This window comes from Glycine max, chromosome 18, assembly GCF_000004515.6.
Source record: "Glycine max cultivar Williams 82 chromosome 18, Glycine_max_v4.0, whole genome shotgun sequence".
Lineage (NCBI taxonomy): Eukaryota > Viridiplantae > Streptophyta > Magnoliopsida > Fabales > Fabaceae > Glycine > Glycine max.
This window is the reverse complement of record NC_038254.2, coordinates 52077951-52219032: the sequence shown is the minus strand read 5'-3', so window position 1 is coordinate 52219032 and position 141082 is coordinate 52077951. Positions and strand designations below refer to the sequence as shown.

The 141082-nt window shown below is 32.2% G+C and overlaps 18 protein-coding genes, 2 non-coding genes and 1 pseudogene across 24 annotated transcripts; 11 read left to right on the top strand and 10 right to left on the bottom strand.

Annotated features, from left to right (window-relative positions):
• The first annotated feature begins 692 nt into the window (after nt 1–692).
• Nucleotides 693–3961, top strand: LOC100800408 (transcription factor MYB17). Its single transcript, XM_003552334.5, has 3 exons — nt 693–1351; nt 2172–2301; nt 2999–3961. Exons 1-3 carry the CDS (start codon nt 1216–1218, stop codon nt 3681–3683), a joined length of 951 nt encoding a protein of 316 aa, XP_003552382.1. The 5' UTR covers nt 693–1215; the 3' UTR covers nt 3684–3961.
• Nucleotides 3962–6475: 2514 nt separating this feature from the next.
• On the bottom strand, nt 6476–11200 carry LOC100305679 (uncharacterized). The gene is made up of 5 exons (NM_001248252.2): nt 11010–11200; nt 8270–8320; nt 7807–7894; nt 7107–7188; nt 6476–6770 (listed from the first exon to the last, which is right to left on the bottom strand). The coding sequence occupies exons 1-5, from the start codon at nt 11143–11145 to the stop codon at nt 6576–6578; spliced, it is 552 nt and encodes a 183-aa protein (NP_001235181.1). The 5' UTR covers nt 11146–11200; the 3' UTR covers nt 6476–6575.
• Nucleotides 11201–17636: 6436 nt separating this feature from the next.
• On the top strand, nt 17637–19932 carry LOC100779513 (LIM domain-containing protein PLIM2c). The gene is made up of 5 exons (XM_003551611.4): nt 17637–17913; nt 18462–18561; nt 18710–18738; nt 18949–19038; nt 19417–19932. Exons 1-5 carry the CDS (start codon nt 17779–17781, stop codon nt 19711–19713), a joined length of 651 nt encoding a protein of 216 aa, XP_003551659.1. The 5' UTR covers nt 17637–17778; the 3' UTR covers nt 19714–19932.
• Nucleotides 19933–24670: 4738 nt separating this feature from the next.
• On the top strand, nt 24671–30620 carry LOC100799345 (serine/threonine-protein kinase rio1). The gene is made up of 12 exons (XM_003552332.4): nt 24671–25090; nt 25663–25791; nt 25977–26069; nt 26197–26276; nt 26805–26918; nt 27403–27476; nt 27903–27979; nt 28539–28622; nt 28706–28798; nt 28912–29019; nt 29101–29172; nt 29835–30620. The coding sequence occupies exons 1-12, from the start codon at nt 24737–24739 to the stop codon at nt 30288–30290; spliced, it is 1734 nt and encodes a 577-aa protein (XP_003552380.1). The 5' UTR covers nt 24671–24736; the 3' UTR covers nt 30291–30620.
• A 1196-nt stretch (nt 30621–31816) lies between these two features.
• Nucleotides 31817–34073, top strand: LOC100778989 (pentatricopeptide repeat-containing protein At2g22410, mitochondrial-like; annotated as a pseudogene).
• A 1670-nt stretch (nt 34074–35743) lies between these two features.
• LOC100798822 (K(+) efflux antiporter 2, chloroplastic) lies at nt 35744–49943 on the top strand. The gene is made up of 21 exons (XM_003552331.5): nt 35744–35960; nt 36235–37939; nt 38364–38535; nt 38619–38709; nt 39831–39967; nt 40072–40131; nt 40226–40345; nt 40684–40752; nt 41337–41402; nt 41902–41991; nt 42267–42371; nt 43648–43776; nt 44546–44755; nt 45477–45626; nt 46989–47042; nt 47133–47191; nt 47837–47903; nt 47989–48165; nt 48521–48577; nt 49052–49126; nt 49230–49943. The coding sequence occupies exons 2-21, from the start codon at nt 36339–36341 to the stop codon at nt 49350–49352; spliced, it is 3612 nt and encodes a 1203-aa protein (XP_003552379.2). The 5' UTR covers nt 35744–35960; nt 36235–36338; the 3' UTR covers nt 49353–49943.
• Nucleotides 49944–52706: 2763 nt separating this feature from the next.
• Nucleotides 52707–55343, top strand: LOC100798294 (uncharacterized). The gene is made up of 2 exons (XM_003552330.5): nt 52707–53098; nt 54689–55343. The coding sequence occupies exons 1-2, from the start codon at nt 52921–52923 to the stop codon at nt 54910–54912; spliced, it is 402 nt and encodes a 133-aa protein (XP_003552378.1). The 5' UTR covers nt 52707–52920; the 3' UTR covers nt 54913–55343.
• Nucleotides 55344–62300: 6957 nt separating this feature from the next.
• Nucleotides 62301–65388, top strand: LOC100797215 (bifunctional protein FolD-like). Its single transcript, NM_001255068.2, is given in 5 exon segments — nt 62301–62480; nt 63803–64128; nt 64373–64609; nt 64740–64907; nt 65062–65388. Coding segments are annotated over 5 exon segments (1029 nt in total). The 5' UTR covers nt 62301–62353; the 3' UTR covers nt 65233–65388.
• A 486-nt stretch (nt 65389–65874) lies between these two features.
• PMM (phosphomannomutase) lies at nt 65875–70227 on the bottom strand. Of its 2 annotated transcripts, XM_006601803.4 has the most exons (12): nt 69954–70227; nt 69551–69645; nt 69075–69119; nt 68864–68930; nt 68445–68521; nt 68069–68104; nt 67691–67746; nt 67495–67594; nt 67295–67390; nt 67116–67205; nt 66532–66583; nt 65875–66088 (listed from the first exon to the last, which is right to left on the bottom strand). In XM_006601803.4, the coding sequence occupies exons 2-12, from the start codon at nt 69617–69619 to the stop codon at nt 66033–66035; spliced, it is 744 nt and encodes a 247-aa protein (XP_006601866.1). In that variant the 5' UTR covers nt 69620–69645; nt 69954–70227; the 3' UTR covers nt 65875–66032. The 2 variants fall into 2 exon arrangements, with proteins under 2 accessions (XP_006601866.1, NP_001237668.1); NM_001250739.1 differs by lacking the exon at nt 69954–70227 and having other exon boundaries at nt 66033–66088; nt 69551–69619.
• Nucleotides 70228–72579: 2352 nt separating this feature from the next.
• On the bottom strand, nt 72580–75723 carry LOC106797124 ((+)-neomenthol dehydrogenase). The gene is made up of 5 exons (XM_014770826.2): nt 75557–75723; nt 75192–75438; nt 74322–74381; nt 73270–73449; nt 72580–73147 (listed from the first exon to the last, which is right to left on the bottom strand). The coding sequence occupies exons 1-5, from the start codon at nt 75574–75576 to the stop codon at nt 72770–72772; spliced, it is 885 nt and encodes a 294-aa protein (XP_014626312.1). The 5' UTR covers nt 75577–75723; the 3' UTR covers nt 72580–72769.
• A 1191-nt stretch (nt 75724–76914) lies between these two features.
• On the top strand, nt 76915–78696 carry LOC100797765 (sm-like protein LSM6A). Its single transcript, XM_003552329.5, has 4 exons — nt 76915–77176; nt 77491–77626; nt 78254–78367; nt 78490–78696. The coding sequence occupies exons 2-4, from the start codon at nt 77512–77514 to the stop codon at nt 78534–78536; spliced, it is 276 nt and encodes a 91-aa protein (XP_003552377.1). The 5' UTR covers nt 76915–77176; nt 77491–77511; the 3' UTR covers nt 78537–78696.
• Nucleotides 78697–81943: 3247 nt separating this feature from the next.
• On the top strand, nt 81944–85620 carry LOC102661989 (pentatricopeptide repeat-containing protein At1g03100, mitochondrial). Of its 3 annotated transcripts, none has more exons than XM_006602721.4 (2): nt 81944–82112; nt 82537–85620. In XM_006602721.4, the coding sequence occupies exon 2, from the start codon at nt 82592–82594 to the stop codon at nt 84944–84946; it is 2355 nt and encodes a 784-aa protein (XP_006602784.1). In that variant the 5' UTR covers nt 81944–82112; nt 82537–82591; the 3' UTR covers nt 84947–85620. The 3 variants fall into 3 exon arrangements, with proteins under 3 accessions (XP_006602784.1, XP_040868058.1, XP_040868059.1); XM_041012124.1 differs by having other exon boundaries at nt 81945–82112; nt 82419–85620; XM_041012125.1 differs by having other exon boundaries at nt 81945–82112; nt 82327–85620.
• A 2098-nt stretch (nt 85621–87718) lies between these two features.
• On the bottom strand, nt 87719–90491 carry LOC100778451 ((+)-neomenthol dehydrogenase). The gene is made up of 5 exons (XM_041012128.1): nt 90431–90491; nt 89993–90239; nt 88859–88900; nt 88586–88759; nt 87719–88497 (listed from the first exon to the last, which is right to left on the bottom strand). Exons 1-5 carry the CDS (start codon nt 90448–90450, stop codon nt 88120–88122), a joined length of 861 nt encoding a protein of 286 aa, XP_040868062.1. The 5' UTR covers nt 90451–90491; the 3' UTR covers nt 87719–88119.
• Nucleotides 90492–95333: 4842 nt separating this feature from the next.
• On the bottom strand, nt 95334–103253 carry LOC100795823 (NAD-dependent malic enzyme 59 kDa isoform, mitochondrial). The gene is made up of 19 exons (XM_003552325.5): nt 102807–103253; nt 101574–101670; nt 101300–101418; nt 101036–101203; nt 100049–100177; nt 99514–99574; nt 99081–99184; nt 98910–98993; nt 98685–98791; nt 98425–98527; nt 98015–98122; nt 97761–97826; nt 97510–97582; nt 97331–97417; nt 97108–97162; nt 96945–97016; nt 96377–96439; nt 95880–95994; nt 95334–95707 (listed from the first exon to the last, which is right to left on the bottom strand). The coding sequence occupies exons 1-19, from the start codon at nt 102924–102926 to the stop codon at nt 95636–95638; spliced, it is 1803 nt and encodes a 600-aa protein (XP_003552373.1). The 5' UTR covers nt 102927–103253; the 3' UTR covers nt 95334–95635.
• A 5401-nt stretch (nt 103254–108654) lies between these two features.
• Nucleotides 108655–111860, bottom strand: LOC100795291 (uncharacterized). The gene is made up of 2 exons (XM_003552324.5): nt 111468–111860; nt 108655–108948 (listed from the first exon to the last, which is right to left on the bottom strand). The coding sequence occupies exons 1-2, from the start codon at nt 111648–111650 to the stop codon at nt 108865–108867; spliced, it is 267 nt and encodes an 88-aa protein (XP_003552372.1). The 5' UTR covers nt 111651–111860; the 3' UTR covers nt 108655–108864.
• LOC113000296 (small nucleolar RNA snoR135) lies at nt 109735–109877 on the bottom strand. Its single transcript, XR_003265586.1, has one exon. It is a non-coding gene; the product is annotated as a small nucleolar RNA snoR135 (small nucleolar RNA).
• Nucleotides 110210–110352, bottom strand: LOC113000294 (small nucleolar RNA snoR135). Its single transcript, XR_003265585.1, has one exon. It is a non-coding gene; the product is annotated as a small nucleolar RNA snoR135 (small nucleolar RNA).
• Nucleotides 111861–114720: 2860 nt separating the features above from the next.
• On the bottom strand, nt 114721–115347 carry LOC100527171 (uncharacterized). Its single transcript, NM_001248998.2, has one exon. The coding sequence runs from the start codon at nt 115322–115324 to the stop codon at nt 114863–114865; it is 462 nt and encodes a 153-aa protein (NP_001235927.2). The 5' UTR covers nt 115325–115347; the 3' UTR covers nt 114721–114862.
• A 788-nt stretch (nt 115348–116135) lies between these two features.
• Nucleotides 116136–119718, bottom strand: LOC100794759 (uncharacterized). Its single transcript, XM_003552323.5, has 7 exons — nt 119550–119718; nt 118619–118954; nt 118432–118525; nt 117815–117936; nt 117493–117642; nt 116636–116728; nt 116136–116391 (listed from the first exon to the last, which is right to left on the bottom strand). Exons 2-7 carry the CDS (start codon nt 118937–118939, stop codon nt 116341–116343), a joined length of 831 nt encoding a protein of 276 aa, XP_003552371.1. The 5' UTR covers nt 118940–118954; nt 119550–119718; the 3' UTR covers nt 116136–116340.
• Nucleotides 119719–121913: 2195 nt separating this feature from the next.
• On the top strand, nt 121914–126836 carry DGD2 (digalactosyldiacylglycerol synthase 2). 2 transcript variants are annotated; one of them, NM_001250559.2, is made up of 5 exons: nt 121914–122064; nt 122918–123308; nt 123965–124231; nt 125073–125422; nt 126151–126836. In NM_001250559.2, exons 2-5 carry the CDS (start codon nt 123027–123029, stop codon nt 126641–126643), a joined length of 1392 nt encoding a protein of 463 aa, NP_001237488.1. In that variant the 5' UTR covers nt 121914–122064; nt 122918–123026; the 3' UTR covers nt 126644–126836. The 2 variants fall into 2 exon arrangements, with proteins under 2 accessions (NP_001237488.1, XP_014625733.1); XM_014770247.3 differs by lacking the exon at nt 121914–122064 and adding an exon at nt 122170–122350.
• A 3149-nt stretch (nt 126837–129985) lies between these two features.
• Nucleotides 129986–134976, top strand: LOC102661142 (DNA-binding protein HEXBP). Its single transcript, XM_006602718.4, has 5 exons — nt 129986–130122; nt 132751–132849; nt 133844–133990; nt 134153–134251; nt 134726–134976. The coding sequence occupies exons 2-5, from the start codon at nt 132763–132765 to the stop codon at nt 134825–134827; spliced, it is 435 nt and encodes a 144-aa protein (XP_006602781.1). The 5' UTR covers nt 129986–130122; nt 132751–132762; the 3' UTR covers nt 134828–134976.
• Nucleotides 134977–141082: the final 6106 nt, after the last annotated feature.

Here is a 141082-nt window from a genome sequence, read left to right as displayed (position 1 = left end):
TTTTATATAATTAAAGTAGTTGAATTGGTTGAACAAAATATAAAAATTATTATAAATTTTTTTATATTTATCTTTGATTTTTATGAATATAAAAAAATATTATTTCATGTAATCAATAAAAAAACAATAATATTCACAAAAGGGTATGAGATTATCAACGACTGAAGATTACAGAATATGTAATTGTGTATACAAAAAGACTATAAACCTACTCCCTAAATCATCACTCTTTCTCAAACCTTACCAAAATAATCAGCATGCAGTGATAACTCTACTTATGAGTAAAGCAGTACATTAGTCCTTAATCCTTAGAGTTTTTTCTCTCATTTATAATTTGCCTTTTGATTAAAATTAAAGCATACGTTCCAATCACTAAACTAATTAAATTCGAATGATGCTAATCCTTATGCTTGATTGAATGTGTAAACTTAGAATCTAGGACATTGTGAATAACAATAATAATAGGTCATGGTCTTCTATTTCTAATTAAGAAAAATGAGAATAAGTTGTTCCTCTTGGTCATGTTTGCCATAAAGAAGAAAGAGAAACATCATGTCTTGTAGTAGCATTCATTCATTTCCTGGTATGTGTTCGTACCCTGCAATGCCATTAATTGGACCCTCCATTAATGTCCAAGTCCTTCCCTTTAACTGTCTCTGTTGGTTTTGAATCCTGCACTGACTTTTCTGGAAGAGAATCCGCCATCAATGCATTCCATTTTTTTTTCTCTCCACAATTAATGCTGTCACTATCAACCTCACTGCAATCTTGCTTCTCTCTCACCCCACTTCAGTGCAAATTGAAAACCAAAAAAATGCAAAACGCACACCCTCATTAAGACCCTCCTCCTCTTTCATTGTTTGTGCATCTTCTTTGTCTCAATGATGATGCAACCTCTCAATGCTACAGCACACGCATTTATTGCACACTTCATCAGCTTGAAACTCGCTGATCATACTTGCAAGCAAGCCCCCATCCAATAGCAATGCCACCTCAAATCAACTTTTTAGCATCTCCAAGTCCTTCACTATTTATTTATGCTCTCATTGCATTGAGTGCCTCAAGTGTGCCTTTGGGGTGATTCTGTAGTGTTGGAAATATAAAAGAGGAGTGTGGACTTTAAAAGGGTACTCTATAAGTTTGTTGCTTGTGATATTTGTACTTTGTTCATGTGCTGTGGTGTGTGTTGTTGTTGAGAGAGTTTGAGAAAGAATAATGGGAAGAACACCATGTTGTGACAAGAAGGGTTTGAAGAAAGGACCTTGGACAGCTGAAGAGGATGAAATTCTTTCTAGTTATATCAAGAAAAATGGTGGTCATGGAAGCTGGCGTTCTCTTCCAAGGATGGCAGGTTTTGACACTTTGATTGCTCTTTTCTTGTTACTTTGCTTAATTTGTATTAGCTTTTGTTGAAATCACTTTAGTTTTTGTTAAGTATGTTAATATGTTACATAACTTTGTTTAAATTCGGCTTTATTCCTTGCTTCCAAGTGACTTGGATGATTTTATTTTGGTCCCTTTAATGTTAGTGACATAGTTCCATTGCACTGAGTTATTAGAAGTTTACAACAATATTGGGTTGAAGAATAAGAAAGTTGTGCTGTCTTTGGCTATATTCACATTCATGGAATGATGCTATGATAACATTAACACATGACATACCAATTTAACAGCTATTGAACAAGTGAAGTGAAGCTTTACCTCTTAACTCCTCTCGACCTTTTCCCCTACTCTTCTTTTTCAAGTTCTTAAAAGTTAAAAGGCAGGAATATGAAAAGCAAAGTAATTTAAAGTAGAAGACAAATTTAATGCCGTACTTGGAGGTTGGAGCATTATATATTACGTTTGCATTACTCTTTTTTCATGTTAAGCTATGAGCCTATGATCTTATTTTGCTCTATTTCTTTTCTTCTGTCTGTATCCTAATCTTAACCAAAATTTGAGCTTCATTTTCTTTTCATTAGATTTCTATTGCAGACAAACTTGTCAAGTGCCCCATGACTCCTCCACTTTGGACACTTAATCACAAAATTTTTGTTCTTTTATTTCCTTCAAACCTTTGTCAAACAAATAAAAGAATACTTGACCATTTATTCTGTTTTTTTTTTTTTAACTTAATATTCATGACCTCTACGTTTCCATAGATTTATAAGATTAATTTTCACTTTCAGGTCTTCTTCGTTGTGGCAAGAGTTGCAGGCTTAGGTGGACAAACTATCTGAGACCAGACATTAAGCGTGGTCCCTTTACTCTTGAGGAAGAAAAACTAGTCATACAGCTTCATGGCATCCTAGGAAATAGGTAAACAATTAATTGAGCTGAGCTATACATTTCTGTTTCTCAATATATCTATATAAATAAATAAATAAATATTAAATAAAACAAGGTAAATCTTGCTTTTAATATTTCCTATACAAATATTAAAAAAACGGCAAAAATAAGGTGAGAAAAAAAAACTTTTTCTTAAACCAAGCGTACCACCATTAGATTCCCATCTTTTGTCTTCTGCCTCATATCCATAAAACCAAGACATAACAAATGTGTGATACATTTTTATATGTGCTTATTGAGCCTTTTCCTCCCAACTCAAAATCTCAACTTCGCTGATTTTTTCAAGATCCACTCATTTTGTGACTGTGAAAGACCTTCTAGACCTCTCAATATTTTCTTTGCAATACCTTATAATAAGAGAAATTCTATGAAAAATTTAAGGGTTTTTGGTACTTTTATTGAGAAACTCTCACTCCCTCTTTTCCCTCTTCCTTGGTGTGGCCAAACTCGTTTAATTATTAGCCTAAAAAGATACGAAAAAACAACTAAATCAGAACACTTAGACTTCTCTGGAGAGCAACTCTATTATAATAAAAGATTGTTGGGTGAACTATTATTCTAACACAGTACATAAAATTGCTGGTTTGTTTCTTTGAATTACCTGAATCAGTTCAAATTCATATTTTAAATGCACATTTATGACTATATACATTGAACAAATTCTCAGGTGGGCTGCAATAGCCTCTCAGTTACCAGGGAGAACAGACAATGAGATAAAGAACTTATGGAACACCCACTTGAAGAAGCGTCTCAAAAGCATGGGGCTTGACCCCAAAACTCATGAACCATTGGCCTCATCAACTTACCCTTTTCACAAGGCACCTGCATCTGTCTCCACACGCCACATGGCTCAGTGGGAGAGTGCTAGGCTCGAAGCCGAGGCCAGACTCTCGAACGAGTCGTCAAGGTTCAGCCACAACACCACCAACAATTCCAACTCTGATAACAACAAAACCACTGATTCTGACTACTTTCTCCGCATTTGGAACTCTGAAGTTGGAGAGGCATTTCGCAATGTTCATCATCACAAAGCTGATGATGACAACAACAACAACAAAATCACTACTAATACTCCTACTAGTTCCTGCCACAGTCCTCTTTCTACAGGGTCATCTTCCAACAAGTGTGAGTCAATTGCTACAAATGCAGACTTGGCTTCTAATGCACCAGAAATTATCACACCCTCTAGCATTGTGAAACAAGAGTTTGAGTGGGGGACTCGTGGTTCCGACTCGTCAAGCTCTAATGACATGGAAGACTCATCAGACACTGCTTTGCAGCTCTTGTTGGATTTTCCTATAAACAATGACATGAGCTTCTTGGAAGGAAACTCTTTTGTGTGTCCACTTTAGTGCATGTGGAAGCATGAGTGATATTTTGTGTCATGCAGCTTTTTGTGTTGGTGTTTTGTAATATTGCTATCTATATAAGCAGTTGAAGAAGTAGGAGAATGACATGACTTGGACTTTGGCTGAATATGGTCATCATTAATCAGCATAGGTGTGGCATCCATCAGTGTGGATTTTTTTATAGTTAAGTCTTATTAGGAATATAGTAAATGTTAATTGCACGTGTTGTCTTTGATTATGTTTTGAATATGTTGTTTATAAGATTTCGGTATACAAAACCATATTAATAGCAAGCAAGAAAATTAAGCACACAATTCGCAATTATAACAATCCATAGCTCAAAAGATTCTGAACTGGATCCTTCATAGTACTTTATCATATGGTCTAGTGTGATCCGAACTCAGAAACCTGTGAAATTCACATTAGCTTCACTTTGAGGACATTTCCTCTGCCTTAAAATTTCTCACTTTTCCTTTTCTCTGTATTTGAATACTTGTATTTAAATATGAGAGGTTTAAAGGTAAGAGAAAAAGTTTGAGTGATGATATACACTTCACTGACACTTATTATTTTTCTTTTTCTTTTTTTAACGCATCATATTATTTATCATATTTATACTTTTCTCTATTTTCTCTCTCTAGATATCATCTTGATGTTAGCTATCCATGAATACTTATTCAAGTTTTTCAAACCCGTGTAGCTTAGAGCATTACCAGACTCCAATTCAAGAATTCAATTTGAGTTCTTCTCTCTTTTTTAGTAGGTACCTCATCATTACATAAATATTTAAAATTATTTACCAATTTTCAGTCTAATGCCAGAAACTCAACTCTTGTTCTTAACTTATTTTGAGTGAGTCTTATTTTATCTCTGTACTTACACTAGAACCTTTATTTTTACTTGGAAATTTATTTATTTTTAACTCTTAAGTAGTTTATACGAGTAACTTCTATTCTATACAAACTTTTATTTACTCCAATGAGTTGCTCATAGATCAATGTCTTAGGTGTTAATTCTATACTTCGATCTACCATAGAAACTCTTTAAATTAATACTCGATAAATTAATAAATTCTCTAAAATAATAAATTTGTCCGGTCCCAACTTGGACTAATGTAAAAAATTGAAAAACTCGATAAAATAATAATAAGATAATAATTTTTCATGAGATCTCTTTATAATTTTCGATCCCAAGAAAATAATAAATTAATAATTAAAATTGAAAAAAATATATTACACTCTATTGAAATATGATTTAATAGTTACTTAAGACATGGATGATTTTCCAAAAATAATTTATATATGTCAAACTTCTTAAGAATATATTGAACACATTTGTTCCTCATGTGTCATTATTGATTTCCAATGTATATGAACACAGTAGTCACTAATTTATGTTGAGTTTCAAGATTTGCTGCCTCGTAATTCTAAGAGACATAGGCTAATTTGTCTTTTTGTTTGATACGTACAGTATAATTACTTGAAAACTCTTTAAATTAATAATTATTGATTTATCGATAAATTAATAACTCTCTAAATTAATAAATTTCTCAGGTCTTTGACATTATTAATTTATAGAATTTTAACCGTATTTCATAAATTATGAGAAACAAACATGTTTAATTTTTTTTTTTTGCTAATTTATATAAAATAACTATTTATTTTCCGTTTGACCCTAGACTATGTCATTGTAAGATTTTGTTGCATCTTGACTTTCCTCCTAGAGAATGGTTTATGTCCTATGAATTTCAAGATTTTTTTTCCTTTTTATATTTTCATACATGTTCAAACTCCAGTTTCACCCAAATTTAATTTATTAGAAAGCCAACTAGTGTCCTTCTGTCTCAGAATATGAACCGTAGTGAGCAATAAACTTGGCAAAATATCCCTAGCCACACCAACCATAGATATCCTACTCAGGTATACATGGAGCATTCATCCTGGACTACCGAGCCAAACAGCTCAGGACCTTTTCAGTTTTCATTACACCCCAACATGACCAACAAGGAGTAAAAGGATCTAAAGTAACAAAATGAAAAATAATTAAAATATCATGACTCAAAGTAAATGAAGTACTGAATTCATAATCACATAAATGCAAGCTAATCTTATGAAGAGACCGGTTACTCCCAAGTCCTAAGTACAAAGACCGGTTACTCATAATATCATATATATAATGTTTTTTAATTATAGGAAATTATATATATAATTTTTGTTTATTCGTAAGAATCAAAGATAAGTATAAGAAGATTTGTAATAACTCACTTATCTTTCAACTAATTAAATTAGATTCCTTTTAATATCTATAAATAAATTTAGCTATAATGGATTTTTTTTAAAATATTAATGAGAAATTTCTAATACCTGTTAATAATAAGTAATTATCTAATGAAGTTATTCATTTTAAATAGATCGGATAATTGTAGAGCAGAATTGATAAGGTTATGACATATGAGCAAATAGTATGACGTGGCAACACATTGTTTCTTAGTTAAGGACCATGGGTTCGTTGAGGGTTTTCCTACGTTAAAATTTGGTGTCAATTGAGTCTACTTTTATGTTCTGTGCATAAATTTGTTTTGTTTTTAATTTTTGAATTCTAGATACTGTAAAGGCTGTTATGATCCAATGGGAAATAGTGATCAGAAGAGTGAATAAAGAGAAACTCAATTACTTGATCATTAAATTAGAGTAGTACTCTTGGGAAAAACCACCATTGCATAGAACATTTCACCCAAGCAAGATGATCAAAACAAGAGACAATTAAAAAATTATGTTTTATTTGGACTAATTTTTGCACATAGACAACAAACATTGAGAACAAAACAGGAGAAACCACATACAAAATTGGCAATTAGAAATTATTTTGGACATCAGACCCAAAATGCAAAAAAAATCAAAAGCATCCTATAGTCTTCTTTGGAGTGGTTCCTGTTGCTCGGTATTTTGCAGCCATTTCCTCTGTCTGCAGAATCTCTTCACCACGCTTGGCTTCAATCATTGCCCTCTTCTCCTCTGCTTCCTTGTGAACTAAGGCCACCTTGTTCTTCATTTTTTCACCATATTCTGCTTTCTTTTTCTCCAGTTGTTCCTGCTCACACAAGAAGTTATTAAAAGCTATATTAATCAGCAAAAGTATTACAAGTTAAAATCTGTTCTAAACTATTTCATAGCACATGCTTTTAAGTTATCTTTAAAGACAAAAAAAAAGGATCCTCATAACAAATATATTTTAATATCATGCATCCTAGTCCTTTTCATGCAGGGAAACATGGACCTAACTTGTCAAATTTATTACTATTGTTTGATATTAAAGAAAGGATGCACTGTCCTCGGTCCAGTGCCATATAGATCATGTTATTACATAGCATGCATATAAGAAATGTCATCATGTTAATAAATGCTGAACAGGTTAATTAAGTATTACCTCCAATTTTTTAAGCTCAGCTTCAAGAGCTGCCTTTTTGCTGTTTTCCCAAGCAGCGATAGCTGAGAGATGTTTTTGAGCTCTGTTAACAAATCAAATAATTTTTACAGTTTGGAGATGAACATACATTGGAAATTTGCAAGAAGGATCAAATAATCTATGAAATGGCATATCATCATCATCATGGCCTACTAATCACAAAAATCACAATATCTTAAGAATATGGGAGGCATGTACACTTTTTTTTTTCTTTTTTCTTGTCCACGGTTATTCTTTTTCAAAAGCAATCATATTTGAGACACTTCTGAACACTAAATATGGTCAAACCTTGAATTGTCACGTTATAGAGGAGTAGAGGACTAACTCCTTCCACTAGACTCAACTCTGGTTAGTGGAGGCATGTGAACTATTAAAGGGTTGGGAGGAATATTATGCCATGCAATAGTAGCAACAAAGTACTTATTTGACAGGTTGTCTATTTCCTAGTGAGATTTGCTGTAGCAATGTGACTTGGTTTTAACTTTACAAAAAAAAAAAATATTCACACATCTTTGAAGCATATACACCTTGGAGGGAAGGATGAGATGAAAAAGAAAGAGAGAGAAATAAGGTGTGTCTGAAAATTGGGAAATGAAAAAAAATCAATATTGTTAACTTTTATGCCTCCATAGGCAAACTGTTAAAGTACATAAAGTCTTGCCTGTTCTCTGCTTTGGCCTTCTCACTTTCTTCCCATGCCTTCACATAGGACAACTTTTTCTCTTTCTCTACTTCAGCCAGAGCGATATCTGTAGACCATAGAAGTACATAAACATCACTGAATTGCTTAGGAATAGATATGCCATCAAAAAAGTGAGCCGGAATCAGCATCTCCCAACAGGATTTTTGTAAAGAGATTACGTAATTGTGTTAGTCCTAGCACATATTCATGTTACCAAGGAAGAGACAGAAATATGCCAGCTACAAATCCGTGTATACATTTGCAAATGTGTATATGCGACAGGATTTTGGATAGTAGTGAATATAGTTATTCAGGCGATTGTGAAATAAATTAGGACCTCCAAATATTAAATGAATGTACTTTTTAATGAAGATCAAATATTCAAATGAACATGAAATGTTGTTACAGTGTAAATTGAAATATGTGAACAGTCAACACTTACCTCTATCAATGGATCCTCTTGAGCTTTGCTTGTTTGCAGGAACTGGTGTCTCTGTTATTCCAAAACAATCATGTAAAATTGGTAAAGTAAAAATATGATATAAAAAGGAACAAAGGGTCTGTTTTGGATAAACTTATCCAAAAGAACATATAGGAGAAGAAAATAATAAAAAAGTAAAATAAATTTCTTTATAAGCTAAAATTAACTTATACACAAATTGATTTTTAGAAGCTCTCTCACCATATCTTTTAAAAAAGTTATTTGAAAGAACTTCTACAAATTAGATTATGAAGAAACTCATCCCATTTTTTTTCTTCTAGAAATCATTTTGTATAAGCTTACTCAAACATACCCTAACTATATCAAAAGAAGAAATGTGGGTGTAAAAAAAAAACCATATATATTTGTCAAAGTGTTTATTTACTAAACCTTCACAATCAAATATCAAGTATATGCTCAATTAACATTTCACCGGTCATACAAACATGATCACTGATCAACTGAGATATTTCAATTCAGCAAAAGACAGAAAACAAACATCCTATATACTTAAGACTTATGAGTATGCTGTATGTACACGTCATGTGATTCATGTCAATGATTCAGTAAAATCATCAATAGTCTATCTGTGTATGCAAAAAAATATTAATAACACGAAAAAAAATTCTTCACCAAATTGACTTTAATTTTAGATTATTGAATGAATTGTCCCAATCAAGCTAATTTATTGGTTACAAAGAAAAAGCTAATGTGTGGATGGCCATGGAGCTGCATTAGTGCTGTGCAATTGGTTGTCTTCATCCAAATCCAACTATGTGCAACTAAAGCATCACCAATAAGTGTTTGTTTAAAAGTGAAATTCAAGCATGACCCACATAAGTTTAACCGTTTATTGATTGTCAAACCAAACTTAACAATACATATCAAACAATGTAAAATTATCATACAGAACCAAGGAGAAACATATAGAAAACTTATTACCAAAACCTCTAAAATCACCAACTTAAATAATAATAATAATAATAATAATAATAATAATAATAGAGTTGTGTTATTCGTACAACTTATGCAACATTTTATAAGACTTTTTGTGTTTATTTCTTTTCATCACATAATTTATTACGTCTCATATTTCTCTCTTTCTGACTTTCTGTTATATATTCTGTTGTACGAGTTGTTGTATAGATAACAATTCTCATAAATAAAACCAATATATCTTTAACATTTTCCTAATTCCCCACCCCAAAAAAATAAAAACCTATTCTAAAGATAGATAAGCACAAAAAATTGAAAATGGGAAAAAATAGACACAGAATTAAGTACTGATACAGTTGCCAACAGCCTGGAACATAAGAATCCATTCAAAAAGAAAATATTTAAGCATAAAATAAAATATACACATAACTTAATGCAGTTTTTTCTTCATTATTGGATTTGAATCATGATGCGCACTGTCTTATTATAGGCAATAAATTAAAACACAACAGCTAGTCAGTCCCAAAAAAGGTTAGAATAATTTTGCCTATAAATTAAAACATCGTTTGCCAGAGTGGAAAAACATGTTTCCTTACGCCGTGGGAAAGAAACCATTTTATGATCACATGGAAGGCCTAACTAAAATCATTTATTGGGTCAGGGAAGAAACTCATCATTCATGTATAGAACAAGATATGATGAAGTATCGCTAGTTGAGACAATATTTCTAGAGTATAACTTCTTGTAATAAAATATTTTTCATATACAAGAATCAAAACTTCAAAGCCTAAATCAACATGCCCAAAAATCGTAGCTATCTATGTTGTTCTTATGGGTAACAAATCATTTCTCTTTACTATAATAAAGGAGCCTAAATACAGTTAGTTTCACCTGACTCCAAAAATACTACAGTTAGCATAAATGCACTCACGTTGCCAAGATAAGCATTGAATAAATCACAGAACCACCTTTGCAAGCCAAAGAATACACAGGTTATATATAGAAGATATTTTGTCATTTGATCTTTATTCACTTTAATTCTATGATAAGTATAATTTTTTGCATTTCTTATGATAACTAATAATAATAATAATAATAATATTTAAATATTAAAGTTGATCTAATACTAGTTAAAACCAACTCCTGCTAGCCAAATAACACAGTATACAGATCATATATAGAAGATATAATTGAACGTTTACCTTACCCTATCCCCATTAAGAAGACATCACTCACCATACAGATCTAATAATTGAAAGAAATATCATCAAGAGTACAATCAAAGCCATGATCATATAGGAGATATAAGGTTGGTCTAATGGTGGAGGGAGAAGAAAAGGAGGAAAAGGTCACGGGTTCGAATATTTCCGTTAACAAAAAACTAATAAAACCAACAATTAACATTTACAGGAAAAAAAGAAAAAGAAAAAAAAGTCATGATCATATAGATAAAACTCAGGAAGATCAGCCAAAAGTGAAAGTGAATTTTTGGAAGAATTTGTGAAATGATCCTTTTTCATTCAAAACATCCAATCCATGCATATCCTCAGAACTCTCTCAAAGGATCAAAACCTTAGAAGTGTTGCACCAAAATCATGTTTCCAAATTTTCATACTAACAACAGTGACACAAACTAACTCCACAGTTCAACAAAACACACACTCAAAAACCAAATTTTGAAGAAAAACCCACGAATTTTATCCCTCAAAAACGATCATCAGAGAATGAAAACATGGACATGAACACGTGGAATGCAAAAACTCACTCTCGGATACAGAAACAATAGCTTTGGATTCCCCTGTTTCAGAAGCTTTCTTTGCAACGGCGTCGTTCGATGGCACCTCAGCCACAACCGGAGCCGGAGCAGGGGCAGTTTCAGACTTCGATTGCAGCTCTGCCATTGCCGTTGCCTTGATGGAAAGTTGAATTGAGAAACAGAGAACACAGAAGCAGAGTGAGAGGTAGAAAAACAGAGGAAATGTTACTATTTATATTATCTTCATAAGTTCCAAGAAACATGGTGGACCCTTAATAAAGTGATGGTTTCTAAGGTGTTCAACTATTTTGCACTTAGAAATGTGGAAGCACATCCAAGATTTTGAACCGTTGATTGTGGTTACATTGGATACAAACTCTGCTATATTGGACATTACCCGGCTTATAGTAAGCCTTAAGCCAAAAAATATTAAGCCTTAGCATGGAAAAAGAGAAAAGAAATAAAGGAATAAAAATAAGACTTAATTGTAACTTTTTCCTATAGAATTACACAAATTTGTAAATTTTGTAACATTTTACTTTCAAGTTTACAAAATATCAGAAATTTTACTTTGACATATTTAAATCGTCTCAATTAAGACAATTTCATTCATTTAAACCCACACAATTCAGACAATTTGCAACCTTTATAAATTGGGAGACAGAATTTGGAAAAATAAAATAAAATAAAAACTTTAAGAGCAAAATCCGCAAGATTGTGAAATTTTGGAGGTAGAATATGTAATTAACCCTAAAAAAATTAAACCCCTTTATTTGTATAGTTAAGTAAATATGGTTCTCTTGTTTACCTATAATCTTCAAAATCTATTGTTTTTGTTCAAATAGTTACGGATTTGCGATAATTTGAAATAAAAATTATTTTAAATTTTTTAGACGTTTATTAAAAAATTAATAAAACTTAAAGAATTAGTAGGGTGTAAAATTACTTGAAGAGCTTTTTTTTTTCGTTTTACATGTGATTTGATATTTTGATTTGTGAGTTTAAATAAACAAAAAAATTATAAAGGTGTTAATTATAGAAGTTTGGGCTAGTTTGGTGATAAGAGAAAATAGGATAAGTATTATATCATGTTTGTAATCTATTGTTTGGTACACCAATAAAATATGATTTGTTTGCCATTATTGTTGAAACCCTAAACACCACATTACCATCGTCGTCATCACTATCACAATCACCACTATTGTCGTCATCACTTCACTACTCCACTGTCATCACCACTACCGTCATTGCCCCCACTTCCACCATTGTCTCCACCACCATCTCCATCATAGTCACCACCACCGTCGCCTCCATAACAACTATCACCACTGTCGTTGTTATCACTGGTTATCATTATCGTCGTCAAAACCACCATCACACCACTGTCACCATTGTAATCACAAGCATCATAGCTACTATCACTTACCGTAATCATTATCATTATCATCATTGTTATTGTCATCGTCACAACCGTCACCATTAATGCTATTGTCACCTCAACTACCACAACCACTATGACTGTCATCATCATTGATGTCACCACCCTCTATAATTAACATATCATATCATACTGTACATCAAATATTGAATAAAATTGTAACTTATCTTATTATATTTTTATCATATTTCTATATCTTATCTTATTCTATGTTAACCATCAAACGAACCTAAAGAAATGATGGATCAATTTCACTAACAAATAATTATTGCAAGTATAATAAGAAAAGTAAGAGAATGTGTACCAAAAAAAGAAAGTAAAAGAATAATTAACTACAAAAAGAACAATAAAGAGTAGTTAGGTTGTGGTTCATCTACTAATCAAAAAGAAAAGAAAAAGATTGTGGCTTATCACACGGTGAATGTGCAGTGGAGTAACGAGAAAGATCAGGGGTTGCAGGTACTGAAACATTGCCCGAATGTGCCGACACACGACACGTTGCCACGTGTACGTGAGTGAAAATGAATTCGATTTTACATGCATCAGCATCAATATGTGTGGGGCTCACCGGATATTGATTGTTCTGATCGAGTTCCACGGTCTGTTGATTTGTTCTACCAATCTCACCCTTCCCGTATCCAAGTAGAAATAAATAATTCAAGATATATTGTATAGTGGAAAATCATGTTTTTCCACCAATGTTTTTACACTAGTTTTATATGGGTTTATGATAAAGACTTTTGTTTTTACACTTGATTTCTCTTATTAGTAGTAGTACTTGATGGAATGGATCAAAATAGAGAATTTTTTTTTGTCAAATTCTATCTTAATTTTCACAAGATTTATTTCAAATTCAAAAAAAAAAAAAATGGCTTACCTAAAAACTTAGGTGATGGTTGCATAAACTTTTGTTCAAAAAAATAACCGTTTTTTATTTTTATAAAATTTGTAAAAGAAATTAGAATTATTTATTTTAAAAAATAGTAGTTTAAACACTTGTCTCTATTATAAAAGAAGTCTAACTAGGTATATATGGTTTAGTTTAGTTGATTAAATATTGTATGTGAATTAATATTTATCTTCTATTTATATGGATTAAAAAAAATCTAACTATTTAATAAAAGAGGAACACTGGTAAGGACAAAAAAAAAGACATTAAGTAAGAAAGCTTAAAAAATGTAAAAAGTTAGTTTTCTTCTTTGGGTGGTTCTATTGAAGTTGAAGGTAAGTATGATATTTAAAGAGTTAAATATTGTTTTGATTTTTCATTTTTTTTCATTTATTTTTTTAGTCTTTAAATAAAATTTTAACTAGTCTTAATTCCCCATATTATATCTTGTTATCATTTTTATTCTTTGCTATGAGTTATTATAATTAAGTGATGATATCATAATTATATATTTTGATATGTAGTCACGTAAAATAATAATCTGATTACATGTAATTTTTTTTAGATAAATTATGTTTAGTCTCAATCTATTCAAGAAATTTATTTTTAGTTCGTCAACTGTTTTTTTATATTGATCTTAATCTCTCAACTATTATCTCTCATTATTTTAATCTCTCTTATTAAGTATTACCGTTAAGCAAGCGATAATGCAACAATCATATGTAACATGAATAACTAGTTTAATGTGATAGTTGCATGATAAAATGCTATTTAACAAAGATATTCTGTGACGATTTTATGACACTAAAAAGTTTCTAAAATTGTAATATATTAGTCCCAAAAGGGTTCATGAGAGCGAATTTGAAAAATAAAAAAAGACCCCAAGCACCAAAACAACCCTATAATCGTTCTACATACATCCACCACCAAAACCCTATCTAATTTTCTCTCTCCCTTTCTCATGAGGTCAATCCCCCCCTCCTTTAATATTTATTGGCATGACCTCTTCTCACTCTCCCAACCTTGCCACACGACCTCCTTCATTCATTTCCCCTCTGTTCAGACATTTTCATCTCTCTTTCTCAAGATCAAAACCAGTCGTCGTTGATCATTTTCTTATCACCATCACCACCCATCTCTACCCTTTTGTGCATGTCTGGTTCAAAGAGCAAAAAGGTTCGTGAGAGTGAGATTGGAATGGGAGGGTTTATCATTAGTTAGAGAAATCGGGTTCGACATTGGGTTTTGGCATGGAAGAGTTCGAAGATTATGGGTTTGAAAGGGTTCTTATGTTATGTTTCTAATTACTTCTTGTTGTTTTTTTTTTCTTATTCTTTTTTATTTTTCAATCTCACCACCTTAGAGCTGTTAGAAAATGACTTTAACCAGTAACATTTTATCACTTCACTGTCACGTTAGACTAATAATTCACTTGATTGTCACGTGAACACTTAGAGTTGATATTTGATGGAAAAAATCATAAACAATGAAAAATAATATTTGATGACTAAAACCGATTAAAACATTATGAAGAACATAATTTACTCAAATATCAAAACAGATTATGGTCAGAATTCATTTCATAATTTTTTTTGTCAGAAACACTTCGTACTAAAAATAGCAAGGCTGATCTAAAAGATAATTGTATAAACCGCGGAGAAATACTTGTTATGTAATTAATTGGTAGGTGATGTTGTTTCGTTCTTTATCTATAGACGTCAGGTTCTTCTATATGCAGGTTTAACATCTCACTGAAACTTGTACTAAGTACGTGCGTACTTAATAAATGGAAGCAAATGATTCGAAGTTGATTGTGATAAATTGCAAGTGCAAGTTGTCCTAATAAAGGAAAATGTATATCATGAAAAGGATTGAATACCATCATGAATTTTGTTTTTTATTTTTCGGTTTAAATGAAAAGGGGGTTGGAATAGTGTACTTATGTGAGATACCAAGAGGAAACGATTTAGGTTGATCACATCACCTTAGATAGATCATGAGATGAGAGAACATTCTATGGCGAATATTTACTGAATTATTTCCCTTTGATCTTCAAATGACATCGCTTTGATCATGATTCTGATAAAATTTCATGGTCATTGTGATCTCCACCTTATAGTGCCCTTTGAAATTTGAACGTATATTTGATATTTGATGATTAGGCTTCTGAACAGTTGATGGATATATATTGATTTATAATATTTATTATATGATCGGCAGTCAATTTTAATAGTCTTGAGAGAAACACCTTTGTCTACTATCATCTTTGATTCAAAACAAAATGGGGTAAGAGAAGACATATTGTGGTCATAGAATCCTGTCAGTTGGTTGAAATGCCATTGGTGCATGTTCAAGGCTTAATTAGTCTCTATACTATGACTATGTTTAATTTATATTGACATAGCATATTTTAACAAAAGGTGTTCTTTTAAATTATTTTATTATAAATTGTGTAAAGAATATTATATCAAAATATGTACTAAGTATTTATATATTAAATAAAAACCATTAATATAAACATTAATTCTAAAAAAATATTCGAACAAAATACACAATAAATCTAACTAGTTTCTCACTCCGGTATGATAAAGTTGTGTACATTAGACTAGAGCTAGTGTTTGTTTAACAATTTTTTTAGGTGTTCAATGCAGTCATATGACAATTAATCTCTCAAGATATATAAATTTATTTAAAGAATTAATTTTTTTATAAATATTTTTTCCATATAATACACTTGGGATTAAATCTTAACATGTGTTTCTTAGAAACATAATTATTTGTCAATTATAACATAATATATATAAAAGATTGATTTAATGATAAGAGAAAAGATAATTTGAATTCTTCCACAAATAAATTAATAATTAATGTTCACCGATTAAAATAATAAAATAAAATAATCACTACCAATATATTTCACAAAAATTTCAATTGTACAAAAACAACTTTTTAATTTCTTAAAAGAACTTATTTGACTACTGTATAATTAATGTTTGGCGTACACAAGTTTATTTTAACTTTTAGCGCCTTATAAGATGCTAATTGTGACAAAATTTTAGATTTTAGCTTCTTATGTCCTATTTAGTTTTAAAATATTTATTACTCACTTTTTACATCCTTTGGATCAGGTAAGGTTTTATTATTCCTTTTAGGTTTATTTTATTTTTCTATTATTTTTTGGATATTTTTATTATTTATTATATTATTTTAGCATTATAAATTAAGACACTAATAATGAATATACGCAATTATTTAAATGTATGCATTGATATTATCATACTAATTAATTAGCATATTAACGAATGTATGACGTATAGTGTATATCTTATTTTTATTTTATTTAAATTTGATTGATGATATTTTAAGATATAATAGTGTAATAATCAAAACAAAACAATGTAATTAAAATTATTGGTATTAAATAAAAATTATAAGATTTTAAAATTATTAAAAAATAAAATTATAATCAACTAAAATTATATTTTTATCCATAAAATAAGATTAAAATTTATATAAACAATATTATTTTTATCATTTCATATTTATTACTTATTTTAATATATATAATTTTATCAAACATTGATCTGAGTAGAATTGAATTTGATTGGAAGAAAAGATTTTAAATTAATCAGTAATAAAACTAATGAATTCTCGATACTAATGTCAAGATAATTCAAAAAATGAATTACACAGCTAGAGAACTCTTTTATTTTTTTTTTCTTTTATTTTCCGTATTAATTTGACAGCTTAACATCGTGAAAGTGGGAGCCATTGCTCCAGAATGGGTAACAGTGCAGAGGATTTAATTAGGTCAGACTCAGAGGTTTTAGATTCAATTTCTTTGTAAAAATTATTATAAATTTGTAACATCGTTTTAGTTTAGCCAATCCTATTCATAATTAAAAAAAAGAAACAGTAGAAAAGGCATATATATGATCTTTATAAATTCGTTATTCATTTTTATAGTATTGAATAGTTTTACATTGGAGAGGTGAGGCTCAAATTCCTTAGGACCAATTGGGTGAGATATCTGAGAAGAAAAGAGACTACCTTCACTCTGTAGCCTTTTTATAGTATTGAATAGTTTTATATTGTGGAAATGGTCAGAGAGCAACCTTTTTTCACTCCACAGAATAATTTTATATCCACAAATTACGGCAAAAATTTCCCATCTTTTGCTTAATATTTTGAGGTCTCTAATCATTTGTCAATCATTTACCACAGCAATCAAATCCGTTATAATCTGATATAAATTACTTTGCTTACACATATCAAAGACTTTATTCAATCCCCATTTGTCTGAGGTGCAATAAGGTTATGAGTGCTGTTTTCTCTTCTTGAACTTCTCTTTAATCCTCAGATCCTGGATTAAAGGAAAAACATAAACATCAGCCAGAAAATTCCTGAGCCTTGTTTTACATCTTTCTTCAGGAAGGAAAAGAAGAAGCAAAATGTCATTCACAGGAACTACAGATAAATGCAAGGCTTGTGATAAGACTGTTTATGTGGTTGACATGTTAACTCTTGAAGGTATACCTTACCATAAAAACTGCTTCAGATGCAGTCACTGCAAGGGATACCTAACGGTATGGTTCTTCCACACCCTCTGTTGTTGTTGTATTCAGTTCTTTAATTTGTTGCTACAAAATATGTGTTCTAAATATGCTTGTTTCATTCTTAGAGTGTTATTATGGCTGAATATGGCATTCAATAGTTTGTCATTTAGCCTACCTAACCAAATACCTCAAATGTAATGACATCAAAATCATATAGAATAGAAGCATGCAAGGCTTTACTTAACTCCTGACCAAACTTTGAATTAGTCAAGATCTCTTTTTCTTAATGAATAGGAGGGTTAAGACAAAAAAAAAAGAAGCATGCAATTACTTAGCTATTACATGCACAACTCATACATGAAATGAAGTATATGCTTTGGTATCTAGCACATTATTAAATTCCATGGATTATGTCACAATTTTGATCTTGGATTCCTAGCGCTAAAATTTAAAATGTGATGACATTATCACCAAGCTTGTATTTTGATATGGTTTGATTCAAGGAAAGAAGAAATATATGTAGTTTAAAATTGTTTCTAAATTTGGTGCTAATGGTGCAATGTTATTTTGGTCACCAGATGAACACCTACTCCTCAATGGATGGTGTCCTCTATTGCAAGCCACACTTTGAACAGCTTTTCAAGGAATCTGGCAATTTCAGCAAGAACTTTCAAACAGGTAAGATGTAACCATCCTTTGTTCATCACTTTGTTTACTATTTTTATTCAACCGCAATCTCATTGAGTACAAATTCATATGCACCTGTCACTTTCTATTGACTTGGCTAACATGTTATGTTGTTTTCATGACCATAATTGCGGCACAGCAAAGTCTTCTGATAAACAAAATGAGACGGTATGTTTACGATCCAGCCTAAACACATATGTTGCCATTTTGAGTATAGGGGGTGTTTTACTTGGGACATCATCATCATCATTACTATTATTATTAAGAATCTTATTTTTAATAAGCTTAAGGCATAAATTAGCTATATATAATTTTATTCTTTCAAATATTGTTGTGTAATCTTTCTATCATGTCTGTAACAATAATCTTCATTTACAGAATAAGGCCCCCAACAGACTGTCATCCATGTTCAGTGGAACTCTAGACAAATGCTCAGTTTGTTCAAAAACAGTCTATCCTCTGGAAAAGGTTTGTAATATCAGCATACTCTATTGTAAGACTTGCAATTAAAAACGACACGAAGGAATTATAAGATTTTTTTCCATTACTATCTTAGACACATTTTACAGTGTGTTTGTAAATAGAAAAAAACTTATATGTGGTTCTTTAGACGATTTTGGTGCTGTTCGTCAATAAGATTTGCAGTTTCACCTCAATGATTCTCATAATAAATGTTTACTTTAAAGGTTCTCTGAGATGAAATTCTAATTCTGATTGGAGAACAGCCTGAACACCTAAGGAATTGCATCTAAGTTTTGTTTTTGTTAGCTGATTTCTTATCATATAGATTAGATATAGAATTTTGATTGAAATGAACTAATTACAAAACTTTTGCTTGTTAACCAGATGACACTGGAAGGGGAATGCTATCACAAGAATTGCTTTAGGTGTGCTCATGCAGGTTGCCACCTCACACATTCCTCTTATGCTGCCCTGGATGGTGTCCTCTACTGTAGGCACCATTTCCAACAGCTTTTCATGGAGAAAGGGAACTATCATCATGTACTCCAATCTGCTAACCACAAGAAGAATGTCACTCCTGAACCTGCTGAACCTGCAGCTGAAGGAGATGAAGAGCCACCAAAGCCAGAAGAATCTGATTCTGAGGAACACACAGAAGAAAAGCCTCAAAATGAAGCATAGGACATGAGCTGCTTCCTCCCTTTCTTTCAGGATCCTACTATATATAGAAAGGTGTCTTTTGTTAGAGTGTTGTTGGCACACTCTTTTGTCTGGTTGAATTCCACTGTCTAACATTTCTTTTTACAAATTAGTTTAATTGTAAGCTAATTTGAGAGGTTTATTATGTATTTAAACAAAGAGTTGTTAAATACAATATATTTTTTACCCTTTTGTTGGAGGTTTTTCTCCTGCAGTGATATGATATCATATCACTACTGTGTAATAACATAAGGGACACAGTCTCATATTGTTCACCAATTTGTCTGCCGATTTGCACTTCAACACAATATATAATATATATTAGTATTTTAGTTTGTCCATTGCGCGAGATAAATATTTAATTATAAAGCAAAATTTATGATAAATAAATATTTTTATTATAATAATTATAATATATTAATTTATGTAAACATATAAATTATGTTTTATACTTATGATAAAAAATTATATTATAATATGTAATGCAATATCCAATTTTTTTAGCTTGTATTATGACCTGTGATTACTGATGGCTGCATTAGTAGTGGAATTCTTGTGTGATAATATGTGCTACTAGTATATATTTAATCTAAGTGTCAATTACATCAGACTGGCATATTTAATTATCTAGATATTTGTAACTAATAATTTGTACTACTAAAATAAGTCTTTTAACCTACTTCTAGGAGGTATGATAGTTTTCAATCGATTTTGGAGCGACTGTTATTAAAAGTTAAAGACTTTTGACAAGAATTTTAAACCATCATGAAAAGTGATATTTTGACAATGATATTTTAAAATCATTGTAAAAATTATATCATTAGTTAATATTTTCAAAGACAGTTTAAGGAAAAGTGACGTAGATAATACATTTTTAAAGATGATTTTGTAGTTGTACATAGAGACATTCAACATGGATTTTGTGCCAAACAATGTAATTGTTGCATTTTCTTTTTTAATGTTGGTTTTTCATTGAAACAATTCCCCCTCCTCCAAAGACTAACTTTTTTGGTAGAACAAATTCTATGATTAAAAAAAAGGTCCTTGATTTACATTTATGCACCTTAATTTTAAAAGTTTTATTTCTTTAGTTTGTTGTTGTTTAATTCAATAGAATATTCATTCAGACTTCTATTATAGATTTAAGTCTTCATTTTTCAATGAGCTTTTGTAGGATATTTTTTCTTTTTTATTAACCCACACATGACTATTCTTGCATTGAGTATTTGATTTTATCATTATATCTTTTTTTTATTCTTTACAAATATGATTACTTAGTTTTGATTTTAATTTGATTAAAAAATTTAATATTTATAAATTATATTTGATAAATAATTGTAAAACATTTTAAATTTTGACACAATATCAATAAAGAAAATAATACATCTTAATTTAAACAATATATTTTCATAATAAAGCATAGTTAAAATAATTGTTTGCAACTAATTAAGGGAGTTGGGTTCAAGTCCCAACTTGTGCATATTTGAGACTCGGTTCAATACTTGCATGGTTGAACAAACACATTTGTACAAAGAATTTGAATTTCCATATCGGTTGAGAGTCTAAACCGGACGAGTTGAGTGTTCATTCACATCTGTCAAACCACCCCTTTCCTCAAGTTTTTCTTCCTTAAGAATCCCTTCAAACTAATGCAACTACCTCACCACTACTAATACATAAATCTCTACTTCTTGCATTTTTATCAATTCTACAACATCCTTATCCATACATAGTTCTTTCTCAAAGTGTCCACCTTTAGGTTTCCACTTCAACTCCTCTTTATACTAATCCACTAATCCTAATGATTCAAGATATGACTACATGTCACAATTCCATCCATGAACCACATTTACTTCACCCATTATAGTGGAGTACTGGGGATGTTACAAACTCCCTTGTGTGGTGAAAAGCAAACAGAGAACCCCATTTCCTAAAAACAACATCTATAAAAAAAAGATATATAATGAGATAATTGAAAATGTTGATGTACTGGGGACTGCGGTAAGACCGGCGATTTTGTACGGAACAGAATGTTGGGCGGTCAAGAGCCAACATGAGAATAAAGTAGGTGTAGCGGAGATGAGGATGTTGCGGTGGATGTGTGGTAAGACTCGACAGGATAAAATTAGAAACGAAGCTATTAGAGAGAGGGTGGGAGTAGCGCCTATTGTAGAGAAGATGGTGGAAAATAGACTTAGGTGGTTTGGGCATGTAGAGAGAAGACCGGTAGACTCTGTAGTGAGGAGAGTAGACCAGATGGAGAGAAGACAAACAATTCGAGGCAGAGGAAGACCCAAAAAGACTATAAAAGAGGTTATCAAAAAGGATCTCAAAATCAATGGTTTGGATAGAAGTATGATACTTGATAGAACATTATGGCGGAAGTTGATCCATGTAGCCGACCCCACCTAGTGGGATAAGGCGTTGTTGTTGTTGTTGTTGTATAATTGAAAATGTTGATGCAACTATTTGTTGTTTTGACCTTCAATGTGGTTATGGAATTGATTTTAATAGAATTGAAAGTTAATCTAAACACACATACCCTGTATTGTTGTATTCAAGTATCACGTGAAAATAGAGAAATAAATAATGCAAAATTTACTAAAAAGTATCACATAATCGAGGACATCACAGTATTCACATCACCATTTAACAATAACATTTTTGCTAAACGAAATTTAGCCCTACCCAAGCAAAATTTGGTAACATTTTTGTCCCCAATTTGGTACCCTCTTAAAATCCCTAAACGTAAATCTGTCCCTGCATGAACAAACCTCAACATAGGTCTACACCAAAACAAAACCGTAATTTCATTCCACCCACACAACCCTAAAATTCATCCCCACCCATAATCTCTAAACAAAAAAGACCTCAATAAGAACAAAACCCTATTATGTCCCCTACAGAATTGACTCATTATCATACAACTCAAAACCAAAAGACATTCACAATGTTACCTGCAAACTCCACAAATGTAAGCTACAGAACACACTACAAAGAATCTCTATGAACACCTGGGCACAATCAATTTTCCTTCCCTGAAAAACCATCTAGTTCCTCGCATGTCAAAGCAAAAATCAGAGCTTTCGATTCCTCCTTAACCTGGGTCACTAGTCTAAATGTCCAATCTTTAAAATCAACCAGGTTCTCTTCTTCAATTCTCAAGCCCAGTGGCGATGCAAACCAGCACCCCTGAGCTTCTTGACAGGTTACCAACGAGTGGAGAACAGTTTCCTCTTCCAAACCACATAATGGGCACAATCAAGGTTTTAAATATCAGTCGCGATCGCATTGCAATTTTATTGCATTTGTTGATATCACGGCAAATCATGAACAAATGTAACCGATACGATTCCAATTATAGTCACAGTCTTCAACAAATCATGAACAAATGTAACCGATACGATTCCAATTATAGTCACAGTCTTCAACAGTTAAAAAAGCTTAATGTTGCAGCCAAAGTTCCAAATTTTGTCCGGTTCCACAGATGAAGATTCAGTGGGATAAAACTTCAATTTCACCACATGATAGCCAGAATTTACGGTGTATATACTGTTGTTGGTATGCCCCTAGCTCAGCCAGGCATCAGAAGAAACATGTCTCACAGAGATACCTTTCATACACCTTGATGTAGCATTCGAGAAAAAAGTCTCAATCAACTCCTCATTTCACACTCCATTTGTCTTTTTTAACAAACACACTTTCTCCATTTTCAATCTTCCAGTGGCAGCCCTCATTCATTATCCATTTTGACTCAAGGATACTCTCGACCATGTAAAGTTTCTATATCCTTTTTGAGCTTCCCATATTGTGTTTTTTGAGAAATATCGTGCCTTTAACACTCTTTCCATAAGAGAAATCTCATCCACTATAATTCTCCAGAATTCCTTTGCTAAAAGAGCCAAGTTGAAAGCTTTCATGAATCCAACTCCTATCCCTCCTTCCTTCTTGCTCCTTGCTAGCTTTTTCCAGCTCAAACTATGGACCTTTTTTCTGAAATCCATATTTTCTTTATTTGCCTCACAAAGGAGTGACTTTTCACTTCTCATTTACAATTATTTAATTTTATTTAATAAATAATTTAAAATAAATTACTTTGCCCAATTCAACATTAGTGAATGGTACATGTTCAATAAAAAATGTGAACCTGAATTTCGTTTGTCGAATGAACAACAGCCCAAACTTCGTTGGAGAGAAAAGACTAATTCCACTAAAGTCGGGGGATAAGATTTATCAAATGAAAGTATATATATATTATCCATAAATGAAAGTGTATATAAACCATAAGCAGCACATTAATCAACAAGTAAAAACATATTTTTTTTTTCTAAAAAAATATTGTTAGAAAACACTCCTTTTTGAAGTGAGTCATCTTTTGGATCCTTGAAGTTCACTAATTTTCTTTTGGAATAAAATTATCTCATTATATTTCGTCAAAAAGTAATATGTCAACATTACCAAACAAAATTTACCCAAAAAAAAGTTATATATCAATTTAAATTATTTTTTAGAATAATATTAATTTAAATTATGATATATTAAACTATTATTTTTTATTTACAGAGATGCATTTCACACAGCAATGAGCAATTTTTTTAATAATCTCAAAATACTATCCTTTTATATTTGCATGTATATTATTTATTTTTCTTAATGTCCCGTCCTTTTTTATTTTTGTATCCAAACTAAATTTAATTTTTTAAAAGAGAACAATTTAAAATAATCTCATATATTAATTTAAATTATTCAATACAAATTTAAAATATAACTTAATTATTTAAAGATATTTATTTAATATAAATTTTAATTATAATATATAAAACGTGGTAAAATACTATTCTACTTAAAATAAATAATAATTCACAAAAAACTTAAAAGAAATATTCAATCATCATATAACTATATAATTTTAATTATTAAATTCCTAAAAAGAAATACTCAATTACATTGAAAGAGTGTAGTTGTTTAGGTTATTCTTGTTCCAGTTCCAACTTCCAAACCCCCAATGGCGGCCCCGGGCACCGAGGAAGCTGTTAGTTGTGTTAGCAATAGCACACACACAGCGATGGAAAACGACGACGAACACAAGCTCCACAATCACAGAGAACAAGTACAAGAACAAGAACAAGAAAATGAAGAAGAAGAACAAGAAGATGAGGTTTGGAGTTCTTCGGATTCTGAAATCGGTGAAGCGTTGGACTGGTTGGATTCAAGGGAGGAAGATGAAGGCTCCTCCTTCTCCCTCACTTCGTGGCGCCCCAACGCTCATGGCGGCCACCACCACCATTCCTCCACTCTGCAACCTCTCGCCAATCGCAACCAGAAGTTCTCCCATCACATTCGTGCTTCACCCTTGGAGGTTTTCTTGTATACCCTTTTGCTTCCTTTCATACATTATTGTAAATAACCAAATGGGTAGCTCCTTGATCCCTCTAAACATTAAAAGGCTCACTTTTTTATTTGTTTTTTTTATTAAAGCTTGGATTTTTTTTTTATGCCTGTTCATAAACTAAGCTAATTAATTAATGGGTGTTGGGTTTAGCGGAAGGGCTAATCTTACACAACATGATGAATCAAAGGTTTGAATTCTGCCTAGGAGAGCTGCTAACATTTTTTGGGTATTGGGTTTAGTGTCTCACAGTTTTTCCAATAGGATTTGATAAAGTTCAAGGTAGAGAGATAGAAAGAAGAGAAAAGAGACACCGAGTATTACTTTAGATAATGCTCAAAATGAGCAAATCAATTTTTATATGAATACATTAGGTCTTATATAGCTAAACTTGTAACTAATTTGTAACTAACTTGTAACCAACTAAACTAATTTTTAACTAACTTGTAACCAAGTAAACCCATATGGGTGATTGTATTCTTTGGGGGTTCTGTGGAGTATGTTTGTTGGTTCTAGTTTTAAGATAGTACTTGGTGGTGCAGGAGTGGGAAGGGAGAATGAATGTTGGCATGTCTAATTCTGTGACGACAGCAATTCGCAGCAGTGTTCGAGACTTGGCCATTGGGAAGACTAAAACTACTGAGAAAGCAGACCGGGCTACTGTTGAGCAGGTGAGTGATGGTGATTTCATGAAATCCAGTACTTAAATATCTTTTTTTTTTATTATTTGATTTTCTTCTTCATAAAGAGAAGAATTTGTACCTGTTCATAGTTCAAACAGACATGTATGAGCCTTATTCTTTTGCTGATGCCTTTTCTACCATTACTATGCAAGTAACTCCAAAGTTTCCTCCAGGCAATTGATCCTAGAACGCGCATGGTCTTATTCAAGATGCTGAACAGAGGTGTCTTTCATGATATCAATGGATGCATTTCAACTGGAAAGGAAGTATGTGATCCACCTGAAGCTTTTGTTTACCTGTTTGTTTTTATGATGATGACATGGTTTGGATCATCGACTATATGTGATATCAAGACACCACATTTCTGTTTCTTACTGTGTTGTTTTCTAACAGGCAAATGTTTATCATGCAACTAAATCTGATGGTCAAGAACTTGCAATTAAAGTATACAAAACATCTGTTTTGGTATTCAAGTAAGTACAACAGCTGTAGCTTGTTTCAGCCTCTTCTGTTGCTCTAAATTGTATTGAAGGCTGAAGTGTTTAGAAAGAATTATATAGGCAGCCATAAATTCTTTTCTTTTTAAAGAAAAAAACTGGGACATGTATTCAAGCATAATTCTTTTATTGTTTTTGTTTTATCATGCAAAGTTTTTGTCCATGTGCTGGATATTGGTATCTTTCTCTTCTGTTCTACTGTTCGTAATTAAATTGGGGTTTTATTCACTTACTGATGCATGAGGTATTTGATAATCCGTACTTCTTTCTGTTCTCTCTGTTTATCTGTGTATAAAATATTGTTAACGAATTTATGAATACTCTGGGCTTAGGATTACTGATACATTCTAGATAGATGTTCTTTTAATATATTCCTTAGATACATACAGCACAAATGCAGCTTGTAAATCCTAATGTATTTCTACTACTTTGACTGGAGAAGAAGTTTCTTGATTCAAAGTTGTTTGTTTTATGAACTAAATTATATGATCTTATTGATATCAGGGATAGAGATAGATATGTGCAAGGAGACTTCCGATTTCGAAATGGATACTGCAAGCATAATCCCAGGAAAATGGTAAAAACATGGGCAGAGAAAGAAATGAGAAATCTTATGAGGTTTGTATTTGTTCTTATTTCATTCTATTTTTCTACTAAAATGCTTGTAAAATTGAAGTACAATATACTAAATTAGACTATCTAAATAATCAATGAAGTACAATATATGTCATTGGGGCTATTGTTAATAATCCTTCTTTGTAGGTATGTATTGAAGCACTATAGATCTTAGATAAGTTCCATAATGTCTTTCACTTGAACCCGGAACTTGTGTGCTTATCCTTTTAGGTGCAGGATCTTTTATGAATTTAGTGTTTCTATGGAAGGAATTAAGTTTTAATGTGCACTAGAGAGGCAGTGTTTTTTGCATCAATTTTTCTTTCTGTACTACGTTTTCTTTTTCTGTTAAAGTGGCTCCTTTTGTATACTTGCTGTGCATGTGGGCTTGTTCCTTTGGTTGTTTCCAATTAAGAGAAACAAAAAGTTTGATTTCGTGCTGGCCTGAGTTGTTTCTTTATTTAACCCTGTTTATATTTGATTGCAGGCTTAAGGCAGCAGGAATTAGGTGTCCTACGCCATATCTTCTGAGGCTACATGTTCTGGTTATGGAATTTATAGGTATTACTTTTGTTCTGAATTTCAGAATATAATCTGATGACTCATCATTTTTAGAATACAATTAGGTGTCCTACACCATATCAACTGTTTGTGTGTGACCAACTGCTTTTGATTATCTATTAGTCTATAGTTGATTATATGGAATATCAGTGTATAAATGTCTACCATTGATAAAAAAAAGGGATGAATAGTTCATTGCTCTTTTCATTTGTATTGAAGGTGGAACTACTTGTAGTTACCCTCAATAAATGCAGTAGAAAAATTACACCAATCCATTGAGATATGGTATGCTACAAGTGAATATTTTCGACAAGAAATGAGTCCTAATTTTAGGATCAAATTTATTATCATCAGTCATAGAAATTTCAATTTTTTGCTGCTGCATATATAATTTCAAAGTTATGTTGTTTTTGTTGTTTCTCACAGGAAAATCTGGTTGGGCTGCCCCTCGTCTTAAAGATGCAGCTTTATCTTTAGACAAGTTGCGGGAAGGCTATGTTGAGGTGTGTCAAATCAATACAGTATCCCAATGATGCTAGCATGGTTTAGTAATTAGAAGTTAGAACGCTTTCACAGTTGTCTTAAATATTATATAAGCTTCTTATTTACGTTGTCAGAACTCAGAAGCTTATTGTCTAGAAGAGAAATGCCAGCAACAGTGCAACACACTCTCCAACATGCTCTTTTGATGACACTACTATTGTTTTAAATTTATTAGAGCTCACAAATATTTATGGGTCCTTATTTGATTTGTATCATACTTGATTTTGTAGTTTCCAATAATTTTTAACCAATAATATAGTGTGTTGGAATGAGTGTGTTGCTAGTACTCTTGTCTAGAATGATTACTAAAAAAAGCTCACTAACGTGGTTAATGTATGACAATTTTATACTGTCTCTGGAGTTTCATTTAGGGATTCTTAATGGAAACACTTCTGTCACACATTTCTTCTAGGTTTCATTCTTGATGGAAACACTTCTGTTTTAGGTTTCTAAGGGTTTGAGGGTCTTTTCCATGCATCAAATAATTACAGTTGAAATCGTGAGCATTTTTTGTTTCAGATTATTATTGCAATGCGGACATTGTATCAGAAATGCAAATTGGTGCACGGTGATCTCAGTGAATATAATATACTTTATTTTGAGGTGAACACCCCTTTTCCAGTTTATATTTCATTGATTTAATGTCTATTTGTCAATAGTTAATCAATATGTTCTTTATTTGTCAGGGTCACTTGTACATTATTGATGTTTCTCAAGCTGTTGATCCTGAACATCCTCATGCCCTTGATTTTCTGCGTGAAGATTGCGTTCATGTGTCTGTGAGTACTTCCAATTGCTAACTGTAAATTATGGATTTTTTGTCCACTCCCTTAATTGATGTGGGGATAATATGGAAAAAAAGTGTGATTAAGTAGCTTTTTATGGCCTGCAGGACTTCTTTAAAAAGCATGGTGTAGCAGTCATGACAATAAGAGAATTGTTTGAATTTATTGTCGATGCATCCATTACTGATGATGCCGTGGATAGTTACTTGGAAGAGGTATTTGGTATTTGTTTTATTATTGTTTATACTTTTTGAATAACTTCAAAGAGATCTTAATGGTTTTCAAAATATTTCTAGATGCAACAAAAAATTTTGACGAGGGGAGATATATCTGCAGAGGATGAGATTGCAGACTCTGTATTTGTGCAGGTAACTTGCCTTGTTATCATTAAATAAATTTCAAAACCTGATCTAAATCACCAACATGGGAGTTATTCCCTCGAGTCTAACTGACTTGACTCGGTTGTGACTTGCCTTTAATCTTGTTGTGTTCTTCAAGTTTCGGTCTTAGAAATCACAGATCTTGCTTTAATATATTTCTTGGGTTTGTGTTCCTTTTCTTGAGTCTTAGAAACATCAGTTCCGAATTTCATTTTGTAAGCCCTATTTCAAGTTTTTCCTTGGATATGAACTGTGAATCTGTGATACCATATTAGAATTTATGTGTGAACCATATCTTAGAATGTTATAGCCAAGTAGCCTGTTTGTTCAAAGATACCTTGACACTTTGGACTCATGGCCCTCTTGCTCTTAACTAACTAACGTGGGACATGTTCTCCAACACTCCACTAGTTTGTTAATATATAATGGAATTATAAAATTCGTTCTTTATTCTTATTTAACTCTCCATTCCCTTATTTTCTTTTCAAAGCATATGTGATATTGATTTTAATTATTTTTGTTTTTATATTTTGAAGAACTGAAATGGTGTTCAGATTTGGTCATCCAGAGCACTATCTTTGTGGTCTGTTTAGCACATTTATCTTTTCTCTCTTTTCTTACATATTTAATTTCTTGAAATCTTGTTACAGTCCTATATTCCGAAGACACTAGAGGATGTGAAGAATGCTGAGGAGGATGTACAACGGATAACAAGTGGGAAGGACACCAAAGATTTATACTATCAGACCATTACTGGACTTAAACATGCTCTGTCATTAACACAGCCTTCCCAGCAAAAAACCCAACAGAAATCAAGTCCCACAAAGGATTCACCGGCTGTTTCTGATGATAAATCTAAACTCTTAGAGGATGATGCTGAGGGTCAATCTGACGAGGATGAAGATGATGAAAGCAATTCTGAAGAGGATTCACCCTCAGAAAGTGAAGTAGATGATCCTGCAGATAAAAAAGCTGCTAGAAAAGAGGCTAGGAAAGAGAATAAGAAGAAGGTGAAGGAGGAGAAAAGAGAAGCACGTAAAACTAAAGTCCCTAAGGCTGTTAAGAAGAGAAAGAAAAAGTTGGCTAAAGCAAAAAAGACCAGATAGATAGTAGTTATATATAATGTGGCTGAGTATTGAGTTTCCCTGGTAGTGTGGATTTTAGATACAACCTAATACAGCAAATATATATATATATATATATATATATATATATATATATAAAAACAAGAGCAATTTTGTTCACTCATATTATCTTGAGAGTATCTGTTATAAGGAGAGGTTACTAAGCACAAGACAACATTGTTACCGGCCTATAGTTTCTTGGCATTCCACACAGTTCCTGTTACATATGTCTGCATTACCTTTCTGTCTTTACACTTTGTTGTTTCTATTCAGTTGAATGGAAGTGTGTAATGGAAATAATTTCAACACCTACATACACTTCCTTCGTTTGGTTTTATTAGATTTCAAATTTTGTTGGTTTCTTCTGGGAAAAAATGCCGCAGTATTAGTTTTCTAGTTTAACTTGTGCATATACCATCGAGTTTCTATTATAATTGTAACAGGGTTATGCAATCATCATTTGATAAAACTTCATATATAGATACTGGCAGTTAATAGAAATAGTATTTTTTTTGTCACAAATAAAGAGACGATATTATAGTCATGTTTTTTTCAAAATTTGTGATATCTTAAAGCATCTCCATGGGAGTGTTTATATGAATTATTAAAGTCTAAGTAATGTTGCTTCTTTTTGTTTCACCGGACAATTGACATGAAGTTGTTTATATAAGTATTATTGTTTAACTAAAATTTTTAAGTATTGTAGGACCTATAAGATTAATTGAAGCACTCATTTTAGTAAAATAGAGTGAATTTTGTGCCAAATACTTAAATTTATATAAAATTATAAGACTCATCAAGATAAATAATTCATTTAAATTATGATGTATGATAGATGCTCTTATTTGTCATTCTTTTTCCTTGCATGATTTTACTAAGTGCAACTATTAGGTGATGAGATATTCAACATGCACTTAGGTAAGTTCTATGATATGTAATCAAATTTAAGAATTTTAATAACTATTCCAATAATACATTCATCTAACAAATTTTCACTCTAACACATTAACAATACAATCATCCAATATCTTAAAATGAGACTCACATAATTATTTTACAAAATACTTTTTTTTATCATAAAAACGAATTTATTTATATAAAATTTCGTTTTTATTTTACAACTGAAAATAATGTCTACATTCTCCTCCTATTTATTAAACTTAAGAATCACAAAGTAACTTACATTTAGATAAAACACAAGTTTTAACTAATTAAGAAATATCAAAAAAGTTTAACACAGATGATAGATGATTGAATTCCTTAAACATGTTGATAGGAGTTCAATTATCTGATTATGCATTTGGATAAAACTTTGTTGGAAGATAAAAAAATTTACTTTCATATGATCTCTATGCTTCAAAAGTTTGTCCCATGTACTAGAATACCTTGATATCCATTAAAAAAAAAAAAGCTAGCTAAGAAATGTGAACGGCAAGGAGTAGAAAGAAGGCAAGAGTATAAATAGTTAAAATATCTTCTCATGTTTGAAGCTTAGTCTTGTTTTCAGAAACATGGTATAAACATGGTGAACCCAAATCTCAGAACAGACCCTTCCACCATTTACAACCTTCTCAAATCCTATGCACTTTCCCCCTCAACCATCCTCAAAGCCCACCACCTCTTCCAACAAATCCACCGACCCACGTTGCCCTTTTGGAACCTCATGATCCAAGGCTGGTCCCTCAGTGACCAACCCACCGAAGCAATTCGCATGTACAACCTCATGTATCGCCAGGGCCTGTTGGGTAACAACCTCACATACCCTTTCTCTTCAAGGCCTGTGCTCGAGTCCCTGATGCTTCTTGCGGTACAACGATTCATGCCCGCGTTTTGAAACTTGGGTTTGAGTCTCTTCTCTTTGTTTCCAACTCCTTGATCCACATGTATGGCTCTTGTGGTCATTTGGACCTTGCTCAGAAGGTGTTTGTTGAAATGCCTGAGACGGACTTGGTTTCGTGGAATTCGTTGATTTGTGGGTATTGTCAGTGCAAGAGGTCTAGGGACGTGTTGGGTGTTTTCGATGCAATGCGGGTGGCTGGTGTAAAGGATGATGTGGTGACTATGGTGAAGGTTGTTTTGGCATGCACTTCTTTGGGCGAGTGGGGTGTTGCTGATGCCATGGTTGACTACATTGAGGAAAATAACGTGGAAATTGATGTTTACTTGGGGAATACACTGATTGATATGTATGGACGGCGTGGTTTGGTTCATATGGCTCGTGGAGTTTTTGATCGGATGCAATGGAGAAATTTGGTTTCTTGGAATGCCATGATTATGGGTTATGGGAAAGCAGCTAACTTGGTTGCTGCTCGGGAGTTTTTTGATGCTATGCCGCATAGGGACGTGATCTCGTGGACTAATTTGATCACAGGTTACTCTCAAGCAGGCCAGTTTACGGAGGCCGTGAGGCTTTTCAAGGTAATGATGGAAGCTAAGGTGAAGCCGGATGAAATAACGGTTGCCAGTGTGCTTTCTGCATGTGCTCATATTGATTCACTTGATGTCGGGGAGGCTGTTCATGACTATATACGGAAATATGATGTGAAAGCTGATATTTATGTTGGAAATGCCTTGATAGACATATATTGCAAATGTGGTGTGGTTGAGAAAGCATTAGAGGTGTTTAAAGAGATGAGGAAGAAGGACTCTGTCATGGACTTCGATCATTTCAGGCCTTGCAGTTAATGGCTTCGCAGATTCAGCACTTGATTATTTTTCACGGATGTTGAGGGAAGGTGTGCAGCCATCTCATGGAGCATTTGTTGGAATTTTGCTAGCCTGTGCTCATGCCGGATTGGTTGATAAAGGATTGGAATATTATGAAAGCATGGAGAAGGTTTATGGACTGAAACCGGAAATGAAACATTATGGATGTGTTGCGGATCTTTTGAGTCGCTCTGGCAATTTACAAAGGGCATTTGAATTCATAAAAGAGATGCCTGTGACTCCAGATGTGGTAGTATGGAGGATATTGCTGAGCGCTTCTCAGGTTCATGGAAATATATCCTTGGCTGAGATTGCCACAAAGAAGCTTCTTGAATTGGATTCTTCTAATAGTGGTAAATATGTACTTTCATCTAATACTTATGCAGGCTCCAATAGAAGGGAAGATGCTATTAAAATGAGAGAACTGATGGAGCAAAGTAATGTACAGAAACCATCAGGTAGCAGTTGCATAGAAGTAAATTGTTCAAACAGTTTTCAAGATTCTTGTTTTATTGAACATAAAGAGAAGAGTGAATTAAATGATGTTTAGAAGAACCATTTATTTATTCACAAATTGATTTCATTTGTGGGACAGCCATGGACAGAATAAACCAAGGGTCTGAAAATTTTGAACCTGACCCCTGATGGCCTAATCAACTTCGAATTGTCAATTGTTACACGAATGACTTAATTCTAATTGGTATCAGTTTCCATGAAGCAATATTTTGATGTAAAACTGACTGAGTTGCTCATTATGGATTACAGATGGAATTGCAAAATGGGCATTGGTTTGATGATTCCTAAATTGTATTTTTAGTATGTGCCTTAATGCTATGTGCTCATTTTGGATTAGTGGTTACACCAAATTGCAAACTATGCCTCACTAAAATCGTTAGTGGCTGCTACAAACTCATCTATGCAACTATCTTCTTAACTCTCCAAAGCTGCAGCAAAAGATGGCTGACCAGCTCCCAACGGCAGCCATATAGCATACTGAGAAACGAATAAAAAACGATTCCTGAAAAATGTTAGATTTCTCAGAATAATTTTTAAAATATTCATACCAAAACATAAGAATCGCATTCCCAATAATATTTTTACTGGAAATGTTATTCCAGGGAATATTTAAAAAAATTGTTTGGTTGGATATTAACATTCCTAGAATTATTTTTAAATTTTAAAAATTGAAATAAAAATTGAAGTTATAAAATATCTTCAACGCTTGTTGATTAGCGAATTGTTTATTTTAAGACATCGTTGTTTAATTATTTTTCTAGTGTTGGAGAGTTACATGTCATGTTGGGTTATTTAAAATTAAGTTTTAGTTATAAGCTATCAAAAAATGTTTTCTTACCATTTGAGAATCATTTAAAGAAAGTCATTTCAGGTTGCTTAAAGGAATATCATTAGAATAAAATATATAAGTTGTTTAATTATAATATAATATTGTGAGGACCAATTAATAAAATACAAAGAAGTTGAAATTAGTTATTTAAATTATATCCATTAGAGATGTTCTAAGTGGATAAAAAATATCTTTTCATATTCTCATGAGAATACAACTTACTTACCCCTCTTATTAGAATAACAATTAAGCAAATTATATTGTAAATCACATTCCAAGAAATAAACAATACTTAGGAGTATTTTTTTTCTTAACTCCAAACAAACATAAGACTACCATATTCAGAAGTTCATATTTTTTAAAATAAGTTTTTAATTTGCTAAACAAATGCAATAAAAAAACTTAAAAAATCTCCTATGAAATACCCATTAAAGCTAGACTTGCCTACCAACATACAATCAAACAACCAACTTTCTTGTTTGGTATACAACATTTACTTGCCATTAAGGAGTTACTTACCACAAGAGATTTGATTTCTTTATCCACAAACTAAAAAAAGCCATAAAATTTATACAGCAAGAAAACAAAACATTGAAGTGTAAAGATTTAAACCACGCAATTCACTCCGTCTCATGTCCTATCTATCTTCTACCCCTTTCTCCTTTTTCACGAAATCTCATAATCTTCGTGACTCATTTTAGTGACTTGGCCTTTCTTAATGATTACAAATGAATAAATACTAAAACCAAGTCCAAGTCTACAACCACTTGAACACGTGAGCGAATACAAATGAATGACCTCAAGAATATCCCTCTCTTATACTCAATGGCCGTTTTTGTTGCCTAGCCTTGTTGCTATCTTGAAAAGTATAAAAATATCCCTTCACCCCCAAAAAAACAAAATGCACAATAACATCATGAGAAATGTCAGAAATATAATTTTTAACACATTCTTTAAATAATTATAAATTTTTAAAGTTTCACTTAGGGTCCTAAAGCAAAAAATATGTGAAATATACAATCAAGTGAGATAAGATTCACACTTTTACACTTTAATTTAAAATTTTCATTTCATTTCACTTCACATTAGGTAAGAGCCCTTATTGTTTAATGGATTTTTTTTATAATTTTATATTTTTTAATAAATTTTAACTTATAGTGCGTATTTAAAGAAAGGGTTACTGCTCCTAACATAACATGACCACCAAATATGTGTAATCAACTGGTGCAACAATATTATAAATTAATAAAAAAAATTCAAATTCAAATACTTGATATATAATTATAATAAATAAATTTTATCGCTCGTAATAATAATCGTAATCCAACATTACAATTTAAAAGCCTGACATGTTTACCATAGACCGAAGACGGAGAAGTAGTGAAGTACTAAGAAGGAGTAGTAGGTGTAAGAAAAGAAAAATAATTAAAATAAAGTATAAATCTAAAATATTATATTTCGCTGTTTCAGACGCAAAGTGAAGTTGAGCTTTGCAACTTCGAAGACAACGCCGATTTGTTCAACGCTCTCTTCATTTCTTGATCAATCCTCACACTCTTCTTTCCACTGCGAAACGAAACCTATCATTCCATGATGCACAGGTATGTGAATCTGTTCCAATCTCGTCCTGTCAAAGAAACGAGTGAGTAATTTGCTTCTTATGACTGTGCACGCGTTGGATTCAGTGGTTTCTAGTTTTTTTTTTTTTTTGTTCGGATATTTCATCTCACGGTTTTATGTGAATTGCTGATTAGTGTTTGTGAAATGTGTTGAACAGTGCTGTTGTATTTGAATATTGAGCTCGGATTCCAATCTCGCTTTATTGAGTAATTTGCTTTAGATGAATGTTGAGTTATTTTTGTTTTTTTGCATCAGGTTTTTGATGAATTGGTGATTGGTGTACGGTGTACGTAAAATGCGTTGAACAACAAACAAAAGTTTTGTCTTTCTGAGTGTTGAGTTGTGATAGGCTGAGGAATATGAACATGGATATGGCTGGTAGTTTGCCGCAGTCGAGAGTGTTGCATGGAGGTGTGGGGACGAGTTACAAACGCAGATCAGTAGGTCAGTTAGGTTGCTTTGATTTTAGAGGGAGAGATTTTGGTTGTGCTTCTTTTGGAGACTCGAGAAGTGTTTCGAGATTGCGGAGGAGTGGGATGAATGTTTCTGCTTGTTGGAATAATTCGAGAGTAGTTACTGGTAGGGAGTTTAAGGTTTTGAATCCGAAGAGAAGTTTGTCTTGTAAGAATAATAATCTTTTCATGGGGTCACGAGTGATTTGGTCGAAGTGCCAGGGTAATGATTCTTTAGCTTATGTTAATGGAAATGGCCGGAATGTTGATTATGTGGAAGGTTCGGGTGAGGATGCAGGATTGGGGCCTGTTTCTAGTGCTGAACTGGATGCACCTTTGGAAGAAGAAGAAGAAGGGCAAGCTGAGAGGAAAGAGGCAGGGAGTGAAATAGGATTAGAGGAACTAAGTGTGGATGAACTGAAAGAACTATTGCAAAAGGCCTCGAAGGAGCTAGAAGTAGCTAAAATTAATAGTACCATGTTTGAGGAAAAGGTTAAAAAAATATCAGAGACTGCCATTTCCTTGCATGATGAAGCAGTCAATTCTTGGAACAATGTTAATTCTACCCTTGACACCATCCAAGAAATAGAAAATGAAGAACATACAGCCAAAGAAGCTGTCCAAAATGCAACAATGGCTCTTTCATTAGCCGAGGCAAGGCTTCAAGTAGCCATAGAAACTTTGGAGGCTGCAAAAGAAGTTCTTGATTCAGCACAAGGTTCTAATGAGAGCAATGGTGATAATGACATGGTGGAAGAGGAGCAAGCTCTTTTGGTTGCTCAAGAAGATATCAAGGAATGCCAGGCTAATTTAGCAAATTGTGAGGCAGAGCTGAGGCGCTTGCAAGATAAAAAGGAAGAGGTGCAGAAGGAAGTGAGCAAATTGCAAGAAATTGCTGAAAAGGCTCAGCTGAAAGCGGTGAAAGCTGAAGAGGATGTTACAAACATAATGCTAATGGCAGAGCAAGCTGTTGCCTTTGAACTTGAGGCTACAAAATGTGTAAATGATGCAGAGATTGCCCTACAGCGAGCAGATAAGTCTAATTCTAATTCAAATGCTGATACCATAGAAACTACACAAGCACAAGATGTTGGGGCTGTTTCTGAGGTGGAGAAAGTGGTTCAAGGTTTTTCGGGTGATGTTGTTGAACGACACAGAGATTTGGCAATTGATGGCGAATCTTTGCTTGCCAATTTATCACCTGAGACTTTATCTGATAAAACCAGCCAAATTTTGGAAGACAGAACACAGTCTGATTATTTAAGTGATAATGAGAATGCTGTGCAAACAAAAAAGCAAGAAACACAGAAAGAATTGACCAGAGATAGTTCACCGTTTGCTCCAAAGGCATTATTGAAAAAGTCTTCTCGATTCTTTTCTGCATCATTCTTCTCTTCTGCTGAAGATGGGACTGAGTTCACACCAGCATCAGTCTTCCAGGGCCTTGTGTTATCTGTACAGAAGCAGTTGCCCAAGCTGATATTTGGGTTATTGTTAATGGGAGCAGGGTGTGTATGATCTTGCTACCTCTTTTTTATTTATTGCTGTCATTTTATTTTAATCCTTCTAAAAACAATTTATCTGGAAGAATATATACATCATGGGATTGGCATATAATATATATGGTATAAGAGTACTACATGCAAAATACTAATATGACTTTTTTGAGCTTTCTGTGCAACATGATTAAGAATGTCAAGGGACACTAGTCATTGGCTTGTTTGAAAACTGATTTTGAAGTTAATTAGCTATTGTTTGAACTTTGGACAGGGATATATCATATATGCCTTGACACATGCCGCCTTTATTTTAGTTGCTAAGAAAGTTTTAATGGAGTCTGACTATATTGTGCCTTCTTGTTGAGTTAATTTACATGCAAAGGTTTAATATAAAGATTTCCTAGTATCAATAAATAGTGGGTTTTTATTTCAGGGTTGCCTTCTATTCTAATAGAGTGGAGAGGAATGCTCAGCTGCTTCCACAGGCAGATGTTATTATGACCAGTGTTGAAGAAGTTTCCTCTAGTGCAAAGCCTTTGGTTAGACAACTTCAGAAACTACCCAAGAAAATCAAGAAAATCATTGCATCATTACCTCATCAAGAGGTTTGTTTTTCTTTATTCTTTCCCCTTTAGTCTTGTGCTCAATGTTGTAAATTTTATCTGACTTTGTAAGACATGTATCCCAGGTGAACGAGGAAGAAGCCTCCCTTTTTGACATGCTCTGGTTATTACTTGCCAGTGTTATATTTGTGCCAATATTTCAAAAAATCCCTGGAGGTAACTTGTTTGCTCTGTTTCCTTAGTGTTGAATTGAACATAGTCTGTCAAGTATAACAAAGTTGAGTAGGACTCTAGATGATTTAGTAAGAATGTGATTTGGCACCAAACTCCACATATTTTGGTTAAATGAAACTTTGATGCGTAGATTATCTCCACTCTTTTTAGCTCATTGTTCTTTTGCTTGGCGACAATTGGTTAGTTTGCTTATGACCATTTTTTTTTTCAAAATTAGACTGGTCACTGCATGAGAGAGGTTCAAGGTTGAGGATGAACTGAGTTTTTGAACATACCTATATATTCTACAAATATATGACATTATATTAAAATACTCCCTCCATCCCAAATTGACTGATGTTTTAGCATTGAATAAAAATTGCATATTGACCGATGTTCTCAGTTTTCAACGAGATATTAAACTATCTATTTCAATTTTTCCCTTTAATAAATATTGTTGTCTTGATAGACTTAATAATACATTTATTGAAATTAAGAAAGAGAATAAGGACACTTAGTAAAATTGTCCCCTAATAAGTGCTATTGTCTTGGAATACTTGTTTTTCCTAATTTGTGTGCATAAACCTTAAACATCAGGTAATTTGGGACAGAGGAAGTACCATTGAAAAATTACAATATATGTAATTAATTTTTTATAGATGCTTGAAACTATAAAATACAATATTTTCTAAAATTCCCCATATTTGTGATACTTAAACAACAACTAAAGCTTGGCATAGTGGCAATTAGTGGCAGAAGCATTTTGTTGAAAAGTATCGTCATTAAAATGAAAAACCGTGTCTGGATTGCATGGTTTGACCTATTCACTGGTTCAAACACCGGCTTTCAAACAGAATTTTTTATGCTGACTGGACCAACCTGTAGACTGGTTAATGGTTAAACTGACCTGAGTCTGGGTTTGAAAATTATTGTTATGACAATATGAAACTATTATTTAAGGAAAATTTGTCACTTAAAGTAGAAAATTTGTGCTTTTGTCAGAGGCATCTAACCTTTACCTGAATGTGTTAAATTTCTTTTAAAGGTATACTCAATAAAATTATTTGTCTTACATTCACATTTTTTTACCGATGTTATTCCCTCTGTCTTGCAACAATGTTTAGGAAGTCCTGTTCTTGGCTACTTGGCTGCTGGTATCTTGATTGGGCCTTATGGTCTCTCTATCATTCGTCACGTTCATGGGACAAAAGCAGTAGCTGAATTTGGAGTTGTTTTCCTTCTATTCAATATTGGCCTGGAGGTGGGGATTCTTATTAGTTCTGGTTCAGTTGTTCTATGTTAACTTTGTCCATCACCATTATCGAAAGAGCTAAATTGAGGCTCTTATTTGCTTTTTTGTTTTAGCTCTCGGTTGAAAGGCTTAGTTCAATGAAGAAATATGTCTTTGGATTTGGCTCTGCACAGGTGATTGGGAAACTCCATCTCCCACCCTTGTTATTATTGTTCACCTCAAGCTATACTACTGTAGTAATGTATTAACAAGAATGAAAAAATGCAGGTGTTGGCAACTGCTGTAGCTGTTGGCTTGATAGCTCATTATATTTGTGGCCAAGCTGGTCCAGCTGCTATTGTCATTGGGAATGGCCTAGCATTATCATCCACTGCTGTTGTTCTGCAGGTAAATAACCTAAGATTGCATGTTTAAGCAATATCCACCTTTTTTTGACAATCGTTAACTGTAAAATTTGGGTAAGTGATTGCAAAAGTTTTTGTTGTAGCATGCATCTGTTAATAAATGTTTTAATGCTTATTAATATTTAATCAAGCTTAATGCCCGTAGCTGTATCACTTAGCCCTTGTTCAAAGGTTCTCATATCATATGAGTTCAATACATACAGTCAAGGTTATATTGTCATCAAATGGAAAAAAAGGCAGTGTTCATTCTAATCTTTTTTTTTTTCTTTTATTTCTGGTGAATCTTTCATTCTGCAATAATTTAGTGAACTTGTTTTGCAGGTGTTGCAGGAGAGAGGTGAGAGCACTTCACGGCATGGCCGAGCTACTTTTTCTGTGTTACTTTTTCAGGTTACTTTGTGCCTTACCCATCTATTTAGATGCTGAAAGAATATTCTTGTCAAATGTTGTGCTAGATTGTAGAGAGAATGTAATTCTTGTGACGCATAGTTGGCTGAACTTTGTCATATGAGTGCCATATGTATCTTGCTTCAGTATCCCAAACTGTTGTTGCACCTTCTGGATAAACTAACCACTATTTCCCATAGCTGCATGTTATTGGATGGCCATATTATCTTTGCAGTTTATTCAATCTAGAATTTTACATACATGTTGATGGTATACTAATACCATGTTTTGAGAGACACTAAACAAGCAAAGATTAAAATGTGAAACCGTTGTCTCCAGTTGGATGTTGGGGCAGATGGCTGTATGCATCTATCTATTTGTCTCTTGAGCACTTTATTATGCTTTTCTGTATAGATCCTCAACAAGCATCCTCTACTATGTCTGCTCTATCTGGTCAATTGTTATATGAATTTGCCATTTCTGACGTTGATTATTTGTTATTAGCTCTTAAATGCCTTTCATTTCTTATTGTATTGTATTTGCAATATTTTGACACAAATTGACTTTGACTCTTTGTTTCTGTTCAGGATCTGGCTGTTGTGGTCTTGCTAATACTCATACCTCTTATTTCTCCTAATTCTTCCAAAGGAGGGGTAACGTTTTTCTAAGCTCTTGGCCATGAGGTTTAGCTGTTTAGTTTAGAACATGATTAAGTTGTTTAGACTCCTGTGAAGCCTGGGAGACAGTATATGACAACATTTAATTTAACATGCTGAAAGGAGCTTGAAAACATGAAATGAAAGTGCTAGCAAAAATTTCAACAATACATTGTTAACATAACCACATCTCATAATGACAAAGGTTCTTTGAATTATTTCCCCTCCACTGGCCAAGAACTTAATGTGGGAATTAATAATTATTTATAGGATTAGCAATTAATTGCATATTTTATTTTATTTATAGTAAATCAAAAAGGTCAAGACACAAATATCTTTCTAATTAAAGTTGGTTCACGTAAGTGCATGATTGGTAGTGTTGACATGAGAGCTGAACTTCTGTGGTTGTCATTGTTATTTTTTCTACATGTATACTCTGCTATTGCTTCTTTGTTGTCCTCAACTCCTCATTAGAAATACCAATCTATATTTTCAGGTTGGTTTTCAAGCTATTGCTGAAGCACTTGGACTGGCTGCTGTTAAGGCAGCAGTTGCCATCACTGCCATAATTGCTGGGGGACGATTGGTAATATTCAGAACTGGACTGTGACTTCTCTCATCATTATGAAAAGAAAAATGATAAACGTTTTCTAAGCACGGTACATTTACATTGAATGGAATAGCCATTTAGAATATTTAGTAATAATTGTGACAAGATGCTAATCGTAATACACATAATAATAAAAGCCATTTTATGAAAGGATAAGTGATATCATTTTGGGGTTCATTTGGAAGGCATTGCATGCTTCAATTGCAGATGTAGAGTATGCTTTGTGCTGAGTTTTCTGTTCTTCTTTACAGCTCCTTCGACCAATATACAAGCAGGTTGCAGAAAATCAAAATGCAGAAATTTTCTCAGCTAATACACTCCTTGTTATTCTTGGCACAAGTCTTCTTACAGCCAGGGTATGTCATATGTGATTGTCCTATTGCTTTTTATTTTATCCTTCTTGGGTGTTTGTTCCTTCTCATGTTTTTGTTCATTGTAGAAATGAGCAACTTTTCATGTTTTCAATAAGTATTTGGGGAAATGAAAAAGCCTGTGAAGGTTTGGCTGTTTGGTCTAAACATTATTCTGGAAAATGACCGGCCGGTTGGATTGGTTCTATTGTGAAATTCTCCACTAGCCAGTCTGGTCAAGCCTTAAACTTGGAACTAGAAAACTTGTCTTATACCCCTTGAACTGGATATGGACCACTTAAATTTGATAAGGTTTGAGTCTAATAGGTTTAACAGGTTAGAAGTTCTTACAAAAAAATGCACCAATTGTGGGAAGTAGGAATCGAACATGATTGTGTAGCTTAAGAAGACAACATTCAGCAATTGCATCACTAGTGCTTCTTGCATAATGTTATCAGATTAATTGTTCATATATTAAATTTGATTGCTGCATAGAAACAGAAATCAAACATGGGTGTGTAGCCTAAGACGGCAACATTCAACCACATTAACAAATATTCATTATTTATGTCAATAAAAATTGATAATACAAATATAAAAAAATCATTATATTACAAGAGTGTGTGTGTGTGTATCAGTTATTGATAGTGTGCTATGGTGGTGCAGAGCAGCCTTCATTGCCACAAAATTTGCATAGCAGTGCTTTTTTTAATAGCTACTTTTGCGGCCTCAATCACAGCCTAAATAGTGTTAGTTCATGGCGCTACAATGAGGCATATTGAAAACTCATTTCAGAAATATAATTTCTCATGCTCCTCTCGTTTGTGTGACCAACACCGACCCATCCCTTGCAGTTTTTTTTACCTATGCCTAAACTGTTCCATTTTCTTGTATGTTTTGCTTGAGATCTTTTTTTTTTGCTGAGACCTATATTTTGTTATTGTTAATTATGAATGTTTCATGGATTTTGTGTAATTTTTTATTGAGCATTTGTAGGTATATAGTATAAATAAGTCATTTATTCTGTACAAAAAATTGAAATTGTGGTCATCTTGCTGTGCATTATCCCATTATTGTTTCTGGAGTCAGCTACAATCCGCCACTATCTGTGGTTGATAACTATATTGTGTATAGAGATTTGTAATTCAACCGTGGTTAATCCGGTGAGCTGTGACCTAGTTTGATGACTGGTCCGGTTTTCAAAACCTTGTGTTCAAGTTCAGTATTTTTGAGTTCATTAAATTGATCTTGACTTGTTTTTGTTTTCCTTTACTTAAAACAGGCAGGACTTTCCATGGCATTGGGAGCATTTTTGGCTGGTTTACTACTGGCAGAAACTGAATTTTCCTTACAGGTTGAATCTGATATTGCTCCATATCGTGGCCTTCTTTTGGGGCTCTTCTTTATGACGGTAGGTGCCGAATATCAAAATTCACAAATCTATTAATTGTATTGTTTTATTTGTTCATGTGACAAATATTTTTATTTTAAATTGCGGTTATGGTTGTGTTGCTATTTCAGTAGTGGACAATTATTGTTAATGTGGTAACAAATGCGGTTGCATAGTTCTTTGAAAAACCAATATGTGGCTGCAATTTAAAACCATCTATTCAATTATTAACGTGTGAGATATTCTTATGAGAATATTCACAAGCAATGAATTGCTTTTAGTTGGATTGTCTACTAGTTTGATAATAACTGAGAAAAAAACCTCAGAATTAGAAAGGCTATAAGGGGGACTGTTTATGTGGAGTATTTCTTAGTTTTAGTGCTAAGATGGATAAATTGTAACTTGTAAGTGTTACTTGTGTACTTATGTTCTGACAATAGGGATACATTAATCATTTCATGGTCTGTTATGGATAGAATTTTACACTATCACAACAATAACCATGCCTTATCCCACAAGGTGGACTTGGCTGTTTGGGGATAGAACTTTGTATTACTTGAAAGAAAACTAATTTTGCTAAAGCAGAAAAAAGCTTGAGCAAGTACATTTTGAACTTTTATTGATCTAGAATCTAGAAAATAACAATTATGCTACATTGATCAGAAAATCTTGACTGCTTAAATGTAAATTTTTCTTGAGATTTTTAGATTTATTTAGTCAATGTGTTAATGAGCAACCAGCTTTTATCTACATAATTGATAGCAACTATTTTTTTTTTTTTACTTTTCAGGTTGGAATGTCAATTGATCCAAAACTTCTTGTTTCAAACTTTCCAGTCATCATGGGCGCACTAGGACTCTTAATATGCGGAAAGACTATCTTGGTTTGTTTGATGGGTAGAATGTTTGGGATTTCTCTCATTTCTGCCATCAGAGTTGGTCTTCTTCTTGCTCCTGGTGGGGAGTTTGCATTTGTGGCTTTTGGTGAAGCTGTTAATCAGGTTTTTGTCCTTAAAACTGTTTTTTCTGCCAATAGTTGTCTTTCATTAATAGGGTTTTACTCTAGGTCTTTATAGTAAAATAAGTCACTTTTTTGGAGTTTATTTAAAAAAGGATATGCAATAGGCATGTGCTGGACAAGTGTTGATAAAATAAGGTTGTGTCTCCCTATTTTTAGCCTGATGTTGAGACTCATTATCATTTGTTTTTGCATTGTTTATTACCTTTGAATTTATATGTAAACATTATTTGTTTTAAGAGGGAAGCTTGGATGCATGCCCTAACCTCCATTGGTTTCCTCCAGTTGCTTGTAAAGTTTTTGGTAGCAGTACAGCAATAGGATTCTATCTATCGAGATGTGTTTTATTTCTATTACTTGGAGTATAAGGATGCGGAGGAGCTCTGGGATTTTCTAAAATCTGAGAATCATTATATCCTTGTTATTAGGCTGAGTTGTACATCTTTCTTTGTTCTGGTGCTCAACTCTTGCAACATTTATGGGAATTTCTCTTGTGGATATTCAGATAGATTGTGGGGCTTTGCTAGCATGATTCTTATTTAGATGAAATTCTCTCTCTTTTGTGAATTTTGTTGATTGATCTTCCTCGTAAGTTGAAAAATAAAAAATGTAGATCATTGTACTGGTAACTGCTAAATTGTTGTTTTCTTTAATAATTTGCAAATAAAACTACTATTTTCCCCCACTAATTGGCACTTCTGCAGGGCATAATGTCTTCCCAGCTGTCATCTTTGCTGTTTCTTGTTGTGGGCATTTCAATGGCCATCACACCATGGCTAGCTGCAGGAGGCCAGTTGATTGCTTCCCGTTTTGAGCAGAATGATGTTAGAAGTTTATTGCCGGTAGAAAGTGAGGTAAAATCTCTTAAATGAGTTGCTGACTAGTAATTTTATAAATAATAGTCATGAATTTTTAGCTTCAAAAGTATCTATGATTGGGCACTCTTACTGGTGCATTGTTTACCATCATTCTAATAGCCAAATAGATTGTTTGCTGTGTTTCATAGGGATAGGAATTTTTGCCATGCAGGTATGATGTGGTTGTGTTGTATTTAGACTTATCAGAGTTGTTCAGAAACTGACCTTTGAAAAATATTTCAGTTAAAGTATCTTAATCATAATAGTAGTACATAATAGTATTGGTTAGTAGTATTTCCTGAAACTTTATTCATAGATTCGAATAAAACCTAGAGGCTTCTACTATCGGTTAGTAATACATAATAGTATTGGATTGGCTAAATTATTCTTCAATTCCCAGAAATGTAGATCAGTTTAGTAATTTCATGGACTTTTTTAACCTTTATTTTATGAAATTGATTCAATATACCAAATTCTTTGATGGCTAGAAGTTTGTTGCTAATATTTTATCTTGTTTAGTGATTGAAAGAAAAAAAAGATTTCTTACATTTGATGTTTATCTGATGATGTGAATAATTTTACTGCATGTAAACTGCCATACCATCACCATTATCAGCATTATAGGGAAGGGAGAAAACATAAATTGTTGTCAGTATTTAATGTTAAAAATTTTGAACTTTTCAAGAGACAATATTGATACCATTGATCAGTGGTCATGATATCAAAACCTAATGTGAAGTAGTACTAAATGATTGGATAACAAGCACCCATTATACCTATTTATATTTTGGAGTTTGTTATAACCTTGCCCAAATTGCTAGAATTAAATTTGGCAACTCTTTTTAGTTTGACAATTCTTATCAGAAAAGGAAGGGATGTAATAAATTGAAAACTATAAACCTAGCTGAGATGGATGAAGTTAGTTGACTACAGTCCTCATTGCCATGTTAAAAGTTTGTACTTAGTGTACCATAGGGATAGTGTGTTTGGATAGAATTCATAGTCAGAGAAATGATTAATATGCCTATTATTTTGAAGGGAAACTTTGATATCCTTCATACCTTTTTGATATTAGGAGTGCTTATTTCTTGCATTTGAAATTTTTGGGCTGTATGCTCTTTATTAACTTATTTTCATCCTGATCACTTGAGTGTGGTTATTTCATTGTTTATAATTTAATTTTAGGTTTGTATCTAAAAAGTATGTAGTATTTTAAGGAGATTATGTTGGAGTTCTTCCTAGACCAGAGGTAGATAGTGGACGCAGTTAACCCATATGGGTTTACCATTTGCAATTTTTTATTTTGGAGTGACATGAAAACTTAGTAGTATACTTCTTTTTGGTTGGCATCTTTTACAGACAGATGATTTGCAAGATCATATCATTATTTGTGGATTTGGACGAGTTGGCCAGGTAAGTTATCTCTTTTTTTGGTTTGACTAATTAATTCACTGTTTACATAATTGATTTAGGTGTGACAACTTATGTTTGTATTTTGTTCAGATCATTGCCCAACTTCTTTCAGAGCGTCTTATTCCATTTGTCGCACTAGACGTAAGAAGGTAACACAGCTTGCTAACTGAAACTATTATCCTCCTGTGGATGAATTATTTGATACCTGTTTTAAGCTTTAAGCTTATTTAATGTTATTTCTATTTAAAAAGGAGAAAAATTGCATGCACAATACTGACTTCTGTCTCCCAAGGAGAAAAGAAAAGAAAATTATCACAACAATATTTCTGTATGTACAGGTCATAAGTCACCTATATGGGCCTTAATATAATGTCTGTGATTGTGCTTTACTTTCCTTCATAACGGTTGGCTTATGAGTGATTGAATGTAGTGTATACTTAAATGGAGCATATCAAAATAGTTAGTTCTAGTTCAATGATTCTGGTAAATAGGGACTAGGATGAGACTATCTTGGAATGTACATGGGCAATTAAATTGACAGGCCATGACACAATTGTGTCAGACAGTGATCTTCTATGTATGCTATTTACATGAAGAAATTATAGGAATTGGATACCCAAAAACAGGAGCACCCTCAAGTAATTTATCACATTTTTTTCTCTTCACGGAGTTTATCGAGATTCTTTAACATGGTTTGCTTCAAGATATGTGTGAAATACTATGTTATGTGCAGTTTTGGACAGGATACAGAGATGACAAACTAACTTGTTTTCCTAATTTTCTAATATCTTCAGTGATAGAGTGGCAGTTGGGCGTGCTCTGGATCTCCCTGTGTACTTTGGAGATGCTGGTAGTAGAGAGGTAGTGCACATTACTTCAGCACATTAGTCGCATAGCATGTTCTTACCTGATTCTATCTTTGTTCTTTTTTTGGATGCATGGCTAGGTCCTACATAAGGTTGGGGCTGAAAGGGCATGTGCTGCAGCAATAACTCTTGATACACCTGGTGCAAATTATAGAACAGTTTGGGCTTTGAGCAAGTACTTCCCAAATGTGAAGACTTTTGTTCGTGCCCATGATGTTGATCATGGATTAAATTTAGAAAAGGCTGGAGCTACTGCTGTAATATTCTCATACCTATTTTAGTGTTCCCCGTTTGATTGGCTGATGGTACAATTTCAAATTACTGGTAGCATTTGGTAAATGCATTCAAACGTCTGAAGAAGACACGAGTTCTAATCTATATTTGGTTTGTTTGAGAAAAGAACACGATTAAAAATTATTACATTTTGAAATCTGTTTAAAAGGATGAAACAAAGAGAACAGAACAGGGCATTCTATTCTATCCTATCTGCACACCAAATGCTACCAGTGGAAAAAGAGTTTTGTTGTTTTAGTCTTGCTTTTTGTAGCAAAATTGAAAGAAAAACTTACCATTAGTGAAATGCTTATCTAGAGAACTTTCTGCCACTTGCAGGTTGTCCCGGAGACCTTGGAACCAAGTCTTCAACTAGCAGCTGCTGTGCTTTCTCAGGTAACAATTATCATTGAATATCATATTTCTGTGGGACGAGAAATATTGATATAATGGAAAATATTTTGGCATGTCTCACTCATAATATTTATGTTAATATAGTCTTATTCAAACATGACAGATTCAGTAGTAATATGGCTATTTCTTGTTGTGATTGAATCTTGTGCACATTAGCTGAACTATTGTTAATTTCCCTATATAAATAATTTACTCGAGTCTTGGTCAACTTTTCTTTGAAATTGTTTGAGCATACTCTGTTCTTTACTGCATTTGCGAGATTGACTTCATATCTTGTTGGCAGAACAAGCTGTTGTGTTCATAAAATTGTAAAGATGGTGTTTAATTAGGCCTTATTAGAATCAATATTCAAAGAAAATATTTCATTATATTTATTACTAATTTATTAAAATTATGACACAATGCTATAACATGGAAATGTGTGATCTTTATTTTTCAAAACATTTATTTCTTTAGGCTAAACTCCCCACATCAGAGATTGCAGCAACTATAAATGAATTCCGATCTCGACATCTGGCTGAGCTCACAGAGGTAGGTATTCCTTTTGAATTCATGCATAAGCATACACAGCTTATATCACTGTTGTATAGTTGATATCTGAATGGTGTTTGTGGTTCTTGCTCTACCCGTGCAGCTGTGTGAAGCAAGTGGAAGTTCTCTTGGTTATGGATATAATAGAACTATGAACAAACCCAAATCTCCATCCCCAGATTCATTAGATGAGACTACAGTCTCCGAAGGGACACTGGCAATATGAAGATTGCCGCATATATACAAGTAGATGGCAAAGAAAATGAGAATTAGGGAAAAAAAATAATTGTCAAAAAAATGTATAGCAGATTGTTGGTTCCATTGTTATGTACAGAAATATAGCCAGGATTAGTTTTATTTTCTCTTTTCCCATTAAATTTTGGTTCCAGGCATCTCAAATTCCTGTTAAGGATGATATCCTGTTGCTGTAGTTGTATTGCGCCAATGGCATTATTTTCATTTGCCTTGGTGGGTTTTTTCACGTCAAAATCGTATAAAAGACACAAAAGCTAGTATTATTAGCTTCACTTGGATGGATGCGGCTCCTGCGTCCTCCCTCAATATGTGTCCAAAACACATTGTCATAAATAGGCGAATGCCCTGGACAAGTAGGGTAACTCCTGCAGGTAGATAGTTGATGATCCTCAAACTCATCGTAGACATTAGTTTTTGTTGTTGTATTGGAAAGTTGCTACTTGTATATCTACTCAAATCTATGCCACCCCCAAACTTGTTTTCCATATATTTGCTTTTTTAGCTATATGCTACGATCCACTTAGTCTGTTCATATGACTAAAGTTGAGTAATGATTTCTCTTTTTGATGTGTTTGGATGTTTTTATTATTAATGGATTAGCTGATGTGGCTGTACATGTCACTATTTTTCAGTCTGTCGCGTGTAAAAATCGTTGACATGGCACTTATGTATCCTTTAGTCTCAAATTTTTTAGGATTTATTTTTTGTTTTTAAACTTTTCATTGGCTAGATAGGGTCCCTAAATTTGTTTTTCGTCCATACTTTTAGTCCTTCATGTCCATTTCCATCGTTAAACTCACAGAGTTGTACATCTCTCCCCATGTTGTCAAGATGGCGATGTGGTATTTACACCATGCAATCATTTATTCATGTTGTCTGTTTTAAGTAAGAAAAAGAGATGTAAACAGTAATGTGACATTCATAATGAATTTGTATGAAAAGTAAAAGAACTTCATGCAACGATTGTACACTAGATAATATTTGATTTTTTTTTCAGAAGGAAAAATATTTTCTTCATGAAATGCAAACTCTGTAGCCCATCTCCATCATTGTGTCTCCTTTTAAGATTCGAAGTTGAAAGATTACTCTAACTTCTGTGTTTTCTATCTTTTATTAATTATCAACGATGATTGTCTGGATTTACCACAAGAATGTAGTTAAAAGAAGTTGATTTTTTCTATACAGAAAAACAAAAGGAAAAAAAAGAAGCAATCGAAGTTGAAAATATTAGATATCAATTATCAAACTATTTCCTTTAACTAGGTGCGCACAAAGTCACAAACAACTCAGTAAAAAACAAAATATTACCTTTTAGAAACTACAAAAGTGTTTGTGAATAAAAATTAAAAGTTTAAGATTAAAGTATTGCTCTTAGTTTAATTGTCTACTAATTCAATAGTAACTGAAAGAGCTAATTATGTGGCTATAAAAGGTGGAATGTTTATGTGGAGTAGCTTTACACACTCATAACAATAACCGTGCCTTATTCCACAGGGTGGGTTTGGCTGCTTGGAAGTAGAGCTTTATATTATGTGAAAGAAAACTGACTATGTTTAAAAAGAAGAAAGAAGTTGTACAAGCAATATTTTCATCTTTTATTGATCTGGAATCTAGACAATAACAATTATACTACATTGATTAGAAAATCTTGGCTGCTGAACTGTGAATTTGTCACAACTATCCTGTCGATGCCATAATGATCAGCCAGCATCTATCTACATAATTGATAGCAATTATCTTTTTGTGACTTTTCATGTTGGAATGTCTTAACAATATCTTGTATAATTGATTTATAAGTTATAGTTGAAAACATGTTTCATAAAATATTTCTATTAAACATAATATTTAGTTCCTATTAAATGTTGTATTTCTATTCAACAATTCAATGCCAAAGGTATTAACCCTTTATCATTTGTTTTTATTTCTAATTGTAACAAAAGAACTGAACGAAATAAATAATCTGTAATTATTTTAACTTAAATTTAATTTGTCAATGTCATGATAAATAAAATATTCAATAAATTTATCATCAAATCAAACCATATCAAATTATACTATTAAATCAAATCAAACCATACCATATTTGATATTTGGCTTCAAATTAAAATTACATTTATAATCAAATCCGATTCACTCTTTGGATTCACAATAAAAAGAAAACTATATGAAAATTACAATTGTCAATAATCACAACCCGTGGTAACAAGAATTCAATTGAACCAAAAAAACTCATTTTTATTTCATCATAATGCTATGAAGTTTACTCAGACCTCATAACACCATTTTCATTACATCAAAACAACAAAATTAAAAGTCAATTACACTAAAATCACTTTTGTTATAAATATAAATAAAAGACATGCATCTTAGTTAGAATATACAACACAATTTGCATACAGTAAGATGAATAGGTAGGGAACCAATAAATCAACCAGCCAACCCAAACCAAAGATCAAGTAATCAGAAAGTGAACAAAAAAAAATCACATTAACACCCAATGGGGATGGAATAACTGTCTCTTAAAATCCCACAACCAAGCATTTCATCACGAAAAACAAGATCATTAAATCACACCTTGAAGCGTAGAACCTTGAGCGACGACACTTCTCCCGCAAGAAACTGATAAAAGACATGCAAGTTTTAATTAAAAAACTATTGCAGTAAAAATAAATAAATAAATTAAATTAAATTAAAAAACTATTAATCTACTAAATCTATTAAACTAAACTAAATACTAAACTACTGATAAAAAAAAATACTAAACGCATAAAAAAGCATCGTAAAAATGGAATTAAAAAACATAATTAAAATATTCACTAATAAGAAGCATAGTAAAAAGTAAACTTACTTATACTAGTTGTTTTTACGTTACTTGCTTCTTTTTATCCGTTAAAAACACAATTTATGTATTTTTCTTCTTTTTTATTTTATTTTTCATCCAAGCATGTTGATGTAAATTATAAAATAAAATCATAGAAGAGAAGCCTTGTGTTTATAAATCTAAGATAAACTTTGATAAACACATTATCTCTCGTGAGATTCATCCTTTTATATATATATATATATATATATATATATAATTTCGTGTTTCATTATTCTACTTTATTAATTCATTATTTAAGTGAATAAAAGACAAGATTTTTTCAAAAAGGATAAGATTAGTTATCCATCTTTTTATATATATATATATATATATTAGGAAAATAATTACTTGTATATCTAGTATTAAAATAATAATTTTTATTTATATAAATCTAGCATAGTGTATATGACACAGTAATTACATAGCTTATTTTCTCTGATTTTTAATGGAGCCGTTAGAAATACAATTTCACTACACACACTAGTGACACTCACTACTGACACATTGGTAGATTCAAAATTTGAAAGTGGTCAAGAAAAGAAAATTTGTAAACCCAGAAGAGAAAAACCTCGTCTTTCTTCTTCTTCTTCTTCTTCTTCACACTACTTCTCTTCTCTGCTTTATCATCTTCTTCTTCTTCAACTTGCACACACAAGTGGTCGAGTTTCTACGAACAATGGCTCCCAAAACGATGGAACCTCACGAATCTGAAGAAGACTCGGAATTGGAGAGGTTGGAGTCTGATTTGAAGCAAATGGCGCACAGGATTCTCGATTACCGAACAAAGCTTCCGGATCAGCTCAACGCCACGCTCCGTTCGATTCTCGATGCCCAAAGACCCTTTCTTTCACCGGGTACCTCTTTCTAGGGTTTTTCATTTTACGACTCTAAATTTGGGAAATTAATCGAATTTGATAAGATGTTTTTGGTGTGGACGAAATCTATGTGTTCCGTTTGAAAATCAATTTATGTACCTAGAGATGGGTAGTGTTGATTCGGTTCTGGGATTTTGGTTTTAAGTTAGTTTCTTCAATTTATGTGCTTTTGGCTTTTGGGGGAAAGATTTAACCGTCTTTTTGGGCATGCTAGTTCTGAATATGATGTGGTTTGAAATGGGTGCTGTTTGAATCTGGTTTCTGGTGTTGTAATTGCTTCAATCTGTAATGATACTTTGCTGTATTTTAGAGCTGACTGTCATTGCTTTGACATGTCCTTTTTTTTTTCCTTGAGCTATTTTCTTTTTATTTTTTCTGGTTGGCTACATGAGTTTTGGACCTTGCTACCAGAATTCCTATTATTTGTTGTTGTTTTACTGAGATTATTATTGGGCACAGATTAGTGAAACTGAAATCTGATTTAGGTCATGAGTCATGATTGGATAAATTTCTCCATAAGCACTCACATTACAGGAGAAGAAAATAAGAAGGAAAAATGAATTGAGGTTTCCTCTTAAGTTAAAGTCAACTTATGCACTTAACTTTTATACAAGTGCATTTAACTTCTCCATACACTAAGGCAGATAAGTTAATTTTAATTTATGGGAGAAACTCAATGCATTTTACCTGCTTAATTTTTTCTCCTATCAGTGTTTTTGGAGAAGTTTATTCAAATAGGCTTTGGTGTATGTAATTTCTGGAGTTGGTACTTGGTAATGCAGGTATGTTGCTGTGTTTACTTTTGATGAATGTAAAATCTAGCTCATTTGGTTGATAAGATGCATGAAATTGCTGGTTTGGTTTTGTAGGGAGGAAAACTCAATTTGCTGATTTTGTTCATGGCATTTTGGTAAAGCCATGATATTTTTTGTTATAAAAATTAGTGTGTTTGTACAATGAAATTAGCTGTTTATTCACTGGGGATGTTATACTTTGCTTAGAACTGAACGAGAAAACTTTAAGATAATGACTTAGCAATTTTGCATGATCTATTAACAAAAAAGAAAAAATGGTCATCATTTGAATCTTAGCAATTTTGGTTTTGGAAGTAATGAGATACAAGTTTTGATTTTCTGCTTTGTAAACGGAAATTGACCTCTAACTTATTTAAAACTCAAAATGCAGTTTGAATATTGTCATGTGGGCAGGCAGAAACAAATACTGTTTTCCAAATATTTAAAGAATTGACACTCAACAGATGATATTTTTTTAAACTGAGCATAAAATTTCTTTTGTATTCCCTTCATTGCTAGGGTCTTTCTCGTCTTTCCTCTTTGTTTTTTTTTATCCTAAGTGCTAGCAGTTATTTTTCTATGGATATTGTATGACTGTATGTCATTATTGTTACAGTTTCAGTCTTTCATATATGATCCTTATGTCATTTGGTGGTTAAGACTTGTTCTGTTTATGTTATTTATTTCTTTATCTCTTTCAAGGTGCAATATGTTTTCTTTGTTTTTTTTTTTTTGTCACTGTATTTCACTCATTGACCAGGTTTATATTGTGCAGGTACATCAGAGCAAAATATTTCTAGAGAAGAAAGTTCATCTGCTCCAGAAGATCCAGAGACTGCCAAAAAACTAAAATTGCTGAATGAAAAGATCTCAAGCAATTGCTCTGCTATGCCAATTGTTTTGAAAAGGATGAAAGACTGCATTGCCAGAATCGAGAAGTTTGATTCATACAATGATTCAATGATACATCCGGCCTTCAAAAGGAAGAAGACTGGATAGTCAAGTTATGATGTATCATAATTATGTTATTTATCTGAACATCTAAGAATACAAGTAATCCAGCATTTATCAACTTGGATTTGTTCAATGAAGCCAGGTGTTCACATTTTCCTTATGCTGCAAGTAGGACGAAAGCTTCGTTTCAGATGTATAATGTATTACGTTGTTTGGTCCTTTGTGGTAATATTTTGAAAAGCATCCCCTGCCTGCAGGACACGGATTGAGACAGTGAAGGATAAGACAGGATGTTGTATAGTCCCTGCCCCTTTGTATTAGCTGCTTGAGGCTTGAGCATATTAATTGTATGTAAAAAATTTCTTGCGTTGAACATATTCATTTGTCCTATTGTAAGCTTGATCATTTGAAGAGTTAGCCACCTCAATATACCCAATTTAAGGTGGTCTTTGCTATAGACACACTTTCATTGGCTATATGATTGTTTGCTGTTTCTGACTTGATTGTTTACGTTTTTTGGTCAAGTATCATTTGGTTTCTACATCTGTGTCAATTTTTGCTTTATGTGTAAGGAGCACACTCAACATAACTCGTGCAATTCTCATTTTGTCCTTGCGTAAAACTGATACAGATTGGACAATCCGTATGAGGCTTATAGATTAACTAATCTGTATGTTCAATCCGTATTAGTTTTATGAAAGAGCAAAATGGAAATTGTGCAAGTTATGTTGGGTGTACCAGTAATTTGCATGATACGCGTGGTAACACCCCTTTTCTTTGTTATATTTGAGTTTCTCCCCACTCCTAGTGCGTGATATGTTCAATGTCTTTAGAGCCAAATCTCAAACCTTAATACTTTCTAGTGACAATCTATTGTCTAATGTCAAATATACAATATAAAAAGGATAAAAGCTCAATTTTGTTTGTGTTTTACACTCATTGGTCCTGTATTATGAAAATGATTAATTTAATTCACAATTTTGTAAATTGTTGACTCGTTGGCAAGTGTACCAAATCGTTACACGTAGTAAAGTGCTCGGAAGTCCGAGTGTCGAATCCACAGGGACTTTGTTTGTACTTAGAATAATGAAAACCCAATTTACAAGCAAGAGATAATAAATTTAAAATAAAAAAATAGAAAAAGATAGAAGATAAGAAAAGATAAAATTAGAAGATAAATGAAAAGATTAAAGATAAAATTAAAAGATAAAGAAAAAGGAAGAAGATTAGAAAAGTGAAAGATAATTAAGTTCACACAGCTCACCGGGACAAGATAAAGTTAGGAATTTAAAAACAGACGTTCTCTCATAATTAAGTTCACACAACTCACCGGGACAAGATAAAGTTATCGGCTTACCGGAACGCGATCTCTTTCCATCAAGCTAACCTTTTCTTTCTTTGTGATTCATGTCTCACTGTTTGACTGACTCTTGCTTCTAGGAAACCAGTATTTTCACAATTGTCATGTAGCATTTCAAGTGTTGAATCCTTCAGAAAAAGCCTAAATAGTGACTTCACAAATATCATGCAATTTTTATTCAATGACTAAATTTAAACTACTGAAATTAAAATGCATAAAATCAAAATGCACAAATTCAAAATAAAGAAAAGAAATAACACAACTATTCTAAAAGAAACAAAATGCGATTAACTAAAAGAGAGATAAAGTAAGAAATCCTGGGTTGCCTCCCAGTAAGCGCTTCTTTAATGTCATTAGCTTGACGAGTCAAATGCCTTCAAGGTGGCATGAAGGTCACGTAGAACACATTTTCCTTGCATTTTCGCCTCTTAGCTAGAGACGCCATGAAACTCATGTATGCTGGAAACACCTTCCATATTGTTGCAAGGGAAGTGCTGGTGATCAAGGAAGGAATGATACTTAAGGGTTTATCATGTTTTCCATGTCTTTCTTCCTTGACAATCAGTTGATAAGGAGTGGTATTGACTTGGAAAATACTTTTTTGTTGAATTTTTACTTGTGAGTACTTCTCCCATTGTTGTGCTTTCTCCTCATTTCTTTCTATCTCTTCCTTCTTTTCTTCTTCCACATCTTCCTCAGTTAAAATTACCTTGCACTCCTTTTTGGGCTTCATCTCAGTATTTACCGTAAAGGTTTTGGTGGGCCTTTCAGCAACTAGCTTAGCTAATTGTACTTCCAGATTTCTGATTGCTGCATCAGTGCTCTTCTGATGTGACCTTGTTTCCTGCATGAATTGTACCAGCAATTCTTCTAGCCTACTGCTTTCTTCCTGTGGCCTGGGCTTTTGGTCGCATAGAATGACATAATCATTGGCCGCCATATTCTCTATTATCTCAATAGCTTCTTCTGGAGTCTTTAACTTGATCTTCCCACCGGCTGAGGCGTCAAGGAGCTGCTTGGAATGGGGTTGCAAGCCATCAATAAAGATGTTGAGCTGGACTGGCTCGCTAAACCCATGTGTAGAAGTCTTCCAAAGTAACCCATGAAAGCGATCAAGGGCTTCACTCAATGATTCATGAGGGTGTTGGTGGAAGGATGAGATTTCAACCTTTCCCTCAATGGTCTTGGACTCTGGGAAATATTTCTTCAAGAACTTCTCCACCACCTCGTTCCATGTCCGCAGGCTATTCCCCTTAAACGAGCGAAGCCATGTTCTTGCTTCACCGGCCAAGGAAAAACAAAATAAGTCAAGGTGGATGGCATCTTCAGGCACTCCTACTATCTTCACCGTGTTGCAAATGTCGATGTATGTGGCCAGGTGTGCGTATGGATCTTCAGTTGGTAGGCCGTAAAATAGATTCCCTTGAATCAGCTGGATCAAGGAATATGGATATGAGAAGTTGGCCGTCTGCACCTCTGGTCTAGCTATGCTGGTGAAGTACTGAGGTATAATAGGGCTAGAGTAGTCTTCTAGCGTCATTCTCTGTGGATGATTTTCTGTCATGATGCGTTCTTCGAAGAAGGAGTGTGCACTGTTAACAAAAGAAATAACTACCGTGCACGTTATCACAGAATAAATAATTTTTTTTTTATTTTAATTTTTTTATTTAAAAAAAGAATAAAGTAAGAATGAGTAAATAAAAAAAAATTAAAAAATAAAATAAAGCAGCTACAATAAATAATAGATAAAAAAATAAAAATAAAAATAGAAAGTGAAAATTAATTGCTTACAAATTGGAATATGCAATTAGTCAAGTACAAAAAACAAAGTCCCCGGCAACGGCGCCAAAAACTTATTAACTCGTTGGCAAGTGTACCAAATCGTTACAAGTAGTGTAAAGTTCTCGGAAGTCCGAGTGTCGAATCCACATGGACTTTGTTTTTACTTAGATTAATGCAAATCCAATTTAAAAGCAAGAGATAAGAAATTTAAAATAAAAGATAAAGAAAGATAGAAGATAAGGTAAAGAAAAGATAAAAGATTTAAATAAAAAAAGATAAAGTCAAGATAAGATAATGTTGGGAACTGACTTGCCTAGTCTGCCTAGGATGTATGAGTTTATGATTTTTTCTTTACCAATTCAGGTGATTTTATCCCACCCACATCTATTCATTTACTTGCCCCTGATGCCTCACGTTGGCCAGCCTATTTTACCTATCTATCCCCCAAATGCCTTTGCAAAGACTCAATAGATAAAATGCATGAAGTTCTAATTCTAGATGTTTGCTTTGACGCATGGGCATAATGCAATCACTCTATGCCTAGCAATGATTTTATTATGATATCTTTTCTTCTTGTTCTATTAGAAGTTATCCTCTCTCGAGCGTCTAACCCCTAAAACTAATGCATGCATATCTTCTTTAAATCTTATTTAGAAGTTACCCTCTCCCGAGCATCTAACCCCTAACAGAATATAAAGATGAGTATGCAAGATAAAAACAGAAAAGAAAATAGGAAAGAAAAACCTGGTATTGCATTGATAAATAGTGAAGAGTACATCATACATCACATTGGCTTCTAGGCCTGTCAGACCCTAACTAAGGGTTTAGCCACTCATGGCCATTGAGGACTTTACAATGAGAAGGGGTGAAAGAAAGGGAGTAAATGAAACCCCTAGGAGAGGGGGTTCTGTCCTGGTGTTTTTGTCCCTTGGACTGGCTCTCTATTTATAGCTGGTGAAATGGGCTTTGGGCCTTCGTAGGCGCGCTCAGCGCGACACCCCCTCGCTAAGCGCGTGTAGATCGCGCGCATGCTGCAGGCTTAGCGCGCACTTCTGTTGGATCATGGGCTTAACGCGTAACGCGCGCTCAGCGCGCGTATTGGACTGGCCCTGCTTCAGATTTTCTTCTTTTCTTCAATTTTTCTAGCCTTTTTGCTTGTTACACCTCCAGTTTTTATATCTGCAGCCAAAATTCAACAAAACATCAATTCTTTAATATTTAAGCGCAAATAACTGCTAAATAATTATTTTTAAAGACAATTTTGCCTTATTTTCTATTATCAAAATACAATTATTTAGCAGTTATCATAAATGTATCGACAATTTAATTCTATCAAGTTTCATTCCTTTCTATTGACCTTGAGTGCCAAATTGCTACATCCTTGATGACATGGCCAACCCACATGTATAGGGGATGTTCCATGTCAATGTATAGGGGATGTTCCATGTCAGGTAAAATGTTATGGCATTTTTTTTAATAAATTTTGATTTTCAAATTTACAAAAGTTAATGATTATTTTGAGAATATTCTTCTATAATAAATATAACTTAATAACAAAATGGTCAACAACAATAATGTAAATATAAAAACATGTAGGTGCCATTAAACTGCAAATTATGTTCAATACACATAGCTAACACATCCTCATCATTATCAAACGGAGTTAAACCATCATCAAACCCTCTTCTCGGTACTAAATAAAACACCTTTGGAAACTAACTATATCCACTGCAAGCCTTACACAGGTCACAAATAGTCCAAATATTCATCCGGTTAGTCTCTAATGACTCCAAGTAACATTTTTTACCCTCCACATACTCCAACACCCCTTCATCATTTTGGACATATTGGCCTTTGTGGTGCAATAAAAGGTTAATCTTATAAGACATTCTGTAAAAGGAAACACACAATAATAAAGTCAAAAGAAGAAGGAAACAAAGCATCATTGTTTCAATTCATCAGAGCATCATCAACAAACCCTAAACCCTAACACATGTTTAATCCCTTGTTTTGTCTACAATAGTGAAAAAACTAGAAGAAATCTAATGAAAACGATGGGCACAAGGAGAATAAAACGAAAATAGAGGTCATCAACAAAAGTCCAACCAAACAAAAAAAACACTTTACGTTACAAAGTTAACTTTCATCTTCAACACACAGGATGAAATTGACCACAAACAATGACCACAAAAACCATGTTGTCACAACCCTTGGCGATGCAAAGCAAGAAGGAGCAAAATAAACGTAATAGAAGGTAAAAAAAAATGCACATACTCCAATTGACAATTTGGTCTACACATACTTAACCCATACTCAATATTTTTTGAAATTGATATCAAACATTTTTTTTTTTAATTCCAAGGTATCTCTTATACGAAAGCTAGAGACTAATATACTAAAATATTAATATCCATTTAAAGAATTGACATATTTCAATAGATGTTTTTTCATACGTAGAGATTTGAAGATCAAATCTTCAATGGCATGCTTAAGGACTATGTCCAACCATACTATATCATATTGGTACATCAAAAGTCATTTAATAAGAATGATATAAGCTTACACAAAATGATGAGTAAGATCACTTCATATGATGAAACTTTTTTTTTAATTTTTTTTAAAAAAAATTAAGACATAAATTCTTGGAGACTCAAACCTTACCTTAGACCAATATTATGTTGGTCTAAGTGGATATGAAATCATGTATAAACAAATGTGGTTGAGAAATAAGATTCTATTAAAGCTGATTAATCATATTTTTTTATTTATAAAAATTAATCATTGACAAAGTCAATGAATATTTTTCAGTAAAAAATAAAACAAGACATTTTTAAATTAAGTTAAAATAAGCTCCTACAAAATATTAGTTATAACATTGTGTAAATTTTCCTTTGATGATTTTTTTGTCCTTGGTCAGAGAATGTCTCCGATTTACTAGACCAGAGAGACTAACTATGCTTACCATACGTGGTTGCTGCTAGCCAAAGAAATTTTGCATATAGAATAAATTGAACTTGAGTTATTTTACCTATTCTCTTACATGTAAACGCAATAAGACCTTATATTATTGTGTCAACTCTTTGAATTTTTTGGAGATCTAACTCTAAAATGGTTAGATAAAATTTAAATCTCTAATAATTGACATATAGATAATTAATACTCTTTTTTATTGTATTTATAATAATTTTTCACAATTATTACAAAATAGGAAATAAAAATATCCAACGGAAAGTACCATATTTTTTTTATTAGCAACTCAAAGTGCTATAAAATAAATTACATCGGATAACTTGTGTTGAACCAATCGAACTCATGAATTCCATAATCTTAATCTTATCTTAATTTAATACAAAATCAATGTTAAGAACAAAAGGATTATTTGAAAAACGGTAAATAAACAACCGACCATGACAAAATTTTAATGAACTTCTTTAGGTATTTTAGTATAATTTTTTAATTAGAGTTAAAGTTTAGGTTAAATAACTTATGCTGGTTTTTAATGCATCACTTTATTACAGTATAAAAAAAGGAGAAACTATAATTTTGATAAAAGAAAACACTAAAAACATTCAAAAGAAATTGTATTTAAATGTTGTGCTTTAGTGTTGTATATAATAAAATATTTTTGAATTTGTAGCTTGTAAAGTCATTAATTCACTTTAGAAAATAAAATGAGTAACTTCACTCGTTAATAAAAAAATAATAATTAATGTAACAAACAATGTGTATGTCAGGATACCAATCACTAATATTATTATTATCTTACTTTATCATTATTCACTTAAAAAAGGTGAAGTATAATATTTTCACATAAAATCCAATAAAATTTTACTTTACCACTATGCCATATTAATGAATATAATAAGATGTTAAATAAGTCAAATCTTATAAGATGACAAGATAAAACGATAAAAACTTATTTTTATATAAAAACTGAAAAATGATAGTGTTTTTTATCATTAAAATTAAATAGAATAAAAATATACGCAATGCATACATTAATTTTACACTACTCCTATTATTAAATCATTACCATTCTAAATTTGTTATTTTTTTAATAATAATTACCTTCAATATTATAAAAATGATGATTTTCTATTTTTGATTAATGATAAAAAAAGTGAGGATTTTTTTTTCATTGGTTAAAACTTAAAAGTGTATACTACACCAAATTAAACTCTTAAAAAAAGAGTATCAGTCCCCTGAGAACCCCCAAAGTAAAGTTTCACTTCGGAGAATCCTAGCGTCGTGTTTTTTACACAAACAAAAACACAGGGAAGAGAACAACAACAAAGCACAACGTATAGCTTGCTGAATCGTTGTTTGAGGAACCACCGAATCTCAATGGCTTCTTCGGTGTTCTTCACTCACTCCCATTGCTACTCTTCAAAGCCCTCTTCTCTTGTTTTCCGCCAAGTTGGTGTGGGTCCCACCTCTCTCCGATTCTCTTCTTCTCATGTTGCCTCCGTTGGTATAAAACTCTCACCTTCTCTTCATTTTTTTTTGTCTGTGCCAACCTTCTGTGTAGTTTTTGGCTTCTGGGTTTATCTGGGTTCTCTCCTTTTTAACAAAAAAAATGTGCCTTTTTGTTTGTGGGTCTTGTGAAAAGGTATCAAAATTTGTTTTTTTTTTTATTTATTTACTTTGTGAAAAAGTATTTAATTTGTTTTTGCCATTCACTGCAAAAACAGCGATGAGTCGTTTTCTGCCTATTTGTGTTGGTTTAAGATTGGTTTGCTTGTGCATGTATTCTGCTGGACCTGCTCTTACCTGATGAAATTTTAGTTTGTGCTTGTTGGTGTTTCTTTACTGGCTGATTTTTTTATTTTTTATTCTATTTATTGTTGGGGTGATAATTAGATACAGTTCCTTCGGTGTTTTTGGTGCTACTCTCTAATTAGAGTTACAGTTTCATCCTGGTAATCTGTGTAATAAAAGTTTGCATTGAAGGTCAGTATAGGTTACTGAGGTAAACTCCATTTTTTGATTGGAGAATAACATCAAATGCATTAAACTATATCTAATTTTTTTCCTTATTGTTGCTATGATTGTGGTCTGTTTAGTTCCAAATTTTGAAATTAGCATAGGAGCACTGTGATTTTGGATGACTATATGGTCTTCCAGTTATCCCTTGGTAATATATGTGACTTTGTAGATGCATAAATTTTGTGGCTCCAAGGTGTCTTAATGACACTGCTTCTCTCTGTGTTTGGCTTTGCTTGTAGTTGATTTAACATGTCTTTTGCCCAAATTGCCTGATAATCAGATTTAAGATGGTTTATCCTTTAAAGAATTTGAGAGGTCTTCTTAGTAGGTTGGATCATGATAATAGACTTAGGATGCATTTCGAATTTGCATAGGTGTTTGGGAGCACTTGTGAAAATAACTTATGATATGTCTCTAAGCTGCTTTCAGCTTATTTCAATGAACACAACTGACAACTTATATAAAACCAATTTTTATTTGATTATATAACCAACTTATTCATGAGGGCTTACATGATAAACAATTTTTCAATAAGCATTTAGAGCTGTTTACCCTAACATACCCTTAGTTGTGCAATTATTTGATTTTTGAAAGGTTCATTTGTTCTTTTAGTTATTAGCCTATTGTTGTCATTGTAAATTTAACACTGTTGGTTCTTATACACATGTTTTTTCAGTCCTTATATATGTATGTGTATTCCCTTACATGCACGTGCCAGTGTGTCTTTCCTCTGCTTGCTATTTACCAAATAAGGTTTTGCTAACCTGTGCTCATATGCCTTCATCTGATTTTATATAATATGTACAGCTGCTATGGCTATGGATTCTTCTGCTAAGGTGATTGATGGAAAATCCGTTGCCAAGCAAATCAGAGATGAGATAACGGCTGAGGTTTCCAGGATGAGAGAATCCATTGGTGTGATTCCTGGGTTGGCTGTAATTCTTGTTGGGGATAGGAAAGACTCAGCAACTTATGTGCGTAACAAGAAGAAGGCTTGTGAATCTGTTGGAATCAATTCTTTGGAAGCAAATCTGCCAGAGGATTCCACAGAAGAAGAAGTTTTGAACTATATTGCAGGCTACAATGATGATCCTTCAGTTCATGGCATCCTTGTTCAGTTACCCTTACCTTCGGTATATTTCTAGATCTCTAACTTCACTTTCTTTTTCTGAGCAAAATATGCTAAATTATGCCATAAGTCTCTTTTTATATTTAGGTCTGAAATATTCCCAAGTTCTTAGGGTACTAAGTGAAGCTTTTCAGACACAGTACATTGATAACTTGTATTCTTGTAGCCAAGTTTGTTGACACCTAAATAACTATAACTTGAAGATTGTTTAATGGACATTTAATTAAATTCCCTTCGCCTTGTTACAGCATATGAATGAGCAAAACATCTTGAACGCTGTTAGAATTGAGAAGGATGTAGATGGTTTTCATCCGTTAAATATTGGTCGTCTTGCTATGCGTGGAAGAGAACCACTGTTTGTTCCTTGTACACCAAAGGGATGCATAGAGCTACTGCACAGATACAATGTTTCTATCAAAGGAAAGAGGGCTGTTGTGATTGGTCGGAGCAATATTGTTGGAATGCCAGCTGCTCTCTTGCTGCAAGTAATATCACATTTGGCCAAACTTAAAATTTTAGTTAACAGTTCAAAACTAATTTTATTTCAGTTGCTGTTCACTCATTTTCGCTTCACATGTATATGATTCTACTTCTATGTGTCTCTGATGTTACTAGAGGGAAGATGCTACTGTCAGTATTGTCCATTCTAGAACCAGTAACCCCGAAGAGATCATAAGACAGGCAGATATTATCATTGCTGCCGTTGGGCAAGCAAACATGGTGAGGGGAAGCTGGATAAAGCCTGGTGCAGTCATTATTGACGTCGGAATCAACCCAGTAGAGGTGAGTAGATTTTATATCAAGTTCGTGTTTATAGCATTCTACCAGGCTCCTATCTTGGTTGGTGCTGTATTTTAGGAATCAATTTCATATTTAACACTTAAGTTTCAATATCAACATTATTTAACCAATGCATGTTTGGGTCTATATGTGACAGGATCCAAATAGTCCCCGAGGTTACAAACTGGTGGGAGATGTTTGTTATGAAGAAGCCATAAGAATTGCCTCTGCTGTTACACCAGTTCCTGGAGGAGTTGGTCCAATGACCATAGCAATGCTTCTCCAAAATACACTCATTTCTGCAAAGAGGGTGCACCATTTTGAATAACACTGTGAAAGGATGTATACTATTATGAGCCATCAATTTTTGTTTTGGGGAGTCTTGGATTTTAAGGTAGCATTTTTTCAACATTCGGGGGAGGGGGTGTTTGAGTTTCTTCCTCAAGCCAAAATAAGAAGAGAAAATGTTCCTTTGGATGATAATATAAAACATCTTCCATATATCGATGGCTACGAAATATAAACTGAGTGGGACGACATACAGCAATCAATGCATTAATCTTTAGGCATACATTAGAGACTAAAGTGGATATGTCTGTGGGAGGCATTAAAGTAGACTAAAGTCAGTTGCAAGTTTCGGGAGTCTAGTATACATTTTAATTTATAAAAAGATTATGACCCAAATCATTTAATGCCTTTGGTTTGTCATGTTTCTGAATTTGCAAGTTTGTCCAACTTTGGAACTAACTCAATTTTTCCCCATTGCCCTTGGGTTATAAATGCTCAACCATTTGAGGCATTTGCTTGAAATCCCATGTAACATTATTTTTTGTAAATGCGTTTTATCACTTAAACGAGGCATAGAACTACATATGAATAATGGTAAATACGTTGAATTTGTGATACCTACGTTCCTACTTATACCCTTCAATGTGGTAGGATCATTAAGTAGACAATGACTTTATATCAATTTAGCAGAATGATAAGCTTATTATTAAATCCAAAATGTGAAACTGATAATAAAAATACAAAGAAGTATTATGATTGCAGCCTGTGGTCTTCTCTAAAACAGTTGAGTACACTACTCCCTCTTTAATTCTCAATAACAATATGTTGCTGCAAAATTCTTTAATTTTCTAGGAACAGAGATTTACACTGCTTCACTGTATCATCAGGGCTTGTAACTGAAAAACAAAAATACAAAATAATAAGCATTACACATGATCAATACAAATAATAAGGATCACATAAAAATTTTCTTATACCCTACATTGATTTGGTTCTTAATTTTAACTGGTTTATTTAAAAAAAGGTTATTTTAAAATTCTGTAAAAAAGTTATTATAATAATTATTTTTTGAGATTTTATAAAAATCTGCACTTACAGTTTCTTGAATAAGTTTAAAACAATTTATGTTTTATTCTGACTTGTTTTTTAAATCCTATAAAAAAATCAGAATATTGAGAAGAATTTTTTTTACAAGAAATTGTTTTTATTTACTAAAATAAATATGAAATAAATTGGCTCTTAATTTTCAAGGAAATCGAAATCTAATTGTTTCCCCATGCCACCGAAACCACAATTATTTTTTTGCACATGATAATACAAGTTAAAGCAACCAACTAACCTGTGTGCCCAACAGTCCTTTCAGACTCATAGATTTCATGGTCATTTCCACCCTGCACAGCGGAAAAAAAAGGAAATTAATCAATCCTTCTGCCTATTACCCTAGCAATGCTTATGGAAGCTAAAAATCTAGCAGTGGAAAAACCACAAAAATAAATCAAACAAGGTCATGCAAAGTGAGGGATCACCCTAAAACAAGGGGTAAATAGCTTAGACTTTGGAGGTGATATTGCACCAGTAGGTTATTATAATAAGAGATGTTTTTCAATAAACAATCTAAAAGCACTCCATTGTTCTGAATAATTTGAAATACTCAAAATGTGGAACAAGGACTCATGTCACTATGTCAGCATCTATAAAACTGAATTAAATTGCCAATTACTTGTTTGTCACAAAAACATTTGCCCCAACTCGAAGGATTTTCATAAAAATAAGTGACATTGGTGATCAGACAAAAGTGAGTGCTAACAAATGAAGACTACATAGAATACACGAACTAGCATATGTATGAAGGGAGGCAGAAAATGTCTAAGATGTTGATTTGATACTCCAAAAATGTACTCCATGATAAACTTATGGACTAACCTTGTAAGTTTTGTCACCGAAGAAGTGAATTTCATTGAAACCATCAAGATATCTCAGGCAGTATGTTTTGTCCCAACCTTGAGGGAAAACCTGTGGAGTATATTTAAATTAGGACCTGTTGAACTATCACTTTATCAAAAATAAAATCACCACATCATGTCATGAAAATCATTACTTACATCAAAACTTATCTGTCCTCCAATGGAGAATGTCAAGTTAAGATGAGCAAACTTCTCACGAAGTACAGAAACCATTTTCGGGCGTATATTGTGAACCTGAGAACTTAAATTGCAAACTTTTAGCATAAAATTATACGCCTAACATTTCAATATGGATAGTGAAAATTCTAGAGAATGTGATAAAAACCAAAATACATAACCTTGTCATATTTCTCAAACTCATCTCTTTCTTCTTGGCTACAATTTCGGCCAATAGGTGACACATTCAGCATCCCACTACGGAACTCTATAAATGTTCCCCTAAAAATATTTTATATCAATTAGTAACCAACAGTTTCATATAACATTATAACAAATCTAAAAATATATATATATTAATCTCTGAATCCCACTAACCTCTTAATGGGGATGTCCAAATCAGCAATATAATGAAGTGTAAAGTTAATAAACTCCTGCAGGATATCATCAATTCTGTCATTATTAAACGGAGTTTATTGATATAAAATGCCTTCTTTATATGCTCACAACTTTATTGAATTTCACAAGTAGTTAACAAAAATATAATCTCTTTTATTCACTTGTCTTCTGAGCTTACTTGAAATGAATTCACAGATAAACTAGATTTTTCTGGCCAATTTTTGGTTATGGTAGGCATAGAATGCCCTGGGATGAGAATATGTAGCAACCCCAAAACAATATTAGGTTCTAGTCAGCATGCAGCTTCAGTCTCAAATAGGTAGGATGAATTGATTAGGATTAGAAATAAGGCCTTACCTTGAGCTTTTCTTCACCAAGGAATGACTTCAAGCTCTGAAAAGAGGGCAATTCACAACTAGTCATGATATATTAGAGAGAAAAAAATATTACATTGCTAAAAGAGTGAGAGTGTGTAGGGGATGACTTGTGCTAAAGAAAAAGTTTACCAGCTCAACTTTCAATAGGTGTTAATGGCTATAATTTCCTTTACAAACTTTAGCAAAAAAAAGGCCTTATAATTTTTTTGTAATGTCTGCTTTGCTTACAAGTCACAACATAGTGACACTAGCTGTGTTCTGTTTAATAACTCAAACGGAGCAGCAAAAATCTACTAAGATACATCTCTGGTCATGGAAATTTGCTTCTTTCAGGGATTGAGGTTTATGTGTTGTACCTGAGTTCCAATGAGCTTTCCTTCCTTGTGAGCCACAAGACCATTCTCAGAAAATACATAATCATAGTCATTGGTAACTGCAACAGACAAATTGGGGCAATCAAAAGATAAATCCTTTTGGTTTTTTCTTTGTTTTCTTCTTTAATGTTAATAACTCAACCACAAATCAGATAATGTAAGAAGAAGAAAGCAGATAATGTAAAGGGAAACTTTGTAACAATTATTATAAGCTTATATAAGCACACATAATTCCAGACTTCAGCCCTTTTTGGACATCAGAACACAAGAAGAATAAGGAAAGAATAAATATATGATGGAATTAATCAAGTAATGAAAAGAAACACTAAAATCAATTTTCTCAAAGTGGTTTCCTGCTTGTTTTTAACATTACAGCATCTCAAAGTAATGAAATAGCTAACCTGTGCTGCCAAGTTGCTCTGATATCTTTATAAGGTCAGAACCCCCAACAACTCCAACAGTTACAACCTGTACCCAGACAACACAAAATTCAACAGCAAAAAAAGAACAAAGAATATCAGCACAGATTTATGCATGGCAAAGTAAACGTTGAACAAAAACACCAAGAAATGAAATACACTTTATGTTCAAAAATTTCCAAATCACACACACCTTCCGCAGTTCTTGCATGAATGTCAACATCTCCGGTGTGACCACCTAGCATTGAAGTAGGAAATAATAAGCAGAGGTGATGCAAGACTAAACAATCAGAAAGAACAAATCCAGATTTTCTAGTTTTGTTTAGCAAAGGGGAACAATAGCATATGATGATTAGTGAATTATGAACAACCTCAGGTGGCAAACAGATAACAGATCTGTCTTGGAACTATATCAAATTGCAGCATGCATATATTTTTCAGCTACGATTGTATTTAACCAAGGTTTTAAGGTTGCAGTTTTGTTGCAATCCTTGATATTGTGGAAATTGCAAACAAATGCAGCCGAATGCAGCCACAATTGCGGCCACAGGGACCCCAAAAATTTGTTGCTGTGACCAAAATTGCGGTTGCAGATAAGTGTTTTAAAATGTAACAAAACAACCACACACATGGTCATGGAGTGCCGTTAGCTCTAGAAGAAACAGATACCTTCCTGGGAGCTGTAAGAGTTCCATCAACATCAAACAAAGCAATCAAACCCGGTCTCCTGGCAGCCATTATAGCTCAATCTTATCCACAAAAACCTGCAAAATTTTAAAACATTGTTTTATCAAACTTCAAACCTTCAAATAAGCTCCATTTTCTTCAATTCTCAAAAGGCACATACATCAAATGATAGAACAAGTCCACAATTTATTAAAAAAAAATAAAATTAAAAGAGTTCAATAAACATAATCCAAAATTAGATAACACCCTTCAGCAAATACACCATCCAAGTTGTTTTGCAATGCTTATTCATCAGAACAAATAAATAAAAATTGGAAAAAAGGTGAGATTTTTGTAATTGAAACTGATGCAAATGCAGAAGTGGAATTGAAAGGTGAAAACTTGCCTGAGAGGGGAGTGTGGATGTGGAAGAAGGGGACAGAGCTTGAAGCAGATCTCCAAAGGGGTTTATAAGAATTGGTTGAGATCTGCGAGGGAAATAGACAGAGGAAGAAGCTCTGTGTGGGACCCAGCAAGTTGGAGAAACATGTGTCTCGTAACATTTAAAATTTCCAAAGTGAAGAAGCTTCAACAACAAATTCATCAATCAAATTCAAGTTGATGATGTTTACTTTTCTGTCATGAATTTTGGGGTTAACCAAACGTGAATGAGTATTTTGTAAGATTAGGGTTAATTTTCAAATTTTGGAAAGAAAAAAAAGTGCAAGTTATTGATCTTTTCCATCCATGCCACAGTTTTGCACTTTTTAAATGTACTCTTTGTTTTAAGTTAGTTTATTTGAAAAATAAACACAAAAAAACTAATTAAAAAGTTGTATCTAAATTTTATGGGCATGATAACCTGATAACCATATATTATAATTTTTTTAATGACATTATGAGTTATACCTTAATTTTTTTTTGGCACAAAAGCCTTAATTTGCTCATTGAATTGGATTGTGGGGGAAGAAGACTTCACGACGTAAAGTTAGCAAAGTCTAAGTCAAGCAAAGTTGGGAGACCTTTTTTTATGCAAAGAAATCCTTATTTTCTATATGTACAGGTCACAAAATTTATATTTGTAAGGAAAATCAAAGGTTAAATATTTTTAAATTATATTATATACAATTAAAATTGTTGGAACTCTGTCCCGGAAAAGAATTTGGAGTATCTTAATAACCATTGCGAATGACAAAAAATAAAAACAGATGAGGAAAGAGCTTGCTTTTCTCCTAAAGGGCATACTGCCACAGATAATTTAATTAGTTTTTTTTAACCTTAATCTATTTGGCAAATAATTAGGGTTAGGAAAAGTTGTTTATGTACCATTTGGATGGATTTTCAAAAGTTGGGTTTGACGTGCGTTAGTCCTAAGGGTAATTTGGAGGGATAAGGCGAGTTATGAGTAGTTACATTGCACCTTTTTGGCTTTAAGTTGGAAGGCAACTTCTTAGCAACTTCACTTCACTGTCTTGCTTCACACTAGTTCTCTCTTTTGCCCATTTTCCTCACAATAATGGACAAAGTTTGTCTTGTCAAATTTGGAAATCTGCATATAGTGTGTTGAGGTTAGCGATTATAGCTTGCTAAATTCTTAACTTGTGAAATCGAAATAACTTTTTGTTGTTTTTACGTAAAATCTTTGTCGGTGCTTTGACATATAAATATAAATTTGATATGACAATTAAACACGTGGATAAACTTGTGGAACTTCTATAAATATATAGTGTGCTTCAATTCACAATTACAACTGACAAACACATTAAATCAAAGCAACTCTTTATTGTTTTTGGTAAAAGTCTTTCACGTGATTTGATACATAAATGTAAATTGGATATGACAATCAAACACGTGGATAAACTCGTGGAGCTTCTATAGACGTATAACGTGTTTAGATACACAACTACAACTGGTGTAAACACGTTAAATCGAAATAACTCTTTGTTGCTTCCACATAAAAGTTTTAGAGAAAAAGAGTTATGCATTGACAATATAAATTTTTTTACATAATCATCCAATCACAATCATAATGTATGGTAAGTTTGTTGACTTTTAAAAATAATTATCTTAAAGTAATTCAAATAAATTTGTGATTAGATGACACTGTAAAAGTATTTTACACTAGTGTATAAACATTAAACTCAAGGTTTTATGTGATTTAACACAAGTGTGAATTCATATGACAATCCAAACACATAGATAAACTTGTGGATCTTCTATAAACTCGACTTGTAAATACATAAAAATTTATCCAATATAAAAATAATATTAAAAAATCTATTAATGACATATATGCATAGCATAATACTCTTAACACAATAATAATTCAATATTTTAACTCATAGTAAACCAAAGTGGTAAATAAGATCAAACTATATAATTGACCAAATCATATATAAATTCATGAAAACATAAGTTGTTCAAGTGAAATCATTTCAAAAGGAAGTTAATTTTTTCATATCATTTGAATTGTAGTAAAACATTGCTACCGTGGGATAAAAATTACATTTGATTTCAAATTTGCTAACTCATTGCTTGACTTAGAGTTCATACAATTTTACATAAGTTTAATAGTTTACCTGTTTATCCAAAAAAAAGGTTGAATAGCAAGTTAACTCATTTTCTCTACCTAATGGTAAACTCATAAGAATCTGCAGGTTAGCTCGACAGTTTGACAATAATGATAATCGGTATTCATATTTTTCATCACATGGAAACAAAATATTGAGCTAAAATTACGGCTCTAGATTCCTGTTAAAAGAAACAAGGCTAGAAGGCCACTATTTGGCTTAAATGTTAGCTGGCATTTGAGGATGTTCAGTTCCTTCCTTCTTCCACTGGTTAGAGTCATAATTAAATAGCTAGGGTATAGCAATTTGTTAAAGAAAGAGAAGTACTAACAATCCAGCTTTAGATATTAATACGCATACAGATAGGTAAGGCATCTATTTAGCTTCTAGTAAAGATCATTCAAGTCTTTCATAAACCGATTCCAATTTTAACAAACAGATATCTTTATATCCAAAATTAGATTTCTCAAATTAGTAATGTCATTGTAATATCTAGAATTCACTATAGGGTTGTTCTCATCAATGATGGGCAGCCATCAGTGATCAGACATGTGGCTTATTTTCTTGTTGTGCTAGGTACAAATTTGATACATGTCTTATCATGAAACCATGCTTATTATTTATCCTCTTCAAGTACACAACAGTCTTTGGATCAGAATGGTGCCACTTCACTTCGAGAAAAGAATAGACCAGAAGGACCTCCATTAGGTAGCAGAGCCAACCTTACAACACTTTCAGCACCTTCATCAACACTAAGATAGCCAGTATTGTAGTTGAGATCTGTTTTCACAAAGCCAGGGCAAACAGCATTGATGCAGAAAGATGGGTACTTCTTAGCAAGAATCCTTGTGTAGGCAGTCAAAGCAGCTTTTGAGACTATATATGCAGAAAAAGCATGTGGCCACCCTTTGGTTTCTAATGAACCCTCTTTAAAATCTTTTAGAAACTGATTCAAAACCTCATCCACCTTTTCTTCTGTTAGGCTCTCAGCATCACTTAGGGCTCCTCTAGCCCATGCATTTGGTATTTTCTACATCAGCATGAGCAACAATATCAAATACATCATAATGGTTGAAAAAACACTAAAAGCATAGTATTAGTCTGAGTAGTAAAAGTTGGCATGCTTGATTGTGATTCAAGAGAGTCACATACCTCCAACTTCCCCATGGAGGAGGAAACATTGACAATCCTTGGTGTGCCTGACAATTCTAGAAGGGGAATAAGTGCTTCACACATTAATTTGACTCCATAGTAATTTGTTCTAATGCCTGCTTCGGCAGCTTCAAAATTTTCAGTTGAGATTTTTCTCCAATCAACATTGGCAACTTTTTCCTGCAGTCGAAGAGAAGAAAGTTAACCTCTTCATTACTGAAAATAAGTGCAATTATCTTCAAATACAACAAAAATAAAAGATCTTTACAATTAATCTGTCCTTTACAACAACAAAGATTAAGTTCTATCCAAAGAACAGAGAATATAATAAAAATGTTAATCAAGTTATTACTTGGAGAGAGAAATGTTTGTAGCAGACATGACACAGAAACATGGATGAGAGGATATCATTGACCAAAGGAAAAGAAGTGGGTGTTGGAGTTCCAAATTTTAAGATGATATCAAAACTTATTCTAGCTATTGTTGTTGGGCTTATCGAACCACCTATTATCAGGTCATTATTGAATCACTCGCAGATGTTTAGTCCTACAAACTTCATGCTCGAGAGGGGAGTGAGTTGGATATCTCACATCAACTAGCAATAATATGACCAAAATAGAGTATACAAGTAGGGGACAACCATCACATCTTAAGCTAACTTTTAGGGTTAAGTTAGGCCCAATTTGAAATTCCAAGAGTGGGTGTATGTTGTAGTTAGGAAACTAATGTTAGGTTGTGCACATCATCATAATTATAAGCACTGCAATTATAACTCTTATCGCAGACACTTGACTTTTGGAGAAGCAAGCTAAAATTTGTCTACTTTTTTAACCGAGCAGTATATGGTGTTAGGCCTATCACCTATGCAAACTAAAAAGCTGCAGACAATACATTCCGGAAAATCATTCCCAAACTAGATCAACTAATCAAGTATGTCCTAAGCATTCAATCAAAAATACTTGAAATTAATGCTTTATAGTGAAAACTGCCTTTACTTTGAGCTTTCAGGTTAGAAGATGAAGGAAATATTCTATATGGCTTGGAATACATACCCCAGCAGCAGCTAAAGCATCACGGTCAACATATGCTCCATGAATTCCTGCATTATTCACCTAAACAGAATACGGATATTAATCATCATTCATTCCAATTCCCAAATAGGCGTGCTTGGTAATGGGAAAAATAATGAGTTATGGAAGAAAACACACAGCAGAATAGCAAAATCCTACCAATCTAAGAGTTGGTACCAGATAAAAAACTAAATGACATGTTCAAGCTAACTAAGAGTGTCAATATGAACATGGATGAAAGACAATGAACGTCCAAAAATGAGGATTTGGACTATCATAAATGATCTTATTGGGAAAAAAGAAAAGACACAATTTTTGTCATGCAAGGAATATGGATTCCATTCACGTTATATAAACTACAACTTTTTGGACTATAACCTATTTCTCCTTCAAGGATTGGCTCTGTGAGGAGGGTGGCGGCCTGGTGCGCCAATGATTTTAAAAATTAACGGCTATGATTGTGATAAAATATAAGTATATATGCATATCTGTTACAATTTCAACAGTTGATTTGCAAATCAATGGCTGTAACTGTACTTCATTCTCTAAAGTACACCAACTCACACTGTTGAAGAGTCAAATCCCTACTTTGCAATACCAGTTTAGTGAGCAATGGCAATAACAAGATTTAAAACTCGAATCTTGTGCAAATTACCAAAATTCTCCCACCATTAGACCAATCCCAGTGTATATAATAATCTTTATCTTGTGATTGTGATAGTGTACTCTTTCTAAGCTTTCTAACAATAACCTGGACAGGATAAGATATGTGTGTCCCTGGTGCTTTACTGGTATCAACAAGAAGAAAGATGTAGAAACATAACATAATAAGAGGCAAAAACTTAATCATACCAAGATATCAAGTTTTCCAAACTGGGTTTTGATGAAATTTGCAAGGGATTCAATGCTTTTAGGGTCAGTCACATCAAGCTGATGAAACACCACTTGATCAGACACACCAAACTCTTTCAGCTTTTCAACAGCTTCAAGACCCCTTTTCTCATCCCTTGCTGTTAGCACCACTGTGATGCCATTAGAAACCAATTGCTTGCATATTCCAAATCCTATCCCTTTGTTTGCTCCCGTGACAACTGCATTCCTGTAACATTGAACAATCCATGACAATTATGAAAAAATAAGCACTTAAAAGCCTTTTGATTTTATTATTGATTAAAATTTGTGGACCATATAGTGTGTGTGGATGATGAAAAGTGTACCTTATTGTTGCTGATGCCATTCTTTATGCAAGAGAAGTTTGTAACCTTTTGTAAATCAGATACCAGTTTTAAGAAGTGAGTTTATCAGTTGTTTTATCAGTTTATATATGAACTTTTCAATGTTTTCTACAAACTTCGGGATAGCGAATACTTCTCAACTTTGATTTTCAACATCAGAAACAAAAGTAATAACTGGTTTATTTATTTATTTATTTATTTATTTATTATTTTCTAAGAAATGGATTTGTTTTTTTTTAATAAATAAAAATGGTTTTCTTTATTTGTTTGCAAATAACTTTTCAGCGTGTCAAAGTTATTTGTGGTGAATTCCATTTTTTATCCGGTATACATTAAAGTTATTTCACAAAATCGGTAAATTATTAAAAAAAATAGTATTGGGTTCTTGTGAATAAATATCAGACACTAGAAATATTGGCTTAGATTTCATACACGTGCACGGATTTATTATCATTAGTCCTCATGAACTAGAGCACTAGAAATATAGGAGTTCATTTTAGGGATTGACTGGACTCAGTTATTTCATGTTTCTTTTACTTCAAATTCCAACAAAATCAAAGTTTTTTTTTTCCAATGTGAACTAATCTGACGTGCCAATAAATTTTTTAATTTTTTTTACTTAACATTTTTAAAAACTTTAAATTAATTTATCTTAAACTTTAGAACTTACAATTTTCTTCTACTTTTTTGTCTTTCCTAATTTGTTCTTCATTTTGAGTTTCTTATGATTTTATCTGGTGTTACCAAGGTCTTAACTCATTAGTTTTTATCATGTATTTTTAATTCCTCTATTTAATATTTAATAGATAATAATATGTATAAGTGAAAATTAAAACTGCACAATTGTGAAGCATGAGGAACCCAATTAACATAATTGAAATCTAAGGATTAAAATGCCATAGTTAGAATACTTATACCTAGTGACTCAAATTGAATAAATTAAAACTTAGAAGAATAAAATTATATAATTACAAGTTTTCCGTGTGAACATTTTCACATGCATTTTTTATTCTGTCCCTGCCTTACGCTCTATTTAAATCAAATAGATGCAAATAGGAGGGAAGAAAATTAGAAGAAAGAAAAGAATATTATTATTGTTATTGTTATTTAAGTAGATGAAAATACAAGAGAGAGGAATAGGGAAGTGGGATACAACTTGAACAAATCACCACCAGACGTGAAAAGGAGGAAATAAAATTAGGTGTATTTACTTAAAAAATGAACGGTTTTAATTAGAATATATATATATATATATATATATATATATATATATATATTAATTTTAGGTTTGATTTACAAAATAATATATCATCTATCTGATTTTATCTATTGGTTATGATTAATTTTTCACTTTAAGTGACGAGTTTTTTTTTTTTTTTCATTCATGTAAATAACACATACTACCATATTTTTATTTACGTCTTTATATGTTGCTGTTTCACTCCGCTCGTAGTTGTATCACATTGGTTTATTTTGAAACCCTAAAGTTTGCCCCCTTACACGTTTTTTGTCTTCTTTTTTCTCCCATCTTTGTTTCGAGAAGCATTTGACGAAGAGAAGAGACAGTGAATCGCGGTTTCAATTCAACCCACTTCATCTCAGGTACCCCCTTCTAAACCATCCTTCAATTTTTCTCTCTCATCATCAAAATACAACACTGTTCCTTTTTTTTTCTTTTTTCCTTTTATATTGTATTATTTTTGTGAATCTCGATTACGTTGCTTTTTCGTGCACCCTGTTGAGTTGAAATTATAGAGGATTAATTGGAATTTCGAGAGTGTTTACAACTCACTTTTTTATTTTGCATTTTTTTCACCCCACAAAGTGTTTGTGAAAATGCTGCTGTGAGGAGGAAACTTGGACACCATACCTGTGTATGTTTAATTAACCAAAGTTATTTTGTTGTTCCTTTGAAGGTGTTTGAAGTTGAGATAAAAATGAGCGGAACAGAGAAAGCAGGATCAGGAACCACCAAAACCCCCGCCGATTTCCTCAAATCCATTCGTGGGAGGCCGGTTGTCGTCAAGCTCAATTCTGGTGTTGATTACAGAGGTTCCTCTCTTTATTTACCACTTTTGTCTGAAAATTCTTTAAAATGTTTGTGAATTAACGGGTATATCTGGGTGGGGTGATGTATTGAATATTGATGTGTTAATGTTTGGTCCATATTTGCTTGTCGCAGTTTTTTCTGCCTTGTTGAGGGAAAGGAAAACCTGATTTTGTTGATTGGATGAGAAAGAAAGTTGTTTATTTAGTCTGCTGGTGATTAGTGTTGGATTTTGATCTCAACTATTGGTTTAGTTTAGATTCCTGGGTAACGTGTATTTGAGCCTTGCCCAAAATTGTTGGAAAAGGATGGCATATGCTTATCCCTTTGATATATCAAATGTTGGATGTTTCTTTTCATATTGACACTATTTTAAGATCATATAGTCTATGACTTTATGATATTTTTCTTAAATTTCTTGTTTGAGAGTAGTTGAAAAGGAATTGAGTATCAAAGTGACAAAACAAGGTAGAGCAGTTGAAATTGTGACCATAATTTTATTGTCAAATTTCATGTTTGATGGCTTTACAATTTGTGTATTGGTGCTCATTGTCCACTGTATAGTTGTATTTGTTATGTTATGCTTCTCTGTATGCATGAAGTAGTCTCACTCCTTTGGGCTAATCTTGCAGGTATACTTGCTTGTCTAGATGGCTATATGAATATTGCAATGGAGCAGACAGAGGAGTACGTCAATGGACAACTGAAGAACAAGTATGGTGACGCTTTCATCCGAGGGAATAATGGTACTAATGTTTGAAATACAATGTTCTTTTTTATATCTTGCTGGAAAATTGAAACAATGTTCTGTATTCACGATTAATATTTGATTGCAGAAATAATTGGAAATTTCTTTTATTTGATGCAGTTCTATACATCAGTACCTCAAAGAGGACTCTAGCAGAGGGGGCTTAGAAAGTATAGGAATCTGATATTTTTTTTAATGTTTGGAAGACGCTTATAGTTTTGAAAGGCTTATTGGACTGCCCTGCCTTTATGTTTCAACTCTCGCCTATTGTAACTTATTTGCCCTGGTTATATTTTTAAGGTAAAACGGTATGACCAGTTTGTAAAATGCTCGTTGACATATTTTAGTAGAATATTTTAGCCTGTTTTGAAAATTCAAAACAAATAGAAACTGCCATTACTTTAAGGACTGTTTGGTTCAAAGGACGGGAGAGATTTTAATGAGGGGGTGGGGTGGGGGGAGGGAAGAGATTTTGATTAGACATTATGTGTGGTTGAGATGGGGAAGTGAGAGATTTTAATGGAGGGGAGATATCCATTTTCTTGTTTGGTTCACATGGGTAGGGAGGGGTTTTAAAAACTATTTTGCTTTCGTGTCCTTATAAGTTTAAATTTCAAAAGATAAATAGGGATAATTTAGTCATTACAGTTCCCTTATAAATCTGTCAATATTAGAAGGAGCACTTATAAATCTGTCAATATTAGAAGGAGCAAAAATTACGTGAAGAGGGATTTTGTTCCTTTCCATTCTCTCCCTCTCCTAAAACTTGAACCAAACAAATTTTTTTAAAATTACTCTCCTTCCTTCCCCTCCATTTTTTTTCCCACCAAACATTATGTTAATGTTTTTGTTCTAGTTCTTTTTAAATGATTTTTTATATTTTATGTTTTTTTAACTCACTAAATCTTCTTTACCTGTCCCAACTGAACGGCCAACTGAACGTGTAGAGGTGTCAAACTGTCTATATGGTCAAAATTTATTTACTCCCTTATATATAAATATAACCCCCAAAAGATTAGGCCCCTCATACTAATGGTTATATTTTTTTAGGTTAAACATATAAATTAGTCCTTGTATCACGGATTCTGAATATGGTCTGTGTATATAAAAATTTATTAAATCTGTCAAAGTTGTTGGTTTGGTTCTTGTCACATTTAATCTCCTTATGCATTTTTAATGTGTCTTCGGTAAATGTAGTTTATTTGGAGATATAAGGTGGGTTGAATGGTTAAGGGAGAAGAAAAGGAGGAAAAGGTTGTGGATTCAATCTCTTTTACTAACAAAACTAATATTCTAACAACTAACATTTGTTAATAAAAAAATTAATTCATACTTAAAAATAAAAGAAATGGAATTCCTTTCACAACTCACTCAAACTTTCACACAAATTTAAGGATAAATAATCATTTTTGTCACTAAAAGTGTAGTACACTTTTGAGAGAAAAAAATTAAAATTTAGTCTCTGAAAGTATAAAAAATGTGACAAATATATATATGTATTAACTTTCTTCTATTAACATTAATGAATTCGTTACATGACACGTTGAGACAAAAATGTTTGCTCATGTAGATTTCATTGCTTGGCATTGCCTTCGTCAAGGTTCTATGGTGTGTCGATGAGAATTGGAGCCTCCACCCTTCCTTTCTCAAATTGAAAAACACATTGATCCCACAACCACTCCACAACAATCACCCTTTGACAACGACACCATCACCAACCCTAATTCATTGTGATTGCCATACCACAACCATTCACTCCAAACTCTAACCCAATCCTCAAAACATCAAACTTTTAATAGATCTTAGTCACTCCGAAATCCTTAAAGCATCAAACTTTTAACAATTATTTTATTAGAACACTCTCTATGCCAACAACCTCAACCTCCTCATTGTCTTTTTCGTCAAAACCGGCACACCCTCCATGCCACCTCTATCCTCCGCTTCGGCTACATCCCCCATATCAAGTCATGGACCGTTGTTGTTGCATGCCCCGACTCCTCCTTCGTCGAGGTCCTCAAACTCTTTTGCTTTCAAATGTGCTACCTTTGCAGGCTCTCTATACCCATGTGGTTGTCGTGTCGCTCAATGAGAATGGTGAAGCCGAAGCTTTGAGCAAAGTGGATGATCGAAAAATATCTGAACTCAAGCATGAATGGTGGATTGTTTGGATTTGGGTTTGGTCCGTGGGTTAATGATGAGATTATGGAATTTGTTGATTTGATTTGTAAATGAAATTTGTAAATCTGTATAAAAAGAAAAATAAGGAGAGAAAGTCAGTTGGAAATATCCTTTCAAGGTGGCCGGTAGTGATCAAAGAGAAGAAGAATGAGAAGGGAAGAAAGAAGAGAATAAACAACAAAACTAACAAATTAATCCATTGACATTTTGATGAAGGTCACGTGAGTAAGCATTTTCGTGAAATTTTCATCCCAACATGTCAGGTAGATAAATCCATTAACATTAACGGAGGGCTGATTTATCATACTTTTTATACTTTTAGGGACTAAATTTTAATTTTTAATCTTTTAGGGATGAGTTTGTTAACATCCTAGACTTGTTGGATGAAAATGGTTATATACTCCAAACATAAACATATTATTACTTGGTTCCTTTTTTTTTAAAAATATTAACAAGGTTTTTTTTTCCAATGTGAACTAATCTGACGTGCCAATAAATTTTTTAATTTTTTTACTCAACATTTTTAAAAACTTAAAATTAATTTATTTTAAACTTTAGAACTTACAATTTTCTTCTACTTTTTTGTCTTTCTTAATTTGTTCTTCATTTTGAGTTTCTTATGATTTTATCTAGTGTTACGAGTGTCTTAACTCATTAGTTTTTATCATGTATTTTTATTATATATTGAGAAAATTTAATTATACAATTTTAATTCCTCTATTTAATAGATAAACAATGTTCTGATTAATAAATATGAAATAATATGTATAACTGAAAATTAAAACTGCACAATTGTGAAGCATGAGGAACCCAATTAACATAATTGAAATCTAAGGATTAAAATCCCATAGTTAAAATACTTAAACCTAGTGACTCAATTGAATAAATTAAAACTTAGAAGACTAAAATTATATAATTACAACTTATAATAACAAGTTTTCCGTGTGAACATTTTCATATGTCCCTGCCTTACACTCTATTTAAATCAAATAGATGCAAATAGGAGGGAAGAAAATTAGAAGAAAGAAAAGAATATTATTATTATTATTATTACTATTGTTATTTAAGTAGATGAAAATACAAAAGAGAGAGAGAAATAGGGAAGTGGGACACAACTTGAACAAATCACCACTAGACGTGAAAAGGAGGAAATAAAATTCGGTGTATTTACTTAAAAATTGAACGGTTTTAATTAGAATATATATATATATATATATATATATATATATATATATTAATTTTAGGTTTGATTTACAACATTATATATCATCTATCTGATTTTATCTATTGGTTATGATTAATTTTTCCACTTTAAGTGATGAGTTTTTTTTTTTTTTTTTTTCATTCATGTAAATAACACGAACTACCATATTTTTATTTACGTCTTTATATGTTGCTGTTTCCCTCCGCTCGTAGTTGTATCACATTGGTTTATTTTGAAACCATAAAGTTTGCCCCTTTACACGTTTTTTGTCTTCTTTTTTCTCCCATCTTTGTTTCGAGAAGCATTTGACGAAGAGAAGAGACAGTGAATCGCGGTTTCAATTCAACCCACTTCATCTCAGGTACCCCCTTCTAAGCCATCCTTAATTTTTCTCTCTCATTATCAAAATACAATATTGTTCCTTTTTTCTTTTTATATTGTATTATTTTTGTGAATCTCGATTACGTAGCTTTTTCGTGCACCCTGTTGAGGTGAAATTATAGAGGAGTAATTGGAATTTCGAGAGTGTTTACAACTCACTCACTTTTTTATTTTGCATTTTTTCACCCCACAAGGTGTTTGTGAAAATGCTGCTGTGAGGAGGAAACTTGGACACCATACCTGTGTATGTTTAATCAACCAAAGTTATTTTGTTGTTCCTTTGAAGGTGTTTGAAGTTGAGATAAAAATGAGTGGAACAGAGAAAGCAGGATCAGGAACCACCAAAACCCCCGCCGATTTCCTCAAATCCATCTACTTCTCATAAAATTGCTTTGAATGTACAGGTTTTTATTGAATTTATTCTGAAATTCATCTTCGCAAAGTTGCTGATAGTTGAAGATGCTTGCAATAAGAAAGCTCAAAACAGGACCTGATATCCCTTTTGTTTTATATGTCATGGTTGCTAATTGCAATTATGGCACAGCCCGAGTTTCTAGTAACAAAAGTGTCCAGTCTATTGTTAAGTCTGTTGGCTCTTATTTAGCCAACTCAAGTTCTCAAGCATTTCCACTTGGATCAGAGAATAAATTTACTCTTCAAGGACTATATTTCTCTAGTGTGGCTGAAAGAATCCTGGTCCAGGCTCAAGACCCAGCCAAAGTTAGTTTGGAGATACAAAATGCTATTGATGATAATCAATTAGATTATTCATGGAAATTATTTGAGCAGCATATGCACATGGAGGGATTTCCCCGAAAATTTGTCATCAGCAAGCTTGTAACAAGTTATGTGGACAGCCTTGATGTTCAATATCTAGAAAAAGCTTATGAATTGGTTGAACGTGCCATTGAGGAAGGTAAACAAGACTTGTTAGAAAAGGAGGTGCTTATCTACCTTAGCTTTGGCCTTGCAAAAGCCAGGCTACCAGTTCTGTCATCAACTGTTTTAAGAAAGATGATAGCTATGGAGCATTTCCCCCCAGTCACTGCTTGGTCTGCAGTTTTGGCACACATGTCACAAACAGCAGAGGGAAGTTACCTTGCTGCTGAGTTGATTCTTGAAATAGGATATTTGTTCCAGAATAATAGAGTAGATCCGCGTAAGAAGAGCAATGCACCTTTGATAGCCATGAAGCCAAACGCTGCTGCTTTTAGCATTGCTTTGGCAGGGTGTCTCTTATTTGAGACATCTAGGAAGGCAGAGGAGCTTCTTGATATGATGCCTCGAATTGGCATCAAAGCTGATGCAAATTTACTGATAATAATGGCACGTGTATATGAGAGAAATGGTCGAAGAGAAGAGCTCAAGAAGCTGCAAAGGCACATGGAGGAAGCTCCAAACCTAAATGATTTACAGTTCCGACAGTTCTATAATTGTTTGCTGACATGCCATTTGAAATTTAGGGATCTAGACTCTGCATCAAACATGATTTTGGAAATGCTTAGCAAAGCAAAGGAAGCAAGAAATTCTCTTGCAGCTGCCAAATTTATGACAAATGCTGCTGACATTGATCGTAGCCACTCTCCTGGACTGGCTTCTGTGCATAGTTTGAACAACAGTGAAGATTTGGATAGTTTACAGAATAACAGGTCAATTACAAATGCTGTATTATCTTATGAGGAGTTTTCTATAGATAGAAACTTCTTAAGGCTTGAATTAGAGTCAAAAGCTATACTTGGTTCTTTATTAGCTAAGTTGCAGATGCAGGTGGACTTGATTACAACCAAACATGGTATACTGCAGCCAACTGAAACAATTTATGTGAAATTAGTTAAAGCTTTTCTAGAAGCTGGCAAGACCAAGGATTTAGCAGTGTTTCTTCTCAAGGCAGAAAGAGAAGATTCTCCCTTTTCCAATGACAACTCAGCCTTGGTTCATGTTATTAATGCATGCATTTCACTTGGATGGCTGGATCAAGCACACGATCTTCTCGATGAGATGCGTCTAGCCGGAGTTAGAACCGGTTCATCTGTATACTCTTCTCTTTTGAAAGCATATTGCCGGGCAAATAGGGCTGCAGATGTCACATCACTTCTGAGAGATGCTAAGATAGCTGGTATCCAGCTTGACTCAAGCTCTTATGAGGCAATGATCCAATCCAGGGTGCTCCAACAAGACACACAGGGAGCACTCCAACTATTTAAAGAGAGGAAAGAGGCTAGAATTCCAAAAGTCACTCAACAAAACTCTGGCATGATGGCTAAAAGTGGTGCAGAGACTGATGAAGCTGGGCTGGTGACCAAGTTGTTGCAGGAAATCAAGGAAGGGCAGAGTGTGGATTGTGGAGTTCATGACTGGAATAATGTAATCCACTTTTTTTGCAAGAAGAGACTGATGCAAGATGCAGAAAAAGCTCTAAAGAAGATGAGAAGCTTAGGAAACTCGCCAAATGCGCAAACTTTCCACTCTATGGTCACTGGGTATGCTGCCGTTGGAGGGAATTATCAAGAGGTGACAGAACTGTGGGGTGAGATGAAAGCTCTTGCTTCTTCTATCTCCATGAAGTTTGATCAGGAACTTCTTGATTCCGTGCTGTACACGTTTGTGAGGGGCGGATTCTTTGTTCGGGCCAATGAAGTTGTGGCAATGATGGAAAAAGGAAAAATGTTTGTTGACAAGTACAAGTACCGAATGCTATTCTTGAAATACCATAAATCACTTTACAAAGGGAAGGCTCCGAAATTTCAGACAGAATCCCAACTAAACAAAAGGGAAGCAGCCCTGGCTTTTAAAAGGTGGATAGGCTTGAATTGAGCAAAATATCATCCAAACCAAGTATTAGCTCTTGCAAGTTTCAAAGATCATCTTCATGACATAAGGCTGTTGAATTTTCGTTATCTCTCCTTTTCTCATATTTACAGAGTTAACACCAATGTACTACCAATGTGAATAAACCAACACAATATTTTATGTAAAATATTCAATCAAGTTATAGATCTTCAGTTGCATCATTTTTAGGCAACAATAGAAGATTGTATGACACATACACCACTTGCATTCATGCATGCATGGTTGTTGATCCATAGGAACATAGTCCTACCCAAACTCTCTTCCACAATATTTGTTGATGTATTTTTGTCAATCATGAGAACATTGTTGTTTGTGAATTCTGAGACACCAGGGTAGTGACAGAAGCAAAGAAATGGAAAGGATTTGCGTGAATGTAGTACATGCAGGGCTCAGCAATGCAATACAGCATTAACTGGTTAATAACATTAACAGTAGCAGGGTTGGAAAAACAAGAGGTTTTGTTTTGCTTTGGCCTCCACGGGTATGCATCAAGAAATGGGCCATGAAAAAGTAGTTACTGAACAGTAATCTTACGCCAACAATGATCACTTGCTGATACATTCCACTCAATGCAACTGACAATTTGTACAACAATATTGTAGAAAGATTAATGTTGTTTTAACATCAATTTTCTACAATTTATTTTGTTTCCCCCATTTATTCCACTCACTTTGCGTATCTTATATCTCATGTTTTTTCTCTTTTCTTATATTTTTTTTTCTAATTGTAAAAATTATTGTAAAAGAGTGTTGAGAGGAATATCTTATTAGAAATAAAGGAGGCAAGTGAAAGTGTTTTGTTTTTTCTTTTGTTGGGCGAAGGTGGGAGAGTGGATAAAGGGAGTGGGATAAAAGGTGATTGTTAAGAATAACATATTTTATTTTGATATAAATTTTCTATTTAAAATATAAATATTGTTAGTCTTCACGTGAATATTAGTTATTATAATTACATAAAAAAATTAAAAACTCGTTGATGAGATGGGGAAAAATTGGAAGAATAAAAAGTACAAAATAATTATGATTAGATTATGTAAAATTTGTGAGAATCTTTTGTATATATAATTATTGTTCTAGACATAATTAACCCATTATATTTATTGAATTCTATATAATGAAAATAGGAATTGGTAAATCAGGATATATATCTTATTCTTTTCTACAATTTTAAAACTGATATGTAAAGTTGTTATGTAATTTTATATGTTATATGAAAAAAATTGTAATTTCATATACGAAATATTACTAGTTGCTAATAATAGTTTGTGTATTAAATGTGTATTTTTTAATATAAAAAATATGATATAAATTAAAAAAAGTATATAGTATATATATCACTGTTAAGTCGACTCTCAAATGATAAAAACTGAGATAAGCACGCGCTTGAAATACAGTAGAATTATACACTTATTTCGGCAATAATATCATTCTGAAGTTATTACAAGATTAATTAAGATTAGGCATATACCAACTGGTAAAAAAGAAAGAAAAAAAAGTAGCGAATCAAAACACTTTTTCTTTATTGTTTCTTCAAGGTGTTGCCTCTTTAAACTGCAGTCATTACTCATTAATATGTCTACTTATTTGGTGAAAGACCTAAACTATTTGGTCAATTAACAATTAACTAACTAATTTTGAAGACCAAGACCAGTTATTCGATCTTGGCCTTCATTGAATTTTGAAGTTGTAGGAAATAGAATTAATGGAAAATCCGAGTTTGGTTTTCTGTAAGCTAAATTCTAAAGGATGATGGAACAGGGTAGAAAATATTTATGGGAATTTTCTTGTCTTGTTTCAGTTCCTTCAAAATAGTCAAGTTGATCTCATAAAATAAGAATTATTGGCATTCATCAAAAGTAGTAGTTCATATCAGTGAGTCAAACTGGCGCTAGTGGGGACGTGGGTGCATGAAGAACGTAGGAAATATTTAAATAAGACAAAAACAATTTTTTTTATTGACAAATGTTTATTTTGGTCACGGGTGATCTTTTTTTTTCTTCTCTTCTCTTTTAATTATCCAACTCATCTTATATCTCTATTAAGACAAGCAATTGTATTTGTCATTCATTAATTTAGTGTATTTTGATAGCAAAAGCATTATTTGAAAAGAAATTATACTTTAAAACAAAATATAAAAATATGAGAGAAAAAGAGAAAAAAGTAAGATAAAATTGAATTTAAAATGAAATAAATTATATGGTGGAGGAGAAAAATAGACACTATATATAATATTGTATAAACTGAGTTGGACAAATTATTATACATACATCACTTCACTTCTCTTATTTAAACGTTATAGTAAACTTAAAATTAATGCTTGTTTTAGGTTTTTAATATATAATTTTTTTCTCAAATTTAATCATTCAAATTTATAAAATTGTCACAATTAAGTTCTTTTGGTAATTTCTTTAAAAAATGATTGGTAGACACTAGAAAATTATTTGACAACTTGAGAGAAAAGTAAAGAGATACAAATATAAATATATTGTAATAAGAAAAGAAATAAAGAAAAATGATAAGTGTTAAAGGAATTTCTAGAGAGATATAAAATCTCACCGCACTTGCAGCACCATGGTCAACGGACAAGAAGCCACTGTTTCTGTTATTACATTTCTTGATTTTTATATAAAATCTTAAATGACACTTAAAAATAAATATAGGAAAAAAACTAATTAAAAGACTTAATCAAAATAATTAAAGCAATTCATAAGTTATAGTTCATCTAGGATCCTAAAACATGAGTGTCTATAAAAACATGGCAAATGGAAACTTTGATCATGCTAATTAAGTGTGACCAATGTGAGAATCAAGGTCTAACTAGCAAGTATTCCTCTTGCAATTAGGAATCCACCATGGAAATTAAAGAAAGAAATTGTTTTCACTGTTTTAATCAAAAGAACAGAAAATATCCTCTCCTTTAAGGATTTCTCCTTTAATGCTCAATCTACAAAAGATACAAAACAGAATGAAGCCACTCCCCTGTTTATTTAATCGCTGACCCCCTAATTGTCACTAACTAATTTTCTCTTCTAACTCCTATCAATGACACAAATAATGGGTAAAAAAAAATGTCAGCAAGAGACACATTCTCTTGTGTTTATTCTTGAATCTGCATGATTCTAATACATTTAAAATCATTCAAAAGTTTGACAGTTCTTGCCTACTATAGAATAGGCCAGAAGGGGAAGCATTAGGCAACAGTGCTAACCTCACAACACTAGCAGCACCTTGGTCAACGGATAAGAAGCCAGTGTTTCTGTTTATGTCTGTTTTGACAAAACCAGGACACACACAATTAATGCAAAAGTTTTGGTGCTTCTTGGCTAGAATCCTTGTGTATGAATTCATGGCTGCTTTTGAGACCATATAGGCAGACAAGAAGGTTGGCCAACCTTTCTTTTTGAGTGAACCTTCTTTGAAGTCTTTGATGAATTCTTTGAGTACCTCATCTATTCTATCTTCTGTAAGATTTTCAGCATCATCAAACACCCCTTTGGCCAATTCATTTGCTATACCCTGTAACATCAGCATAACACAATTTTGTCAATTTTTAGACTTTAGTGTAAAATCATATTTCAAGAAAAAAGTTAAGGCACTCTTGTACCTTTAACAATCCTGCTTGGGAGGAAACATTAACAATCCTAGGTGAGTTGGATAATTGAAGAAGGGGAAGAAATGCCTCAGTTGTTTCCTTTGCACCATAGTAGTTTGTTGTTAGGCACTTTTCTGCCATCTCACAAGTTTGAGCCAGTTCCTTCCAGTTAATTGTTGATCCTTCCTGCATTCATGCAGAAGAAACTCAGCTTTAATAGAGGCTCCACATAGACCATAAATCCCACACATCAGACAAAAAAAGATAAAAAAAATACACACTGACCGTTTCATATGGATTGACACCACTGATTCCTGCGTTGTTCACCTACACAATAATGTGGGATTTTTCAAAGGTTAAAATGATTCATTCATAAATGACTTCTAAGCCGGGCAAATTATTCCAAGTACTCTATTTCTGTTTCGTCAAGAGTTATGAGTAATTATATTCTATTAGGATTTAGGGCAATACACAAACTAAATGGTGCACATTGCCCAGTTTATGCACAAGATTATCTCATATTTTATAGGTGTAATGTTTTAACTTATTTTTAAGTCTCTCAAATTATCATGAGGTTTTATTTCATTTCTCATTTTTTAAAAATTGAAATTTATTTTCTTAATTTTTTTCATTCTAATGTTTTTTTAGTGTACAACCATGATAACAAAATTTATCAATTAATTATTGATGTAAGTAATATTGAATTCGATTTTCTTAAGTGTTAGATGATAAAAATGTAATTGGAAAAATTTTTTTTATTAAACGTGACTAATTAGATTTTTTTGGCAAGAAATTAGTCATTAAGAAACTAAAACTACATCAATATTAATGTGATAAAAAAACCTTACATGTTTTTTTGGACAAAATGATATGTTGAGGCGTCACAATACTACAACTTCAACTAGATTCACATCCCAATTAATATTTATTATTTTCAGCAAGCTATAATATTATTGAGAAAAATAAAAGGAATACAAAATCATGGAGCATAAAGAAGACTAAAAGAGGGACTATATAGGAAAGGAAAACATTTTACATTTACTGGATTCCAACTCTTTTTGAAAAAGGGAGAGAAAAGCTTGGTGATATTTAGAGAGACCAAAAGTCAGGTTGAGTCAAGTCACAATTCAATAAATTCATCCATTTACCTTTATATTTGGAAAAGAACAATACCAATAAAATAATATATAATCCAAGATATATCACTACATGTATAGTCTTGGTCAATCTTCATGTAATATGTAACCAAGTTTTATTAATTCTTTCTCATAAATTAAAAAATTCAACTATGTATCACGGAGAGCTTGGCAAAGACCATAGACATATGTTGGTTGAAGATCATACAACAATTTCTAAAAAAAATAAAATTAAGATACTGAAAATGAATGCTACAGTTGGGAATATTCAGTATTATGTTACCAAGATATCAAGTCTCCCAAACTGTGTCTTCACAAACTCTACTAGTGAAACAATACTAGCAGAGTCAGTCACATCAAGTTGGTGAAAAATCACAAAGTCAGAGAGACCACACTCTTTCAATCTCTCAATGGCTTCATGGCCTCTGTCCTCATCTCTTGCTGTGAGCACCACCTTGACTCCATTTGAGGCCAATTGGTTAACAGTCTCCAATCCTATCCCTTTGTTTGCCCCAGTAACAACAGCATACCTGAAATCACAAACCACAAACAATAACAATTCCACCTGATGCTACAAATAATGCAAACATATCACACACAAGAAATTAAGGGAAAATGAATCATTGCATGTGGACAATGGTGTGTCATGTTACATGAATGGCCCAAGAAAAATGTAAAAACAAATAAACATAGTTTGAAGTCGTTAAAGCTACTAATTAACCTTAGTTTTGCCTGTGTCATAGATGCTGAAACTTGATGGATGTCTTAAGGAGAGAGATGAATGTTGGATGATATATATATATATATATATATATAAAGAAGTAAAGTTGTAATTTTCTCAAAAACATTAAAAAAAAAATGGCGGCTAGTCAAATGGGTTAGTTGTTACTTGTTACTAGAGTTTGTGTCGTCTTTTCTACTGGATTATTCATTCTTCTAGATATATATATATATATGTACAAAATTTTTAGTGTTTGTTGCACGTACAGTGGCACATGATGAAATGGAATACTAGATGTTATATTAATTGGACTAGCCACAACATGTAGAGAAAGAGACAACACAAAAATCCAAGAATGTTCCACCTAATCTAGTATGGACATTCTCATGTCACTTTTGCAATGCGAAATCATTTTTTCCTCCTTTCATGTTGTCTTTTAGAATAAATATTTAACACTAATCCATTAATAATCTTCTATATTAAATATGAATATTCAATTTTTTTTTAAAAAAAAATCTATTCTTTTCTGTCAGTATTGTACATTAAATATCTCATTTTCACACTATTTGGTTATTTCTGTAATTCTCAAACATATTTCCTCGGATTTAACAAATTTTAATTTTAAATTTTGATTTTTGGTAGAATAAAAAGTAATGCATATAAATTGATCTGTTTTAATTTAAATAATTTGTTTCTATATTTTTCTTTTCAACTTTAAAAAAGTTGTCTTTTAATTCATTCATATTTAATAAAATAGATTTCTTGTTATTAAGAATAAAAATATCTCTTACTATATTTTTTTCTTTCTTATATATAATTTTTGACCATTAGTCAATATTGATGATTTTTTTAATTTATTATAAATTTTATTTTTTTATTTAAATTTTAAGATATCCGTATAGTACATGGAAAACTTCCAAGTTCCAATTGTGATAGATCTTGAGTTTATTTATTGTTATATTTTTATATTGAGATTGCTTTTTGGTATTTTATGTTTCCGTATCTTTTCCCTTTACTTAATTAAGTGAGAAATATTGAGCTAAAAAAACAGATCAACAACATATAAAATCTGAATATGTTAAGCTTTCCAAATTTTAACATCGATCAGTTTTTAAGTTAAGTAAAATTTTGGCTTCAAAAAATAAGTTAGGTAAAATTCATAGACTTAAAGTTATATATTTCATTGGTTGATATGACTTCTCAACACCCCAATCTATATCAACGTTCATGTGTATGGCAATATAGCATATCCATCCTTCAATTTTACATGGAAAAGATATTGCAGTATTAAATGATAAGAATATAACAAAAAATAATGGCTGCTATTAATTTAGTATTTACATTTTACATCTTTTACATATAAAATTGTATTGATAATTAAAATATGTTTTCTTATCTAGCTAAGTTAGTTAAATTAAATTATCATATTCTTTACATTATAATTCCACTACATTTAAATCTAAATTAAACTCAGACCTACTTAGTTTCAAATAAGATTACCTCCTAAAATATATTTCTGGTATCCACTAAAGAAAAATCTAAATTAAAGTCAGAAATAAAAACAATGTGAGAATCGCGTGCTAATACTAGTCCATCATCATTATCATAATACGAAATATAGTTTTCTTGAATAATCAAATTTCACTTTTTTTATTATCAAGCGTAAAAAGATAGACTAAGATATTTCAATCAAGTTTCATTTTAATATTTCCAAGCCTTCTTTTATTATAATTTTATGGAAGGACTATCCTATATAAGTTCTACATTAATTGTCTCAATTCAGCAAAAAAATTGTCCATTCTGAAGTTGTTTTTTGCTCAAACCTGCCATAATGGTTACGAGTAGTTGTTGTTGATCAATGGTAGTACATACACTAATTAAAATACTATTGTTGGTCAATTCACGCAACTTCTAATACTTTAAAGATTGAGATCGTTCTAAATCTAATATTCCAGTATTTAAAAGTAATTAGAAGTTTAACCTTTTTATTCTTTTTTTAAACAAGAGATGTATAGCGTAGGAAACAAACTATACTCTCATGGTTCGATTGTCTACATGTGCAAAATTTTCTTAGTCAGCAATAATCATACACTACAAATATAATTAATCTCTAAAAGATTGAGATACACTATAAATATAATTAATCTCTAAAAGATTGAGCCAAAAATCATATGTGGTCTATGATCTAGAAAAACAAAAGTAATTTGAAAATCCTGACATAGGATGGGAAGAACTCAAGATTTTATACACACATGTAACGCTTTGCGATCATGCAGACGTAAGATGCACTCATCATTTATTTCTTTGTCGATATATTTTACAGGATAATAAGGAATTTAAATAATTTATATAAAGTTACAGTTTTAAATTTTAATGTCACCGTTAAAAAAACCTTCATGTCTGTGGCTTCTAGATATGGATGAAAACGAGATATGTTTAAGTCAATCTTTTCTGAAAACAAGTGCAAGTGGCTTATTTCAGTTCTAAACCTTGAAGTTAATTTATTAACTTAATAATTTTTTTAAAAAAATTTAGTCTAATTTTTCTATAAAAAAAAACTTAGGAAAAATTAAACTCATCACCTCCTCTAAGGTCATTGTCTTTTTTTTTTCAAAGAATCTATGGTGTTCTTAAATGATACTCAAACTATAGTTTTTAAGTTGAATCACAGTACTGGTCAAAGACTAGATCACGAACTCTAGTTTCTAAACAAACACTCCTCTCGCTTATGTATTTAATAAAGTGACACACCATTTATCATGCTGAGAGAAGTGAGTGTTTTTTAAAGAACTAGACAAGATATGAATGTCATTTAAAAAAACTTGAGTGAAGATAGTGCAGTTTCTCCCAAAAGTTTACTTAACTTCTTTTTTTTTACTGCAAAAACTTTACTTAAAAAATTTATTTGTAGGTAATAATGTTGTTTAAATAAATTAACAAAACTATTTCTAAATAAAATAATAAGTTTAGGTCTTTATACAGGTCAACATATAATTGTAAGAAATTATAATTAAAATTTAATATAATAATTCCATTATTATTATATTCACTTTAATATGTGGTGGTTAATGAGTTGTGATAAGTTGTGTGATGTGTAGATGAAGGAAGGTCCTCCAAAAGAGAAGAAAGAACCAAGAGGAATGACCTCTCAATTGAACCAAAAGGATCTAAAAGGAAGAGAAGTAAAGGGTTTGAATTTATAATTCGGCTTAAAATACATGTAAAAGGAAGAGTGAAGTGTCCTAAGGAGTATATAAAGGTAATCAACACTTTACGAGCTTAAGCCCAAAAAGGAAGAAAAGAGCCCAAAGTGGCGCACTTGTTTGAAGTGAAAAAAAAAAAAACCAAACCTAAGGCACTTGAGGGAATTGTTTTGGGCACCCAGTCAATTGCTAGTGAACCCAACACCTTTTTTTTCTCCAAAATTATCCCTTGCAAACTTACATATTCGTAATATGCAATCTTACAGATTGTCGATCCGTATGTACGTACGGATTACATATTTTTTTTAATTTTTTTTAAAATGTTTTACAAATTAATTGAAAATGAGTGTCTCATGTATAACTTGAATCTGTGACTTTCAAGTTATTAATTAACTAAACTAATAGGTCAATTATGTTATAAAATAATTAATGTCGCTATATATCACACTAAAATTTCTAATGTATATTTAATGCACATGTAAATTTACGTAATAAATTTTGTGATGATTAATTTTGTTCAAATATATTTAATGTACCAAAATTAATTGTCACAAAATTTATTATGTAAATTTACATGTGCATTAAATATACATTATAAATTTTAGTGTTATATATAACGACATCAATTATTTTATAACATAATTGATCTATTAGCCCAATTGGTTAGAAGGTTGTGTTAATAACCTGAAAATCATAGTTTGACATGAGCCATTAATTCATAAAACATATTTTTTTTTTTTAAATCCTATGGACCCATACGGACTATGGATCCGTAAATTTGTCATGGGTAATTTTGAAAAAACAGGCTGGGTGTGCAAAGCCATTATCGGGACATAATAATACATCAACCATGGGCTTACAACTTTTTTTTTTTTACTTTATTTGAGTATTTTTAAACTTTTTTTAATTGTAATAAATGAACTAGTTTGATACTAATAATAAGGAACCCAAGTGTAAATCCTAGATTAGGTTTTCTCTTAGTTTAAGTTGTAATTTGGGTCTCTAGTTTGTTTGAGTCTTTGCTTATTTTGATTAATAGGACTAATGATTTTAGGACAATTGCTTCCTGCACCCCCACAGTAAAATTTCATTCTGGATTACCCTATTCATTGAACTTTTACATTCACAAAAGGCATTCCAAAATGTTTTTTAACATTTCAATGTAGGTGTCCTAGAAGCTTAAAAAGGGGCAGGAAGTAAAATTTGAATGCGGGAAGTGACTGCCCAACTTGAGGATTCTAAAAAATTTAGATTAGCCATCAACCTTATTAGTTATTAGAAATTAGAACTAGTTATTAGAAATTAGACGGGTGTTACTTAGGAATTCTAAAAATGAGTGTACTTCCATATTTGACAAGTTGAGTAATATTTGAAGTTTGCTCATTTGTTAGTGTGAGTTGAATGGCAGTATATTTCAATCATCCTGGTAAATTAAAAAAAAAAAAAAGTGTTTTACAGTGTTACATTTCTCTCATCCAAAATATACAACATTTACTTCGTTCATAATATCAAATAATTAAATCATTTACATTACCCCTAAGTATCTTTCAAATAATTTATCATTCATTTTTGGAAAGAATTCATTATTAACGAAAATAATAATGTAGCAATTCATGAATTGCACGCTTGTAGGTGTTAATAAGGAAAGGAACCCTAATGCACTTCATGATTTGAGAGAAACAGAACTTAACAACTGTCTATAATGCTTATGAAGCTTCTCGAATCACGTTATTCTAAAATCACATTTACTTAAAACCATGTTGATCTCGAATTAATTCTACAAACGCTAATCCAAACACACACTAAAAGAAAGGGAGGGCGGCATTACACATACAATTCACGGCTGCAACAAATGAGGATATCTCTCTCTCCCCTTCTCACCAATTGACCTTCAACTATCAAAACCTTGCTAGTCATAAATTGCTAAGATTAGAAATCAAAATATTAAAGGGCTTGGTTGCGCGGAACTGAGATATCAATAGCAAAAAGCCTTCATAAAAGTTCATTTTTCATGAACAAGAGGGCAATACTCAGGGTACCACATATTGCCTCTGACATACTCCACAGTTTCTTCCTGCAACCAAAGCAACAAGCATGAGTTAACAGCAGCAAAAAATACGGGATCTAACTAATTTGCAACATTTAATCTTGAACAGTTCGCTATCCCCTGATAGCATGCAAAAATATAACAGTCAACTCAACAAGAATATAATGTATTATCGGTGAGTAATCAGAATTTTCCATACTTTTGACATGTTCTCTAGCTCTTTGAACCCTACATCACCATGTCCTTCAGCCTGCTTTTCTGCAACTGCTGCACATACAACAGCAGCCCCAACCTCTGCTGTAACATCTCGTATACTGTAGAACAAAGTAGCATTGATTAGAGAAGGCCACAACATCAACTATCGAGAACCATTTATTATCTGCCAACACCACCGAATACCCAGATCATTGTTTCTTTTAAAAATTTTGGGTAAATGTCTTCGTAAGTGTTAACCATATTAAAACACGATATTAGGGAAATTGTTGAACATATTTGATAAGGGATGAGTAAACTAAAACTATTAGTTAGATTTAGCACCGTACTTGGCATCCAAACGCAATATTCAGAATTGGTTTTAGTGTGTCTATAAAAATGGAATTTTATTTCTCTTAGTAGCTCAGAAAGGAGCCAGGGAAAAGGAGAGGCATGAGAAAATGAAAATCAAATGATAACAAGGAAAAAAAAAAGGAACATTACCAGTCAATGGATGGATACAAGATTCCTTTCCGGACATCATCTTCTGTCATGTATGAAGCAAGGCTGAGAGGATGACAGCATGTTAGTAATTTATTTAAAAGGTACTGAGTGGCATCTCATCATAGGGGAAGTTATTTACTACTGAGTGGCAATGTATTAAAAAAAAATTTAATAAGCTTTTCACCATATAACTTTTAGAAGAAATGTGCTGAAGATGAAAAGTAGTCGAGAGCTTATGGAGAGTGCAGAGGACTATCATGTATGTTAACATTTACTACTTAACAGTTAACATAAAAATCCTCACATTTTGCACACATGCATTACTGAGCTAGAAAAAAGAATGGCCCAGATGTCAGGACTCGTAAAGAAAACATTTCAAAGAAAAGAGGTAGAAAACAGACAAAATGATTAGACAACACACAAGACAAGGTCAGACTGCTCAATTGTAATGCCTAATAACACCAGAGCAGCCCTACAAACATCACGAAAATAATTCACTAAACTTCAATTCATGCCAAGTCTAAAAGCTTTTGGTAGAACAAAACATGTGCCCAAATAATATATATACCATTCGGCTGCTGCTCGCAACATTCCATCTGTTATATGACGAGCACCTGATAAAAGTGTCCCCAAACCAATCCTGAAATGAAATGTTGCGGTAGAAATTATGCCAATGTTTCCACTGAGTGGCATGATCCGTGAAAAAATATAAGCCACAAAGGCATGCCTACCCTGGAAACAGGTACATGTTGTTGGCTTGATTTACATGGCCAACTTCTCCATTTCCTGTACAAAAATTCATTTGGAGGTTGTGTTAAAACATAATATTGAAATGAACAATGAAACTATATAGCAACAAGATTCATCCTATAATAAAGCCTCCATAGCTGAAGAAAGTTCCAACTAGACAAGATACTTCAAAACCAATGAATCATATTACAAAGTGGTAATTACCAAGATCTACATTTTCAAAAGGGCTTCCACTTGCAAACACTATATTTTCTCCTGCATGACTGAAAGCTTCAATAGCAGTGCACTCAGCTGTCACAATGATAACAAAACAATAGTCAAAATGAAAAACATGGACATTATTAAACAATTGTGAGTGCTGAATGAGCCGTGTACAAACAAACCATTCATGGTGGGATTAGACATTGCAAAGATAGCAGGTTTTGTTGAAACAGATTCTCTCATTGCCTTAAGCACCTGAGTTGAATCTCAACCATTAAAATGAAGAAACCCAATTACAATAAAATGAAGGATGCAGAACCCAACGATGTCAAAACAAGACATTTTCAAACATGTCTATTTCATTTAATGGAATATACTTCACTGAGGAATAAAACATAATAAGAGTATGTATTGTAATATGAAAGGTAATTACCTCAGTGTTGAAAACACCACCAACTCCAGACAATCCAAGGAGCACATGTGGCTTAACCTTCTTAACCTAAAGATCATTAGATTCAACAATTGAAGCATGGATATCAATGAGTCTGCAAAATCTTTATTCTTTAATATTAGCATCATTTAAGTATCCTCTTATAGAAAAATAATTGTTTATATATAATAACAAAAATATAAAATAATAACATAAAGGCCAATGGAGTTTTCTTGAACAAATCCTGTAGCATTTACCACTTCAATTATACTAGCACCCTCTGAAAGCCCTTCAAGATCTCTTGGATTTTTGGCAAATGGAACTGCAGCTGGATCTAGATTGCTCCTTTCTGTCGTGACAAGTCCCTGCATTCAGGAATCACATCATTATTCGCAGACGTTGTATATCATAACAACAATTGAACCACACACATACACTGAAATAACAGAATCCAAAAGAGGATTTCATAATAATATGATGTTAACCATATAAATGGAGACAAATTAAGAAAAAGAATTTGATGATAAAAAATAATAAATATTTGGATAATGAAGTTGAGCCAAAATCACGAGGGAACTAGATCATATATTATTATGAATACAATTTTGGTTTTTGAGAGCTGCAACTTAAAGCATTAACAAAGAAAGTAAAGACAATGGAGGCATACATCTTTATCAATTAAAAAAAATTGACTGTTGGCATCTGTTCCACTGCCCCCTGACATCCTTGAAACAGCCTGGACAGCCATGCTGAGAACACCAAGCCCTGCACTGCCCACCAGACAAAAAAGTTTCACGTGAAACAGAACTGGACAGTCTTTTGGCAGCCATGTTAAAGCAGAAAGTATCAATAATGAGGAGCATGATAGAACAACAAAACAAACTGGATACCCAATAAGGATTAGATCAAAATTAGTTTTGCAAGTACCTCCCAGCTCCAACCACGACTATCTTTTGTTTCAAAAAATCAGACAATGGTTGACCTTGAGATCTAACAGTTCCCAATAGTCCAGCAAGTGCAACACCAGCCGTGCCCTATTGGACAATGGCAATGAAGGAAAATTGATATTTAGAAGTCACTTCAAGAACACAGTGCATTACTTAACACACTGAAGATTTTAAATGTTAGCAAAATATAGTATCACTTTCTCACCTGTATATCATCATTAAACATGCAAAACCTTTCTCGATATCGTTTCAGGGTTTCAAAAGCCCACTTCATTTGGAAATCCTCAAACTGAAAAAATTAATCAATCATCCTTATACTAAATGAGTAATACTAAACTGAACATTAAGAGAAACATGTTTTAAAAACAATACAAACCTGCACAATAGCCTTTGGCCATCGAGCGTGTACAGCTTCCATGAATTCATCCACAATCAATAGATACTCTTCACCTTCCAACCTAGGTTGCCGAACTCCTAAATCTGACACATGAAAATGATGTCAAAATACAGTAACTTTTATGATGTCAAATACAAGGAATTACCATATTAGCTTTTTGCATGCTCAAGCCATCAATAATGTCAAAGTAATTGAAAAATCCCACTCCAACACATCATTGGATGATAAGTTAATCAGATATATTTAGCAAACAAAAGCAGTAAAGCCATTACCTACAAGATTATATTACTCAATTGCAACCACATAATCTAGGACATCTTCCTCAGTTTACAAAGCAAATATGTTCATGGAATGAAAAAGTGAGACAAACGACAACTAGAAATAAGCAAAAAGACAATTGAGTTCTACTCACAAAGGGGATCCTCAAGTAGCTTTTGATTGTTTGTGCCAACATCTAACATAACTGGAAGTATCTGAAACAATTGGAAAAACAACATACTGTATAAGACATAGGTTAAACCAGAGTTACTAGCATTACAAAGTTGCAGTTAAAAAGAAAAGAAAATTAAAATTAAAATATTATTCAAAATCAATAATTATAAGTTTATAACAAAGTCAAGATTCATAAACTCATTTTTTTTCATTTGTTGATTATGTATGTAACTGCAAAAGATAAACATACAAATACTAAACATAAGCAAAACTATATTTTTTCAGCATCATAAAAGAGTTAACAACCCAACCCACTCTTCAAAAAAATGCATCTATCCCTTTCACAGAAAAAAAAAATCTGAGTCCTAGACCACCAGGTAACAATCCATAACTTATATCACATGATGTACGCTAATATTTCAAATATTGACTACAAAATTATACCAAACATGCAGAAGTGGAAGTTGAGAGAAAATTAAAGATACAAAGAGAAAGGCAGGGGAAAAAAACATTACTTTTTGAGGGTTGATACCAGCAGCAGCAACATACATGTCAAGTTTTCCTATAGGTATTCCAATGCCCTGAACTCCAAGGTCACCCAAGCCAAGAATACGACTACCATCTGTCAAGACAATCATGTCTACCTGAAACAAGGAAAAGAGATTATTATAACCAAAAATAAATGAAGCCAGGGAGCAAGTTTGCTACTCACTGAACCAAAAAGCTCCAAAATTATAGCAAGGCATATACATAATAAATGAACTGTACCCAGTTACCACAACATTTTTCATTGAAGTCAGGTAGAGTCAGAAGAAATGAAGCAACCACAATCACAACTCAATACCTAAATCACTAAAAAATTTCAATAAAAAAATTTAAAACAAGTATCATTATCATGCAAGGCAGATAATTCAACAGTATAGAATAATGTCACTTAATGAAACAGGAATAAAATACTCCATCCTCTAGATTTTCCTATTCTTTCAACTACCTCCCCTCTATTTTATAAACCTAATACCTACATAAACCTCCCTCTAACAGGGAATACATGCCAAATTTATATATATATATATATATATATATATATATATATATATATATATATATATATATATATAGGAAGCTACAGTAACATTCATGTCCAAGAAAAGTCCTCAGTGACACTAATAATGCAATAAATGGATCCTCATAAGATGAAACTTCTTTAGTTCGTTGACAAATCTTACAAATTTTAACATATACAGATTTTTTTTTTCTAGAAAACAAAAATACAACAATATCCATGCTAGTTGAATTCCAGTTTATCCATCAGGGAGTGCAAAATTTAATAAACTTGGCCACAGAATTAGAGAATTCCAATAAGTACAGAATTCACCAAGTTTCAATAGTTTTAATACTCACAAGTCACAATCTTAAGAATGGATATAGAAAAAAGTCAATCCATTTTCTATCATGAATGAAAAGAAAAGGAATGCAGCATTTTACCAAGATGAGTTCAATACCTGATCAGATGGCCAGTTATAGATCATTGACATCATCTCTCCTTTATCTTTCGCACTAAAATACATTCCACGCGGGCGTCTAAATAACCCGGAATAATTTTCACACACTAACCCAACTGTAGGAGTATAGATTATTGGAGCAAACTCTTTGATGTTATCAATAAGAACCTGAAGAGCATAAAAGGTAAACAACATAAAAATCACATAATGATAATTTTTATGATGTATTCATACATTAGAAAGCCAACTTCATCGTCAACTCACTCTGTAATATAGAGTCTCATTCCTGTCATGCAATCTATTTAAGATCCTCCATTTGGATAAAGAAACAAATCTATCTGATTGGCCCTGTGTATTCTTCTCCAAAGATCTATATGAATTCACTGAAAAATAATAATATATTACAGCTATGAAATATTACCAAAGAAGGAACAAACATGAAGCCAAACACACTAACAGTCTAAAGACGGCCAACCAATAATTACTGAAACTGAACAACATATGTATATAGCATCAAAAGGTTAGGTTTAAAACTTACTAAACCGATCATATTGATGCTCAAACGAAATGACACGAGGAGGAAGCAGGCCCCGAAGCCCCAATCGATCCCTTTCAGTTAAAGGAAACCCAGTATCCTACATATCAAGAATTTAATAAATAAATAAGTTTTAGGATCCCAAACAATGATCAAGCACAGCCATGAGTAACTTGCATTTTTTTATATCAGATAGTAAACATAATATATTTATCTCAATAAACAGAATTTTGCAATGAATCAATTCAGCATTTATCCAAACTAACTTAAATCATATATCATGTAAAATATCAATAGGTAGGTGACGTTAAAGAATTTTCTTCACCTTAGATTCCACATTCATACAATTTCATGCATGTCACACGAGTAACATAGTTACATACTTGCTCCTCAAATAAACCAAACCACAGAGCCATAATTTTATACGGAAAAATCATTCATGATGACATTAAATTATTTTTAAAAAATGTATCCGAATTAATCCTGCAATGTTTGGACTTTCAATAAAAGCTAGGAAAGTATTTTTGTGAATTTCAATGCATGTTTTCGCATTTCAATACACATAAAGAAGAAAAAATTTGTTGCTTTAATAGTAAAAGCACTTTTGAGTCCTCTCAATTAAAATCCAAACATATACTTTGGTGCCCTCTGAAAAAGTAAGAATAAAATAGTTATATACTAGTCAGTTTTATTTTTAGAGACCATAGCAGGATAGGCAATGTTGCTCGAAAAATCACTTAATTTTTCATGATAAAGGTGAAACAACAATTAGTTGCTTCTACTTTTTCATGGTTTCGCCATGATTTGGCAGGGCCACCTATCAGTTTCATTTTTAGAGACCATAGCAGGAGAAACTAAACGGCTAATAAAGCTGTGAGTGACAAAATTCTCCCTTCGAATATTTAAAGCAGCAACATAGTCAGACCTAAACTTGAGAGACTACTGATTAAGCTCTCCAATCATGCATTCAAGCCAATTGATCCACACAGTCGACTGCATTATTCAGTTTCATCCAAATAAAGTAAAATTTTATTATTTATTATTCTTTATGAAAACCTTGCCCTTCCATCTCTTTTCAGGTTAAAGTTACTTTCCTTCCAGCCAAACAAATTAAACTAACACAACAAACGAATTCATCAACATAAAAAAACAACTAAATAAATAGAGTTAGCGAAATCAAATAAAAAAAAGTGTAGATCGAAGGCGAAGTTGAAGATGAAAAGACAGTGAGTGAACCTTGTTGAACCAAGGGTCGTGGAGGATATCAGTGCCACGCTTGTGAACCTTGCATGGACCGGGAATCGCCGTCGAGAACCGCCGCGATCTGGCCGCCGCGAATCGCACAACCTTCCACATTCTTCCAATTCCAAATCAAAATCAAATGCACCAAACAACCAACACCACCTACTACAGCGCTTAAGCGAAGAAAATTAAAACAAATGCAAACAAATGCGGTTTTGTTTTTTCGCTCTGAGCTGCGCGAAGCGCATTTTCAACGAGAGAAATGTTTGCGAGGTGGAAACTGGGGTAGCGCGAGGGTATTTATAGCGTGAGGAGCTTTCTCTCTCTAACTTTCTCTCTCCTCTGTTTCGGAGAGGTGAAACAGTTTGAAGCGGGTTGTTGTTGCAGGTGCTGCCCGATGCGGGTTCGGGCAGCGCGAGAGGGGGGAATTACGAGAGGGGACTCTGCCCGAGAGAGATTTGGGCAGGGATACACAGAGAAAGCGACAAACTCTTAACTTCATTGAATAAAACAAGCGGAATTTTTTTTTCTTAACCCAAAAATAAAAATGTTTTAGACAAAAAGAAAAAGAAAAAAGGTTGGTGGCGATGGCGAAGTGTGTCTACTCGTTTATGTAATAGTTTGTTATTTATTGAAATTTATTAATTATAATATTACTTAAAGTGATATTATTTAAATTAGTATTACTATATAATAATTAAAATAGAGTATTCTAATTTATGTAAAATATATATTGATTATTTGATATGTTTTCAAATTTTGAGAAGAAATTATATTATTATACACACACGGACACACTCGCTACAATACCTTGGTACTTTGGAATATTCTTATAGAAATAAATTGCTTCCAATTTCAAGGAACGTAATGAGTAAAAAATATAATAAAGGTTTTACATCTAGTGGCATCATATGGTGGTAGGTTGCAGGAGGAGACCAAGTGTTTTTAAACTTTGTGTTGATGTCAAATAATTTTACTTGTCTTTTCTATAGTATGCTCCAAATGTGGTGGGCCCAGAATGGAGAATATTAAATGTATTATGACACTCAAATCAGTGTTCGACTTAAAGGAATAAGGATAATAAAGAATATATATTATGCCAAAATAAACAGTGATTATTGTCTGGTTTCCTCTTATTTATATAAATTTTTTTGACCTTGGACCGTGAACCTTCATACAAGAATTACCTAATTTTTCTTAAATGGGATTAAGTGGCCTAAATCTCACTTTTTTCTTAATCAAATCATTTTGTTTTATCACGAGTCTAATAGTCTGTTTGTGGGGGCTGATTAGGGTTCTCTTGTGCCAAATAAATATTTCATGGGATCAACTAGGTAGTTATAGATCCCACCAAATACCTATTCTAATATATATTTTCATTTTGATTGGTATCATGGAAAAGAATATATGAAAAGAAAAGACATAAAAACTTAATATTTTCTTTATTTTTTATGACTAATCTTTTTCTTTATTTAGGGCATAAAAAGGAATGGAAAGAAAACGAAAATGCAGCCTACTTAATTATTTTTCTTTCTATTTTGGAGAAGAAAGAGATGTTTCCAAGCAATTCTTATTTGTTATACATCTCTTTTTTATTTGAAAAAATTATTTCATTATATATATATATATATATATATATATATATATAAATAAAAGAACATGTATTTTTAGTTTCTAAAGAAGGACTAAAATTACATTACTTTTAATAAATATAAGATGTAAAAGTAAATGATTTTTTATAGAAATAAAACTAAAAACTTAGTCTATTTGGGGTGGTTGAGTTTTTATTTTTTTGGTTTTCAAATGTAATTTTGAAAACAAAACAGGTTTAGCAAGAATAAAAACTTAAATGATATTCAGCTCATTTTTACATTCATTTTTAAAATCAAGAAAAAATATTTTCTAAATTTGGTTTAATTTTAAAAAAGTATATATTTTTCATATTTGATCATGACACCTTTTGTTGTCACTACCACTACTATTATCACTATCAGCACACTCGTTATCGCCAATGTTACTATCATCGTCACCACCAATACCACCACCACCATTGTCACCACCACTAACATCATCATTGTATCCCGTAACTAATATCACCTATCATCGTCACCACGATCACCAACGTTGTTGTCATAATCACCACCAATGTTATCGTTGCTACCACTATCATTATCATTGTCACCGATACCACTAACATTACTACTACTGCTACCACCACCATTATCACCAATACCGCCTTTGTCATTACCTCCATTGTTTATTACCATTAATGTCATTACCACCACCAATATTATCACAAATACCATCGGCATCCCTACTAGCCACCACCAATCACTTCTATCATCATTGTCATCATAATCACTATTTGTATTTTCACCACTGTTACTGACACCATTACTGTCACCCTTGTTGTTACTTCGCACAAAAGTACTCTTAAACTAATTTTATTATAATATGAAACTTTTAAAATGAGCTTATTTTGAATCTAATCATATTTTAAAAATTGTTTTTAATTTTTTTAAAACTAAAACTAAAAAGTATTTGTTATTTTTAAAATTTTCAAAACTAAAACCCTTGTTCTTACTTTCTTTTATATCATTTTCAATTGTCAAGCTGAAATGGATGAGGATATACAACACATGTATGACAATAGGTATTATTTTGCTGAAATTTCTTCCTTCCTATTCTGCTTGAATAAAGTTACATATTGTATTGTAATAATGGTTTGTCAATTTTTTTTCATATTACAGACTAATATATTCCATGCATTCTGTTGAATGGATTCATTTTTATGAAAAAAGTCAATAGTGATTTATTTACTTAATTGAATGAATTCAGGTACATGGATTCCATAGACACTCATATTTAACTTTAACCAAAGTAATTCATAAACCCTTATTAGGACTCTATATGTGAATATCAACGTGATTTTATATTTTTTTAAAAAAAATATTTTCGTAAGAAAATTTTCATGGTTTTATATTATTATTATTCATAAGTTGGTTGTTTATTTCTTATTTGCAGAGGCCCATTAGGTTGCGTTTATTTTTTTCAAAAGATTTCTATGAAGAAATCATATGATCAAGCCAAGTTTAAAGACTTCGAAGTTCGTGTTAAAAGGAAAAATGATATGGTTTATTTGACAGAAGGTAGTGAATAATTGGATAGATTTCTGAAATTTTAAATATAGTGGTTGGTTGACTTTAATATACTGAGATTGTCATCGTTTCCTTATTAGAGATAGGCTTCAAGAAAAAGTTAATTCCCCTGACGGCTTCTGATATATATCGTTTCGCATAAATTGACTAGTAAGCAATTTCAATTATTTTTTATTAATCTGTATTTCATTCCTGTCTCTAGAAGAATATCATTTTAATATATTATCTTTTTTTTTTCCCACTATTTCTCTTTCGACTTTGTCAAATTACATTATCAAAGGTTATTTAAGTTATTCAATTATACAATTTTAAAGGTGAAAATGAATTTACAAATTCAAGTAATATGCCTTCCCATGTTCCCTTTGATCCTAACATCAAAATGTTTGATTTTGGTTTTTCCCAATATTTCCTTTAATCAAAGTTAAAGGTTTATTTTTTTATATATTATTATTAAGAGTTCTACGGGATGTAATCAGTAGTGGTGCAAGTGTCATGAGTCACTTTTAGTAACAGACATTAAATGTAATTTGCAAAATTGAATTACATTATGTGTTGAAGAGCAATGAATTTATAATTCTAAAATATTAGAAAAGTGCATACAAATATATTATATTGGTTGAGGTATATTGTAAGTGTAAAGTGAGGAAAATATGTATTTGATATTTTATGTATTTTGAGGGTCATTTTTTATGGGCTTGGTGGTAATAACAATGGTTGGAAAATAAAAATTTTGGTTTGCTACTGGGAACAAGTATGTATATACATAATTATTGTTTTTGTATTTTTTATAGAATGATATATTGTGACTGTGTTTATATTTAAATTTCACTTAGTAATGTATGATGTTATATATTTAATTGTTATTACAAAATAAATATTAAAAAAATAGCCCGTGCATAGACACAGATAACCCAACTAGTTATTAATTAAAACAAGACATTTTCATTAATCCTCCACCAATTGCATTGATAACTTTGCGGGAGGTTAGCCAAGTGTATAAGTTTTAGGAAATCTAATTATTTTAAAAAATTTAAGGGAAGTTTTGTCACTCCTTATGATTGGCTAATTTAATTAATGAGTTTTAGTGAAATTTTCTCTTCTATTTTTTAATCAATAAAGACTTACATAGAGTTTGAAAATAAGATTTAGGTCCATTTTCTTTTATGGGTATTGGTGTCCAATTTATACTAACAATACAAACTCGTGTGGTTTAGTTTAATTGATAGTCATTTTCTTGTATTATTGCTCACTGTTTCTCTATCATACCATCATCCTTAAAGTACACTAGCATTTAACTCGTTTAAAGTTCATTTATGTACATCTTCTGCAACTTGGTGAAAAGAGTATTTCAATATTAATCAACTCTTAATGAAGAATTAATAACAAAAATAAAAACACAACTCAAAAACTATAAACCGTTGATTTAAGCTTTTTATTCAATTACAAACACTGTTCACTCTTCTGATCACTTCTGGTTCTCTCATAAGAAAAAGTTCTCTCACTTTATATATGTGCACACGCGCAATATTCTATATTTTAGATATTAACTATATCAAAATATACATGTCCATGTTAGAATATGTGCTTTATAGATCAAAACTTCCTCCATATTTTATTCTTCATTTTATTTGGTTTTCAATATGTGTTCCTTTTGGTTAAGTGGTTAGCTTTGACAGATTAAAGACTGTGCATGTGCATGTCAGTTTAACTTAGAACCAAGTGAAGTTAAGAATATGTGCCGTGTCCACAATAGATGGCCAATAATAATACCTTCTTTGGAAACAGGTACCCTAAAACACATGCGAACCAGAAGTGGTCTTGCAAAACCACAGACAACAACTATGTATATTATCAGAATACATTCCTCATGTTCGTTTTCAAGTGGTTAAAATTCACTCAATAGAATAAAACCCATTTTTCAGGAAGAGAATATCAACACTTGTTGGTTCAAGTGGAAAAGAGTTTAATTAAGATGGTAAATCAAACTCTTCTGAATGAAACAAATATGCTAAGAGGGTCTTATCAATATCTACTTGGATAAGTTTAGTGAGAGCGAAAAAAATATTAGAAACAAAATGGTAAAAAGAGGTGCAACAGATAGATTTTTGCTGAAATCAAAGAATTTGATTCCATTTGGTTCAACGGATGGAAACAGTTTGATCCTTCTAAACTTTGGAACCAAATCTGTTCATTCCATTATTTTACAACTTTCAACTCATTCCATCAGTTGGCAACTGGGCATTACCATCGGTTTAACATGCGCATTCTATTTTCTCGTAGCATAAGAAAACACGTATCCATTTTGAACAGAGCTAGTCAAATTATATATTTGAGCTGACATGCTTACACAAATATACCCTTATTCTTTTTTTACTGTTTTCTTTTTATATTCTCGTATATTATGCGTCTAAACATAAAATTGTGGTTTTAATCTAGACAGTTATATTTTAAAACTGACGATAGTGGCGGGTTGGAATAATTTATACCTTTTTTCCATTCATTTAAAACATAAAAACTCTAATTTTTCTATCCAGCATTTAAATGGGAAAATCGCATAAAATGTTAAGAGTTTTTGGGGAGGGGCAGGAGCTCAAGACAGAAGGTATAGATAAACTGATAAAAGCACAATTACCATTATTATAGTAAAACATCGGTTTCAACAAGCTCTCAAATAAAATAAAAAATCAGAAATAAGCACTTATTTAATTTCACATTTTTAAATGGATGTCCATTGCCCAAAAAACAAAAGTATGTCACTACATGATGATCCTAGATCCAAGTCTTGCATAACATCAACAACAGCAATCTTTAAAGCTGTTCATATTCTTAGCATTTAACAAATAAAGTTTGCTTCACATGATGTGAACATCCACTCAAGTTATGCAATTGATGAATCATGGATCATTATAGTCTTTAGTTCCAAAGTTCTTGCACCAGAGTTGAGAAGGGATGGGGCGAACAGGGTGATGTGGCCGTTGCTGAAAGATCAAAAAAGAAACTCTTAGCCAATTCATGCATTCAAGCTAAAATTACTACGAACAAAATGTTAAAAAAAAATGAGGAGAGTACATCTATGTAGCATTACTCCAGCAAGGTCACAAGGCAGCAACTTGAAAAAATAAAAAAATAAAGTTGCGCTAAGACTCATCCTCCCCTTACATTTTACGAAAATGAATAGCGGCAACTTGAAAAGTTGAACCAGATTCTTCCACTTTTAGAAAAGAAATTAAAATCAGCCATCTATTTAGGCATTTCAAACCAAACCATGGGGAAATTTATCATGTTGCAGCAAAAGCAAAATAATATTACTTTTATATGCACAGAATTCTAGAATCCAGAGAGCATAAGATCTAAATAATCGACAAAATATGCTCCATGGTAAGTAGCTACCAAGAATGAGTTATATCCTCAATAATTTTAAGTAAGTATATGAAGTCCAAGAGGCATCGAATGAAAGAGGTGTAAAGACAAAAAACACACAGCCAACTGAATCTGAATTCCTATAAACAGAACTAGTGTTTTATATTTCATATCATATCATTATCATAATACACCTATCAATATAATATCTTATATTCAGAGTTTATATTCCCATTTATTACATAAAGCCTACAATTAATAAGTTTAGCGACAAATGTTAAATAGTTATTACTTAGCACAAAGGAATATAGCAATGTATTCCTTTAAAAAATGAAAAATAAAAGCTAGCAGTAGAATCATGAAAAGAAAAAAAAATGAAATTTGTTACACCTTTTGAAAAAAAAAAATGTAGGGGAGATGATTGTTGTCATTTTCAACAGCAAAGTGAAACACAACTGCCCATCTTCCCCAAATTTATTTTGCAGGGAACTCTTTCGGAATAATGCAATGGTTGCAGCACAACACCGATACACACAATCCCTGGCCAAACAAGGCCTCATTCGACTCCAGTTTTTCAAGCTACACTATTTGGAATTGATTTAAACTGTGTATCTTCATATACCAGACAGGAAAAAGAGTCTAACTTATCTTTTTTTTTTTAAAAAAAAAAAGAAAAGGTTAAGGTGAATACAGGATAGATGACATATGCTGAAATAAACTATGAAATAATGTCCAACTTAGCACAACCTTGTGGAAAGGAAGGAATGCAGCAATGTATTTCTTTAAAAAATTTAAAAATAAAAAAATAAAAGCTGAAAGTAGAATCACCAACAGAAAAAAGAATTATTTGACAATTTGTTTCCTCTTTCTTTTAAAAAGAAGTGTAGGGGAGATGATTGTTGTTATTTTCAACAGCAAAGTGAAGCACAACTGCCCATCTTCCCCTAATTTGTTTTGCAGGGAACTCTTTCGGAATAGTGCAATGATTGTAGCACAACACCGATACACACAATCCCTGCACAGAACAAGGATTTATTCCACTCCATTTTTTCAACCTATACTATTTGATGTCATATTTAAGTAGCAGCAGTTTAAAATGTCCCTATTATCCCTCCTCATTTTTGTAAACAGCAAAACAGTTGGGCAAAATTGCAAATTTGGTCCCCCTAATTTAGTCCAATTTCGATTTTAGTCTCCCTTTAAATTTATTCATGGATTTAGTCCCCCTTTTATATCAAATCACGTAATTTTGGTCCCCAAGCCCAGATTTGGACGTTGACCGTTACAAACAAATGTTGATTGACACGTGTCACGTTATGGTTGGTCCATATACTGGTCCGTATGAACATCTTGGAAGCCACCCTCTTCGACGAAACAGGAAACAAAGCAACAAAGGAAGGGTAATTCAAATTCTCCGGCACCGGCCTTCTCACCGGAAAATAGAAAGTAATCCAAAGTATAAGCTCAGCGTGCACTTGCCCTCAGGTTGGGCAAAAGTCTGTGAACTATCTGGGTCTGGAAAGAAAACGAATGGCCTTGGCCAGATAAGGGATTTGGCCAGGCAAAATTAGGGTGTAGGCCATCAAACACTGGCCAGAAAACGGATGGGTCAAAGTGCTAACAGGAAGTAGCCGTGCTATCCTCCGCAATTTTGCTCATATTCAGCGGCAATTTCACCACATATCCTCACAACACAGAAACATGGTGCAATGTGTTTCCTATAGTGCTCAGCAGCCACAGCACTGACCACTCAACCCAACCACATCATAATAGCAGCACACTATTTGCCGCTATTGATAACTACGACCCAGACATTGCAAACTTGAGGCAACATAATCGAGAATCAATTGAAGCAAACAATAACATCGGAGAAAATAGTAGACACCATTCGAAAAAAATATTGAATTCAAACAAAGCCACACCATTTATCACAGGGCTTACACCGGAAAGGAACACACAAAACTAATAAACAAAAAAGAACGCCATAAGCCTCATATAACCTTCACTTTACATATACATACAATGAATCAATCAATCATCAACATATAACCATGAACAGCGAAATCAAATCTTCTTTTCTAAATCGCATCGGTGAAAATGAAGCAGATCGGTGAGAGAGAGAGAGAGAGAGAGGTACCTCGAGTTCAGCGGATTTCATAGCGATGGGGATGCAGATGAGAACGACGCCGACCATGGCAATGGCGGTGTTGCGCTTCCAGTGCTTGGGACGGCAGTAAGGGCCACCGCTCATACTCCAGACCTTGTTCCTGAAATCGCCGTGTCCGTGTCCATGGCCGTGATCGCCGCCGCCGCCGCCCATTTTTTCCGATTCCGATTGGAAATTTGAAACCCTACTCAGTACTGACTCGCTCACTCTCTTTGGGATAGACGCGCACACGAGTGAGGACAGAGAAAGGGGAACCAACCACCAAGGTTTCGTTTCGTTCGAGCTGAGATCCGCTGCGAGAGTGCCTAACTGCCTTATGCTGCTCCCTCGGAATATACTTTATGGTATATCCATTAACAACCGAATTTAGGTTTGATTTTGCAATTTATAGAAATAAAAGAGTACTAAAATTAATTATTGTGTACGATCCATTGTGTTTTAAGAGATTAATTTATTATTATTTTTAATTAAAAATATTATAGAAATAGGGAAGAATCTCAATGTTACTACATATTTTGGAAGTTGTTAACTACTGTATTAATTAGGGGATTATAACTTCTTTTTTTCTCTCTCTAAATTTAACCAGATAAGATTTAGGATTTGAAAAGGTTTCACCACTAAAGTGGGGACTTCCACTTGTAAACATAAAAGAGAAAATTAAAGTTGTTATTAAGTAAAAAAATTGCTTTGTAAAAAAAAAAAAAACAAATTGGTGGTTAGATGGATGGTTTCAATACAAGAAGTACTAACATATTATAATTTATTAAAAAAACATGTTATAATATTTTAGGTTGAATGATGATTTTGATTTTTTTTATCTTATTTATTTTATCAAAAACAATTTTTTATTTTTAAAAAAGTTGTCTTTGTCGTTTATCTTATTTAAAAAGTTCACCACTTTGGTAGGCAAATAAATAAATGCTTGAAACGATACTTGGCTGAAGTCAAACGATTGCTCATATGTTCAAAGTGAGACCATTGAGGGGTTGGAGAACCTCAGAGTTTGTGAAGTAATAGATCATAATGCTAAAGCTTGGCGTCAAGATATTATTGAAGATATCTTCAATGATGATGATGACAAATTAATTTGGAAATTCACCAAAGATGGAAATTACTCCATGAAATCAGCCTACTACCATACTAGAGTCCCTAATTGACAACCAGGTTAATTTAATTTGGAAACTCACCAAAGAGTTGTTTATAAGACTAAGATTGTGTTTACAAAAAAACCAAAAAGAGCCCAAGTTGTAGTTGCTGGATTGAAGTAAATCATGCACATGTTTGCAGTCAATTTGGAAGATGACATTGTTGTATCCTTTGTCAATTGTCCAAGCAATGGCAGCTAGCAATGTTGATGCTTCGACTTCTGCTATGAGAGCTGTGCCTATAAGAACTGAAGATGTAGCAGTTAGGAATTCACCTTCTGAGTTTCTAAGGACTGCACTCATACCATATAGGGTATCTTCCACTACTAAAAAAAACTTATTCTAAGTCTTCAAAACAACCACACTTTTAAACAAAGCGTTTTAGAATGTGAGACGGTGACAATTTTATAAATAAATAAAATGTAAATCATGACGGTTTTACTAAAAATTAAGCTGATTTGCACTTGAAGGCATGACCAGTGTGGGTTTTTGGTCCACCTTGAAATTGCATCAGGATGGATAGTATTTGCAACACGCCCAGTGAGGAGAGTTTTAAAACTGATGGGCTGATTTGCACTGCATAATAACTTCTTTCGCAGTCCCTAGAGACAGTGATGCAAGCTTCTCTATATTCTCCCAAAATTTCTCATTTTGCCTTCTCCATATACACCAAAGTGTAGCTACAAAATTAACCTGGTGAATTTCCCATCAAGAGCGTCTTAATTCTATGCTAGTCCACAATCTTTTGATCATCCACCTGATTGTATTAACGTTCTTCTTATTAATGGCATAATATGAGCCATTTTGCAGTAAAAAAAAGTAAACATTGAAATGTTAAACTCAAATTTTGAATGTTCAATTTAGATGGATCCAACTTAAATTTGATTAATTTTACACGGTGCATGTTTAAGGAAGCTTTTTTCAGGACAAACAATCAATCATAAACTCTCAAAATATTTTTTTTTAAATATATTAAAATAAACTAAATTAAACATGTGTAGTTATTATTTTTTATGAAACTAACAATAGATGTAATCAATTATTGATTAATAAAAAATGAACAAATTCTAATTTGTATCCTGGTTCAACAGAAGCTTGTCTTATTCCAGAGACACAGGATAAGTGGATAAGTTATCCAGGATAACCCTTATCTTGGATAACAAAATAGAGAAAAGAAACAAAGGAACCGTTTTCACATTTGTGGTGAACAGAAAAAGGACAACTTGGAGAGTATCATAAGATTTAGATTCTACACCAGAACTTCAAATTAGGACAACTACCCTTTAGTCCATTTCATTCACACACGTACCCTAAATATCTTCAAATCAGATTGTGCATCTGAGACTCAATCTTCTTCAGTAGCAAGTGATGATATAATTCACCATTCTTGGATTAGACCTATTTTCAATATTGGACTATTGGCCGAAGATAATATTGTTTCCAATAAGGATGTTGATGTAATTTTGGTGTGTGGCTGCCTTTAATCAACAAGCAAATGTTCTGAAGAAAGGCACATTCTTTTTCTGTGGCTATGATTCATCAAAATTGACTGTGTTTGGTCTCATATATGTTACTTCTGAAGACCAGCGAGATATTTTCTAGTAATTAGGAGATTAAAAATTTTCATATCTCATTTTCAAGTGATGCCGCATTGATTCTAATTTGCAATAATGGAATGAGCAAAGGATTCAAACAGAAAATCATGATTGAACCAGTCCTAAAACAATTACTGATAATTTTAGAACAAATTCCCAATTTATACTGGGGAAGATTTTGCAAGATTAATTTAGTCGAAGAAAAATTATTATATATATTTTTTTCTTGAATAAAACTTCTTTAACATCAAATTTGATGGTGCAGTAAATAGAAATAAAAAATTTAATGTGTAAAAAAAAGACCAATTTGATATTATACAAAACAATAAAAAAAATCCTTCATATATAACATTTAATTAAATTAGATGCATTAAATTGTTAATTGAGCTCCATGTAGATATTCACGATGAATTGAAAGGAAAACATTAAATTAAACCCTCCATACAAAATTCTGAGACTCATCAGAAAGGGGGGAGATAAGACTTAAGAAAACAAACCTCATCCAAGTTTGAATTGTCAAAAATCAGAAGGGCACAGATATATAACATCAAATAAAAATGAACATTAATTTCCTTTGAATATTCTTCACAATGGCCTCTTTCAAAATGAGAGGGAGACAACATTATTAGTTGCTTTTGTAGGAGGGTTGTTTTTTCTCAATAAACTTTTTCAACCCTTTCTCACCCCCAGGAAAACCCCCTGTTAGCCCCATCATTTCCTTCTCAAAACCATCTTCTGGTACCTCAACACTTCCTTCATCATCATCACCACCTTCACCTTCTTGCTCCTCTTTTTCACCACTTGGTGCTTCTTCTTCTTGTGATGATATTGATGATTGTGGAACAACAACTTGCCTTTTCAGCTCTTGCTGAAGACCCTTTTCCCCGTTGCATAGTCCTCTCCCTCCCATCATTTCCAATATGTTGAACTTTGCAGCACGTGGCATTAGAACTTCATGAGTTGGTGCTGTTTTGTGATGCACTTGTTGCTTGAGAGGGAATTGGTGAGTGAGAGGGTGATCTTGGCCTAGGAATTGAGATCGAGGAAGAGGATTGTGCAGGCCATGAAGAGTAGGAAAAGTAGCCATTCTTAGATGTTTAATAACTAAACACGCCACAAATATATTAATGTAGAAGACTGTGACTAACCATATATATTGGATATATAAGTGATAAATCAGTCCCTATCTTTCTCTTGTAAGAAAAGAGGTTCATCATTTAATTCTAACCACAAGTTAATATCGTACGTTTATGAGATACAATAGGTGGCTGTCATTGATTTGAGCCGCACCAATAGCTTGAAAAGTACAATGTTCCTTTCTACCTCCCTCATATATACATTTATACATATAGACACACACACGACCCTTTTAATTGATTTGTAAAAATTAACTTAGTTGTTTAATATAATTAGTAACATTAAATTTTTAAGATTTATATTATTTTTTCAAAATTATTCTTAAGATTATTCAGATTTATTAATATTTCTACTTAATTAATTTGTGTTATTTATCTTCTCCAATCTTTATAAGAGAAAAAAAAACTGAGTTTATCTTAGTACTGTTGTTAAATTATAGCATTTATTATTTATTGACAACAAAAACTATAAAGTAATAAAGAATATTTTGGTCAAAATAACAATGCAGGAGACAATTTGAAGAGAATCTTAAGAAGGATAAATTGAGGAAGTGAGAGTGTGAAAAAGCTATACCCCAAAATTTGTGATAATGTTCTACGCCGGTAGTGATTATTTGTATATAACGTCCATTTGATTAAGCTGATTTGGTTATATTATATGAAGGAAAAAAAAAACAGTGGAGGCTTTTGTTATGGTATAGAAATATACCAATTGGGCTATATACAATTAAAATTAAAAAAAGGACTAAAAATGGAAGAAACTAGTAAAAACAATTATGTAATCAAAATTTGAGGTTCTAAACATCTACAATCCTCAGGCAGAGTTCTATGGGGTCAGCCATAGCAGTGACACAGTAGCACTAAGATAATGAAATCATTATTCACTATCTCCATAGTGATAAATAAGGTACTATTAATTTGGAAACTCCTTTCAATTCAATTCTTGCACTGCTAAACTATGGTACCTTCAGCTGATGGAGGAAGAAGCATGCGACTTCTCAATAAGCAACTCAAGTCTCTGGTCATAATAAATACAGAGAACAAAAATAAGTCAGCTAAAGATGAATGCAAATAATAAAAAAAGTTAACTCAATTGGAGCTAGTAAATGGTCAACTAATACAGAAAATTTTCCAAAAAACCATGGTTAAGGTCTGGAGCGAGGACAAGAAGAAATTAAGAATTTGTGTTTCTATCTAGTTGAGAGAAAGAAAGTTGTAGGTTCTTCAGTAGAATCCATGCTCTATTAAGAAAAGATACAAACCTTCACTGATTTGTTGACTTCTTCAAGTTTATTAAGCAGCAATCCTCCGGTTACTCTGCGCTCAAGTGACGAAGTATGTGGTGAGCCTGCCATCTGCAGATGAGTATACAATAGAGGTTTATGAGTGAAATTAAAGCAGTGCATCTGATATTATTGCCATCTAATTGGTGGCTTGATTTTGAACAGCAACATATCAGAATGATTTGTTATCATTCTTATGTCAAAAGGATTAAAAAAAATGATACAAAATTTCGTTTCTGTCAAAGCTAATTACTTACTATCAACAACTTTCAAATCTATCACCTAACCAAAAGTTGTACCAAATATTTATAGGATGATTAGAGAAATTAAACAAATAATTATATGAATTTATTACTGATCTCCAATATTTTGAAAATGGTTAACTATGCATTTTTCCTTTTGATAGGTGCATATGGATTGCTTTCTTTACATGTTTGGACAGATTATTTTTCCTCATGCCTACAATTGCCAAGCAAATTAAAATATCATATATTCGATCAGTTTTCATAGGCCATAGCCCATAAGCCTTTAGCATTAGAATTCCTAAATGGTATTGCTTTATCCAGAATCTCTCAAAACATGTTGTGCACCTTCAAACTTCAATTCAACCTACAAAACTCTAATAATTCAAACAGTTGCATAAAAACATTAGCATACTTCTTACAAAGTTCACTATATGGGTAAAAATCATTGTATGTTAATCCAAGGCCATAGGTCAAATTGCTACCAGCTCAAGATCGTAAAGCTAAAAGCTAAAAACACCGGCATTCATCCAATCGCTTCAGTTATTAGGGGTGACTCTTTGTCAAGATGCATGGCAGGAGGTATAGCATTACCTTCAAACTTTTTGATGGTGATCTCAAAACAACTGATCCCTCAGTTGCTCTTGGCATAAGAGCGATGTTTTCCACATCTGTGCTTGGACCAGCATGGTTCCCACTTGTACTCACATCTTGTGTGATCTTTGAAGCCTCTGTTATAATCATCTGCAAACCAATTGTAGCTTTTTAAGATGATGACATCACATACCCTTTGTTAGTACTTCGCAGTATAAATTAAAGGAAACCCTACAATATAAAATGTAAGGAATAAAATTGAACATTAAAATCTGTCTCCAAAAATATAATGAATAATACTATGAAACATATTTTGTTTCACCTTTCTCAAAAGAGAAGGATCAGAAACTCCCTGAACTTGTAGTTCATCTACAGGAGCAGCTTTTCCATGTGCAATACTTTCAACTCGAAAAGTATGGATACCATATATAGACTGCAGGCAACCTGGACAAAGAATTGAGAAAATCTAGTCAAAGAAAAAGTATAAGATATAACAAACATCATGTAGGTAGGTTTTAAGCACAAGTTGTGCTTTGTTATGCGTATTTAGTCAGTAATTTTTTTAGCCATTCAAAACCCCACTGTCTCTTTCATTCTTTTGAATGATATAAAACTCACAATTTATAAGGAAAAATTGATATGTTAGACGTCAGTCAACAGCAACAAAAAAAATATAAATCTAATCCCATTTCTTATTATTGTTAGTTTAAAATTTATACTGATTCCAGAAAAGCATTCATATCAGCCCTTTCAGTCTGACTAAAAAATATAAACCGTGTGCTAGAACACTTCATAACTCTTTGCAGTAATGAGGGATGAATATATATATATATATATATGGTCAAGTCTCAAAACAAAAGTAGAAGGTATCTGAAATTAGTTTAAACAAAACACACTAAAATAGAGTGCAAGAAAACATTCTGGTATGCCTGTCAGTACCTTGTTCGATAATAATATCAATCACCAGAGAAAGAGGTACACGCCTCTCAATTCTTGCAGTCCCCCAAAATGGTATATACGAAGGCCTTGATACCTAGACCAAGGGAGAAAGGGAATAAAAGATCACTTCCCATATCAAAACTCATATATCACAACATCATGATCATGTAGAACAACTCATATATACCTTGTAAACTACTTCGGTGCGTGTAACATATAATCTACGAGAAGACAAATCCTTTTGAAGCACATATCTCCTGATGGGCAGGTAAAGCAACATAAGAAGGCCAATTCCCCAAGCTAAAACCAGAAGTAATGATATAGCAAGCCATATGACCGTGTCATATTTAACACAATTTCTTGCATGCTCTTCAAAGGATGCTGAGTACAGTATCTGTTCCAAACAACCTTCCTGTTCGTCATCACTTAATTCAGACCCAGAGTAGGCAAGTATCTGATCCTTCAATGATCTAGACTCCGATATGGGATCTGCGTGACCAATCAACATTTCTTCAACCACAAACTAGTCAAGAAGAAAGGTACACAGATAATAACATTAGCTCCAAAAGAACTATAAAACCAATTATTCCAGTGCAACCACTGCAGACATGCCTTAATCTAACCTTTCAGAGTGAAATTACAAACCTCAAAAGGCTAGCAAATTGAGATCAAATAACATTTTCCACAGGAATTATGTTCACGTGAATTGAACTGAATTATACAACGCACAAAGCTCTAAATGCCAAAACACTCAACAGCATTTTCAAGTGCATTTATATTTATCTTTCTAAAAAAATGCAAACAACTATAGTGAGTTTGTGACTTTTCTTTACTATTCAGCTCCAAATAAAAGACCAAACAGCGATCTCTTTGGAAACCTTGAAAACAGGACAAAAGAAATGAAACAAACACCAACCTAATAAACCTTTTATCACATCATCAGGAACACAAATTCCACATGGCACCGAGTTTCCTACTTAACCAAATAACAAAACAAAAAGAAAAAAAAAATCATGGATACCCATTTGCTTTTAGACCCTAAAGAGAGAGAAGTTGCCTCAGAATTTGAAGGAAACAGAACAACTTGATGAAATCTAAGACAAAGGTGAAACTTTTACCTTGAATTTCCAGAAAAATCGTTGAAATGGTTTAATGGGTATGAGAATGGAACCTGCAAGACGGTGGTTTCAGACTTTCAGTACTCTAGTGGGTAGGGTTTGACGTAGAATATTCAAGTGAAGTGACCAAAAACAGAGAAATATAGCAAACTTAAAAGGTTGTTGCCGCTGGTTTCCACGCAAGAGGGACAAAATGAATATCACTAATAATTTATGAGCATTAATTTAAAGAATTTTATATTATTAATTAGTCATTAACTAATAAAAAATATATGAGAATTTATAATTATATAATAAGATTAGGATAGTTAAAAGATGTGTGAACTGATGTAAATTTTTAATATTTATCTTTTATTTCTTATGGATAAAAAATATGACAAGATTTTATTTAGATGAAAAATATGATAAGATTAATACATTTAAATTAAATTATCAAATTATGCATTATAGTTTATTGATTAAATTATTCTAATATTTTTTTAATTAATTTGAACATAATTTTGTTAATCATTTTTTTCAATTATATATTATTATGTATGATAAATTTATTAATTTTTAAGAGATATTTAGAATAATTTATAATTGATTAACAATATAAAAATATTTATACAAAATATTTATACTACCCGTACATGGAAATTAAACCCATCAAATATTATATTTTTCATTTTACTTTTTGATTTTTTATCTAACAAAACTTATATGTTTAACATAAAGAAGTTTAATTATACTTTTTTCTCCAAGTTTTTCAATTTAGCATATTTGGTCGCTATATTTTTAAAATTTTGTTAGAAAGATCCCCACTATTCCAATTTTACAAATGTGGACTAACCGTTAATTTTTCATCAAATACACATCTGTAATTATAATTTACAATCTATAATATGTAATAATTTAAACAAAGCTACATAATCTATCAAGAGTAATTTATTTATTGTTCAATTAACAGTGATTTCCCTTTAATGACCTTTTTATTATTAAATCTATTTACACCCTTTTTCCAAAGAACAAATGCAAGAACCAAGCATAGTGCATTTTAGACTGAACTTTTGCCTCTGTTTTGTTTGGGTATATCTATCATTTCACAACATTTGTATAGCAAGAAAATATATTATTGATCTATAATTTTGCAATTTTTCTTTCTTATCTACGACTTCTTTCTTTATCCCATTTTTAATCAAACTATATTTTAGAATGATTGTAAGGACTTGTCTTTGTCCTGCAGAAAAAAAATTGTGTTAGAGTCCACTTATTGTCTTTGTTTACTTAACTTTTTTTAGTACATAAACATTTCAAACATGTATAAATAAAATAAATGTTTATTACATATATTAGATTTTTTATATTCTGATAAAAAATGTTATCTTCATTCTAATATTTATAGGGCCCATTGTTAGGCAAATTGTTTACCCTCAAGCATATGCCATATTCTCAAGGATTGGAAATTGCAAAATTGAAATGAAATATAGTTGAGACATGGATATATATTCTTAGGAGGATGCTGATAAAAAAAAATTCTCACAATGATATAAGCAACAAGAACTAAACTCTCAACTTTTATTTCTTAAGTTTCTCAAAATTGGTACAATTTTCCTTATCATTTTACATAAAAGAATCTGACTTCCAACTTGTCTTGATCCATAATGCTAAAATGTCAATAAATTTGTTTCACTATTACGATTGAAGAATATTTATATGCACTTGACGAAAAAGCAATCTTATTGTCTTAAATCTAGAGGGTTATTATATAGATTTAAGACTAACATAAGTTTATATTATATAATCATTTTTAAACAAGTGTAAGATATAGATGTATTTTTAACATGTTTACTCTCCTCTAACTTAATTCATTTATTGAGTGTGTTTTTATTTAGCATATAAAAGTATGAATTTAGCCTTTTTTTTTTAATTTACTGTAATAATTCTAATATGAATTTATTTTTTCTCTTGCTTACTATCTCATGACTTAACTCATTTATTGACTTGACTACAATTTATCTCGTCAGTAATTTTTTTTACATCCCTGTCGGTTGTATATAATTTTCTTAACTAATTATAACATAATTAGATTAGATTATTATATAATACAGTTATATAATTCTTGATTAACATATTTAAACATGCATTAGGGAAATTGACTATTTATCTTGTGTTTATAAAAAATTAAAATTTATTTTATCTTATATGCTTTACATATTTAATTAAAAAAATCATATCAATTAGTCAATAATCCGTCCGTGCATGTCACGGGTCATCAAACTAGTACTATAGAATTGATAAATCAATGATATGGTTGTTTGATTTTTCTTTCCTCTTGGCTGTGATTTTTCGTTCACCACCACGACACTGTTTACTCAGAATAGAGATTATATTCTATTTCTCTCTCCTTAATTCCCTTCGTTTCTCTCTCTTCGCCATTCATTTTCCTCCAACTTGTTGGTCTCTCTGTCTCTCTCTCTCTAGGATCCCTTCCTTACCATTCTTTACTTCTCCCCTTTTACTTGACCCCTTCAAGGTACATTTTATATCCACAATTTCACCCTTTTATTTTCTTATTTTATTTGCTATCGTTTTTGTTAACATTTATATGTAAAGTTTCTATTTTTGGGGTGTTCAAGATTCGAAAAACAGAAAGGAACTAAAAGGGTATGTGAGATTCAATAGGGTGGATTATAGTTTTGGAAACTGAACTGGTTTTGCTGGTTTCTGAAGTATGCTTTTGTTGGGGGCTTACTAATCAATCATGATCACTAATCAGTCCTTAAGAAAAACATAAGCTTGATGCTGGTTTCTGATGAATGGTATGAATTGTGGTTTTTCTTGTTCTTTCTGGCTTCCTGTTTGATGTGTTCCCTCTAATTTGTTCTATGATGGATGAAATGGAATTGTTTCAAAGAAAAATTGGAAATTGGGATGGGACACGATCCTTTTTAATATCAAAATATGAGAACCTTTTGATATCAAATGCATGGTGGTTGATGGTTATTATGGATTATGGAATGTGTAATCAATGGTGACTATGAAAAAAGCTGCATAGTCCTGGCTGCACCAACCTTTTTCTTAAATCCTATTTTCGATTTTAGCAATTTTTCTATATACCTTTTTATCTCTGGAAGGAGGTAGGGATGAATTTTCATTGACATTATCACTTTATTTTTCAAGCTGTTTTGTCTTTAATAGGTGGTGCCAATGTGCCTGACATGTACTTTTGGAGGCCTTTCAGTTGCTTTTAAACTTGTAAATATTATAATATGCACTAATGTGTATTGTTATACATTTGTTTCGGTTCATGTTTGGTTCATTTTTCTCTCGTATATGTGTCATTGTGTATAAATGTCGGCTAATATTTGTTTTATTTTTTTTTGCAGTTGAAGTGATCACATAGTTATCCTCTAAAGCAGTATTTTGCTGGTGATTTTCATCTGCAATGGAGTTCTGAATCTATGATGATGGGATTTCTCATTTGAACCCCCAGAGATGGACAAGAAAGAGCATATTGCAATTTTTACTACTGCTAGCCTTCCATGGTTGACAGGAACCGCTGTGAACCCTTTGTTTCGTGCCGCGTATCTCGCCAAAAGTGGGGAAAGAGATGTCACTTTGGTGATCCCTTGGTTATCTCTGAAAGATCAAAGACTTGTATATCCCAACAACATTACATTTGCTTCACCCTCAGAGCATGAGAAGTATATCTGCCAGTGGCTAGAGGAGAGAGTTGGATTTACATCTGGTTTCAGCATACAGTTTTATCCAGGAAAGGTGATAATTTTTTGTGTTTTAACATTTTCCATTGACAGGAAAAATTGGAAGCTTTCCCACCAAAACACAGAAATATGCACATTTCCAAATGAAGACTACCAGAGTATATAGGACTGTTTGCTGTAACTGTAAAATGTCTGTTGCTGTTAAATGTTCTGTTAGCTGTAGCCACCATGTGATCTGTTGGCTGTTGTTGGTTACTGTCTGTCTTTTCTTGGTAACTGCATCGGTTAGATGCATTTGATTGAGGTCCTTTACATAGCTTGCTCTCTGCATCAGAGCATACACTTTATGTAAATCTCTCATTACTAAATAGTTTTGAGTCTCAGATTCTGTCTGATATTTTCTCTCTGTTGCTTATGTTATCTCTCATTTTCTCAACTCACTGTTTTTGTGTAATAAAGGCCATAGTCTAAGTTTGGCCATAATGAAAAAAATGTTGTTTTAGTAATTGAGGTCTTCAATGTGAACTTGCAATCTCTCATTACTAAATAGTTTTGAGTCTCAGATTCTGTCTAATATGCTTTTTTGCAAGTTATTTGGTCATAGATATGAGCATCTGTCAGCTTTTACTCTTAAGAATCCTCTGATTTCTGTTTTATGCAAACCTTATTGTTATGTAAGTTGTGCTAATTTATTGTATACTCATAGTGCAGTTTTCTAGAGATAAAAGGAGCATTCTTGCTGTTGGGGATATTTCAGAGATTATCCCTGACAAAGTTGCAGATATTGCTGTTCTAGAGGAGCCTGAGCACTTGACTTGGTATCACCATGGGAAAAGATGGAAGACTAAATTCAGACTAGTTATAGGGATAATTCATACGAATTATTTGGAGTATGTGAAGAGAGAGAAGAATGGAGTCATGCAAGCATTTTTGCTGAAATATTTAAACAACTGGGTTGTTAGTATATATTGTCACAAGGCAAGTTATTATATCATCATGGAAAATAGTATTTATGTATTCAATATTCAAATTAATATTAAATTGTTCCACCTAATATATGTGCGTTTGTGTTTGTTTGAATGCAATTTGAAAGAATGTAAATATCTGTAATTTCCCATCTTTGCATGAGCTTGAGGGACTGGACAATTTGCAATCTATGCATTTGGTTGGAGTGAAACATGTATTTTAGGGAGGTTTATTTTGTTCATAAACCGATTTGAGATAAGCTTTAGGTGATTGACTTCTATTTGGTGCAAGTAATGTGGTCTTTTTTAAAGCGGGTTACCTAACAGATGCAGAGGGATCGGATAGCTTCTTTTGTTGTTGCCTTCTTTTTTTTTGTTGCTTTATATTTCTTTCTTCTTAAGGATCCCTTATCTTTGTCTTAAAATTTCTTCTTTGACACAAGACAAGAAATGCAGACAACATATTGACTTGAATTGTTAAATATTCATGGTATCCTAATTTGGCTGACATACAATGTTTTATCAGTTCATTTTGATTTATTAATTACTTTAATTCTGAATGAGTAGTTCCAGGTCTTTTTATTATGTGTGTGCTCTGGTTAGGTAAAGATAATGTGGTGATAATGTTTCTTAGTGTGTTCATTTGTGTGGATGAAAATCTAAGATAATATGAAGCTGTCCTCTAGGGAGCAACTTTACATGCTCAACTTAGGTAAGTGAATATCATCCTAGTGAGAAATGAGAATGAGACTTCACTAGGATGATTAGTCTGTGAAAATAATATTAATGGTTATCACAATCTTGCAAGCATTGCATGCTTACTCTTTTGAAATTGATTAGCTGAATATTTACAGGTAATTAGATTATCTGCCGCCACCCAGGATTACACTGGCTCCATCATCTGTAATGTTCATGGAGTTAATCCGAAATTCCTTGAGATTGGCAAGAAAAAGAGGGAACAACAACAGAAGGGAGAACATGCCTTTACCAAAGGTGCCTACTTTATTGGGAAGATGATATGGAGCAAAGGCTACAAGGAACTGCTCCAACTTCTTAAAGATCATGAAAAGGAATTATCTGCTCTTGAGGTTGATTTATTTGGCAGTGGAGAGGACTCAGATGAAGTTCAAAAAGCTGCAGAAAAGTTGGAACTAGCAGTTAGAGTCCACCCAGCTCGTGATCATGCTGATGCTCTATTTCATGAGTAAGTTCCCTACTGATATGCTCACATCATGTTTTATTTCATTTCAGTTATAATTGTTAAAATGTACCAATGGTGCATAATTTGGAAAGGAAATAAAAAGAAAAAGGGAATCTGCATTGTAATATTCAATTGGATGTTAATGGACCAAATATTGACTCTAAGATTTAAGCCAATAAACCACTTATTACTTTAGTGTAATTTTTCTGATCTATATGAGGCTCCTCCATACCCTTTAGTTTTTTTATACAATACTAGTATTTTGATGATAATCCCCTTAGGTAAACGGAAATATGTTAAGTTATAACATTTTTTGGTGACTGTTAAGTTATAACATGAAATATTACATATTGTGAATATTAATTTGCAAGTTTAAAAACCATCCTGGTATTTGTTAGAAACTGCCAATTTTTGCATGTCTTGTCCTACTTGCTATTTGTTCACTTAGATGTCAGTTTGTCACTTTGTCAGCTGTGTAATTATTAAGATTCACCTAGTTTGAGTATTGCATGGCTGTAACTGTAGCAGATAATGGCTTAGCATATTGACATTATGCCACCATACCAGCACTCATTATTAAGGAAATCAGCTTTCTTCATCTTTCACCATTCTTTTCTTCAAATGTTTTTGTATAGTCTTTTTAGGTATCCTATTATCTGAATTGAAATTCCTATTTGACAACTTACTGATGGGAACATGCGTATGCTAACACCTCATTTCCTGCTTTCCAGTTACAAATTGTTTCTTAATCCAAGCACAACAGATGTGGTCTGCACAACAACAGCAGAAGCTTTAGCAATGGGCAAAATTGTTGTTTGTGCCAACCATCCCTCAAATGACTTTTTCAAGCAGTTCCCAAATTGTTGGACGTACGACGACGATGACGGATTTGTTAAACTCACACTCAAGGCACTGGCTGAACAACCTGCCCAGCCTACTGATGCTCAGAGACATGACCTATCTTGGGAGGCCGCCACAAAACGGTTTCTTAAGGCAGCTGACTTAGACAAGCCGTTAGAGAGAAAATTGTCAAGAACAACTTCAAACTTTCTGGCTGCCTCCTTAAATTTGCAAGAGAAAGTAGATGAAGCATCAGCATATGTGCATCATGTAGCTTCTGGGTTTGAAGTATCAAGAAGAATCTTTGGTGCCATTCCAGATAGCTTGCAGCCAGATGAAGAGCTACGCAAGGAGCTTGGGTTGACTGATGCTTCCACGAAATAAAGTTAAAGAAAAATGATGTTGGAATGCTGTGATGTTAATTAAAATTTGTAGAGATTCTATCTTCTATACATATATAACTAATTAGTTACCCTTGCATTTGAACGGTTGTGCTTGTCTTTACCCATGTTTACCTTTTATTGTTGCTATCTTCAACATGTACATCATAGTGATTAAAACAATTCATTAACTACTACACTATGCTTATTGCTACCTCCCGTTAATCCCCAACTTCAATTCTTCCATTCCAGGACTAACATTCAATTGGTTTTGATTATACTGGGGAGGTTTTTAACATAATTGTTCACTACTTCAATTTGATTGCAAAATTTAGAAGATTCATGATTAAAATAACATGGATTTCAAATAAATAAACAAATAGCATCTTCCTTCAACATTTCAAGCAATAGTTTATTACAAGTCATATTTCAACCACATCTAACACATTTTCCAAAAAAACAGTTTAATATTTTAACTCAAGTCCATTGACTTGTACTTGACAATATAAAGACATGCTTAGAAAGCTCCATTCAAATTGGGTAAAGAAAAAAATTAGTAATTGGTAACTAATGTAAAGATACTTGTAGAGATTCTCCTCGTTAAAATACAATACGATTTTACAAGCAGGAAACATATAGGGCTTTGGTCGTTGCACATTAGTGACTGAAACAAAAGTTAGTCGTATCCAAAACCAAAAATAAAACAAATCCAACGGTGGTCAAAGCAAGCAGCCATTAGGAGTGTCTAAGGGTGGGAATAATATACGAACTAGGTCATGAGTGTTAATTTTTAAACCCGTTGATCCGTGAATCCAACCCATTATTAATTAAAAAATCAAATATTATTATTAGTGATTAGAGATAGTAGTTTTATGAAATTCTTTAAATATGTCTTGTGTAAGGTTAAAAAAGATTTAGATGATAGGATGAAAGTTCATACTGCACATGATATTGCAAATTTTTTGAATGGTATGCTAGATGTAAGTTCTAAGATTATCCTATGTTGGTTTTTAAGGATTGGAACGTAATAGGAATTGGACCCAGACCTTGAATTATGTATTATCATTTGCTTCTATTTTACTTTTTTTTTTTAATTTTGTAAATTATTTTGAATTTTAAAAAACAAGACAAGAAGACACAAACGACCCAATCCAACATATAAAATTTTGATTGGATTAGTTTATAAATTTGATCAAATCTAATCGAAAATAACATTAGCTGCCATAGTGTTTGGTAAAATAAAAAGAGATCTAGTACTCCGCAGACCACAAAAGAGACATGCACTTTTGGTCCCACCAACAACAATTAAGAAGACACATTGCATTGCTTTCGTACACGTGGCCATAGTACGATTAAACCCAGAGATTTAGAGTTGTTGATTTTTGAACGCATATTGGATCATTGGCAAACACACCAAATCATATAACAATATTTCAATGAGTAAGAGTATTGTTTTCAAAAGGGACTTGCACAATAGTTGTGAGTTTTCATAAATTTCTACAAACTAAGCTTAATGAATAGAACAATAGGTAAATAAGCATGACATTGTGCGACAATAAAACAAAAAAATCAAAACTATAAATTTTGCAAATATTTTTGGATTTCTAAAATAAGAGCAAGCTTAGATAAAATGAAATTCAAATAACAAAACTATAAATCCTTTAAATAACATCCAAAAAGTACAACACTTTAGTGAAATATGGCTTAAGCCAACAAATTCTGAAGCTAAACATTCAATGCCATTTTCTCTTAAGTCAAAAAATTCCGACTTAAGCAAATTCTTCTTTCTGTATGTTCCTAAAAAGACAATTTCGTTTAAGCCAAAATTTCTGGCGTAAGTGAAATTTGCTTCAAATTTCTTTCTTCAAGCTTTAACACTCCTTGCTCCAACTTTCCTTTCAATCTAATCTTCATTCCTTAAAAAAGATCCATCAATAATTAAGTGTAACCTATCAAAATGATAAACTAGAATGAAAAACTAGATATTTACGAAATTATAACCAAATGAGCCAAAAATAACGGAGAAAATAAGTTTATTGCCTAAAAATTGCATCTCACAACTCAGTATTTATGACAATTATCTACGTGTCACATCACGTGAATAAAGGGCTCAAATTTTGGACACCAAAATTTCACTCATTCGTTGCCTTTTTTTTTTTTGTACACTAACAGAAATAGGTCTAGTTCGGTGGGATGAGTGTTCGGCTAGTAGGCAGAAACCCAACGCAAAACTTCTTTGTTCGGTTTGATTTTTTGTACTTGAATGCATTTATTAATTTAAATTTAATAAACTAGCATGTTAAATAAGAAAAAAAAGATTACATATGTAAAATAATTTTATACCGTCATTTAATGATAATTCACCGTATATAATAAGTTAGTTAATTAATTTTTGTTTAATTATTTTAAAAATTATATCAATGATAATTTATGATTACATGATAGTATATAATAATTTTATATTTTAGTAAATAACCACTAAATTGTTGAATAAATGTGAATATTTTTTGTTTAATCTGATCATAATCCACAAAAACCTACCAAAAGTTAAAAAGAAGAGCTTTATTGGGTTTGTGTATTATCATTTTAGAGACCTGAATTAAATAAATGTATTATAAATAAAATAATTATAAATATACATTTTTAAAAATATAAATTATATTTATATTTATGATAAACCATGTAAATAAAAAACACGTTGGATTTTAGAGTATAATATTTTTAGTTCTTAATTGTTGTTGTCTATTATCGATAGATGGTTATATATGTAGTATTTTTTAAATATTATAAATATATGAGAGATATTAAAATTAATTATCTTACGTACGGTAATAACAATATAAAGTGAGAGTTTTTAGTTATAATAAAAAATACATGAATGCATGACATTCAAATTACACGAAATATAAATTGCTTTTCCTCGATTCATGGGAACATAATCTCATAAAAATAGAAAAAAAAGGAAATCGATAAAATATAGTATTATATAGTTATCAATGCATTAAGGAGATTTAATTTAAATAATTAAATAAAATGTGGGAGTTGTTGTAAATCTTTTTAACATATCTATAAAAAAAAATAGTCATTAATGTAGTCGAAACGGAAAGAAAGTGTAGTAAATAGGTAAGACTTATTATTCAAGGTGGTCAGCCAATTCAATTACATAAAGTCATAAATAACCGATCGAAATGAATTGAATATAGTGACGCATTTATTACACATTTATTATGAATATTAAATATATGAATTATTTATTATATTGATATTAAATATTTATTATATTTATTGAATATAAGTATAATTTGATCCTTAACTGGTCGTTGGTTGCCACCACAGAAACCAAGACAGAAACTATATATCAACAAAACCACGTACCACCTAGTTTCATATTCTGCTGTCTCATTGTTAATTTTTCCTCTTCCATCTGCTGACTCTTTTGAAAAGGAAACAACCCTCCACTTGGTTTTTTGAGGTTACATAAATGTAAGTACCCCTGGAAGTTTTCTTTGAGTCGATAGGCTTTTCATGCTTTAATGGGGTGTGCCATCCTCTCCCCCTTAATTTTATGTATCAGGACGAAAATAAGCACACTCTCTTTTCCTTTGCTTATATATGTGGCAAGGAAAATTTGATCTTTGTTAATTCATTGGTCAAATCATGTGTCAATTGTGTTGGTTCTTGGATATACTCCCTCCGTATAAGATATTGTTTTGAAATTTTCTTATCCCTTTGTCAAACTTTTTTTCTATTATCTTTTCTTTGTATTAATATTTTTTTTATCAAAATACTCTTAATTATTTGAGTCAATAGATAATAAATGATATGATTGTTTTCCCTCTCTTTCTTGCAGGGATCGTATAATTAAAGAGTTTGATTTTAAAAATTAAAATTTCATTATTATTATTCTTTCTCCACAAATTAATTATTTAGGTGAGAAGTAATAATGTAGAAAAAGTTACATAGTTAGTCCTGATAACTTTAAGGAAAATTTTTAAAAATATTATAATTATGAACAAATTTTAAATTATTAACTAAATCAATTTTTTTAAATGTGTCTGAATTAGTTAACAATATCCTATAATTAGGAATTGGGGGAGTATCTTATTAACCTCTTTTTCTCATTAGTTTACCTTTTGCAGACTTTGGTTCTTGCTCATAATCTGTAGTGTAATTTAGGGTTCTTGTGCTGAAGTCCCAATGTCAGTGCTTCTTGCTGAGGAACGGAATTAGTTCTGTTTGGTTTGATGGGCCATATACTAATTACTTGACCACCAATCTTGATTCTAGCTATGTTTGATGACCCATCTAGTTTGACTGCCTAAGTTGATATTTTGTTTGTACTACCATTGTTTGTACTACCATAGTTTCAGAGTTTTGTTGAAAGTGTTGTCGAGATTCCAGATTATGATTCTTATTGTCCTGAATCTTATGATTGAAATTGATAGTTTATTGATGGTATGTTTGTAAGTGTTGAAATACACACTCTTTTCCAGTGTATGATCTGATTCTAGCATATTTTTCAATGAGACTGCTTTATAGATAGGTAAACATAGGTGAGTGCTACTTTGTTATCAATTTTTCAAAAATTATTGAATTCCTTCATTTCTTTTTGACGATGTAATGACTGTCCTGAACAATTTTTGAAAGCCTTGGTTTAATTAACTTCTTTAGGATAGGTGATACATGTAGAAAACTATTACAGTTGTTTAAAAAATGACAACCTTGAATTTATGATCATTTTGTTACAGAAAATTGGACACAAGGGATACACTTGTTTAAAGTGAGGATCTGTTTTTCTTTACCAATTTGCTTCACCATCTTGAAAGATGTTAGCTTTTATTTCTTCCTCTTTTTTGTTGAGTAGTTTTCTTTTGTGCACTAGGCACTAACAATTAGCATGGTTGGTGCATGATCCTTATAATTTACTCTCTTTATTTGCAATTATGAAGTGTTAAATTATCATGGTTTGAGAGATATTTTTTTGCCCTTTTTCTTTGTATTGATACCGCCAGGGAAAAAGGAGAAAGAAAGAAAATGAATCTTTTTCTTATGTATATTGCCCAGGGATTTTGACTACTTTACAAATTTTTAGTACATGAATGCATTATTGACCAATTAATCCCTTCTTAAACATAGTCAACCACTTGTAAAATTGATTATTCCTAAAATAAACCTTTTTTTTTCTTGGAATAGCTAAATTCTTAATTCTAAAGCGACTTCTAGATTCAGTGAATCTAATTTAGTAGAAATACAGTAAGATTTCAACAATTTTTTTTTGTTACTATTCACTAATATTTTTACTTTTTGTCAATTTTTTTTCTTATCAGCACCTGTATTTTAAGGGTCTCATTAACAACTTCCATGAGTCATGAGATCTTCAGAATTATTATTATTTTTTTTTTAAAATATTCTTTACCTCTTGTCATTTCACTAAATCACATGCTACGTAAAATATGCAAATGCATTTTTTTTTATCTCATTAGAGATCAACTCAGTAAGTGATCAATGTTTGATATATAGGATGTTGAACACTTACTATTTGGCATTAGCAAGCTTGTTTCATCTTCTTGCTGAATGATTATCAGATTGATTAACAGCAACGTGTCACATGCCAAATAAAATTAAAGCATGTTGCAATGTGGCATTATTACTATTTTTTTTAATTCACATTACTGAATGTCATGTCACTAGTGCTCCAAAACCCAATACGTACAAAGGATGGTGGCATGCTTTTCTCTCATATAATTCATTAAAATTGCTTTCAGAAGTGATATGTATAGTACTCTAACCAGATGTAGAGAAATGGAACTGATGCTGGTTTCATGGGAATAGGCTGATGATATTAGCATCTTTCAATGGTTGTATTTGATTGTTAAAGGTCTTATAGGACTGCTTCATTTATAAATAAGTGAATATAGGTTACTACTTTTAGTTGTCAATTTGTATAATACATTTAATATTTATCAAGTTCCTTGACTTTTTGTTTTGTTAGAATAAGACTTTGACGATCCATTTTCAGAAGACTTGAATTTTGATATGTGAGGATAGCTAGTACATGCACTAAGTTTTTACATTTATACAAAATCGAAAGTATTCAATTTGTGGCTGTAGTGTGACACTCACATGGACGTGGATGATAAATTAAGTTCAAAAAAACCACATGGTTTGGCTGATGAAGCAACTGCAGCAACAGAAACTGTTTCTGAAAAAGTGAGTTTTTAATTCTTTGTTGTTGATTATTCTTTTTTTCTTTCTCTCTAACACTAATATAAGAAAAAGCAGAATAGTTTATTTCCTACTAACCTACCTCTCTTTAATGGTAATTGCTTTCCGAGTTGCCTGGCTTTGAATGCTTTTGTGGTGGCATATCAAGCATTGTATAGTCTTGGATGGTTTAGCATTTGTTTCATTCTTTTTTCAGCATTAAAGTTTTTAGGTGAAAGGAAAATAAGGAAATTCTCTTTTATGTGCTTTTGTCTCTGGGCTCAAGTGGGAAGTCTCTGTCTTGGAGTTACATTTTCATTTGAAGAAGTGATGATGAAAACTTACATCCTTTTTCTGAGAAAATGATATACTTGATATTCAATATTAGTCTTAGAAGTACTTTTGATAAAAGAGCCAATCTAACAATTCATCTTCATCCTAAATTATCCCTTTCCATTTTAGAAGATGTAAAGTTGAAAAGTAGTAGGAGGTTTCGTTAAGCTTTATTTTTCCTGCAGTAGTTTGTGTATTTGGTACATGAAAAATGCAAGGATTTTCAATTGGAAGGTTTAGCCTGTTTTGATGTAATCTATGAGATGGGATTTTGTTCTTGGTTAATTACCTTGTAATTCCCAGAAAATGTGTTTTTAAAAGAGATTCTGAGATGGAGCTTTGAATATTGGGATTTTGTTAATTATTTGATGTGTTTTATGAGTTTTCTTGTAGTTTATATTATTTTCTCATAATTTAATAACAAAACCTTATTCATTAGGTGGGGAGGGTTACATGGATCATACTATACCATAAATTTCTGTAATGTATTAAATGTACAATTAAACCATTTACCTCTAAGGATCTAAATATCTCTTAGTATGGTTTGAGCTATATTGTTTTTCTTGTCTACTGATTTGTTTAGTACTGTCTTGCAAACCGATCATACCTGACTTCAATTCTAGCCTTAATTTATAGTTAGTTTTCATTCTTGTTCTTATCTTTGCAGGAAGAACGACCATTACGTTTGTATTTCGGTAATGGTCCAAGAATCCACAAGCAGTTGTGCATTAAGTATGGTGTTGTTGATAAACGCTGTGAAAAATGTGGTAAAGTTGGACAGTTAACATGCTTTTCACCGGCTTTCCGAAAATGGGTATGTAGAGTCTGCATGTATTTGTTACTTTTACTAATTGACCATGAATATAATACAATTATTCACACTAGTCTATCTGGTTTATTCAAATTTGTTGCCCTCTTTCTCTTTTTCCAGAATATATAGCTCTAATGACTTTTTCATATGTATTTATGATTTTAGGCTTTAGGGAGAGTTACCGAAGAAGAACTCAACCAAACTTGCAAAATATGCAATGAACGTGGACACATCTATCTAGACTGTGATCTTCCTAACGAATTGGTACTTGAAACATGAACAACTTTATCTCCCCTCACTTTTTAAGAATTACTAGTATATTGCCCTCATGTTGTTGTATGTTTATATTAGAATGAAATTTATATTATTATCGAATAGCATAACGCAAAGAAAGTATACGCTAATAGTAAACTCATCAATAAAAAAAAATATTTGAATTGACGAATGCAGAAGATAAGTACTTCTGGAAAGAGAGAAAAAGTTGAGTCCTTTTGGTTTTCCCATTTAGCAATGCCTAAGAAACTAATAGATTAATAATGATTAGAGATGCCAATTAAATGGACCACATGGAAATTTGATAAAATGATAATAAATTTTAGTGCGAAACTTCCCTTAAAAAGGAGAGTAGAATCTTTGGAGGAAAATTTGCTTAGAAATAATTTAGCATGTGACATTGTTGGAGGGCATGTACTCTTATATTATATATAGATAATCTAACTTCTTTTTCTCAATTTGTAGGCTGAAGTTCCTCCTCCTAAACAAAAGAGAACAGTGCGTTGCGGATTATGTGGTGAAGCTGGACATAATAAACGGACATGTCCGAAAGCTAGGCATAACTGAATGTTTAATTATGAGAACAATCTCTTGATAGTTTTTAGTTTGAAACATGGTAGACATTTTTATTACTAATACTTGGTGCACAACATTTGGATACAACTTTATTTCAATATTGAGCACAATCACCTTTCTTTCTAACTTTCTCATTATAATTAAACAGATCGATTATAAATAGAGGTTTGATTCTTCCAAGTTGCATGCCTTGCATTTCTAGGTTATTTGTAAGTATTACATTAAGCCCTTGAGAAAGTTTGTTGCAATGTTGCAACCGTGAAATTGGACAAGGTTCCCTTAGCTCTATCACGAAAATAAGAGATGGAAAAAGATATCAGATGAATAAATTCCAAAACAGATAGCATGATATATAGGGGGGTTAAGCTCCTCTACAGTCTTGAAAAACGGAATGAGATATTAACCATTCCTTTAGTTTTAATATTTGATATAATTTTAATATATAATGGAGGGGAAAGCTTGCATGAATGGTGACATCAGTAACTGCACAGTTGCAATTCTTTTTAAACAGCACCAAATCCATTTCCCATGATATGGCTATAAACCATTATATACAGGTAATAATAAGCTATTGTGTACCTAATTATTTAGAGTGTAGCCACAAGTAGAAGTTACTTCAATCACACGTGACCTAAATCATGAGTTCATATTGAAAATGTTATTTTAAGGATAATGTGCAAGAGAAATCCTTCGCTCTCTCTTGCCAAAGCCTGGTGCTTATATCACTCTCATGTCACCATAACATAGGAAAACACATGATGCAATGTTCATTGAGAAGTGATTAACCTTTTGTGATGCTTAATATCCAAAATGTCTGTTACTTTGCATTGTTGGTATACCATAGTGCATGTTGCGTGCAGCATGTTCCCCCATTTTTGCAACTGAGATGCATCCAAATGTTCGAACTTCAAGAGAAGTGTAGGAGTAATGTAAAGAAATATATGTACCAAAATAAGACTTTTTTTATCCAATGAATAAAAAAAATATTTATCCAAATAATACATCTAATAAATTATTTATATGGATGATACACTTTACCGAAATAAGTGAGAAATCAATTTTTCCTAATCTGATTTGTCACTTGCTTTTACTTTATTTTACAATACTTAAGAAATTATACTTAATTCTAATATTATTTTTTCTTAAAGACGTTATGAAGGAATTGATTTCAGTGTGTTTTGTGTTTTTTCAAAATATTTTTTTAAAATTTAACTGGTTTTATTGTTTTAATTTTTTATTTTACTGATATATATACATATATATATATATATATATATATATATATATATATATATATATATATATTAATTTATAAAAATATAATTTATCCAGAATAGTATTATTTTTTAAAAAAATTAATCCGTAGATAAAAAAAATTTATGAATTATATTTAAATTTAGTTAAATATTTTTCTTGTTATGATTTATAACTATGATATGAAAAATATTTTTGTTTAACTAATATTTGAGAAAAAAAAACTGAATTTAAATATCTAAATACTCATAAAATATGAAGATGTATATTAAAATTATTAATTGTATGTACTATGGATATGCATTTTTAGGAAAAATATAAATTTTAAAAAAAGTAATATAATATCTTACATGTTAAATAAAATCCTTACAAAGAAACAAATACGATCAAATGAAGTAAAAAAACCATTTTAAATTTTCTTATCATATTTTTATTATTTTTCTTAATTATTAAATATATTTTTTAAGAAACATGGATATATTTTTACAAAAGATAAAGAGAATATTATGTTAGATTATCAAAATAATAGTATCCTCTTACTCTTTTATAAAAAATATATAAATAAAACATGTTCAATTTTAATAATATGTATTGATAATTGATGTAAAATTATGAGTTTAGAATAATATTTAAAAAAATAATTAATCTTTAAATGAAATCAAATTTATTTAGATTGAAGATGAAAAAAAAAGAATTAGATAAATAGAGCTTTAGTAAATATTGTCATAATCTTTTGAATCTAACATTATTAAAGTAAAAAATCTTTAAAAAAAAATAATAACAATATTCCTTGCAAGTAGTATATGACTTAGCTATAAATTTAGGGCCATCATACATTTGTGTATTCCATCTCCGGAAGCAATGCACAGAAATGACAATATATTTGGAGAAGCAACTATCGAGGGACCAAGATACAATCTTGTTGTATTAATTGCAACATCCAGACGGAAAAAGTTGCATCAAGAATGGAATGCTATGATGGGAAGATGAAATTGGAACAAAACATCAATTATTGGATTGTTTTTATTATTTTAAATAATAATCTACTAGATAGATATATCATCACATGCATGGTTTTAAAAGAAAACGTCTGCAACTGTGATTTCAGCCGTAACGTGAGATTTTTGGAGTATCCATGTACAAAGCAACCACACGTATGGCTACATCGGTTGCAATTGTCTGCAATTTCATGCAATATCAAGAAACATGACGAAACTACAACTGCAACTGCAATTTAAAGCGTTGAGCACATGTAGTTGCATAACATTCACCACAACATCCCCGAGTTCATCTCAAATTTGATGGCATGCTGGAGTGATGCATCTTGTAGATTTTGTCAGGGTTTTAAATTGCGGCTGCAGTTACGGTTTTGTTACAGTCCTTGACATTGTGGGAAATTCAAAGCAAATGCGGACGATGTAGCCAATTTGTGATTGTGGTGAGACAAGACACCTTGATGTTGTGGCCAATATTGCAGGAGTGGACCACTTCTTAAAAGTATGGATTCTGCTAGCCATATCCATGACACACATCTTCATAGGTCTTGTATTGTTCATCGATGAGAGATAAAAAATGAGGCTAGTTAGAGTTAATATTCATATCATAGTCCTTATGCTAAAGTTCCTCTTTTTACCATGCTCTCTAATTTCAACCCCATATCTCCTTGATTTTTCTCCACCAACAAATCTGATGGAGTGTTAGCAACATAAATCAGAACATACCTGAGACCCTAGCTATGGATGAACCCGAGACTCGCAATGAAAAAAGGACCTGTTTATCTGGACGATTACGCATGGCTGTGATGAGGATAAAAGAATTAAAGTAGTTAGTCGCAACTATTTTCCATTTCAGCATTATGTTAGAAAAGCTGTTAGCAATCTGTTATTGCAATCGTGCTTGTGAATTCTGTTATTATACAGAATCACCAAATGTATTTAAATAAGTTTGCAATGAATGAAATGGGAAGAAAAGAATTTCAACTTAGCTTATAGTGTAGACAGGAGGCCCCTTGTCCTCGAAATCAAGGTCCCTTCTGCTCTTATCACGTAGCTTTTGAAGAATTCTTCATCTGATAATGATCAATCTCAAAGAAAATAAAGGAAAATTTATCTATAACATAACAACAAATTTGCTAAAAGGTGACGTCCAAAATTTGCTAAGGAACTCATCACAAACTAATTTGTATGGAAAGGTTAACTACTATTACATCAGATGAGGATTGCTGAGTCAAGTGGTAACCAGGAGTTTACATTCTTCAAATACCCAGAGTTTAATTGTTTTTGACCCATCAGCAATTACTTTAGCTACCTAAAGTTCCAGCTTGTTCTACCAAAAGCAATCCCTCATTGAAGGTTCGGCGTGAAAGTCTTGATGACATCATTGTTTATAGAAGTGAAAGGTTCTCTCCTTAATTGATTGATTGAGCCAACAAAATAATATGACGCATTTAAAGAGAAAATTAACTTCAGCTTCAGATTTTAGCACAAGATGTGAACCAATTTAAATGTTACACCAAGTCATTATCTAGCCATGACTGGTGAGGCAAACAAATGGATCAAAAATATTTTAAAATGATCGCGAGAAGAAAAAACACCATCCTGAAATTTATTATTGTCACATAAAGTAAATTACCCTTTTCTTTGCTTTTGTAAATCCTTAATAACTATGAAATAGCCAACCTATTTAACAATTAATGGACTTTGTTCATGCAATACTTCAGTGTTTTTAAATGATCTTTTAAGTGGGTTTCACAATATCATAATCATGCCTTATTGCACAATGACAGGGATCGTCATGACTTTTTATTTGGCATATAAGTACTCTAAAATGTAAATATATACAACACATGAATTACCTTCAACAGCTTGGCATATCCTCAGATGTTGGTTGTGGAGAACTTGTTTTGGAGTTGGTTGTGAGGTGGACCAATGATAAAAAGACACCTGGACACACTTACCACGTCTACTTTAGACTTCATTTTCTTAATATTGCACTCTGGTCTCAAGAACTAGTTAACAATTTATTTTTTTTATTTTCCTAATAATATACGTTTTGAAAAAAAAATTGAATACCTACTTTCCCCCTCTTTGAAACCCTAAAATTAGAGAAGGGTGTTCTAACTATTAGAGAACCACGGTTGAATCAACAACCATCATTTCCCTGTCTGTGAACTGAAGGTTGTTGGTATTGTCCCTCTCCCCCTACACATCACTTTTCTTTGTGTTTGAAAGTTGTCTTCTCCAATTTACGTTTCCCCCATGTGTTTTGGTTTATGTGACTAACATGATTGTCACACATAATGAGGAAAGACTTGTAATGTGATATTTTTTTGAGATAGATCAATGATGAATAGTCAAAAACCTATATTATTTGAAAATCTAATGGTGGTATGCAATGGCTTGAAAGGAATGTATAATAATTTTCTTTCATGTCATTGGATACCACTACTAGATTTTCAGTAATACATGTATTTGACTATCCTCTATTGATGTATCTAAAAAAATATCATTTTATAAGCATTCTCCCATCATGTGCAATATCAACCATGTTACTTAGATCAATCAAAACACAACATTGGGATTACATTGGAGAAGACACATTCAAGCGCAAAGAAAAATGATGTTTAAGGGGAGAGTGACAATGCAAACAACCATATTCACCAAAATCATGTTTGCGAAGCATGCAAGACATGCAATGAAAACAGGCTTTTTTCAACCATTCCATAATGATGAAGCTTGACTGTATGAAGGAAACATATACCACCATATCATAGTGGTTTTGCTACATAGAATAGTCAATGGATAAATACTTAGTTTAAGGTATAAATCCAATGGGACTATGACAACAGCTAATGTTGTGATATGAAGATGATCTAAGAAAACAAAATGGTAACGGTGGAGGGATTATTAAAGTAAATCAAAGTATTTGGTGGTGTCATATTGGAATGTAATGAGGATCATGAGCTAATGTTGTGATATGGGAATTACCATTCACGATGCTATTCACGTGAAGTTAGTAGTAAGCGTGTGGGAATTTCAAGCTCCTCGAGGTCCCTTTTATCTGTAGCATTATATATGAGGTGAAGTACTCTGGTCCTAGCTAGATTGCCTCAATACTCACACACACACACAAAATCTAATTATGAATATTTTAATGAATCATTAAGAATATTAATATCAAAATTAAAATAATCTTGACCAAATTACAATTAAATTTAACATTTAATATTTTAATTATTAATTACATTACTAATCATGTATGAATCATTAAGTTTTTTTAAAAATATTAAAATTACTATTGACCAAACTAAAACTAATTTTCAGATTGAATATTTTTATTATTAATTACATTATTAATTTTATATGAATCATTTAATATTATTTTTATTAAATTAAATTACTTTTGACCAAACTACTATTAGTTTGAACTATAAGTATTATAATTATTAATTACATTATTAATTTTATATGAATCATTTAAGATTATTTTTATTAAATTAAATTACTTTTGACCAAACTACTATTAGTTTGAACTATAAGTATTATAATTATTAATTACATTATTAATTTTATATGAATCATTTAAGATTATTTTTATTAAATTAAATTACTTTTGACCAAACTACTATTAGTTTGAACTATAAATATTATAATTATTAATCATATTATTAATTTTATATGAATCATTAATATAATTTTAATCCAAATGAAATTACTCTTGACCAAACCGCCATAAATTTTAGCATTAGATATTTTAGTTATTAATTTTATATGACTAATTAAGATTATTTTTTAATCATAATTAAATTACTCTTGACCAAACTACAATTAGTTTTAAATTATAAATTTTAATTATTAATTACATTATTATTTACTAAGTAAATATTTTTGTGTATTAAATTCCAACATAAAACAATTTTTTCAAAATTAACAATCCAGAATAAACATGATATTTTTTCTCAATCATTTTAGTTGAATAAAATGTTTCTGTGAA

Excerpts from the sequence above, each read along its gene's own strand:
- LOC100799345 (XM_003552332.4), top strand. The coding sequence starts at position 24,737 with ATGGCGGCCCCGGGCACCGAGGAAGCTGTTAGTTGTGTTAGCAATAGC. Across the intron at positions 25,792-25,976 it reads ACCGGGCTACTGTTGAGCAG|GCAATTGATCCTAGAACGCG; the intron begins GTGAGTGATGGT and ends AGTTTCCTCCAG. Across the intron at positions 26,919-27,402 it reads GAAATGAGAAATCTTATGAG|GCTTAAGGCAGCAGGAATTA; the intron begins GTTTGTATTTGT and ends ATTTGATTGCAG.
- LOC102661142 (XM_006602718.4), top strand. The coding sequence starts at position 132,763 with ATGGACGTGGATGATAAATTAAGTTCAAAAAAACCACATGGTTTGGCT. Across the intron at positions 133,991-134,152 it reads CACCGGCTTTCCGAAAATGG|GCTTTAGGGAGAGTTACCGA; the intron begins GTATGTAGAGTC and ends TTATGATTTTAG. Across the intron at positions 134,252-134,725 it reads GTGATCTTCCTAACGAATTG|GCTGAAGTTCCTCCTCCTAA; the intron begins GTACTTGAAACA and ends CTCAATTTGTAG.
- DGD2 (NM_001250559.2), top strand. The coding sequence starts at position 123,027 with ATGGACAAGAAAGAGCATATTGCAATTTTTACTACTGCTAGCCTTCCA. Across the intron at positions 123,309-123,964 it reads TACAGTTTTATCCAGGAAAG|TTTTCTAGAGATAAAAGGAG; the intron begins GTGATAATTTTT and ends CTCATAGTGCAG. Across the intron at positions 124,232-125,072 it reads TTAGTATATATTGTCACAAG|GTAATTAGATTATCTGCCGC; the intron begins GCAAGTTATTAT and ends GAATATTTACAG.
- LOC100778451 (XM_041012128.1), bottom strand. The coding sequence starts at position 90,450 with ATGACACAGGCAAAACTAAG. Across the intron at positions 88,901-89,992 it reads TTGGGAGACTTGATATCTTG|GTGAACAACGCAGGAATCAG; the intron begins GTAACATAATAC and ends ATTATTGTGTAG. Across the intron at positions 88,498-88,585 it reads CCCAAGCAGGATTGTTAAAG|GGTATAGCAAATGAATTGGC; the intron begins GTACAAGAGTGC and ends CTGATGTTACAG.
- LOC100779513 (XM_003551611.4), top strand. The coding sequence starts at position 17,779 with ATGTCATTCACAGGAACTACAGATAAATGCAAGGCTTGTGATAAGACT. Across the intron at positions 17,914-18,461 it reads ACTGCAAGGGATACCTAACG|ATGAACACCTACTCCTCAAT; the intron begins GTATGGTTCTTC and ends TTTGGTCACCAG. Across the intron at positions 18,739-18,948 it reads CTGATAAACAAAATGAGACG|AATAAGGCCCCCAACAGACT; the intron begins GTATGTTTACGA and ends CTTCATTTACAG.
- LOC100797765 (XM_003552329.5), top strand. The coding sequence starts at position 77,512 with ATGAGCGGAACAGAGAAAGCAGGATCAGGAACCACCAAAACCCCCGCC. Across the intron at positions 77,627-78,253 it reads TTCTGGTGTTGATTACAGAG|GTATACTTGCTTGTCTAGAT; the intron begins GTTCCTCTCTTT and ends CTAATCTTGCAG. Across the intron at positions 78,368-78,489 it reads TTTCATCCGAGGGAATAATG|TTCTATACATCAGTACCTCA; the intron begins GTACTAATGTTT and ends TATTTGATGCAG.
- LOC100305679 (NM_001248252.2), bottom strand. The coding sequence starts at position 11,145 with ATGGCAGAGCTGCAATCGAAGTCTGAAACTGCCCCTGCTCCGGCTCCG. Across the intron at positions 7,895-8,269 it reads AAGAGGATCCATTGATAGAG|ATATCGCTCTGGCTGAAGTA; the intron begins GTAAGTGTTGAC and ends TATGGTCTACAG. Across the intron at positions 6,771-7,106 it reads CTGAGCTTAAAAAATTGGAG|GAACAACTGGAGAAAAAGAA; the intron begins GTAATACTTAAT and ends TTGTGTGAGCAG.
- LOC100794759 (XM_003552323.5), bottom strand. The coding sequence starts at position 118,939 with ATGTTGATTGGTCACGCAGATCCCATATCGGAGTCTAGATCATTGAAG. Across the intron at positions 117,937-118,431 it reads TGATATTATTATCGAACAAG|GTTGCCTGCAGTCTATATAT; the intron begins GTACTGACAGGC and ends TTCTTTGTCCAG. Across the intron at positions 117,643-117,814 it reads ATCCTTCTCTTTTGAGAAAG|ATGATTATAACAGAGGCTTC; the intron begins GTGAAACAAAAT and ends ATTGGTTTGCAG.
- LOC100800408 (XM_003552334.5), top strand. The coding sequence starts at position 1,216 with ATGGGAAGAACACCATGTTGTGACAAGAAGGGTTTGAAGAAAGGACCT. Across the intron at positions 1,352-2,171 it reads TTCTCTTCCAAGGATGGCAG|GTCTTCTTCGTTGTGGCAAG; the intron begins GTTTTGACACTT and ends TTTCACTTTCAG. Across the intron at positions 2,302-2,998 it reads CATGGCATCCTAGGAAATAG|GTGGGCTGCAATAGCCTCTC; the intron begins GTAAACAATTAA and ends ACAAATTCTCAG.
- LOC100527171 (NM_001248998.2), bottom strand. The coding sequence starts at position 115,324 with ATGGCTACTTTTCCTACTCTTCATGGCCTGCACAATCCTCTTCCTCGA.
- LOC100795291 (XM_003552324.5), bottom strand. The coding sequence starts at position 111,650 with ATGGGCGGCGGCGGCGGCGATCACGGCCATGGACACGGACACGGCGAT. Across the intron at positions 108,949-111,467 it reads TGAAATCCGCTGAACTCGAG|CAACGGCCACATCACCCTGT; the intron begins GTACCTCTCTCT and ends TTGATCTTTCAG.
- LOC100798294 (XM_003552330.5), top strand. The coding sequence starts at position 52,921 with ATGGCTCCCAAAACGATGGAACCTCACGAATCTGAAGAAGACTCGGAA. Across the intron at positions 53,099-54,688 it reads AAGACCCTTTCTTTCACCGG|GTACATCAGAGCAAAATATT; the intron begins GTACCTCTTTCT and ends TATATTGTGCAG.
- LOC100798822 (XM_003552331.5), top strand. The coding sequence starts at position 36,339 with ATGAACATGGATATGGCTGGTAGTTTGCCGCAGTCGAGAGTGTTGCAT. Across the intron at positions 38,710-39,830 it reads ATTTCAAAAAATCCCTGGAG|GAAGTCCTGTTCTTGGCTAC; the intron begins GTAACTTGTTTG and ends AACAATGTTTAG. Across the intron at positions 42,372-43,647 it reads CAAGTCTTCTTACAGCCAGG|GCAGGACTTTCCATGGCATT; the intron begins GTATGTCATATG and ends TACTTAAAACAG.
- LOC100795823 (XM_003552325.5), bottom strand. The coding sequence starts at position 102,926 with ATGTGGAAGGTTGTGCGATTCGCGGCGGCCAGATCGCGGCGGTTCTCG. Across the intron at positions 99,575-100,048 it reads CTGGTATCAACCCTCAAAAA|ATACTTCCAGTTATGTTAGA; the intron begins GTAATGTTTTTT and ends CAATTGTTTCAG. Across the intron at positions 97,017-97,107 it reads AACATGTACCTGTTTCCAGG|GATTGGTTTGGGGACACTTT; the intron begins GTAGGCATGCCT and ends ATTTCATTTCAG.
- PMM (XM_006601803.4), bottom strand. The coding sequence starts at position 69,619 with ATGGCTGCCAGGAGACCGGGTTTGATTGCTTTGTTTGATGTTGATGGA. Across the intron at positions 69,120-69,550 it reads CTCTTACAGCTCCCAGGAAG|GTGGTCACACCGGAGATGTT; the intron begins GTATCTGTTTCT and ends CTTCAATGCTAG. Across the intron at positions 67,206-67,294 it reads GAGGACAGATAAGTTTTGAT|GTTTTCCCTCAAGGTTGGGA; the intron begins GTAAGTAATGAT and ends TATACTCCACAG.
- LOC102661989 (XM_006602721.4), top strand. The coding sequence starts at position 82,592 with ATGCTTGCAATAAGAAAGCTCAAAACAGGACCTGATATCCCTTTTGTT.
- LOC106797124 (XM_014770826.2), bottom strand. The coding sequence starts at position 75,576 with ATGGCATCAGCAACAATAAG. Across the intron at positions 74,382-75,191 it reads TTGGAAAACTTGATATCTTG|GTGAATAATGCAGGAATTCA; the intron begins GTATGATTAAGT and ends TATTCTGTTTAG. Across the intron at positions 73,450-74,321 it reads ATGCTTTAGCTGCTGCTGGG|GAAAAAGTTGCCAATGTTGA; the intron begins GTATGTATTCCA and ends CTTCGACTGCAG.